Consider the following 144,179-nt stretch of genomic DNA (forward strand, 5'->3'; position numbering starts at 1 on the left):
TTAAAGTCCAGTGGTAATACAGTTAAAGTCCAGTGATACTGCTGCTAAAGTTCCTTGGTACTGCAGTTAAAGTCCAGTGATACTGTTATTAAAGACCAGTGATACTGCAGTTAAAGTCCAGTCCAGTAATACTGCTACATAAGTCCAGTCCAGTGGTACTGCTATTATAGTCCAGTGGTACTGCCATTAAAGTCCAGTAGTACTGCCGTTATAGTCCATTGGTACTACCATTAAAGTCCAGTGATACGCCCTTTAAAATCCAGTGGTACTGCAGTTACAGTCCAGTGGTACTGACATTAAAGTCCAATGATACTGCCAACAGTGTGCATGTCCAATTTACGCTGAGGTTTGGGCATGGTGGACAATGTCATCTTTAGATGGTGGTACCCTATATAATCCCCTGGGATGTTGTTTTTTGGATTTTCCCCTGAGAGCAATTCAACTGGATTTAAAGTGCCCATACATGCTGCAATATTCATGTGCTGTGCGTTTTGAACTTTATAGGTGCCATGCGATTTTGGCACTGGAAGGGGATGCGCTGCTATGTACTGTACTGTGCGGGCGCGACGCGAAGTTAATAATCACTAATGGACGATGCGATGCAATGAAGCACAAAAAGTTGCCTGCAGATACTTTTTGTGCTTTACAATATTGTACCCATGGGGACGCCCATCGCATCCCCGCAGGTACACGGTGCGATTAAGCCGATGCAATGCGTTTTGAACTTTAAAAGCTCAAAACGCATGCTGAAATCGCAGCGTGTATGGGCACCATTAGTTAGATCGCTTAGAAATGGGTCTGAATTTGCACCGTGTCTACGGCCCATAAGGCACACTTACCTACCTCTGCCATTCAATCTCCTGGAGATGCCAGACTAATCAATATCATTAGGCCCTGCCCCTGTGTGGGAGTGTATGACTGGTGCAAGATTTGCATAGTGGTGGGGCTAAATGATGCAATAAGCAAGGACCACAGGCTAGCTTCCCATTCTGCCCACTTCACTAGGAAGAGGGCAGAATGCCGGAGGGATGCCTTGTAGTATGATGTAAGGATAAAACCATAAAATAACAGTAGCACTAATTAAGAGACAATAGTACAATCTACATTTTGCACATAAATAATGATCTGCTCTAATAGGAAAAAAATACATTCTAACTAAAATCTGAGAGCAATGGCTTTGTTACCCATAAGAACTGAGGTAAATACAGTTCTTAAAATTTGTAATGAAGCACACTTTTACTGTACCTTCCCTAAAACAAACAGTAATGGTATAATCCACAGTGAGCGTCCTATATTCTATCAAGATTGTCGCTTCAGGGAGCTGTTAATGGTTTATTTTCCTCTCCGCTATGATCTATTTATCAATGATTAGTTTCTCCACTTTCCATGTGATATATGTTGATCAATGGAAATTAAAAGGAGAAAAGAGGTAGATTAGCATCAAGCTACAGTATAGCCCTACTCGGTACCTGCCTGACAAATCATCTAATTTACCCCTTTACCCTCATATTAATAACATTGGGGTACATTTATTAAGATAGGAGTTCTGTTGAAGATGGGATGTTGCCCATAGCAACCAATCAGATTGTAAATATTATCTTCTAGAAGGTGCTAAATAAATAATAAGTAGAATCTTATTGGATGCTATGCACAACGCACACCCTCCAACATCTGAAGGGCAGAAATCTGTACACATTCAGAAAGGGGGTGTGGCCTCATGGAAAGAGGGCGTGGCATCACAAAAAGGGGCATTGATATTACACATTATACCACACATCATAATGTCCATTACACATTTAAGTAAACGCTGTAATGCCAATTACACATAAGGCCACACACCGTAATGCCCATTACACATTGTGCCACACATCGTGATGCCCATTACATACTATATAACAAACCATAATGCCCATTACATATTTGGCACATAAAAGCTTCTTACCTACATGCTCAGTGCTAGGGGGTTCTTTCTTGATGGCAAGGGGACTTCATGTTCGTTGCCAAGGGCTTGTTGCCAAGAGGGAGTGCATTGCACATTGCCAAGGGGGAATTAAATGCTGATTGTAAAGGGGGGGGGGGGGATTGCTCGTTGCCACCCTCCTTACGTTGTATACCCGCCATATTTATTTTCCCAGCCCTCCGAAAGGGATGACACCCATGGCGGTCTCCCGCATAGCCAGCCGTTACCTTGCAGAGTGACATGCGTTCAGTGCTTTCACCCAGGCTGATGTCGGCGCTGGGATCCCATGGGACCTGGAGGAGAGTGGAGCACGGTGGCCGCAGGTGGGTGTGGTAAGATGGCTGCCGGTGCGACGGAGCAGCGGCAGCAGCCTAGTCTGTCGCTATTTTCAATTCTCCCGCTGGACAGCCGCGAGCCAATAGGAGCTTGCGGTCCGGCAGCCAATCATGAGCGGCTGCCGGACCACGAGCTCCTATTGGCTTACTGCCGTCCACACTAGGGAGAATTGATAACAGCGTCGGACCAGGCTGCTGCCGCTGCTTTGACTATACGGCAAAAAATAGATCCAGCCTTACAGCGCACAGACAGCTCTCTGTCCGGCTGTCAATTCTTTAAAAACTGTACATTTGGTACAGGTTTAATTTGCTGGTGCAGACCGTTAAAAAACTGTACTGTACCGGCAAATTCGGTACATTTGGAGGGTATGGCAACATCCCATCTTGAATAGAACTCCCATCTTAGTAAATTTACCCCATTGCTTCCATGAAAATATCATGATAAATTAACTTAAATGATTCTGTTACTATTAGTGCAGATCATTATCTATCTATCTATCTATCTATCTATCTATCTATCTATCTATCTATCTATCTATCTATCTATCTATCATCTATCTATCTGCTAAATATATATTATTCTGCTGACTTTTAATTTAAGCGTGAACTTGAGGACTGCATTTGGAAATGGCTGACGTAACATTAAATGCATAAGAAACATTTTTGCATACCACCCAACACGATCCATTCCAGGATAGTTCCCAACATGAGCCATTACTGTACATTCAGGTGCGGTTGCAAAGTGGTTATAGTACATACATCAGTCAGTGGTTTCTTACTGTGCATGTGTCTTAGCAGCATGTGAACTGCATTTGTGGTTGTACCAAGGAATCAGTCACAAAGTGATTGACAGGAATACAGCTTATGTGGGTGGTAACAGGAAGTGGTCGGCCAAACGCAGGCATGTCATGGGTGTTACTGACCTTGCATAAATTAGCGGCTGCAATATCACTTGCTAATGGGGAGCCCTCTACGCCCCGGGAGAGCCACTCAGCCTGCGCGTCTACAGAGTCACTCAAGACTTTCCAACATGATTTGTGATGATGGTACCGATGTTTCAGCAATTATACGCTGTTGAATGCAAAAGATGCAACAGCAGTGGGCACTCTTATGCTGGGGTTAGCCTTTGCCATATTAGCCTATAATCACAATTGCATACAACAAAATTGTAATAGCAATAACAAGAACAAACTCCAGGAATAGGCAGGCTTGCCTACCCTCCCGGAATGGCCGGGAAGCTCCCAAAAATCGGGTCCGCCTAGAGGCCCCCCGGAAAGGTGGGCAAGTCTCCCGCTTGCCAGCCAGAGCCCCTGCACCCCCCTTCCCCCACTGATCATATTACCGGCATTTACAGTGAAACACTGGTCCGTGGAGAGGGGGCGGGGCTAAAATGACGCAAATAGCGTAGTTTCGCGTCATTTTTGCCCCGCCCCCTACTCGCAGACCCGCAAATTTACGGTGTTTACGTGGATTGGGAGCGGGACTTTGAGTCAGTCACCTTGTTCCCGCCCCCCCAACCAGGAGATTCGGCTGACCTCTCCAAGCTTCTCCCGGAAAGGCAAATATAAAAGTCATCAAGTATGGGAATAGGTCATGTTGGGAGCTATAGTTCTTGTGATCAAAGATCACTTATGTTGTTGCCAATTAAATATAAATAAGATTATGACATGTATATGAAGTAATTTATCTTATATAACCTGTAATCTTAACTTCAGATACAGAGTACAGGATGGTTTATGAATTTCTTGAAATATGTTTATGGCATTTATATCTAGCACAAATTGTATGTAATATAACAAGCAGTGCCATCACAAGAGGCCAAATGTAGCAAGCTTCAAAGAGTGATAAAATGGAGAGTGATAAACAACCAGCCAATCAGCTCCCACCTGTCATTTTTCAATCCCAGCCTCTAACATGACAGGTAGGAGCCTATTGGCTGGTTGTTTAACACTTTCCATTTTCTCACGTTTTGAAGCTTGATACATCTGTCCCTAGAGGAGTAGGGGACCACTGAGGATTGACACTAAAGTGTCCATTTCAGGGCCGTCTTAACATATGGGCTGCACTCAGGGCCACCAAGAGAAATCCTGGGCCCCGGAACAAGAACTTCCTGGGGCCCCCACGGAAGGAGCTCCCCACACACTCTGCGGACCTGTTGTTATGCCACTGCTTCCAAGGTGGATACAGGGACAGAAATTTACACCATAATGCCTATTACACATGTCACACACCCATTACATATTATACCACATGCCATAATGCTCTTTACACGTTATGCCACACACCGTAGTGGGAAGTACACATTATGCCATACACCGTAATACCTATTACATATTTTAGCACATGCCATAATACACATTACATGTTATTTTATACACCGTAATGCTCATTGCATATTATGGGTTAACATGATCGTTGTCAAGGGGTTAACATTCTCTGCCAGGGGTAAACATGCTATTTGCCATGGGTTTAACCTGCTCTGCCAGGAGTTACATGCTCTGTCAGGGGTTAACATGCTCATCGCCATGGATTTACATGCTCTGCCACGGGTTACATGCTTTGCCAGGGGTTAACATGCTCGTTGTTATGGAGTTACAGTACATGCTTTGCCAGGGGTTACATGCTGACTCACCTGGTCCTGTGGCGACCACCCCGGCATCTTCTCTTCAAGTCGCGCTGCTCCCGGCTGCTGGGACCCGCTCCGCTGGACACTGGAGAGTCGCAGAGATCCTTCTTCCTCTGCATCTCTACTCAGAATGATTTCTGGCCAATCAGGAGCCGAGAAAGTCAGTTCCTGATTGACCAGAAATCATTATTAGTAGAGACGCAGAGGAAGAAGGATCTCTGCGTCTCTCCAGTGTCCAGCTTAGGCGGAGCGGGTACCAGCAGCCGGGAGCAGCGCGATTTGAACAGAAGATGCCGGGGTGGTCGCCAGAGGAGCAGGTGAGTAGGATTTCCTTCCCCAGGTACCCCTTTGGATTACTACGGATCCTGGACCCCGGACTCTTCAGCCCTGGAGCCCCGGACCAGCCACCGGACCGGACCCTGGGACCTACCAACGGGCTCAAGATAGGTAAGTATCAGTGTGTTTGTGTAATGTATATATTAAACTTTTATTTTTCTAATGTGTCAGTGTGTATTTATTTAACAATTTTTTTTACTGTGGAACTACAAGACCCAGCGGGCCCTTTAATGCCCCGCAGGCTGGGAATCTATTTTTTTTACACTGAATCAGCCCACCGCACAGGGCCACCGGGGACAGCACCAGGCTTCAGCCTGGTCAGGTAAGTCCTGGAGGGGGGGACCCCTTTATTGGGGGGTCCCCACTTCCCCAGGACCCCTGGCCAGGCTGACCAGTCAGAGGGCTGCATGCTTTGGCCGCGGGACCTTATATAATAAGTGTCCCCTGTCTGTGGCATTACCCTGCTGGCTGGTTTGGCCTGGGGCTGGTTCTTAAAATACGGGGACCCCTAGTCATTTTGTCCCCCGTATTTTGGGAACCAGCCCCGGACCTGGAGCCTGGGGCTGGTTTTAAAAAATCAGCGAAGCCCTATTTGTCGGGTTTCCTGATTTTTTAATACCAGCCCTGGCTCTTTCAGCCTGGTGTTGGTTACGGCTGTGGGGGGGACCCCACGCCATTTTTTTTTAATAGGTAAAAGGGTGACTAAAATGTTTGCTATAATTATGCCCTAACCCAGCCCATTATGATAATTTTGGTCACATGTGACGTGTCAATAGCCCAAATCGAATGACAGAGAAGAAAAAGTATGTCCTGGTGTGGTGCACCTGTTGAGACTCAAACGAATAAAAATTAACTTTAATAAATAATTTTAAGAAAGTGAAATATAAAAACACAGAGACAAAAACATATACGCAAATGTGTTTTAAAAAAACGGTGGCTCTCCGACTCCACACAAATATTGACTCTGGATTAGTGTGGGATTTTACAGGTATTGTTAGCCGACACTTTTTTATCGTAATAAATATAGTTGAATATGTTGGTGTCTTATTGGCTGGATACCCCTGTGCGTAGGTGCAGAAGGCTGACAAAAGTGTGGTGGCACTGGTCGACATCAGTGTCAACCTAAATCCAAAAAAGAGTCATTTACGTGTCAAAAATCAGTGGCATCTCAGGTAGACACCCAGATAATCACTGAGACATTACCTACCTTTTGGCCAAAATAATTGTCTGTCGGCCTGTACCTATAAAATGTGTTAATCACACCTAAAAAAAACCACCACACTTTTGTCAGCCTTCTGCACCTACGCACAGGGGTATCCAGCCAATAAGACACCAACATATTCAACTATATTTATTACGATAAAGAGTGTCGGCTAACAATACCTGTAAAATCCCACACTGATCCACAGTCAATATTTGTGAGGAGTCGGAGAGCCACCGTTTTTTAAAACACATTTGGGTATATGTTTTGTCAGTGTGTTTTTATATTTCGCTTTCTTAAAATTATTAATAAAAGTTAATTTTTATCCGTTTGAATCTCAACAGGTGCACCACACCAGGACATACTTTTTCTTCTCTGTCATTCGTGCATATTTTGATGTCCAGTGGTAGCACACCCCTGATAAGTCCTATTTAGAAATGTATTCAGTACATTTAACTTAGGGGTCCACCCACTATCCTCAACGTTAATGAGGGTCCTGTGCGAATAGCAATCTCCTTTGTGTTCCCAATAGCCCAAATCGAGAGAGTGTGTACGGTGGTACACTCTTTTTTTTTTGCGACTGTTTGGACGGGAGTACATCGGACGTCGCAAGTAAAATTGTACAGGTGTGTACACGCGTGATCGGCTGTTGTTTGTGGACGGTCCGACGGGAGTACGGCCGGCCTAACGGTTGCAAGAAATAGGGATTGTATAGATGTGTACCCAGCTTAAGTATCCTACTGTCACCGAACCATGGTAAACTCTCAAGTCACGTGGCTGGCTCTCAGCAGGCCCTGGAGTCAGAGAGCGGAATGACGCTCTGTGATGCTGCTGCCCCCACGCCAGCCAACGTCCGCCCACAACAGCTGACTCTGGCGCACTTTGACCCGGCACACTCGCCACCAAATAAAAAAAACTATGGGGGAAATTTAATAGGATGAGAGATTCAGAAAGTGAGAGATTTGGTAAGAAATCTCCAGGTTTTTTTAAAGCGGCAATCGCTTACACTGCAAAACCAGTTTGATTGTGAAGTGTAAATGATTGCCGCTTTAAAAAATACTGGAGATTTCTTACCAAATCTCTCAATTTCTGCAACTCTTATCTTATTAAATTTCACCCTGTGTTTCCAGACCAGGGCCCCCCTGACAGGCCCGGGCCTGGGTAAACTGTACCTGCCCCCCCCCCCCCCTCTCGGCACCCCTGTCTGCACTCAGCCTAGGCTTGGCCACTTCCCCCCTTCCTGTACATTTTGCCACTCCACCTGAAAGCAGTGGCGCTGTTGGAGGGGCCCAAGTGCTCTCCCCTCCTCCATCAGAGATAGCCAGAGAGAATTAACTCACACTGTAGCAGCCTCTCTCTCCATCCCTGCACATGCTGCTCAGTGCTGTGTGTGCAGGTCCACACCCCGCCGCCCACTGGATTACACCTGCCACATTCCGCCGCTCGCTGGATTAGACACCGGCGTCCCTCTACCTGGCACGTTCCACCACATGGTCAGGAGTTATGACCATGCCTCCTCCCATTGGCCCAGTTTCCTTCATTGGCCACGCCCCTGATTTTACTGGGGCCCGGCTGAACTGCGGTGCCCCTGGCCAAAAGGAATCGTATGGGTTAAATGCATAAACTGCATAAGAAACAGCATATTTATTGCAAATTAGGGCCTAACCTCAGGCCTCATAATGTGCAATATTCGCTAATGGATAAACACAACAGTTTCTTATTTATTAATGCTTTATAGTCCATGACCTGTACATGTTATTTGTGTCATACCTCCTGCACATGCCAGGACTGGGTGTACAGTATGCTGATGAAACACATGTAATGCATTTTGGCCTAGAACTCAATAACATGCCCATGTCCCATATACATAAAGAGATTGCTGTGATTATACAGTACAAATAAAACTCTGCTTATCTGGTAGTTTCCTCATGTTATCTCTCATTGTTATCAGTGTAATACAAGATAACAGGTTACGCTGTTTTCTTATAGGCAAGCCGGTACAGAGCGGTCAGTTTCGTCCACGCTAGAGATTTCCTGGGATATTTATCCAGTCTGTCACAAGTAACATGGTTCAAAGTAAAAATGTCTGATACTTTTCTGATATTCTCACATTAGAGAGGTGAATATCCCCTGACAGCAATAATATAAGACCTAAGATGCCTTTGTTTTGTGCAAGTACTACTGAAGTACATAAGGGACGATTTATCACCATCGGCATACCCAGATGGGGATGTGTTGTGGTAATATTGACCCACTCCACAATGCGGATGTATCAGTTATCACATGCAGGGACAGAGCATGCAAGAAAGTTCAATGTGTGTGAATCATTTCTGCAGCCAAATCAGGGTATTTTTCATGAAAAATACCCCAATTATGTACTGCCCATGCGCTGGTGACATTGCAGCCAATACCACCGCTGCCATAAATACGCTCCCGGTCAAGATGACCCCCCCACCTAAACCAGGACACACCTCCCACTCACCGCTGATCATGCTTACTAACACAGAGCTATCGGTGACCTGAGCTCCAGGAGCAGCTGGCCGCCAGAGCTCTCTGCTGCTGTGATCTCCAGTGCTGTAAGGTGATCTTCCACTTTGCAGCATCAATTTACTGCACTAGGGTCATGGTAGGAGCAGGGAGGCCCGATGACCAGCTGCCCTCACCGGAGCACCCATCACCGGTCCCTAGGTAAGTGAGTATGAGTTTTTATTTATTTATTTCAATTTATTTGTTTAAACAGTGATCAGCTTGTGTGTCTATCAAACACACATAGCTGATCACACTGGGCCAGGCCTAGAAGCAAAGAAAGCTATGTAGGGGTAGGGATTCGGGATTTTTTTTCCAATATATATATTTTTTATCACAGCGATCAGCTGATTACACTGCCCACTGGTCACACATACCCAGGGGGAGGCAATGGGTGATATAAAGGATGATGGGGAGACACAGTGGGTGACAGGAGAAAGGCATACCCTCCAACATCTGAAGGGCAGAAATCGGTACACATTCGGGAAGGGGGTGTGGCCATGTGTGAAGTAGGCGTGGTCACAGTTAAAGTGGGCATGGTCACACCCCCTTTCCGAGTGTGTACTGTGCATTTAAGAGGACTCCCACCACTCTAGAAAATGGAGTTTAACACATACAAAAACCCAGCTCCACCCCACACATGCTGATGCTGTGCTACTGCTACTGCCTACCTTCCCCAGCAGTTCAGCTCAGAATCAGTCCTCTGGCCATGTGCCGCTGCGGTAGCGGCAGGGCTGGCATTCCCTCACTAATCAGGCGGCGTCTGTCATTCCCTGCATCTCTGCCATATACGTGTGTGTGAGCAGGGGGAGGCGGGCCAGCTAACAGTACAGAATTGTAAAACTACAAATAGAAAACTACAACTTCCAGTGTCGGAGGAGCTGGCTACAGAAAAAACGGTATTCAGTACAGTTAGATTTAGCCGGTACAGAACATTAAAAAACTGTACTGTTGGAGGGTATGGAAAGGTCCCAGGGAGAGTTACTGTCAGATGGAGAAGCAATGTGTGACAGGGAATTATGGTAGGGAAAGGCAGTGGATGACCCAGAGAAGGTGATGAGGATAGTCAGTAAGTGACCAGGAGGTCAAGTGGCCTCACATGGGCAGCAAATAAGTGACCAGGAGGTCAAGTGGCCTCACATGGGCAGCAAATAAATCAAATGTAGGCAGAGCCAAAACCAAAATAGGTGAGACCAATACATCACTACACCTGTGTGGAAGCCGTTGGTTTTTCAATATGCTTGGCAGGGGATACGGCATACCCTCCAACATCTGAAGGGCAGAAATCGGTACACATTCGGGAAGGGTTTGTGGCCACGGGTTAAAGCGGGCGTGGTCATGGGTTAAAGTGGTCGTGGTGTCACCCCCTTTCCGAATGTGTATTGTGCATTTTTTTTAAGAGGACCCCTACCAGTTGCCAGCCAGTCCCAGAGCCATAGTCTGTGTCTTACTTTGTAACACAAGTCAAACAAAAGATGCAGCCTTCATATATAACAGCGCGTAGTTTACACAGCCTGCCTGGGAACAGCCTGCCCGGGAACTACTGCTGCCGCTTACCTTATCTTCCCCCAGTCCAGCACAGCCTCAGTCCCGGCCCCCAGCCAAGAGGGTAGCGGGAGGGCTGCTCATTTCTCGGCTCATTCCTGGCTCACAAAAAGAGGGAGCAGGGCTGGCATACCCTCACTGTTGAGGCAGCGCCTGTCATTCCCGGCACCTCTGCACAGGTGTGTGGAGGACCCCCGGCAGGCGGCAGGGCCACAGTCATGTGAGCCGGGGGGAGGCAGGCACGCTGAGACTGCTTAGTCAATGTTGACCTTACCCATGTCAACCTAATGACCCTGTCGACCTAAAGTCATGTTGACCTTCCTGCATGTCGACCTTAACTCATGTCGATCTAAATGCATGTCGACCTAGTGCTTGTCGACCATAATGCTGGTGACCTAATGATCCGAACCCCTTGGCAGTCTAGTGGCCCAAAGAAACTTAAGTTGCTGTGACAAACCACAACCACAAACCTCCACATTTCAAATAATACTCCAACCCCCCCCTCCACATACACACACACACCCACTGAGACTGAACACATGCCCCAAACCTCCATCAAGCAGACAAACAACTCATTATCATAATCCCCTAAATACCAGAAATATCCCCATTCCTCACCAATACACCCCAAAAATTAAGGAAAAAAGAATACCATATCTAGAGCCCTGTCTAAGCTGCTGCTCTGGAGATTTGTATGGAAACCCTCTATACAGATGAAGAAAACAGGGGGGTGAGCAGCACTGTGTTTCACTGAGAGTAAAGAGTCATACATTTAAACTTTAGATAAATATTTAATAATAATAATAATAAAAAAAAACATGTAAAAACTTACAACTCACAATACAAGCTTGATTGGCAAATTAGAATAAAGTACTGTAGCACAGTGAATGTAGGGTGGGGTTCCTGGGGTAGGGTGGGGTTCCTGGGGTATAGGTATAGATGTGGTAATATGATACCACCTTTCATGGGGTTAAAAGGTAGGAACTGGGTTCAATCAATTGTGCAACAGATGTTCCTTTGGTATTGGGGGAGCAGAGCACATGTAAAGTGCCAATAGAAGCAAAAGTTCTGGTGTAATACCCAGCTTGGGGTGGGATAATTACCCTGTTTGGTAGATCAAGTCCATCTGAATTTTTCCATGTTGGCAGGCAAGTCGTGGTCGCAGGGTTGGACAATGGAGACGGTAGGGTTTACATCCACTGAAGCAATGATGGAAAGGTTCAACGCATTTTGGTGTATTCAGCTTACACCTTACTCAGTAACAATGTGAAGATGACTGTCCAAGCACTGGAATTTATATCCTTTTTGATTAGATTATGATCTGATACAGGAAGTGACATCATATTTCAATTAATTCCATATAATACAGTAAAAAACTATTCTGAAACATGATTAGTATGCATAGAAGACAGATCTGATAAAATCTAATTTTAAATAAAAAGCTCACAAGCAATTTGAAGAGAAAAATAGGGAGTAGATTGAAAGAGTCACTCGGAATCCAGTGTTCCATACCAAGTTTTAGATATGGTATTATGATCTGATTCTAGAGCTTTGCACCCAGCAAAGTGTTTGTGCACAAAATGTCCCTCCGTAGCGTCCGCATAGGCCCCCCCGCCTATTCGGACTTGTTACACCCCCAGATAGCACCCATTACTATCCCTTTAACAGATATCACAATGAATATACATGGGCGGCCTTGCAGGTGTACCAGCCTCCCGGGAGTCTTACCTGGAAGATCTATAATCAATCTACCCTTGCCCATTGTAGATGCAAAACTGTATATTTTGCATGTTGCTGTATATTTCTTTAGGAGATTGATTTCTCTTTTATTTTAGAACTCTAAGCATGCATCTAAAGTTCTTTTGACAGGTTCCTCCTCTAGCAAGTGCAGGAGAACTCTTCAGCAAAAGGGTTAAAGCAGAAGACTATGTGAGAGGTGTGATCCGGCCAGTCTGGTTATTGCACTGGGCTTAGAGCCAACACTAATCTACTGTTGCATCATTGAGACTTTCACCAACCTCAACCCAAGTAAAACTATTGAGCACAGTTCATTTAAATATAGATTTGTACAGGCAAATTACATATAATGCAGATATATAACTGCACTACTGTACAAAGGTCGGCACTTGATAAGTTTCTGGAGAATACATTTTCAACTAATTTACAGTTTGCTGGTAGGACTAAATCCCAGGGTCACAGAGAGGGGGAAGTTGGGATCACTCAGGCCTGGGTTTGTTGAAGGAGCCTTGGTCAGTTGCTTAAGGAGAGAGTATTTAAAAAAACAAATCCAGAAAAGTGGCCACCCCCACACTAACCCCCCTCATCCCAAGTAACCAGGCCCCATTCAACTCTTGGCGGCCCTCATAAATGGTGCAATATTTCACCTTGGTAAACTATATTGCATTTCAGTGGGACACATTTATAATCTGTAGATGAGTGAGATGAAGCATAACAGCAATCAGATTATCTCCTCCGACCTGGATTGTAATTTATCATCTGTGTTACTTCATACAGTAGGTCCATTTACAGTACTGTTCCCTTTAATGTCTCTCAATAACAGCAAACCTTTTCAGGCTACTGTCAAAATACATCCAGTCAGAAGAGCAGCGGCTGTATCCCATACATCCCGGAGATAAATACAGGGTTTGAGGTTAGAGTTAGTGGGTAGTGTAGATTAGTGTTAGGTTGGTTGCATGTGTGTGTATGTGTGCGCGTGGGGGGGGGGCAGTTAGGGTTAAGGGCCCAATAGCCTTGTGCGAGGCACCACAGCTAACCAATATTTTTAAATCTGATTTGCACCACTCATGTTCGCCTATTGCACACACAGACACAGCTCAGAATCAGACACAGGCAATTATAATGGGTGGCAAAGGAGATGTGGGCATGTGAGTGAAAGTGGCTGTGTGGTAAGACACACAGCTGCTCACACAGGAGGCCATACTCAAGAGGAGGAAGTGCATGTAGGCGCACATTGATGGAAATGCAGCATGCGTAAAGATGCAGCTGGGTTTGCGGCCATCTTTGAATAAGGCCCTATGGACCGGATTTTCAGTTGCATGCTATGCTGTTATGCACGCAGTCCTCTCCCTCACCAAACACAAATCTTTTAGCTTTTTTCCACCTCTTCAACACCAGCCAGATTTAGATAAAGTTGTCTGCGTCAACTTTGATAAAGTTGTCTGCGTCCGGCCAAGCCCTATTTCTTGTTGGACTCTGGAACTTTTACATTGGAATATCCCAGTTGGACCAGCTCTCCTAGAAACCGACACGTGGTCACTACTGGATACATCAATTTGGGACACCACCACCAGGCCTACTTTGTGGAGCCTATCCCTAACGTGAGTTATACTATCTGTTTTTTTGCGAGAGGATACAAAAAAGCACAAAGGCATCCATCCAGGTACATGATACCCAACACACCAGTTTACTATGGACCATATTGTGACCCAATACATCTAAACGTCGGCACAAGCGGGACTCTATATAAGTATAAATTCCATTTGTCCTTCTATTCTTGATATCAGAGAGTAATTTTATGTATTTCTTTTATACTGTTGTTTTTTATTGATGTTGCATATACCTCAATATATGAGACTTATTAAAAAAAATGATGTGATACCCAATTGATCATAATAGATTGTATGATAAACCAATAACTTAATTATATTTGAGCGCTCCACAAACCCACCTTCAGATTTAAAAGGGTGTCGGCATTTACGATTTGGACAATCCTATTTAGCATTACATATTCTTTGTGGATCTTTAAATGAAAGTCATATGTGCTCATCGTGGATCGATCAAGCAGAGGCAATGTAACATCACTGGTACTCTTCTGACACTTAGTAGATAATACTGAATCTCAGAAAGACAACAGGACAAGGAAGAGCTGTATGTAACTTGTATTTACTGTGGTGATACCCAGTGTCGGACTGGAGCATGAATGGTCCACCAGGGAATGCAGTGATAGGGACCCATGTTTAGGGGTGTGGATAATCTCCAGAGGGGATGTGGCCAGCAGCCACAGAGGTTTGATTTACCCTTAGAGCGGGATGTATTAATATACATCGCTGCCCCTCGCCGCCCGGCCGCCGCAATGTACTAACATGCGGCTGGAATCATGGTGCGGTGACGGAGGCCCCTGCGATACCTGTAATGTGGTGTGGGGGGGTCTCCGTCACCCCCCCCCAGGTGCCTCCTCCTCCCCTCATGCCGGAACCTCGTCCCCGGCGCCTACTCCTCCCCCCTGCAGCCGGAAGGACGTCCGGCTGCCTTGCTAGTGGGAGGAGGGGTTTTCCTTCTGGGTCCAGGAGGACCTGCAGCAAGGTAAACCAGGGGGAGGCGGTGACGCGACGGACGGATATTAATACATTAGGAAATGTGGCAAAACCCCCCAAAGTGGGCGTTTTACCGCATTTTTAACTTAGTACATCCCGCAGTTTGAGAGTGCAATATCAATGTATACCTAGGATATATGGCTAGTGCATGCAAGATAACATACCAGATTAATAATGGCAAATCATTGTAGAATATACAATGTTGCCCCAATAGGAGGTAGGGTTCCCAGGCAGGGGGGCCTACCGGAAGTTTCCTCTGTACCCCTGTGGGCCATTCCAACCTTGGTGAAACTAACACTGGATTAACTCGCAAAATGGCCACCTGGAAACGTTGGGTACAAGAGGCAGGGATTACCAGCATTCGGCCACAATAACTTTATTAATATGATTAAAATGAAATATTTTTTTCTGTACTGCCTGTTGATCAAGACCCTACTCTGCATTGATAGTAATGTAGCTGCTACAATGGGAATTGCTCAATACTGTCATCTAGTGGCCTAGTAAAGTATGAATGTATTGTCTGAAATAAATTGCCTGTGGGGTAAACATCTCTCAACCTTTGGTCCACTAACTAAAAATATTTTCAATGTAAACTAACTATACTGTAATCATCTTTCTAACATGCAAACTTCCTTGTTGGTGGAGATCTAACCATGTCATGTAAGTGTTTAGAAAATGTTTTTAAAAGAGCACACACACCTTCCAACTGGTTCCATGTGGGCTCCAGTATATAAACCAGATGTGGATCACCACTGTCACCGACGAACCATGCTAAATACCAAACCTGTCTGAAAATCACTGGGCCTAATTCAGCTTTGTTAGCAAAGCAAAAAGCACACAACTGGGCAAATATTTAGATTTGGGTGGGTTATATTTTTTTCTGTGCAGCAGGAATACTGGCTGTTATATGTTTACACTGCAATTTAGATTTCAGTTTGAACACACCCCACCCCAGTGACGTGCGTTGAAGTCAGTGGCTGGTGAGGCACCTGCATCACCCCCCCCCCCCTTCCTTTTGGAGCTGGCCCTGGTTCCCAAAATATGGGGGGACAAAGTGAGTAGGGGTTCCCCGTATTTTACGAACCAGCACCAGGTTCTTGAGCTGGCCCTGGTTCCCAAAATATGGTGGATAAAATAAGTAGGGGTCCCCCGTATTTTAGGAACCAGCATCGGGCTCTTGAGTTGGCCCTTGATCCTAAAATATGAGGGACCAAATCAGAAGAGGTCCCCCACTATTTTTAAAACAAGCACCAGGCTCCAATAGCAGAGAGAGTAATGTCATAGCCAGGGGCAGGGGCGTAACTTATGTCTTCTGAGCCCCATAGCAAAATCTTTGAACCCCCCCCCAGGTGCCGGGGAGAGTGCAGGAGAGAGACAGGGGAGAGATACTGTATGGGGGGAGAGGTGGAGGGAGGAGAGAGAGGGGGTCTAGGGAAGAAGAGAGAGAGCAGGGAAGAGAAAGAAGAGGTGGGGTGGCGACAGAGAGCAAGGGTTAAAGCCCCAATCCGATCCTCTCCCCTCCACGACCACAATACAGGCTGCCCTTTGTTTCTCCCACACACCACCCTTAATTATAAATGGTGCTATATACCTGCAGCTTTGCGGGCGGGTCCCCTCGTCAGCGCCGGGTGTTTCTGTCGTCAATGCCGGGTCTTTCTGTCGTCAGCGCCGGGTTTCACCTGCTGCAGCTGTCTCCAGCTCTGCCACAGAAATCATCTTCTGTAGGCAGTGCTTGGTCCCGCGCACAGCATTGGCATGGAAACAGTGGCGCAAGTCCTGCGGCGCTGGTTTAACGCTGGGGCTGGTTACTTGATAGTGACGTTTAGTTGAGCCCCGGCAGGCGGCAGCATCATAGAGGGGAGGCGGTGAAGGATGGAGACTGGATCAGCCGGACCACCTCCCCCTTCATTAAGCAAATCATCTGCATTGATGGGGGAGGGGGCACGGGACGGCACAGCAGACACTGCTGTACGGACGAAGGGGAACTAACCCTTCCCGTTCAGCACTACGTAAATAGAAGTAAAGGGTGCAGGGGATTGTCTGCTGGGTCCCTGGGCCCCATAGCAGCTGCACCCCCTGCACCCTCCATAGTTACGCCACTGGCCAGGGGACACACTTTACAGGGTCCCGTGGCCAAAACACTACCCACCATAACTAGACAACCCAGGCCGAGAGTTCTTGAGGAGGTAGACCCCCTCCCCCAAATAAAGGGGTCTTCCATCTCCAGGGCACCCCAGGCTTGGGCTGAAGCCTGGGGCTATCCCCCACACCCCTGGGTCGCAGCAAGCCTGCCCCACATGCTCTTACTTGGGAGAACCACAGGTACCAGCATGTGGGCCACAGGTATCTATAGCCCCCTGTAAAGGAAAAATTTAAATAAAATAAAAACACAAACACTGTTTTTTAAAATATTTTAATAAAATGCATCTTCTTTTTTTCACCCTGGGGCTTCTGCGGTGTCTTCACCTGGTGGTTCTTTTGCATGCCTTTTAAGCTCTTTTGTATGGCCGCCACCTCCCATGGCTTCTGCAGTGACTTCAGGAGTTCTTCTCTGCTCCTGATCCGCCGTCGGACTGCCTGCCCCCCTGTCTCGCACTGGCTAATATAGCCAGCTCAAGGGTGCAGGACAAGATGTGGCCAGCCAATGCCCAGCTCGCTCCCCCTGCCACCAATGCCCGTTACCCCTGCCACCAATGCTGGTTATCATCGCCGCCATTTTGAAATTTAAATTTTTTAAATTTTTTTGCCTATGCCCGGCCCGCTTCCCCACCGCTGCTGCCTGCTATGGCCTGCCGCCTGCTACCGCCAATGCCCGCACCTCTGCCAGCCTGCTCATCAATCTTGTAATGATGAGTAGGCTGTCAGTGTCAGACACTGAGCAGCAAAATAGCAGATCAGTCTGTCAGTGTGTGACAGACTGATCCACTGTCCTATCACATCTGTCTCCATTGATTTTTAATGGGTTTGCAGCCTCTTTTTCTGCCCTCAGCTTAGCCCCGCCCCCCACTGCTGACAGTTTACAATGGTCAGCAGGAGGCAGTAATGTGTATGAATCACCTAGCTAATACATTTGGTAAAGGGACTTTATTGTCATACACTTTATTGTTGCGTCTACTAGTAGAAAGGGTACTTGTTTCCTATCTGGGCGCCCGCTAAGTTAATTGCGCACCATGCTATTCTCCGTAGAGAAATCGGATCGCATCGCATCGTACACATACACGATATTGAACGATGCGATGCGATGCGATGCGATCCGATTCGATTTCCCATAGGAAACAATGTTAAATGGCTCAATTTAGCCAAATTATCATAGGAACAATAGGAAATGGGCCAAAAACACCCCTGAACATTGAAATGTCCCCCCAAAAGTAGTTGACGCCACCCCGCCATCAACGTGAACCCGAAGCGTGGCGAGCGCAGCGAGCCCGCGAGGGGCGGCGGTACGCGTCCTCCGACCTTTTCATGCCCTACTATCCACGTCGGCGTGGAGTGAGAATAGAATAGTGTGGCAAGCGCAGCGAGCCACCGAGCCCGAAGCGTGGCGAGCGCAGCGAGCCCCGCGAGGGGACGCGGATACCTTCACAGGTAAACGCGTCCCTTCGCGGGCTTCCCAGGTGTCCGCGTCGCCATGGACACCTGGGAAGCCCGCGAGGGGACGCGTATAACTGTGAAGGTATCCGCGTCCCCTCGCGGGGCACGCTGCGCTCGCCACGCTTCGGGCTCGGTGGCTCGCTGCGCTCGCCACACTATTCTATTCTCACTCCACGCCGACGTGGATAGTAGGGCATGAAAAGGTCGGAGGACGCGTACCGCCGCCCCTCGCGGGCTCGCTGCGCTCGCCACGCTTCGGGTTCACGTTGATGGCGGGGTGGCGTCAACTACTTTTGGGGGGACATTTCAATGTCCAGGGGTGTTTTTGGCCCATTTACTATTGTTCCTATGAGAATTTGGCTAAATTGAGCCATTTCACATTGTTTCCTATGGGAAATCGAATCGGATCGCATCGCATCGCATCGTTCAATATCGTGTATGTGTACGATGCGATGCGATCCGATTTCATTACGGTGCCGTACGTAGAAAACCTGGGCGCCCAGATAGGAAACAAGTACCGTAGAAAGTTAGCAGAACAAGGCTAATACTGCTCCACCTCCAGATACAGCTCTGCTTCACCCATGCTTGTGACTCCCTGAAACAGTGATGATCTCAAATTTACTAAAGCATAAGTTTTTAGAAGTGAGAGATGTTGCCCATAGCAGATTCTACTTATCATTCATCTAGCACCTTCTAGAAGATAAGACATAGAATCTGATTGGTTGCCAATAGCAACATCTCTTATGGTGTGTACACACGGTCCGATTTCCTTTCAGATGTTGACGATATAGTCAACATCGGATCGGCATCGGATCGGAATCGGATGCAGATCGCAGGGGTTTTAACCCTTGCGAACCCGATCCGATCCCGATGCGCGTTCACGTATCAGAAGCCAGAAAGTCTTGGCTGCCTTGTCTATATAGTGCAGATCTGCACTATATAGTCAAGATAGGATGCAAATCGGATGTGCCTTAAGATCCTATCCACGATCATATCTGATCGGATCATGGATAGGATCTTAAGGCACATCTGACCATGTGTACACACCATTAGATGTGCCTTAAGATCCTATCCACAATCTGATCAGATAGGATCGTGGATAGGATCTTAAGGCACATCCGATTTGCATCCTATCTTGACTATATAGTGCAGATCTGCACTATATAGACAAGGCAGCCAAGACTTTCTGGCTTCCGATACGTGAACGCGCATCGGGATCGGATCGGGACCGCAAGGGTTAAAACCCTTGTGATCTGCATCCGATGCTGATCCGATGTTGACTATATCGTCTACATCGGAAAGGAAATCGGACCGTGTGTACACAGCATTACTACTAAAATCTCACACTTCAGTAAATGTACACCTTGCAATTTCCCAGAGGCCTGCTAGAAAGCAGAGTGCAAGTTATTTTTAATGTACAGTTATGGTAAAACAGTGTGTTTGTGTACACACTAAAGGGCGAGATGTACTAAGCTTGAAAAGTGATAAAATGGACAGTGATAAACAACCAGCCAATCAGCTTCTACCTGACATTTTTGAAACACAGCCTATGAGATCACAGGTAGGAGCTGATTGGCTGGCTGTTTATCAATTTTCAAGCTTAGTACATCTGGCCCTTAATAGTAAAAAAATCAATTAGCTATGTGAACCACAGTTGCCCACCCTCCTGCATTCTGCAGGAGACTCCCTGAAATAGCAGCAATCTCCCTCTCTCCCTCATTAGTCTAGCAATCTCCCTCATTTCACCTAGCCCACATTACACTGTTCCATTTTTGAGGAAAAAGGGAATGAGAGATAGATACATTTACATTGAATCATCAGCACCATTTCCCAGCACTTTAGCAAGTATAGGATCTCTTACTAACTGCTTTGGGGCTCATCTACATTTGGATATAAGTAATTTTAAAAGGTTCCTGTCAGATGTAGCAGTACACACCCATGCTTCTAGGTGCCACGTGCACAATCTCTTTTAACAAACTCACCATATATGGAACTAAACACGCAGTTTGGGTGGAGCATGACATCCCCCCCCCCTCAATGGGGCGTGGTGTAAAATTATATTGCCAACTATAATCTTCCTGAAACTAGTTTTCAAAAGTAGGCAAGTATGATGTGAACATTGGCTTTCTGTCCCAATAAATATGCACATGCAAATAGTGGGTACTTGTTTCCTAGCACGGCCACAATCTTGTCCATCGTGTACCTTAAAGTTAAGGTACACGATGGACGCGATGGACCCGATTTCCTTTGAAATAAGGTCCATTTTGCCGGCAAAGGCAAAATCGGGAGCATCGCGTCGGTCGCGTGCATTAACATGGCCTGCAACGCGACCGACGCGATGGACGCGATTTTGCCATAGGCTTCAATGTTAAAATATTTTTAACATTGAAATCGGGAGCATCGCGTCGGTCTTGTGCCATTATAATGGCACAAGATGAGATGGACTTGATTAAGTCCATTTTACATAGCAAACAATGTGAAATGGGCCAATATGACCCATTTAACATTGTATATGGCCCTGTCATCGTAAAAAAGTGAAGCAACCCCATTGTGAGCGTCACCCCACAATTGACGCCAGCCCGAAGCGTGGTGAGCGCAGCGAGCCCGCGAGGGGCGGCGGTGCGCGTCCTCCGACCTTTTCATACCCCTACTATCCACGTCGGCGTGGAGTTGAGAATATAAAGTGTGGTGAGCGCAGCGAGCCACCGAGCCCGAAGCGTGGCGAGCGCAGCGTATACCTGTGAAGTTATACGCGTCCCCTCGAGGGGCTCGCTGCGCTCGCCACGCTTCGGGCTCGGTGGCTCGCTGCGCTCACCACACTTTATATTCTCAACTCCACGCCGACGTGGATAGTAGGGGTATAAAAAGGTCAGAGGACGCGTACCGCCGCCCCTCGCGGGCTCGCGGCGCTCGCCACGCTTCGGGTTGGCGTCAATCGTGGGGTGCCGTTGAGGGGGTAAAATTTGGGGTCTGGGGACTACTTTACATTGAATCCAATGTAAAATAGGGTCCCAGGGGTCCTATTCACATTTGATTCAATGTAAAAATCGGGTCGATCACGTCAGCCCCAGTGATGACGCCCTCAATCTACACATATAGCAGCTGCAGAGTGTAATCCATGCTCCTATTGCCATGGGACACATGGAGCCAGTAATTGCACAGACAAATGAAATTAAATAAAATGAAAAATAAAACTACACACACTTCCCAAAAGTTTATCGATGATTCCAGTCACTGTTGTTGAGGTGATTAATAAAGTTATACATTGCAGTGGGGCTTCTGAGGTTACAAAAAAAACAAGATATCACTCTGAATTAGAAATATTTCAATGCCTCATCAGTCTCCCTGTCAAGTCTAGTGTATTTCAGCTGTACTCACTTTATTCAACCTGATGGTGGCGCTGTTGTTAAACACAATTGTGTCTAGGTGCTGTGTAACAGAGCAACTAAAATAAAAGCTAAATCTGTCTTGCATCCACTCTTGCAAGCCATCACTAAACATTTAAAAACATTAAAATGGATTCCCCTACTGTATTTGTGCTTCATTATACATTTACATTGTACTCAGAAGCAGAACTCTAGGAGGCAATGGAGTCATCTCCTGCCGGGCTCCTGCTCCCAAGGGGGCACCTCTTCTCCCCCTGGAAGTTTAAATCAGTTATTTAAAATATAACTATGTTGCTTTTGTGGCTGAGTTTTGAAATATATATGTGTTCTCCTATCTATCTATCTATCTATCTATCTATCTATCTATCTATCTATCTATCTATCTATCTATCTATCTATCTATCTAAACAGACATATATTTATTATTTCATATAAGGTTATATAGGGGTGTATGTGTGTGTTTGTGTGGGGGGGCGCCAATATATATCTTGCCTCCGGGCAACTGTAATGAACTTACGCCAATGATTGTGCTTAAATAGTGCCAGGTGGGTTCCATAGGTCTAAATGTACTCATATTATTGGCACGATGTGACTGTCAATGTTAGTGTTATAAGCAATTTTATTTACAAGCATTTTTGGATGCAACTAAGACCAATAGTCACTGTACTGTGCCACCATCTTCTGCCTGTGAGGTAAGGGTAAATAGAAATGCCTCTTTTCTTTTGTTAGCCTCTTAAGTAAGAAACAACATGGATTCTTCAGTGATGAAAGTAAAAGCACAACAGTTCAATCCAAAATCCCTAGTCAGAGAGAGGGGTGGTGCCTTGTTTCATGTCGCAACTAGTTCCCATGGTGGCTTAAGCAGGGTAGTCTTTCAATAAGCCACCTGAATTTAACTTGCCTCTATTTATAGGCCTCTACTTTAGACAGCAAATGGACATACATAGTGACCCACTGGGCATCTTGACCCACACCCTAGTTTGTAGTATTTTGTAGTGTATCTAGTAATTTTCTGTCCATGGTTGACTGTCACTTCTGGCATAACATGGCCGATTATTAATGCAGATATTGCTGCAAGCCTCCCCACTGATCAGTGCAACTTCTCAGGGACCCTTGTGACCATAAGTGCTAATAGCATCTTCAGAGAACATGCTAGACTACATAACACTTTATGAAGAAGTATCATTGGGAGAGCACAACCTTAAATCAAAAGCAGCTATTAAAGAAGGTGCTCTCAGTCCTTTCAAATCGAGTCACCTGACTGCCCCCCCCCCCTTCCCCAACCATACCCTTCTGGCCACTGCCCACTCACAGAAAGGGGGAGGGGCCCTAAACTGCACACCCTAGACATATGAGGTGCTACCTGCTGAGACCTGTAGTGCAGCAAGCAGGAGGAGGAGTTTGCAGGTGCACACTGAATATAAATGCTAGACCTTTTAAGATCATTGCTATATTGCATTTCTGAGGTTATTAGCATAATGATGGCCATTAATATGGGCTTGTCCACCACGTCCAGGTTACCTCAATAGGACAAGTCCCTAACACTACTCTGGGACAGGTCCAGGGCACAGGGCCCCCCAGGCCAGCCCAGCAGAACCACCCCATGGCATCACATTAGTTGAAATGGAAGTGATAGTAAAAGGGATAGGGGAAATTATATGTGATAAGACTTACCTAGGTAAGAGGTAATAATAAATGTGGAGGGTGCTTCATATATACTAAACAAACTAAAGGGGTGATGGAAAGTATACGATATGATGCCATGGACCAGCCCAGCAACAGCAGCCCAAAGAGCCCTGCACCCCAAACACAGTCCCACAGACTAACACTCAGCATATATGTATAGTAGGACTTACCCTCATAGTGTACTATATATTGTGTATTCATACACACTGGAAGGAACTAGAGACGCCTTCCTCCTTAACTAGCACCCCACTCACCTGTCCCAGATTGTTTTTAATTAGGTTGGAGTCCAACATTTAAGACTGCACTCTTCAGCTTGGCACTATGAGGGTAAGTCCTACTATACATATATACTGAGTGTTAGTCTGTGGGACTGTGTTTGGGGTGCAGGGCTCTTTGGGCTGCTGTTGCTGGGCTGCTCCATGGCATCATATCGTATACTTTCCATCACCCCTTTAGTTTGTTTAGTATATATGTAGCACCCTCCACATTTATTACCTCTTACTTAGGTAAGTCTTATCACATATAATTTCCGCTATCCCTTTTACTATCACTTCCATTTCACACTAATGTGATGCCATGGGGTGGTTCTGCTGGGCTGGCCTTGGGGGCCCTGTGCCCTGGACCTGTCTCAGAGTAGTGTTAGGGACTTGTCCTATTGAGGTAACTGGACGAGGTGGACAAGCCAATAATAATGGCCATCATTATGCTAATAACCTCAGAAATGCAATATAGCAATGATATTAAAAGGTCTAGCATTTATATTTAGTGTGCACCTGCAAACTCCTCCTCCTGCTTGCTGCACTCACAGAAAGGGTCTGACTCTAACCCTTAAAGCAGCGGGGTCCATCGGGGAATTCTCTGGTCTCCCGCTGAACCAGTTTAACCCTGTCTGTGCCCACGCTAACAGATATAGGTTGTAGATTACTCTGTGTCTTTCTCTTGCACCCCTTGCATTGGTGACTACTGAGAGTTCATGGGATACTTGTAACTCGTGTTCTGCACGGGTGTGGTATAGGGGACCGACAGTCGGGATCCCGACAGTCATTAGCCCGACGTTGGGATCCCGACAGGCTGGACCCAGACAGCATGGTGAGCACAACTAAGCCCCTTGTGGGATCACTGCGCTCACCACGCTGCGGGCACGGAGGCTCGCTACGCTCGCCACCTATTCTATTCTCCTTCTATGGGGGTCGTGGACCCCCACGAGGGAAAATAGCAGGTGGCCGTGTTTGGGAACTCAGCTGTCGGTGTTTTGACAGTCGGGATCCCGACATCGGGTGAATGCATGTCGGGATCCCGACTGTCGGGACCCTGTCCGGCACCCGTTCTGCACTGTCAGTGCTGCTGTACTGTTTTACCGTGTATCCTCTTCTTGTTTTACCTTTTGTACAGAGGTGCAGGCCACTAGTGGCACGCTATATATATATATATATATAGATATATATATCTATATATATATAGATATATATCTAGTAGATTTGCGGTGGGGCACTCGTGGCTATTCTCCATAAACTAGACAAGCCAGCTAGTATGCAGCAACGTTTCAATTTATTTATCAAATTTTCGTCAGGTTACAAAGAATAGAGAAAAAAGACATACCTTTATAGCAGCATAGACCAAGGAAGTGAGGCTGAGACACAGAGAGACAAGGGAGCAGCCCACAGGGCGCAGCATGATGATGTCACATGCTGAACAAGTGTGCAGCATGTGGGGAGCTTGGTTGCCATGGATACCGCAATCCAGCTTTCTCAGACACTGTGAGGAAAATTGCACCAAAAATAATTAAAAAGTGACAAGAAAGAACTGCGACTAGAACCAAGAGGCAACAGTATTAAAAAATAGAAATAGAAAAAATGTATGCACCTGCGTCTCAATCTCACTTCATAGGTGATAAAAACAGCAATTAGCCTGAGACAAATAGATGACTAATCAATTAGAAATAGCATATTAAACAGGACAATACATGATACAATAAAAATACACACCAATAAAGCATAATTGCACATAATACAGCGCAATGTGGCAAAAGATATAGTAAAGACACAATCGCAATATTATGAGCTCAGCGGAATACAGCAAAGGAAATTTGCTCGTTTAGACCTTTAGGGGCAATAGTGCCCAAGCGGTGTATCCACCGGGCTTCACATTGTAATAGACGGGTACCACGGTCACCGCCGCGAATATTGGGGGGCACCCAATCAATCATCCGATATCTTAGGCTGTTAAGAGGATGATGATTGTCAACAAAATGCCTGGCGACAGGATGCTCACTACTGCCGGATGCCAATGCCTGACGGATGGTACTCCTGTGCATTGTCATCCTTTCCTTAAATTTCCTAATAGTTTTACCTATGTAGGATAAACTGCATGGACATATAAGTTGGTAAACAACGTATGAAGAGTTACAAGTAAGGTTGTGACGGATTTTAAATGTGTGGCCGGTATGGGGGTGACTAAAAGAATCACCTGGTAAAAGGAATTGACAGGTGGTGCATGCGCACCTAAAACAACCTTTTTTCTTTTGGACACCCAACCATGTCACAGTGGGTGGTTCTGGATTGATGGATGTATTGGTTTTAACCAAAATATCCTTGAGACTACGTCCCTTGGAGTAGCACGGCATAACCCGGTGCTCACCGAGGGGTAAAGTCGTGTCGCTTTTAATTAGAGACCAGTTATTTTTAACCAAAGCAGTGGTTTCATTAGAGACAACATTATATCTGTTAACCCACGGCATAATCTTGGCCATGCTGGTATCTTTACTTTTATGTCTGAGGAGTGACTCGCGGTCTAATTGTAACACCTTACGTTTGCAGGCGACAAGCTCATGATGTTTAAAGCCACGTTTCAAAAATTTTTCAATGAGTGCATCAAGTTGCTGCTCACAATCAGCTCTATCGCTATTGATGCGGTAGTAGCGTAACATTTGGGAGTAAGGCAAAGATGAAACAAGACTGCGGGGATGACAACTGGATGGGGACAGCAGAGTGTTACGGTCCGTGCTTTTGGTATAAACACTGGTAGTGATGATACCCGCTTTGAGGGAAACTTTGACGTCCAGAAAGTGGACCTCACTACTGGATGTTTCAAATGTAAATTTGATGGCATTATTAGTGTCATTGTGTTTAACAATGACATCATGAAGCAGGTTAACATCACCGTGCCAGATGGCAAACAGGTCATCTATATATCTCTTAAAAATAATAAAATGATCAACAATGCATGGGTCAGAAAGAAAAATGTCAAACTCAACAGAAAACATGAAAATATTAGCATATGAAGGAGCCACAGAACTGCCCATAGCGCAGCCCCGTAGCTGTAAATAAAAAGTATTATTGTAAATAAAAAAATTATTATACAAAATCAAATCCATGAGCTCAATAAGAAAATCAATTTTAATGGAATCAAAATCACTGTGGGTATTGAGGAATCGTCTCAAAGCAGCCAGACCCAGGGCGTGGGGAATCATGGTGTAGAGATTTACCACATCGATGGTGGCCAAATGACAATTGTCTACTAGTCTGGGAAGCTGATGAAGATTTTGTAAAAAAGTGGTGGTGTCCAACAAGAAGGTAGGTTGAGATTTAATAAGCGGTTGTAGTAGATCATCCAAATAAGTTGCAGTAGGTTGCAGCAGCGACCCGCATGCCGACACAATAGGGCGACCCGGAGGAGGGGACAAGCCCTTGTGAATTTTCGGAAGTGTGTATAAACAAGGAGTGATTGGAAAATCTGGAACCAGGACAGCTTGAATATCTTGAGTAATAATTTTAGCATCTACTCCCATTTGTAAGATGTTGGTCAATTTCTGTCGACATTGAGCAGTGGGGTTGACTGTCAACTGGCGATAGGTGTCAACATCAGAAAGTTGTTTCATTATTTCGGCATGATAGTCAGAGAGATCTTGCAGGACTATCGCCCCGCCTTTATCGGCTTGTCGAATAACAAGATTTTTATTTTCACTCAGATTTTTTAAGGCCAAACGCTCCGCTGGCATAAGATTAGGGTGGACAGACGAGGAGTGCTTGACAATGGCAGGAAGTCCTGTATCGAGCATCCTAGCAAAGGATTTAATGCTGGCATTATTTGAATATGGCTCGAAAGAGGAGGCAGGAGCAAACTGTTTCAAAACTGTAGGTAGGGGTGGTTTGACAGTTTTATTGGACGGGGGTTGATTGGCAAAGAACTCTTGTAATTTGATTTTTCTAATGAGTTCATGTTTCTCAATTTGCCACTGTAAATCACTGAAAGGCACAGAGGGCACGAAGGAGAGTCCATGATTCAAGAGTTTCAACTCACTTTTAGATAAGTCATGGGACGACAGATTGAAGATTATATTCTCGTGTTCGTTGGTGGGCGACCCGGACGGCCACCCCCTCTTCCACTGTTGCCCTCTTCGAGTGTAGCGCCTCTTACGTGGGACTTGGGGCCGCCTCGACCCCTCTGGGGGAGTCCACCTAAAGGGCCTGCTTTGGCACCTCTGGGTTTGCGTTGGTCAGCCTCGCTGTTAGAGCTGGTATTATCGGCCGATGTTTCTGTATCGAATTGATCGATAGTTCTTTGTGGGCGCCGTTTATTGCGGCGAAAGAAAGGTTTTTTAGAATCTTCTCCCGAATTGCCTGCCAACCATCTGTAGACAGTGTGTCTGTCGTAGTCAGTTTGCACCTTTAATAATTTTTCTTTTTTAAAGAGGATAAGCTCTCTTTTGTATGATGACAATTGGCTCTTGAGCCGTTCCATCCAATCCGTCTCTTTTTCTGCCACTAAAGTGGCCAAGTGCACGGTTTCAAATTTGGAGATTTTATCTTTGATCACAGCAAGTTCCTTGGATGATTGCTCCACCACAAGGACCATAAGATCAAAGGAGCACTTGTTAAGGGTCCCAATCCAGCGCTTACAGAACTGGGGATCGTAACGCCCGATAGTCGGGCAGTTCCTGACGCGGAAACCACGGGGGATCATTTTTGACTTATAATAGTCACTTAAAGAGAGGGCATGAAGATGGAAATCGATCTCCTTCTTTTTTAAACGTAAGAGGTCTCTGTAGATAATGTCAGTTGCCAGGGATTCCTCTTCATCATTAATGCCACCTTTGAGAATAATAGCTTGAATCTCAACCTCAGAGAGGGAGTGGATGTCACCAATGGGAAAATTAAATTGTCCAATACTATCTTCATCTGCCATATTGGATGGTCTGTATGGTACAATGAGCCAGATTGGTGCAATGTGTGACACAGCACACAGTTGTAAGTTGCAATATAGGTTCTGAGATAGACAGTCCTGGTGAACAAAAGCACCACAAAGGGAAAAGGGCAAAGCACAGGGGGATCCCAAACAAACGGTGTACAGGTACCTCGCTGATCCACAGCAGCAACAGATAAATAAAGGGTGCCTCAACTTGCAGACTCCTTGTGGCTGGGGAGAGATGCAAAGTATATCCAACTCGGGTTTGGCACTCACTATAACCAAATGCAGCAGCGCCGGTGCCAGCACATAGAAAAATATAGTAGATTTGCGGTGGGGCACTCGTGGCTATTCTCCATATACATAGTTAAATAAGAAAATATACAGAGGGAGAGAGCTATATACTAGGTAATTGATAGTTTATATGTACAGATGGAGCCACTCTCGTTGTGGCCGCTGGTGCACCATCCGCAGGTTTCTTGTCGATGGCAATCTAGCGGAGATGAACGGGACATGGCCGCACGAGCATATAACACGCTCGCGTGTCCATTGCCATGAATGGGGTACGTGAGCGTCGCAGCATGCTCGTGCCCCATTCTGTCAGATGGTGCAGGGTGGCGGACGGCGGTAGTTGCGATGGGAGCCACTAAGATGAGAGCGCCCCATCTGTATATTTGAGGTATATCTATACACATATATATATCCTGGGTGTAGAACTTTGAACAGATCCACAAGGCGCACTCACCACAATAAATTTCAAATGTATTTAATGGAGTTTTGCAGAGATCAATCTATTCATCTTACTTGTCACATAGCAGTTGTAGTCGACGTTTCGGCCACTAGAGAGCCTTTGTAAAGACAGATACTAAGGCACGTCCTCACAACACAAGAGATCCCAGCTTACATATATATATATATATATATATATATATATATATATATATATATATATATATAAAGAATAGGGTGGTACTAGCGCTAATATAATCCTTATGTGATCTATAACGTCCAGATACACAGTTCTGTGTTATTCATCTACGCACAATCCCTCTTATTTAGGGTGGGGATTTCTGTCCTTGGAAACCACTCAAACGAAAATCTAGAGTAAAGGATGAGATGGGCCCTTCCTAGTGCAGTATGTTAATGTTTTGGCAGTGAATCCCTTCACCAAAAGAAGACAAGACGGCACCCCAACACTTAAAGTACCGTTATCAGTGGTGTCCCACCACTGTAATATGAGTTCATCAAGTATAAGGTTTCTCTGGCTTGTCAGGAACACTTCACCTGCTTTGGTTACTCCCCAGTTTTCTCGCAGGTGTTCACTGATAATATATATATTTCTCAGGCAGCTGCTCCTCTGTGCAGCTGCTGGTTTGGGAGTACTGCAGTACTGACCCTGCTGGACTGATCGGCAGTACCCCCAACCCAGCAGCTGCACAGAGTAGAGAAAACTGGGGAGTACCCAAAGCAGGTAAAGTGTTCCTGACAAGCCAGAGAAACCTTATACAGGTTGAGTATCCCGTATCCGAATATCCGTTATCCGAATTATTCCAAAAACCATAATTTTTGCTAAAAACTTACTGGGGACATGTATGACAACAACAGGACATGATATGTAACTGGCACTATATATGTGCATGATAATGATTGTTTGGCATTCAAATTCAGTGCCTGAGATAGTACACAAATTTTGTTTCATGTTTTGAAACCTTGTTTTTTGAACAAATAAAATATAATTGTGTGTATTTCATGTGGTTGATGTGTTTATATAGCATAAATGCAAGATACTTCAAAATACATCATTGAAATATTAAAATATTTCAAAATACGGAATTCTGCTGGTCCCGAGCATTTCGGATAAGGGATACTCAGCCTGTACAGTACTTGATATGATAACGGTACTTTAAGTGTTGGGGTGCCGTCTTATATTCTTTTGGTGAAGGGATTCACTGCCAAAACATTAATATACTGCACTAGGAAGGGCCCATCTCATCCTTTACTCTAGATTTTCGTTTGAGTGGTTTCCAAGGACAGATACCTGCAGGAAAGGAGCTGCCGCCTCTCTCTCTCTCTCTCTCTCTATATCATTTTTTTCTTTTTTTATATTCTTAACTTTTAGCAATTTCTGAAATTCTTAACTTTTAGCCATTTCTTTATTATATTAGAGATATGTAAAAGACTCCAGATAATTGCTCCCATTTATGAAATAATTGCTGTCTCACACGCCTCAGACATTCATACAGAATTCAGAAGAGATCGAAACCGTTTTCTCGTCTCTAGCGGCTGTGCCATTTGTATCCACCTGCCAAGCCAGGGCACATTGACGGAGCTATCTTAATTCTCCTGCTTTTTTACTGAAGTCTGGACTCGTGAATCACTGCATCCCCAAGAGAGTCTGGGCATCTGTTTGTGTCACTGCCTGGCACGTCTGCATTCTATTAACACGCCAAAGATTAGCATGGTCTGGAAATACCGAGGGGACAGAGTAACAACCAAATGTGATAGACTAAAGATTACAAGTCTTGTTATTATCTGCATCCAGCTGAGCCGTCTGAACAGCAGCAAGCCTTCAGTCTGCGAGCATGCACAGGCTGCACTCTGACTATTGCTGCAGGAGGAATACTGATATGCTGTCCTTTTACAAATGGAATGTACAGATTTGTAGGTTAGAGAAACTACATTTATTACTTAATATGCAGACCACTTAGCATCTAATTCCCCTTCCCACTACATTGTTAGCTCCTCAGAGCAGGGCCCTCTTCCCTTTTGTTGTCAAAACCCTCCTCTCACATTTCACTTACAGCTCTCTCCTGCTACTTACTGTATGTCTAAGGCCCATATTCAATGCGGCCGGGGAGGGGGTTAAAAGGCGGGGGATTGCAAAAAACAAGTGATCCTCGCTGTTTAACCCCTGCATCGGCCGCTCACCCTATTCAATGTTCCGGGGGAATCCTCGCTGATTCCCCCAAACAGCGAGGCTCGCGGCTAATACAGGGCGCCCGCTGCATTTATCCGCGAGTCTCGCTGTTTTAGCGACCGCATACGCCAATTCCCCCTTGCTCCAAAAATGGAGCGAGGGGGAATCGGCGTATGGAGGACCCTGTGAGCTGCTTACTGTCACAGCTCGCCCACAACATTGAATACACCCCTAAGCTGTTGTGTGTATTGTATTGTGGTGCTCTTTGTTACCTGTACCTGATTTTTGGAATTTATTTATTGTAATGTAAAGTTATGTCTCCCTATACTGTTCTATTGTATGCCCTTTGTATGGCACTACGTAACACTTGTGGCGCCTTATAAATAAAATGTAATAATAATAATAGGTTTATATAGGACCTTCACCCCAGGTAATCCATTGATTAAACCTTAGAGAGAGATGTACTAAGCCGAAAATGCGGTAAAACTTCTATCTTCTATCGCCATCCGTTGCCTGGCGCCAATCACCCCTCTCCCCTTGCTCCGTGCTGCTCCTCCTCCCCAGCAGCATGTCACAGGCAGGGATGTCCTTCTGGCTGCAGGGGGGAGGAGACATATGCGCTGGCATCACGGTGAGGGCGTGGTGAGGGGCGGCGATGTACTGTATGTTAATACATCCTGCCCAGATAGAGATAAAGTGGAGACAGATAAAGGACCAACAATCAGCTCCTAACTGTCTGTGCTAGGACAAATAAATGACAAAAGCTGATTGGTTGGTCTTTCTCTGGAAGCTAATTGTCTCTAATTATTCTTTCGCCAATAGGCAGCTTTATTAAACTTGGTGAAGTGACAAGAGTACTTTATCACTGGCCAATCAGCTGTCAAGTTACAGGTTTGGTTTGAAAATTTACAGTTAGGAGCTAATTTGTCGGCGATAAAGTACCAGCCAGATTATCACTTCACCTGGCTTAATAAATCTGCTCCCAAGATTTTATAAATCTCCCCGTGTCAATCTGAAACATTATACCAATTAGTCTTTTTTAAAGTCTATGACCTGTTCTTAGTGAGTTGCCTCTGCAAAACTCGAGCTGTGGCTCACTCCCCTTGACATACCTGAAAGGATGAGCCCATACTTGCCTGCTCTACCGGAATGGATAGAAGGCTCCTAAATATCCCAAACCCCCAGAAAGGTGGGGAAGCTTCCCGTATGCCCCTGGACCCCCCCCCCCCCGCATCCACCTCCATCCTCCAGTCAAATGACATAGTGGGCGGGGCTTAATGAGGTTTGGCTCCTTCCTCGTTCACCGGAAGTGATGATCGGGTGATTTTCTCTGAATAATCACCCGATCATCTCTGAAACAGGCCCCCAATCCAGTAGTCACAGCAAATTTCAAGTCGGGTTTTAGATTCCAAAAAGTTGTGCATGCTCAGTGAAAAAAAATGCGATCTCAGACAGCAGAAGGCCTAAGAGACATTTAAAGAAATATAATTATCTATGCTGTTAGAATAGAATAAAGGATGTTTTGATTTGTGGCTTGAAAGCTGCCACATGGTATTTTTCATCTGCTAACGCAGAGCCTAGCCCGCTGGTGGTCTTCTTCAGTGACCCCCACAAGGACATATGGGTTTCACCCTACACCAGACTGAGACATCTGGGATATACACATTGGAGAGCTGGAAGATTTTATAGGTGTTGCGACCCACTGCTATTGATGGTTTGGGTACCAATGATATATGGGCAATTGGCCTTGAAGCCAAGGATGATTCGATAACTGGTCTGGAAACCAATGGTATACTGGTGACTGGACTAGGAACCAATGGTGATTTGGTCAACAGTCTGGGAACTGATGGTATACTTAAGGATCAGCCTGGGAACCAATAGTGTATTTGAGAATATGCCTAGGAACCGATGGTAAGCTGGTATTCGGTCTGGGAACCAATGGTAAGCTGGTCCTGTGCGTAACCAGGTAAGAAGGAAGTAGAGTAGGAAGAATCGTGGGATATGATACAAGCAGCACTGAAATCAGGTATAAGCCTGGAGCCTAGAGAGCAGCCTCTCGGATAGCTCTCAGGAACAAGACAATTGTTCAAGGCACTGGTCTGTTCTGAGTCCTCTCCTTATATCCCCCTCAGTGACTCACTCTCCTTTATATACTTCTTGAAAAAGCTGCAGGAGCAGCGAAACGCTTTGGGTATTGGTACACCCCAAACTGCTGCCATCATACACTTCTCTCAGTGTGAGTCTACAGGTGCTTTATTACGGAGCAGAAACAAAAATCTGCCTGTGCTACAGTGACTGGAGGATCGTCATAGAGGCATGACTACTTGCTGTGGAGGAATGCCACCTCTCTAATTTTGCCATAAAAAGGAGATCCTACAAGTCCTCCCAGGCTCAATCATCCCTTGTGGAAAAAGCCGGATAAACCACTGTGGAGAAAGCACAGTGAACATACACCCAGGACTCCTGCGTATACACCTGACAAACAGGACTCACAAACACCTTTTGGGCCCAAAAAGGAACAGGATATTCCTGAAAATAAGGTGACCTTTTCAAAATGTCAATAATACGTGTAGCATGACTGCAGCAATTTTTCATGAACTTTTCACAATAAGTTTTTCATGATTTTTTTACTTGAGCTTTTTTTAAGCTAATTCATTGTGTTTTAAATGTACTATTGTGTAATAAATGTTCTTTTAAATTTCAAATTGTATACCTGCATTTAGTGTGTAGCGCAACCACCCCTCGATTGTATTCTGTTCACAAGTAAGGGAGTGTCTGCAAACATAAAGCATTCTAATGCAATAACATCACAATCACCAAGTCTAAAAAAAAAAAAATCTGGACCATTTTGCAATAGTGGCCCTAGTTTATTCAAAATCCTGAAAACATGAGAACAAGATAATTAACATGAAATTCACAACACCAGTATTTCACAGGTGCATGTGTTGTGTGCACATATATATAAACAGGTCAAATCCGCACGCATTATTGCAAATACAGTATGTCTTATGAAACCCCCACCCATGATGCAGTGATCGAGGATATCCTTGGTAGGGTTGAGGAGGTCAAAACCCAGGGCCCTGAGAGTCTTTCAGGAGAATGGACCAGCAGGTGTTCCACAACAAGAAGAACCTGGGCCTGCAGATGGAAAAGTGACAGGGGCAGGGCCGGCTCTACCACTAGGCAGCTTTAGGCAGCTGCCTAGGGCGCCAGGATCTAGGGGGGCAATACCAAGTCTGCCTATCAAAAAATAAAAGATGACTGCGAGGATCCTTGTTGTACTTAATGCAGGTGGTTGCTGTGGAACCTCTACGACCTCACCTCCATACTTTCTCTTGAGGCATAATTCCCTATTTTTCTTCCCTCTCTTCCTGTACTCTGTTGTGTGTGGCAAAGGGGAGGGTGCTGGGGGCCTCCAGAGAAATCAAGAGTCTTGCCCACCTACCTGGGGGGCTGGGAGGACCACTCAATTTTGGGAGGCTCCCTGCTATTCCAGAATGTTAATCAAGTATGCATTAAGGGGTTGGAAAATGGTTATTGGTGGCAGTATGGGGGGGGGGGGGGGCAGTAGGCTGGAGTTTTGCCTAGGGTGCTGAGAAGCCTTACACCGGCCCTGGACTGGGCCCAGTTGGGTCACAACACAAACTTGGGCCAAAAAACCCCAGAAAATCATGGTTTGGGAAAAAAGAGATGCAAACTTAGTTCCTCTTACACTGCAGATGAATGAGAATGGGCAAGAAGTCTGGATATTGCAACACGGGAACATTACAGATTCAATTTTCATGCTTATACTCCGAGAAGTCCGGATAAAGTAAGCATATGCATTTCATTTAAAGAAATATTCTGCATACTTGCCATGTTAAGGGCGTTTTCTTTTTTTTTTTACTTAAACTACTTTCTTAATAATAACAAATGAAATATTTCTTGTTTTCAACAAATATGTATTTTTAAAATTACGTTGTGGTTGCTATGGGGAAATACCCTATCTTCCTGTATGCATACCTCCCAACATGACCCTCTCCAGGAGGGACACATTGCTCTGTTACTGGACTTCCCTATTACTGTATGATTGCCATAACCTGTGCGGAGCACCTTTCTGAGCAATTAACCTGTTTAAAACAGGTGATGGTAATCATACATTAAGAGGGAAGTCCAGGAGCAGAGCATTGTGTCCCTCCTGGAGAGGGTCATGTTGGGAGGTATGTGTATAGAGGGGAATTTCTGGATGAAAAGAGGGAAACAAAACTACCATATCAAAACTACCTTTTTTTTGCTATGGACTAAGCACCTTACAATATATTTGTGTTAATACTGTATGTGTAATTTATCAGCATACATTTCTAACATTAGAAATCTGAGTAATATATAATTATCCTTACACATATTACAAAACAGGTTACGTGTTTACAAGGAGAAAAAAAGGATTCCATAACATTGTAAGCTAGCATTTTTACAATTACTCTAGATCAGGGATGGGGATCCTTTGACCCTCCAGCTGTTGTTGAACTACACATCCCAGCATGCCCTGGAACAGTTGTACACATAGCAAAACTGTAACAAGGCATGCTGGGATGTGTAGTTCCACAACAGCTGGAGGCCCGAAGGTTCCCAATCCCTGCTCTACATGGAAGGACTTTAAATCCCAGCTGAGAATGAAGGTGGCAGCACGGTGGAAATGTAGTGGGGGACACCTGCTGGTTCACCCAGCATCTTTGTTTGTTTATAATTTGACTCTCAGGGGGAAATTTACTAAGCTAAAATTGTAAAAAATAGGTGTATTCATATACAAAAATACACCTATATTTTCGGAATTCGTATTTTCGGGATTTACTATCCCAAAAAATACGTAAATTCGTATTCGCATTCATGGCACATTCGTATTTGTAGTTACAAATACGTATTTACAAATACGAATGTATACGCCATCGACAGAATACGAATAGGAATCACTATTCAAAAGAATGTTGATTCCTAATTTACTACACGGCCGTATTGAAAATATGGCCGCTAATTAGCGGTAAACAGCCACTAATTGCCAGCCAAATAAGCCAGGAAAATACACTTGAAAAAAAAAATAATTTAAAAAAACGGCATGTATTTTTTAAAACCCAAGGGCTGGTCCTGGTTCCCAAAATACGAGGCATAAAATTAATAGGGGTCCCCTGTATTTCAAGCACAAGCACCAGGCCCAACCAGCCAGCAGGGTAATGCCACAGCCGGGGGGGAGACTTTTTATACAAGTACCCCCCCCGGCCAAAGCATTAACTCCCTACCCGGTCAGCCTGGACAGGGGTCCCCCAGAATTTACCTGCCCAGGCTGAAGCCTGGGGCTGTCCTCGGTACCCCTCTGTGGTGGGTACCAGGCTGATAAATGGAGTAAAAATAGAATAAACTATTGTATATTGCTGTGGAACTATCAAGTGCAAGTCCCAGCAAGCTTCTCCCGCATTTAAGGACTTGGAGAAACATAAGTCCCAGCATGCAAGGCATTAAAGGGCCTGCTGGGACTTGTAGTTCCACAGCAATACAAATAGTAAAATAAACACACTGACACGCCAGAAAAATAAAACTTTACTATATACATAGCCCTTGGGCCTGGTGCTGGTTTTAAAAAATACAGGTGGACCCACGCCGTTTTTTTAAATTATTATTTATTTATATTTATTTCTTTTTTTTACCACTGCAGCTTATAAGAATTCATATTTTAAAATACAAATTTGTATTTAAAAAATAAGAATTTGTATTTAAAATACGAATTCGTATCGGAAAAAATACGAATCCATATGCCATCTGAAAATACGAATCAGTCAAATACAACTGATTAGTAAATTTTCCTCCGGAATACGAATACGAATTCAGAAATGCAATATGACGGCGATGCCAGTTGTATGCATTCGCATTAAGAATACGAATTTTCGTATTTGTATTCTTAGTAAATTTCCCCCTCAGCGTTCTATTTTTTTTTTATTAAATAAAAAAAAAAGGCTTGCATAATACTTACTGAATTGGTATATATTATTTGTAAATGTTTATTATTATTTTCTACCAAGGTATATGCTTGTTTGTACAAAGGAATAGGTGCAATCTAGTGAATGGGATTACAAATATCATTGATTTTTCCATGGTTTGTGTTAAAGCAGGAACACATGAATGTATTTGTGTGTGAAAACTCAACCTGCATGTATGCTGCCACACGCCCACTACACGCCCATCCTCACGCCTCCATCTGCAGGACTGAGAAGCTGCCGCCATGGAACACCCACAACACGACTATTTCTCAGTGGCTGCCCTGTGTGCATATTTTAGTGTGTACGGTTGCAAAGGCATTTGTTACAGAAATTTGGTGCACTCACAGTGCAAAAATAGCAAATGCGCAGTATAATAAAAGATGCCCGTGCTGTGAATTCACAGCCATGCGTGTAGGTCTGAATAGGGCCCTTAAATTGGAATAGTACTGATTCTGCATCAGCCCTTTTATCTGTATTTACTTAAAATAGCTGGATATAGGAACAGCTGCAGATCAGTTAAAAATAAGATACAAATAGTTTTTTTTAACACATGGGACATAAACATAAGTGCTTTGTTGTGTTTTAATTTATGGAAGTACTTTTTGCAAATTTAGATTTTTTTGTTTTAGTTTTTTTATGTATAGTATTTTATAATCATATAATAGAATGCATAAACATTTTGTAACATACTGTATTTTAATTGTTCTCATAGGGAATTGATTTCATCCTAAACAGCTATTTTACCATGACAGCCAGACTGAGTTCACTTGAGGCTCATATTCTTACATATAAGGATATGCTGTACATTACCAAAGCCTTTATACTGTACATAATACAATAGATCTGTTTTATAATATCTTTGTGATTATTTTCATATTGGCAAGTATAACAAATAAAATGAGTTGAGATAACCCAGCAGGGATTTTTTGTTCAGGATGTGAGATTGTTCTCAATGTCCAACATTGTTTCTATAAGGTGACATCCACTTCTGGGTGTATTTCCACACTGACCTGGGTGCTGGTCCCTATATTCATTCAAAGGTTTCGGTGTGCCACATCAGTCATGGACAGAATCTCAGACGACGGAGGAGGAAAGAAAGATTCCCAGTTAGAAATACTGACCTGGGAAATGGTCCTTCTAGGCCCGTAAAGGTTTCTTTACTTCAACTTCTATTTTGAATAGACACCACACATGATCATATGTAGGGTACTGATCTGGTATAAATTCCCTATAGGCACGTAAAGGTTTCTTTCACTGCCGACAAAGGAATGCTGGATACAGATGGATACGTTCCTCCAAAGTTAATTTCTTCCATACAGCAAAATAGGTAAAAATCAATAAAAATATTTTAAAAAATAGGGTAGTGGTAACAAGAGACCCATAAGGCAACTGAGAAACCTGGTGTCTATTGGAGTAAAGAAACCTTTTTTGGGCATGAAGGGACCATTTTCCCGGTCAGTATTTCTAACTGGGAATCTTTCCTCCTTCGTTGTCTGAGATTCTGTGTATGACTGATGTGGCACAAAGAAACTTCTGAGTGAATATAGGGACCAACACTCAGGTCAGTGTGGTCCTATATGGAAATGCACCCAGAAGTGGATGTCACCTTATAGAAACAATCTTGGACATTGAGATCAATCTCACATCCTGAACAAAAAATCCTCGCTGGGTTATCACTCATTTTATTTGTTATACTGGACTTATTTAAGAGTGGTGCTCCCGAGTGTATACTAAGCTGAGGATACGGTAGTGCGCTGTGAAAAATAGGTTTTGTATTTAAAAAATATCTAGAGTCCGTGGCAAGGCTAAGACAAAGACAAGAAGACAATTGGGAGAGAATGTTATAGCAAAACTGAAGCAATCCAGGTGAGTTTCCAACACATGACATCCTGATGTTGCACAGAGGGGGTGTGGCCACTACCCAGCACTGCCTGAAGCATCCTGAGGCACACTAAAGGGGGGAGTGGTCCCACAATAGATGGCGGTCTGGGGATTTGGAGAGCATTTTATGGCATTGCGGCCACCCTTTAAAATGCCCACATTACTGGCATTATAAAGTCATGGGAGGGGCTAAAATGTAGTGGACACAGGTACGCTGTCTCTTTCTATTGTTGATAGGCGTATATCTCCTCCCGTTTGACAAGTGTTCCTAACATATAAGAAGAAAGAAGCAGATCAGATGCTAGTTCCAGATAATCACTAGTTTATCAATATCACAGGTGACTGACCTTTTTCTTAGGCCCTATATGTACATAAAGGTTTCTTTCATATACCAGCTCTCACTCGATTCCCCATATATTAGGATCTCACCTCAGATAGGTGCCCTATGCTCCTCAAAAGGTTTATTTTCATGAAACGATGGTCCACCAAGCCTCAAGAAAGTATAGGACTCAAGCAGCTAAAGAAATTGAAGACATATTTATATAAAGTAAAAATTCCAAGGCATCCAACATAGATAAAAACTTTAAAGCACATTAAAAAGTCCTCCTGATTTGAAGACCTCAGTGATCCACACTACAACTCACCTGGGTATAAGTTAAGTGGATGTCCTGTGATGGAAGATCAGGAAACTAGGCTCCAATTAGGGGAAAAACCTCCAAACCACCTGGACATCCACCTGGACACAGGACATCCACCTGGACATCCACTACAGGACATCCACACAGGACATCCACCTGTCAAACCGTACTGCAGGTTTCCTAAGGCAAGCTCAGGGAGGTAAAAACCAAGGGCTATGATGGGGTGGAAGGGCTATGAAGGACCAGACGGGGTGGATGTCCTGTGATGGAAGATCAGGAAACTGGGCTCCAATTCAGGGGAAAAAACCTCCAAACCACCAGCCTGAGTTGGAGCCCAGTTTCCTGATCTTCCATCTCAGGACATCCACCCCAAATTATACCCAGGTGAGCTGGAGTGTGGATCACCAAAGGCTCCAACTCAGGAGGACTTTTTAATGTACATTTATGTGTAAGTTTTTATCTATTTTTGATGTCTTGGACTTTTTACTTTGAATAAATTGGTCTTGATTTTCTGGAGCTGCTTGAGTCCCATACTTTCACACGGCTTGGTAGACCATTGATTCATGAAAATAAACCTTTCTAGGAACATAGGGCACCTATCTGAGTTGAGATCCTAATATATGGGGAAGTGAGAGCTGGTATACGAAATAAACCCTAATGTGCATACTGTATAGGGCCTAAGAAAAAGGTCAGTCATCTGTGATATTGACTAGAGTGATTATCCATCTGGAACCAACATCTGATCTGCTCCTTTCTTCTTGTATGTTCTATTTTGGTATTTGGGATCCGCCTGTTGAGAATTCTTACCAAACGGGAGGAGACACATTCCCGTCAACAATAGAAAGAGATAGAGCACCTGTGTCCACTACGTAGTCAGTACGTTCGCGGCTAGCCGGGGCTTACGTAGTTAGCGTAGTCAGTCAGCGCTTATTACATTGTGTGGGAACCATTGACCATTTTAACCTACATGACATGACAGGTGTGAATGTGTTCCTGAAACACCTCCACTATCCACGGTAGCCCGTAGCGTGCCGAGCGGGCACGGTACACCAGCGCAGGGAATCTGGCGGTTACGGCGCTGTGTGAGAGGCTCTCACTAGGCTTGCCAGTGTTCCGGCGTCTGCCAGCGCAACCGACCCAGTGGACACCGGCAGCTTTACTCATTACTTTACACTATGCTGACTACGCTTGCTACGCTGCATTACTACGACTGTGCTGGCTGCCGCTGGCTGCATAGCTCTGACTACACTGACTATGCAGCTCTGACTATGTTGCGTGCACCGGCGCCGTGATAATACTCAAGTACCTAATTTTGTAATTGTATTAAGAAGCCATGAATAAGCTGTGTTAAGGTGCGTACAGACTATGCGATATTTTAAATGGTATTGCTCATTTTGGTCATCATTTAAAATATTGGCCAGTGTGTACATTATGAAGGATGAATGATGTTTTGATCATTAATAACCCCCCACTCATCTTTACATGCAGCTCATTTTAGCTAAATCCTCAATGTATGCTTTATATCAGGGGGGCCAAACCGGTCCTCGAGATCTACAAACAGTCCACGTTTTCCATATCACCTAGCTGGTGCACAGCTGTAGTCATTACTAACTGTCACATTTTTCAAACATGCTGCATTTATTCCTTCTATAGATCCACAGGTTGTATGAAATACTGAAATACATGAACCGTTAAGGTGCCCATACACGGTGCAATATAATTGTAACATAAATGAGTTAAGACAAAGTAGTATAGGGTTGGTAGTATACGGTCATTAGAGCGACCCTATAAAAGTCAACATGCATTGAGTCGATCACTAAAGGCCAACAGGCCTTAGGTCGACATCTGAAATAGGTCAACAGGCCTTAGGTCGACATCTGAAATAGGTAGACATGGCTAAGGTCGACAGAGTTGCAAGGTCGACACAAACATTAGGTCGACAATGGCAAGCTCGCCAATGGGAAGGTCAACAGTCAAAAAGGTCTACATGAGTATTTTACTTCTTTTTTTTTTGAGCCGACAGGTTGTATTTCATGCCCTACCATCCACGTGCAAGGGGATGCGGTACACTTTGACGATGATACACTTTAATGGTGTCCATGTCGACTATGTCAATATTCGGGACAAAAAACTTGAAAAACGAATGTCAACCTTTTGAATATCTAATGCTTGTGTAGACCTTCCATCCCTGTCGACCTTAGCCATGTCGACATATTTCAGGTGTCGACTCAATGCATGTCGACCTAAAGCTGGTGGACCTAATGACCCATACCCTTGGCAGATATATATATTTTGCAGTTAATTTTGAGTTGGGAGCAAAGCAAGTAATTTAGTATCTGCAAAAATCATATTGCAGTGCATGGGGTGCAAATACACTTATTATTGCATCATACTTGCCTACCTGACCCTCTCCATGAGGGAGAAAATGCTCTGTTCCTGGACTTCTCTGGTAATGTAGGATTGCCATCACCTGTGGGGAGCTAGGTAATTGATAAGAAAGGTGTTCAGGGCCGGCGCTACCACTAGGCAGCTTCAGGCAGCTGCCTAGGGCGCATGTCACTAGAGGGCGCACTTGAGTTGACACTTTTCTCCTAGCAGGTTTTTTTTTTTTTATATGTCTCCGCGGATTCCGGAAGGTAGACGGCAGGGGAGAATTTGAGCATCAGCTCATCAATCTGGCAGCAGCTGCCCGCCCATCCCTCACTAGCGCCAGCATGCCCGCGAGCAGCGCCTCTGCAGAAGCACCATGATATCCCGACCCAGGCCAACAGCACATGAGCTATTGGCAGCAGCGGGGAGCAGCAACCCCCGCCCCTACACCGACAGTAAGATGCAGAGCGGAACTACAAGCGGTGAGCTGATGGAAGCTGTTTCTGCCACCAGCCAGTTATAGCAGCAGGAGGAGGCTGAGGAGCCTTCTGCTCTGGTGCCTCGCGCTGCTCAGCCCGCCCCGTCCGGTGCACAGAGGCAGAAATAACAGTCAAGCTGCACCTCTATGGTGTCAGGACATCGGCACCAGGAAACAACCGCAAGGTAGCGGGTAAGTATAAAACTGAATAGCTGGGGAGGGGGAGGCATGGAGCGTAGACCCGGGGAGGGGAGCTTAAGCAGAGAACTATAGCGGAGAGCCAGGGATGATGATGAGGGGGAGGCATGCAGCAGAGGGTTATGGGGGCATAGGCGCGGGGAATGCGGCAGGAGGCTTTTGCTAGAAGGCATTACCTGTGGCTGGTTCTTATTTTTGTTCCAGGGGCGGATCTACACCATTCTCTTAGCTGGAGGGGGTATTTAGTTATCCTAATTCCCCCTCTTTTTCACCCACCACACCACACAAGCCTACCCATAACCCTCTCTACTGTGCCATTATACTCTCCTGTAGCCTAACCTCCCCTGTGCCTAATCCTAACCTCTCCTTCCTCAGCCTAACCTCCCCTGTGCCTAATCCTAACCTCCCCTCCCGCAGCCAAACCTGCACACTATGGGGGGAATTCAGACCTGCTCGCTAGGCTGCACATATTCTGACTGACTGGTAAAGTGGGCAGTGGGTAGGCAGAAGTTTTGCCTAGGGTGCCAAGATTCCTTGCACCGGCCCTGAAGGTGTTTCACCACAGGTGATGGTAATCGTACATTACCAGGGAAGTCCAGGAACAGAGCATTTTCCCCCTCATGGAGAGGGTCAGGTAGGCAAGTTAGTTTTGCATGCAGAGTAATACTGGCTATTTCATTTTTACACAGCAATTTATTTGAGTTTGGACAAGACCCTCCCACATCTAAACCTTTCTCTGATCAAACTGTAATGTAGAATGGTTTTGCAAAGATGCAAAGTTACCTGCTTTTTCTTCCTTTGCTCTATGCTGGATACACACCTACAGATGTATTTGTCCAATCTATCTGATGGGAACAAACATCTTGAAATGTATGGGATTATATGAGACAACTATTTGCTCCCAAATAAGGATACATTGGTTAAAGTCATTTGGTTTATCAAATTAAATGGAAAAATCATCTTCATCCATTTTCCAGTGTTTGGGAGCAATTGATCGATTGTCATTTTCTCCCATACATTTCCATATTGTTGTTCCCACCGGACAGATTGGACAGCTCAATCTTTGTGTGTGTACCAAGCTTAAAGGAGAATTAACCCCATTTATATCTAAATCATATATTTTTAAAACTCAGTCCTCAAACGGTTCATGTTTTCTGTGTCCACAGGTGCACTCATTACTCACTGACACATTTAAAAAAATCCACAGGTGGAACTAATAAATTCACCTGTAATTCTGTGAGGAGACCCGGAAAACATGCACCTTTTAAGGTCCCTTAGGACCAAGTTTTAGAACCTATGCTCTAAATGCAATGCAGCGTGTCAGTAACACACCAGGCTTGCAAAGGGTTAATCTTTTGTCTCTTAATTGGAGAATTGTTGAGATTGCTTTCTCCTGTGCTCTATAAGATGAAGGAAGTTAGAAGCTGGAGCCTGGTGAAAACCAAATAGTAATGAGTGTTGAACTGATAGAGGAATACATTGACAATCATAGGGTGGAAACCAGCCTTACTGTGGAATATGAGTGAGCGTGGCCCCTTTGAGCCTCACCGTAAAGTGATGCTAAAACAAATTTTAGAGAGTTCTGGACAACCGATCAGTGAAGAGCAGGCCTGGGCTCTGTGCTATCAATGCAGCTGCAAACTGAAGCAGATTTTGCTGGGAGATGGGCACTTACCCACTCTCATGGGTATAGACAATATCTACCTTCACTGGGATGGAGCGGTGTCTTTTGCACCTTCTACTGGTAATTAACCTGTTTTAATTTGATGTTTGTGCTTATGCAAGTTTTATTAACAATTCTAATATTTGTTTTTGATTACCCCCTCTCTCTCTCTCATATTTTAGTTCCCAAAAAATCAAGTCATTTGGAGCAAAAGGTAAAGTTTCTGTAGTGCTGTACACTGCAGAATCCTGAATTAAAAATGCACAGCTATAAACTTACAGAACCCACTTGTGAAGGGGTGAGGGTAGAGAAGACACGAATATATTTTGAAAACTTTAATGTATTTGCCCCATTAAGGAGCAAGTAACTGGGGGGTAGATTTATTAAGCTTGGAGAAGAGATAAACTGGAGATAAAGCGGAGAAAAGGTAAAAGGAGATAAAGCACAGCCAATCAACTCCCAACTGTCTTTTTCAAACACAGCTGATTGGCTGGTGCTTTATCTCCTTTTACTTTATCTCCAGTTTATCTCTTGTCCAAGCTTAATAAATCTGCCCCTCAGTACCTTGGAAGAACCATGTTGCGCTGCAGGCGGGGAAGACTACAATGTGCAGAAATTAAAGGCCCATACACACTAAAAGATTACCTTTCCAATCTGGTGGGTTGGAATGAAATTCTGGAAATTTTTGGGAGCAAACAACAATTTGCTCCTAAACATGAATGGTCATTCAGAAAAATTGATTAAATAAACTTATGCAGATGACTGCTTTTTGTCTATTTTCCAACTTTTGGGAGCAAATGGTTGATTATAATTTGTTCCCAAAAATTTCCAGATTTTCATTCCAACCAGCTAGATTGGAAAGATAATCTTCTAGTGTGTATGGGCCTTAAGATGTGATAGAGGCATGTCCAAACTGAAATGTAAAAATAAAGCTGTTCAGTATTTGTGGGTTACATGTGGAAGCAGCAATTCTTTGCCCTGCATGTATCTAACTCCGAATCAGCCCCTAACCATAATGGGCGCAAGATGTGTAGTTCAGGTCCAGGAGGGCGCACACCTTTTTTCTGCACCGTTTCTTGAATACTTGACCCTCTGGAGTCCCATGGTGGCAGCAGAGATACATAAATAGCCAGGAAAATGGTACGGTGGCCATTTCCCTGGTGTCTTGCACAAGCACAGTAGGAAAATGGACACCATGCTATTTCCTACGCACTGGACTCTGGTACAGTGCTAGGGTCCCCAGATCCTGTACATGGCTGACTCCTCTCTAACCTTTTGGCGTCTGCCTTGGTTCACTTAGTGCAGGCATGGCCAAACTGTGGCCCTCCTGCTGTTGTGATACTATACATTCCAGCATGGCCTGCCATAGTTTTAGCATTCCTTAATGGCAAAACTGTGGCAAGGCATGATGGGACTTGTAGTTTCACAACAGTTGGAGGGCCATAGTTTGGCCATGGCTAACTTAGTGCTATTGCTGCTGGCCTTTATGGACCTACTGTACAAGGAGCTTGTGGCTTTGTGTGTAAACTGTAGAATTGCCAATTAGTCCTCTGATCAGATGCTTTGGCGAATATGAATGTGTCAATTTACATTAATCTTCTGTGCGCAACATGTCAAATTACAGAACACATGTGCAGTGTGTGACCCTATAGCAACTTCCATGGCTGTTAAGCACACAAGGAGGCTATATGTACGTGGACACCTCTGTAGCACATTATGTGCTCATTGAGGGCCAGATGTACTAAGCTTGAAAAGTGATTAAAGGGAGAGTGATAAACAGCCAGCCAATCGGCTCATAACGGCCATGTCAGAGGCTGGGTTTGAGAAATGACAGGTATGACCGGATTGGCTGCTAGTTTAGAACTCATTTTGATCACTTTTCAATGCTCAGTACATCTAGCCCTGAGAGTAAAATCATAGGTACTTGTGTACTATCACGGCACCCATCGCATCGCAGACCATACCGGTGCTTATACAATTAATTATCTTATAGGGGCCCCATTTAACATTGAAAACACCCATTAGGGTGCTTATACAATTTTAAATCATATACCATTGTATATGGCATACAATGCGATGGTATACGATTTAAAAGTGTATAACATTGGCTGCCATCGCGTAACATCGCATTGCATCGCATACCATTGTATGGCTTATGGTATGCGATGCGATGGGTGCCGTGCTAGGAAACAAGTACCGAAAAATGTATAGCTTATAACCAAGCAAAACATTTACTTGAGGATTTTCATTTGTCTCAAGCTCGAACAAGTCTCGATTTGTACAAAAGAAACCCTGATAATATAGATGGGAATGTCGCTGGGGTCATATTGTGTCCGTTAGACTGAGCGATGATTCTCCCCCTTTGACTAAGATGTAAGACATTGCCCTTGCCTTTTATTTGTTTTATTCCACTTTATATTCAGCTCCTCCATCTGATCAACCAAGAATGGATCAACTGCTTAGAGATTGCCCTCTCTATCGGCGGCCCAAATAGAATCATTGGATGCCGACATTATGAACCTGGAAGTTGCTCAGGCTATTTCATCTCTTCACACTAATAAACCTCATAGGCCTGACGGCTTTTCAGGAGAATATTTTACAACCTGACGTAACCCTGAGTCTGTTGGAATTGTTCCATGCTATCCATAAGTCTTGGCCCTCTTATTCTTAATTTAATGAAGTCTATACTACCCATCTATACCTAAACCTGGATGTGATCCAACTCAACTGGACTCATACCGTTCCATCACCCTTATAAACGTGGACTTTAAGTTCTTGTCCCAAATTATGGTGACGAACGTGCAGTCCTTTTTTCTCTGACATTATTTATTTTGCACAATTGGTTTTTTTTTTTAGCAGGTGACATTGTCAAAGGAATTCGGACTGCGATTTTTCGGTTGTAGCCTCTAACCTTAATCCCAAAGCCCCACATATGTTATTGAGTTTAGACACTCATAAGGTATTTGAAAAGCCTCAGTTTTGCCTGAAAAGTGGCAAAAACATGTGGATCAACAGCTAATTCACCAATTCAGGTGTATTTTGCCACTGCCATATTTTTTGCCTAGGCAAAAAATTGCCGCTTTATTTCAGTATGGCGCTTCCCTTTTCGCACTAAAATAAGAGAAAAGTGCTGTTTTTAGTTTCTTTGACTTTTTTTTTTTTTTTTTGCCTAGGCGAAAAATTTGCCCTAAATGAATACCTTCTCAGTATTGGTAGTTAACAGGGAGGTACTGTAGGCCAAGCTCAGCACAAAACAGATGCCACACACATGCTTCCATTTAGATGGCAGAGGTTGGCAGGTTCTAGAAAAAAAAATGTTAAGGTGTATTCTCCACATCCTCTTTTATTGTCCTGGTGGAGCATACCATGTACTTCAGTACACAACAAATGTGTGAGCACTGAACTATTGGTGACCATTACCTTTGCCCATATTTCTTTCCTAGGTTATTGAGTGGCTGGGTAAGGCCGTGTACTCTGCTCTGGATTGGGGTCTCAGTAGTAAAATAGAGCGCGTGTTAAGTGACTCACTGGACAACCTACTTCTCTGTATGCTGGGGCTCAGCGATTCCCCCACTGGCAGCTTGTGCGCAGTCATGCTGAATGATGTTATTAAGGTATTTAATATATATCCAGCTAAACTTTTGTGTCATTGCCCGTTTGAAATAAAATAATTCTAGGGCAGTATTCAATGCTCTGGATTCACTGTTTTTTTACAGCAAATCGGGCTGTTTTCAGTCTCTGCGGTGAATCTTTTTCACTGAAAATCTGATTCACCCTATTCAATGTTCACTGTTCGCCGGAAGCGAACAGTGATTGCCGGCCAGTTCTCCGTTTCATGCTCGCTGCAATTCGCTGTTTTTTAATGGGATTTTCAATTACGTAAGTCTCTGAGTGTATTCAATGATCGGATGGCGAATTGCTTTCAACGTGATATTCGTTGTATGTCATGTGCCACCGTTTAAAAATCGCCATCTTTTTAAGGTGAACTGGAATGTGATCTTTTAAAATAAAAGGTTTTTTTTATTTGGTGTAAAAAAAAATCAGTAATTTTATTCTGTGAAGGGGCATGCTATTTTTATTCATGTGCTTGCTGCACTTGAATATATATTGAATGTTTTTTATTTTTTTTACACATACACCAGCAGGGGGAGGGGGGCCACTCATTAATATTCACTGCACACTGGTCCTGCTCATTACATATGCACGAGCGTGACCAGCGCAGCGGCTCCCTTCACCGTATCCCCTGCCAGCTCCCCCAGGGGGCAGCTTCTGCTGTCTGTGTCCCCGGGAGCCCTCCTTCTCCCACAGTAGTGTCAGATGCAGGCAGGGAGGCTTCCATCTCCCTGCTTGCCGCTGTCCCCCAGCTCCCTGCAGGGTTCAAAATTGCTGTCAGGGATAGCGAGCCCCTGCGGCGTTGAATAGGGTGAGAGGGAGGGCTGGCAGCGAATGCTCCAGCCCTCCGGAACAGGGCGAATGTCCTAAAGAGGATTAGCTGCACATGCCGAAAAAAGTCATTGAATACTGCCCTATGTTGGACAAAATTGTTTTTAGCCATAGGATGCCACATTAAGCTGTGCCCTGTGCTCCCAGGAAACCCTTACATCTGACTTACCCACCGAACCTATACTGCTTCTTCCAGATCCCTTGCTCTATTAGCTATAGCCATTAACGGACCAAATAACCTGAAAAACATTGGGTTTTCTTTCCAGCAATGTGTTGAAAGAATGTTTGTTCCTTCTGAAGCATCTGCTCACTACAGAACAGTCTGCTGCATCCAGTTTCAACAACATACGGTTATTTTCAATCTCTTGCAAACCATACAGATGTCTAAGCAGGTAAAACCCACTCTACCATCTTGCTTGATGCTTTGTTTTTCATTTGTTTTTTTTCTCCATAGTACAGCTATCAGAAAATATTGTGAAGATTTTCTAATTAAAATACAATCCATCATTGAGTGTCCCTGCCTTCGTTGCAGGGATGGCAGCTGCTGTGTACCATCTTGCTGGTCAAAACTCCATATCTGTATCTTGGGCCATACTTGCCTACCTGACCCTCTCCATGAGTTAGAAAATGCTCTGTTCCTGGACTTCCCTGGTAATGTATGATTGCCAACACCTGTGGTGAGCTAGGCTATTAATAAGAAAGGTGTTTCACCACAGGTGTTGGCAATCATACATTACCAGGGAAGTCCAAGAACAGAGCATTTTCTAACTCATGGAGAGGGTCAGGTAGGCAAGTATGACCTTGGGAGGGGGGGGGGGTACTTATTCACTTTTGGAACTGTAGACGAGGCCCCCTTGTAAGTTCTTGAACAATGTATGGTGTTGGAGATGAACGCTGCCAACACAACATGTTCACCTAACATTCACAACTACTGACAAAAAATAAAATTTGAGATTTATATTGTGCTCATTTTCATATGATGAAGATATGTTCCTTACACGTGGCCAATGCAGACTTTTAATTTTGATCCTTGAACCTCTGACCATACTATTATTTTGGGGCCTGCAGCAGTCTACTTACACCAATGCCAAGTGTGTAACTACTATAGGTGCAATGGGGTCCACAGCTGAAAGTGGCACATCTACCCTGTCAAAGTAATGTGCTATACATGTTTTATCATTGGGTAGTGCATAGGGGCAATTACAAACCTTTGCTGTGGGGCCTACAAAAATGTATTTATGCCACTGACCAATGCCTTTTTTGTTAGAACATACACTGATACCATGATTGTCATCCCCTTATCCCACATGAGCACAGCATTCACAGAATGGAGGCCTGCAAGTGTGCACACTGTATGAGCATTGTTTTATACTGCAAGAGACCATTTGTTCAGATGTGCTTGGCTGATTAAATAGCCCTTGCCTAATTCAAATAAATATGGGTGAACATGAAGCATTGGTGTGTATCTATCTCCTTGTCTGGAGTTGTAGTGCAATTTTTTTTTTTATATGCCTGGTCACAATTTTTTTTTTCTCCCGTAGGCTTTAAAGAGATTTACTCCTAAAGAAGATTTGAAAGAATTTTCCCTCATTATCAATGAGAACTTGGTACCATTTTAATTAACTTAAGTTTTTCTGCCATTTCCAGTGATCCTTTGTAGGTGCTTGCAAGAGTGTGTGTGTGTGTGTGTGTGTGTGTGTGTGTGTGTGTATATAGCTGCTGCTTTGGAACATTCCCAGCAATGGAATTGCTGTTAGACAATGTCCAGCATGCAGTGCCACAGCATGTCCTACCTGTCACATGTAACAATCCATGCAAATGCCTGAATCGTACATGGCAACATATTTTATATGAATCTTTACTATAAATACAAACCTTACATTTTAACAATGCTGCTATGGGAAGTCACAGTGCGCCTGATTCTTATTTGGTTTGTTTCTGTCTTGCAATTTGCATAGCCAGTAAATGTTCTGTTACAGAGCAGTATGTGGAGCTGTGTTATGAATGAGCTGCGACTTGGTATCAGCCTCCGCAGTGCCAAGGAGAGAACCTACAATGCGCTGCCTCTTGAGTATTCACTTACTCCCTATGAGCAGCTGATGAATGATATCCGGTCCAAGCGATACACCCTGCGACAAGTGATGGTGAGCTGGGAATTCTGATGATCTCTTGTAATGTAATGTAGAGGTTACCAAACCTGGTCCTCTAGACACGCCAACAGTCCAGGTTTTTAAGTATAGCCATGATTGGCCACAGGTGCCTTAATAAGTACCTCAGTCAATTTGATTTAACAGTCTGTGCTTGCTATTGGTGTACTTAGAAATTGAACCATTGGGGTTCCTTGAGGACCTTGTTTTGGAATCTATGTTCTAATGAATGGAGCATTGGTGTTGTGGAATACGTTGATAAAGATCGTTTACAATGCATTATCAGTTTAAATAAAATAATAGTACCCTTGAAAATTAGTGTGTGATAAATCTGGTTTAGATTGTGTAGTATATGAGGTTGAAAAAAGCCTTTAGGCCAGGCATGTCCAAACTATGGCCCTCCAGCTGTTGTGAAACTACACATCCCAGCATACCTTGCCATAGTTTTAGCATTCCCTAATGGCAAAACTGTGGCAATGCATGATCGTTTCACAACAGCTGGAGGGCTATAGTTTGGACATGCCTGCTTTAGGCCATAAAGTTCAACCTATATATGATCTCCTGCAGCATAAGGACCCAGATGAGGTTACTGCCCATCTGTTAAACAAGAATCCTTAAAGGCACAAAATGGCTGTCAAATTTATTACTGATCCACTATAGTTCATTATGATACCCCTGGATATTATTTTTTTGTCTAACCTTTTCTTAAACAAATCAATTGAGTTTGCCTTCACATCCTTACCTGGCGGTGTATTCCATATCTTAATTACCCTTCCTTTAAAGAAACCCTTACTACGATGGGTGATAAACTTCACATTCTATCCTTATAGAGTGATCAAGTTTCCTGTGTAGAGTCATTATGGTAATCACCTGAAAGACCATTGTATTGATCCTTTATGTATTTGAATATATTAATCATGTACCCTCTTATACCACGTTCACACTGAACATCAATTTACCTGGAGAAGGGTCAACCTGGGTCTTTCTCTAAATCCTTAGTTGATGATATGCCCCATATGTGGTACACAAGTATAGATTATCACTTGCAACAGAGGGGTTGCTTCATAAGCAGGAAGCTCCTCTGTCCTCAATAAGAAAGGGTAGAATACAACACTATTTTGAGGAAACTTAAAAACTTAGTAACACCAAGAGTATGATTGTTGATATGTATAAAAGGTACTTTTTATTCAAAGGTGAAAGGAAAAAAGCTGGGAGCCAACCCAGTGAAACACATAAGGCACCTGCACCCCCTCTTTAACATAAATGGAAATGATTACACTATACCCAAGGAATCCTGAACCAGGACCCTTTGGCACACTCTCTGGAGGTTTATTGGTTTGGTTTCAAGGAGTCTGCTTTGAACACCCATCCAACGGACAATACTTCTGTCATCTCAATATTTTCATCAAAAAGATCCCAATCAATAGTGAGTAGATAATTAAATCTATTGGCAACCAATTTCTCCATGTATTAACTTTATCCAATAGCCATGCCTACTATGCTAGGTCCAAAATAGAAACAGGACTCCTATCAGCAGGTGAGGGATGCTCTATATCCGCACTATATAGTGTTTCAAAGCCAGTTGGGCCAAACAATTGCTTGTTTTTTAAATGTTTTATTAATTGTACCTTTTTATACATATTAACAATCAAATGCTTGGTGTTACTTTTTTGTTTTTAAATGTCCTCTTAGTAGTACTATTTCCTATCCTTTTTTGTACATAATGAAATTACTATCCCTACAATAACCGCTGCTGGTTGAGAAGGTCAGCCCATCTTAGCACCTGTAAAATCAGTTACGATCACCCTTCTGGTTGCTGTTCCTCACTGGCTGATGCAGACATGACCTTAGGGAGTACTGTGAGGAACGTCAAAGGTCTCTCCCAGCAGGGTTCAGCTGTGTGAGCACTGCTGCGGGTAAATTGGGCCCCAGAGGCAGCATGGTAATATGGTAATTTAAATCCACTGCAAACACGACCCTGGACTGGTACATGGCCTGAAGCTGGTTTATCCCAAGTATGTGGATAAATATAGCCCAAGGACATCATGTGCCTTGAGGACCACCGGTCTACCACATGAACAGCTTTTATGACTATCCTGGCTTATTCACAGATGGTAAAATCAAGCTTACTAATGTGCAAATTAAGTCACCTGTGCCCAAGCATTGATAGCCATAAAACAGACTGCTGGCTTGCCTTGAGGACCACTGTGGTAGACTACTGAAGGGAAATGGCAGTGGAACAGGGCCAAAATTTGAACATAAACAGTTAGGGATACTTAAAGAGGTTGTCAAACCACCAACTAGACAATGTTAAATTGTATTTGCAGTACTCCTATGAAGTAAGAGTATTCTACTTTGAGACAATTTTACCATGTTGATGATGAACTCTTCACAGGGTAAAAACAATGATACAGGGGAAAGGTGGATTATGTTTGGCTTATTATGAGATATTGAGTATCCCTTATCCAAATATCTGTTATCCAAATTATTCCAAAAACCTTATTCTCCAAAATGTACTTTTATTTTTTGCTAAAACCTACTGGGAAAATAACATTTAACTGGCATTACTGGGGAAATAACATGTTAATGGCACTAAATACTGTATGTGCAAGGACATGGTTGCACACAAATGGTCATGTTTTCAAACCTTGTTTCATGCACAAATAATAAAATATACTTGTGTGCATTTCATGTGTTTGATGTGCTTATTCAACATAAATGCAAAAGGTCTCATTCAAATATAAAAATATTCCAAAATACGCAATAACCCGTTATCCAAAATTCTTCTGGTCCCAAACATTTTGGATAAGGGATACTCTACCTGTGTGTGTAGACACTGCAACACCTGGGAGAATTAAGAAATGAAAACACCCAGTAGACTGGGAATATGGAATTGGGGGGCAGTAGTCAACTCTAAGCATTTTATTTAAGAATAAGCTATGCTTTCACCTAAATCCATTTTCCTCGATGTGTGGTATAAGAGATAAATATAGACACTGTAGTCTGAAAGTGTATTTTGTTCTAGGAATGTGACCAGACAAAATCAAACAGAAGTGAAGAGAATGTTGTTTTGGACCTGATTCGTTCACATACGCTCAAACCGGTAACTGGTTGGATTCTTGGTGATGCCATTTCTCAATGTAGATTGCACAGCACTGTGTGATCTGTAAGAGCCAGTGTTCTCCGGTGAGAAGACTGGCCCTTACCGGCGATTAACTACATTTATCCAGCATGCTGGATCTTAATCACCAGGCGATAGTGGCGTGTGGAGCCACGCATTGCTAAGGCCCCTACATACGGAGCGATGTAGGAGCATTTTTCTAAGCGATCTTGTGATATTGCTTGGAAATGCCCTCAAATTGTCCTATGTGTAGGCCCTATTAGATTTTTAGCTGGTCTGTGGATCTTGAATGCTATAAAATGCATAGCCAAACAGAAAGTACCGGATAGTACTGCTACCATTTGTAGAGTTAATAGCAACTGCAGTTTACATAGCAATTGGCCCAAAGATAAGGAGGAAAGATTGTGTCACCATAAATTTCCATCTGGAGCACCTGGATTATGTACATAGTATAATCAGCTGACACCTTAGATCTATTTGTACAAGTGTCTACTGTTCAAAAAAATCTAGTTAAATATAGAACAAGCACAAGTCATGACTTTACTAAATCTGTGTTTAATCTGAGATATTGGACCCTTTGATGGCTTCTCCCTATAAGATGCAGGAAAAGAAAGGGTACTTGTGTACTATCACGGCGCCCATCACATCGCAGACCATAAGGCATGCGATGTGATTGGCACCCGATGGTATACAATTTAAAATTGTATACCATTGTATATGGCATACAATGCGTTGCGATGTTAAATTGTATAAGCACCCTAATGGGGGCTAACAATGTTAAATGCACCCCCACTATGAACCTGAACCCGAAGCGTGGCGAGCGGCGGCGGTACGCGTCCTCCGACCTTTTCATACCCCCACTATCCACATCGGCGTGGAGTTGAGTTTATATAGTGTGGCGAGCCACCGAGCCCGAAGCGTGGCGAGCGCACGTGCATTACTTCACAGGTATTACACATCCCCTCGCGGGGCTCGCCACGCTTCGGGCTCACTGCGCTCACCACACTATATAGAATCAACTCCACGCCGACGTGGATAGTGGGAGTATGAAAAGGTCGGAGGACGCATACCGCCGCCCTTCGCGGGCTCGCTGCGCTCGCCACGCTTCGGGTTCACATTCATAGTGGGGGTGCATTTAACATTGTAAGCCCCCATTAGGGTGCTTATACAATTAAACATCGAATAGGGGGCTTATACAATTTTAAATTGCATCGGGTGTATGGCATGCGATGTGATTAAAACTTGTGCGACCAAATATCGTGGGCGCCGTGCTAGTACACAAGTACCAAAGAATGTATAAAAGGAATAACGGCTGTATCCCTACATTCTTTTGCTATCATTGTATCAGGATGGTGGCAGTAGGGAATATCTAGTAGGTTTTGATCTGTATTAGAGTACATTTGTTACTATCCAAATGTGAACACTCTACTTTCAAGTCTTTCTTGGTTCAGGCATCAGAGAGGAAGCTGAAAGAACGATCCCAGGAAGAGCCAAGTTTGCACGAGCTGCTGATGTCCGAAATAAAATCTTCCAAATCGCTCAGAGTAACACGCACTGTTAAAAGGAGCTTGATACAAGGTGGTGTACAGTTGGTGATGGTTTTAAACTGCTTAGTGCTTAAAGAAGTATGGGGAACATATCTGCATGATATGGACAGGTAGCCAATTACAGCTTTTATTTCCTTTTCAGTGAAAAACAAAAGTACAAGGAAGCACTGTGCTTATTTTGAGGAAGGATTGAAATGATTACCATGGTATATTTGCATAAAACCAATGTTTTTAAAATAAAAACAATATTAACAAAAATGACATTATAACCACTAATAATTATGAAAACTTAAATAGAGCTTTGATTATAACCATGAATAATTGGCGTTATGATTTTATCAGTCTCTCACATGGATGAAGATTTGCGTGGTGTAGTCCTGTTCCTAGATTGACCACTTGACCTTATATCTTTCCCCTCAAGTTTGCACTATTTCTGTCACTCACTATTAGTAGATCTTACTGGCAGTTGGCTCACTTGGAGCGTTGAGTTCCTGGCGTGGAAAATCTTTGTCCAGAGGGTGTTCGTGAGCCCATAGACGATGGATAGGTGGGTTACTCCTCCGTTATACACAGCAGCTTGAAAATCTAACCCATTCCAGTGCCTGGGAATAGGAGTAGCTTGAAAATCTAACCAGTGCCTGGGAATTGGGGGAATATTGTCTATTTCCTTTTCACTCTGTCGCAGACATAACCTAGCATTACCCATCCTCTGAGCAATAACCGTAAAAATAAACTCTCCAGAAGGTACAATATACAGTGCAACTCCTCCTTCGTTTTATAACTGCTCATAGAATTCAATTCCCTCATTCAGACCATCAAGAAAGAGAAGTTCCTGGGGAGGCCACGTGGTCCCCATGATGCCTCCAAGCATGAGGCTGGAGATTTGCCTGCCAAAACTTTTGGTGGCAATAGGGGCTCTACTGAAACGGCAGCACTATCACTTATGTTTATACCCTTGATGAAGGTGGCGTGACCACCGAAACAGGCTGTCGGGTACTTGGCTCTGGATACTGGTGACAGGTTTTTCCCTTGATTCACAGTTATATTGTGAGGGTGTTGTATTTTTTTGAAAGTTTGACCGGCACCTATTCATTGTTCTAGCAATATTCTGCCATGTGCTTGTTGCTGAGATAAAAGCTGTTTTTTTTTTTTTTTTCATCTTCTATATTGGTGTGCTGATTACTATCTACCTCATGGGTAGACACCAGTGTATTGGATGATGATTTCCATATCTGCCACAAAGCTGTTTTAAGACCTAAACAAAGATTAGAAATTCATGGATAAAAGGTCGACATATCTAACTATGTGTTTATTTAAACATAAAGGACTTACTAACTGGTGGTCAGTGTGCAAAGCTGTGGCAGATCCTGTATGTATAAAAAACAGCTTATACCATTAGAAGATGTAGGCTTGTTAAAGTGTCCTACTTACAGAAAAATGTAAAGTTGCTTTTAAGAAAGGTGTGTGTTTTTTTTTTAATCAATGGTATCCCTTTCCATGGCACTTGGATTTCAAGCACAAATCTTCATACAAATGCCCACACTACAGATTATGCATTAAGATCCAAAGACTTGGTTCTTGTGGAATTTTTTTGATGACAGATACTAAAAATTAGTCTGTAGCTGTAGTACTAATAGAGAGGTCTTGCTCTACTTTGGAAGACCTTCTCTTTTTTTTTTTTTTTTTTTCTTTGTTGTAAAATGACGCTCATTGATCTTTACTTTGCTGCCAATTTACTCTAGTCCTCTTTTCGGCAGGATGTTTTATACTAGCATTTTCTCCCTCACCCCAGAAAGTCCATGTCTCGTCTGCCAGTATAAGGACAGGGTGATATTGCTGAATAATCTTAGTTCCTTATACAGAGTAGTTTCTAATCTTCATAGCAATTAGGGATTAATACTTTGCTACGTATACAACACAACCAACTATTGGCAAATATGGTGTATATCACCACCTAATATTAGGCTTAGTCAGGGCAAATTTTGCTGTATCTGTCCTGAATTAAGTCTAGAAAAAAACATTTTCTTTCTGCCCTTCCTTTATGCTTTCCTCAGATTATCCGTTCAAGATGGATGAAGGATAGCATTATGCAAGCATGTGAGTGGTTTCAACTGATGTGCTACCAGAAGCAATACATGAGCTCTGGCAACCCACCCAGTATCTACTCTGCCAACAAAGATGATCACCTATTAATGTCTGACTGCCAATGTGTTTCCATTAAATGTTATGTCAGTCATTGGCTTAGCTATACTATAGTAATATATCAGGGATGAATCTACAACATAAATTATAAATAAACTCCCATTTCTGGGTAAACTGATGTCTGATATGGGCTAGAATGTACATGTTAGAGGGAATCCATGTTATACACATTTTTATAGCTTCGTACTGTTTTGTCTGAATTTATCTTTTAACAGATAAAGAGTTTAAATCATTGAACAACTTGTATTCTGTCCATCATGATTATTCCCTGTACGGCGGCAGAATTGGGAGCAGGTCCGGCCCGGCTGTTGATCTACTGGATAGCGGAGTAGATGTAAATATCCAATACCTATGCTGGTTTTTATTCTTGAGGAAGTAATTTCTCTTATGCCCCTTTCACATAGAACATGAAATTCCCGGGTGAAGCAGTTCCACCTATGCATGTGCACCGGCCACTTTGAGTATTTCGGATCTATATCTCCGACCATGTTTTGTATCTGTTCCAAAACACCCTTCTGATCTGTATTTAAAAAAAAATAATAATCGCCAAAAACGCATAATTTCTTCTTTTTTTTTTTTTTTTTTGCTCCTATGCTATTCACCTCCAATTACATTTAGTTTCCAGTCTATCCTGAATACCTTACAATGTTTTTAGGCCAAAAGGTTGCACCGAGGTAGCTGGATGACTATGCGAAGCGACACAAATGGGTGGCGCAAACAGGTGGCACTGCAGTGGCAGTTTAAAAAACTAGGTCCCAAAGAGCACATAATGGCAAAAAAAGATGATGGAAGATGGAATTGTTCTTGGGACCTCCCACCTACCCTTTTGTTGTGTAAATAAGAAATGCACCCTGTCTCAAACCAATCATTATAATTTTTCTGTGTGAAAGGGTCAATCCGGAACTCCGGGTCTCCGACCCTGCAAATGACCAGGGTTGGAGACCCGGATTTTAAGATCCGAGTTGACACTGTCACATAGGCGAAATACCCATGTAATAGAGCAAATATCCAGGTCTAAATTTTAGATTTGATTCTCCTGTGTGAAGGGGGTCTGACAACGAGCGGTCGGATAACACAGCGCTTTAAAAGCCGGGTAATTGCCGGGATATTCGGCTGCCGCTGTGTGAAAGCTGTATAAATGTGGTTAGCCTGTGTTGTGAACTTTTTAGCCAATGTAAATACATCACTTAGCAGAAAAAAATGAATGTTTTGTGTGCTGAAGAAAACCTTTTGAGGTGATCTCTTGTGGTCCGCCATAGATGAATCAAGGGAAACTAGATATTTTGCCAGTACCCGTAAAAGCATGTGTTTTGGGGTATATATGTTGATTAAATTGGCACAAACTAGAGATGCATTTTATGTATTCTCTAATTCAAATTCTATACTTTCTCTGGAAATGGACAAATGGATAACTTAATAAAAAGTGATGTGTTGCTTGAGAACCTGCTGTATACTGCTATGTGGGTACACAATGTACAATATTTTTTAATGATATCGTTATCGCACATAGTGTAGTGTTACTGTGTACTCACTATTAACCACTTCAGCGGTGTGTGTTGTTGTTGTTTTTTTTTCCTTTGGGAGAGCTCCCCATTGGGTGTGTTTTTTTATGGGGAGGGCCATTCAACGCCGCTGAGCACGGTCATCCGCTGCCCTGCCCCCGGTAACCTGCCTCTGCCCCTGGCAACCCAGTGTGCCGTTATAGTCCGTCGCAGACTGTAATACAACAGTTGAGATGCCGGGGAGAGGAGTAGGCGTGGCCGAACAGAGGGAGCCTCGCAGCGCTGAAGCTAGCTGATCTCAGCGGCGCTGTCAGGCTCTAAGCAGGGCACTGAAGCATAGCCCGGAAAATTCTCAGGATTACCACTGAAGGGGTTAATGGTGTATCATCAGTATATGCAGTCACATCTGACAATATTGTTAGACTGTATGCTCGGCTGGTGTCCTGGTGATGTCACTGAAAAATAGAATTTAACGATATTTGTGTTTTAGTGCTAGACGGTTCGTTGTGTGGCTGTGACTATAGGTTGTGACTCATATTGTATAGTGTTTACCCATCCATATGGCCTTCAGTGACGGTTGTCAAATTACGTAATTCGCAAAACAATTACCTGACTGTCCTGTTTAGCATATTTAAAAAGTACTGTAGACAGTACTGTTAGTTTTCAAGTTGAGGCCTCCAATCCTATCTTGAGTAATCATTCTTGGGTAATTTCATGGTTACAGGCGAGGATTGGATGTCACTCTGATTTCAGCTATGAAAACTCCTCTGAAAACAAGTCTTCTGGAGGGAAGTCAAGCAGTGACGGTAACGTTTAAAATTGCACAAATGTTTCCTTCTTGACAAGTGAAAAATGGCTAAATACTTTAGAAGGCTTCATAAATCTCACCACTGATTTGTTGCAGTTAATGTATTCGATTATGAGACGATAGTACAGACCTGTCCAGCCTGTGGCTTTAAAGCTACTGAAAAAAAAAAAAGTCCCAGCATGCTCAGCCAAAGTTAAGCTACATATTAATGGATTGCTGAAAATGTTGCAAGGCATGCTGGGATGTGTAGTTGAATAGGTTGGTCAGGCCTGCCAAATTACATAAAACAATCCACAAAGAATAATGCATAATTATTTCCTTAGATCTGTCATTTTTGCCAGTTTTGACATCTTCCCAAGTGGACCTCAGAATGAACAGCCTTTTGAACCACGAGAAGGTAATGTCTGATCACAAGCGGTCAAGTTCATATGAAGGGTTTATCCAAGGAAGCGGTTCCAGAAAGGTGGGTGTTCATGGTCTGAAAACCTAAATGACCATAAACAGGGCTCCTTATTGGCCTACTCTGTTCAGAGCAACAATTAGATGGTTCTTTTAGAATTGGCATAATTGAAGCAGTTAAAAATGAACTGTACATTCAGATGCAAAGCGGTCATTGTCAAATTGCATCTTTAGTGGCAGGTGCCCTAAAATGGATTCAGTATGAAATCCCGGCGTTCAAAATCCCGACGCCGGAATCCCGACCGCCGAAATCCCAACAAGGGGCGGATGTGGATCGCCCCCCCTTGCGGGCTCCCTGCGCTCGCCACGCAGCGGGCCCGGTGCCTCGCTACGCTCGGCACACTAATTTATTCTCCCTCCAGGGGTGTCGTGGACACCCACGGAGGGAGAAAGTGTCGGGATTCTGAACGCCGGGATTTAAACTGCATCCCCCTAAAATAAGGCCAACTGTTCATTTGGTGAGAGTATAGATCAGTAAAATATTGGTGATGCTATAATTGAAAGTACATTGTATACATTACTTTTAGACTGGGTTTGTGCATACCTTAGTTGCAATACAAGGTTCCTCTGATGTTGTACTGCGGTTTACAGGATCTTGTTATAGCAAGTTTGTAATAAAATGTAAACTTATGAGGAAAGAATGAGGAAAGTTTGCCCTGGTTGGCAAGATTACTACAATGGTCATTAGATCTCTATTTATCTCAGAGTTGGCGTACACCAAGAATACGTCTATCCCCAACAATCTCCGAGTTGGTTCCTGTCCGGCGAGCAATGATCAAAACAGAAATGCTTGTCTTCACATCTAGCATGGACGTTCCAGGTTACAAGGTATATTGGGTGTTGGGCTGACGGGTGGATGATGTCTGGGGAAAGGAACTTATATGAAATGCTGTCTTCCAGGCTTGCTCTAGCTGCCATAGGAAGAGGATCTTCTTTCACTGGCCGTATGCCTGCAAATTCTGTGACAGGTAAATACCTTTTAAGATATTGAACCTTATCTCTACATATTGAACATTATATGCTTTGTGATGAAATTGACTGCTCAGAAATAATTAAACTTAAGTATTTTAGTCTTCTCTGAGTTGGGAGTTACGTTATAAAAGAAATGCTCCTCTGTTCAGTAGATGGTAATGCACTGTACTTATTTGGGGGGGAGATTCTCTAAGCTAAAAATGAGGTAAAAACCCCGTTATCGGGGTTTTTACCGCATTTTGGGATGCTGTAAGCATCCCTCGCCGGGTTACCGCGGCGGGGGGCATCGCCAGAAAAATCTGGCGATGCCCCATAGAAGCCAATGGGCTTCTACCGCAACCCTCCGCCGTCCCGCATGGACCTCCGCCGCCCTGCATCGCCCCCTCACCTGTGTCCGGGCAGCACAGCGCAGTGCTGCCCGGACCTGTGACCTCCTCCCTGCACTGATCCTCTTCCGGGTGCAGGGAGGAGGAGAGCCCGGCGCAGCAGCAGCGCCGGGTGTGTGAGGGAGGGGGGAGCCGCCGGGACCTGCTGGGACCCGGCGACTCTCGCCGCAAAGGACAGCTCTTAACGCAAGAGCTGTCCTTTGCTATAATTATCGCATATGTTACAACATATGCGATAATTATAAATGCGAAGGGGGTGGAGATTCTTAGAGAATCTCCCCCTTGGACAGTTGTCTATACAGGAGCAGCAGAAAGTATAGTCCAACAGGAATTCTTTATATCTGTACAAACAGTAACAAGCATATGCTGCAAACTTGAACATGTGCTTTCAATATGGCAGAGGAAAGAATACCTTCTGATAGTCTGGAGGAACCCACCCCCTAGCTTACTTTATAAACAGCTGAACAGACATCTGCATAAGAACAATGGTTGCAATATGAAAATGCCACGTGTCCATAGCTAATTTTAGCTACTCTCGCTAAATCATGACCATTTCTCCAAAGTGAAATCCCTCCTCTGATTAATATATGTTTATGCCATTCTTGGCAACTTTCAGGCTGCCCCCTTCGGGAGGGGTAGGTCCTGTGTGTACTGGTGGCAACCTCCTGATCCCACCACCCATTATGCAATGCAGAGATTACCATCCTTGCAAAGCAAGGTATGTTATGGGTTGCTGGGTAGGTTCCACAAGACCTGAATATGCTTATGGTTGCCTGGGATGACCACCCTAGTCTCCTTGCCATTCCAGGAGAGTGGACAAGTTTTGCTTACACTAAAGCCACTTAGTTTGTCATGGAGTTACCCAGTTATAAATCTCTACATTGAGAGAGCAAGAGACAACTACCTCGCCAAACATCCTCTTTAATGCCCTACAGAGAGCATTTATTTACTGCATGTTAGATGCGCAATGAAGTGTGGCGAGTCTCTAATATTCCTTTTTACTGTAGTTTAACATTCCTTTCGATTTTCTTACTATTTTGGACATTTGCTCTACAGAACTAATAGGAGGATGCATCTTTTAGTGCTAGCCTGGGGGCTATTGCTCTTCACCTGTAACTTGTCACATGTGAAATGTGGCCAACTAACTTAAGAACCAATGTATGCATTTCGCCTCCAATAGCCAGCGACTGTATTGGGGGGGGGGCTCTCACTGTAAAAGCCATTTACTTGTGGTTTGTGTAGGCTAATACTTTACTTTTCTCTTGCAGGAGCATCTGCCCAAAATGTCACATTGAGGTAGGAAGGAACTGATGACAAACCTATGCTAAAGTGCATATATGTCTGGAAAATGTTGGATGGCGACGAGCCATAACTGTATTTACTGTATGTTCTACAAAGGAAAGTACTGGGGGTAGATTTATTAAGCTCTGTGAAGTGATAGTGTCTTTATCACCTGCCAATCAGCTCCTACCTGTCATTTTTCGAACCAAGACTGTAACTTCAGTTAGAAGCTGATGATAAAGTACCAGCCACATTATCACTTTACCAAGCTTAATATATTTGCCCCTCAATTGCTATGGTTTTAGAATGTGAAAAGTCTGGTCATTCTGAAGAGATCCATAATGTACCATATTTTGGGTCACATGACCTTTTTAGTTGGAAAATAGGGTACTTCTTTACTTTCACGGCGCCAGCATGGCGCCGCGCGTACTTCCGGGTTACGCTCGCCACTAACTAAGTAAAATAAACTAAGTTAACGCCATGCCAACATGGATAGTTCATACCTCCACTATCCATGTTGGCATGGAGTTGATTTTAATTAGCGTGGCGAGCGTAGAGAGCCACCGAGCCCGCAGCGTGGGCGAGCGAAGCGAGCCCCACAAAGGTACTCTGACGCGCGGTGCCATGCTGGCGCCGTGAAAGTACAGAAGTACCGAAAATAGAGTATACAGAATATAAGTGTTTGTTTTAATTAGGTTACTTAACCTTATACCGTTATTTCACTGTTGGGAATATCTACAGTAGTAGTGACTTGGATTTTTGAGAAATACATATAAAACTATTGGGTCTTGCTTTGGAGGTAACAGGTGATGAAAGGAGAATGGACTGCTCTGAAATGCTGAAAGCAAAGTATTTTAGTGTTCTCAGAGTGAGGATTTACTATACTGAACATAAACCCAGAGAGTATGAGGGATAGGTTGTGTCAAGCTAAATTAGCTTCTATGAGGAAGTTGGTTTAAATTTGGACCAAGGCAGTAGACGTGGTTTATTTGGCCAAGGCATTTGATACAGGTGGCTGCTCCATAAAATTGAGGAGTTGGGTAAAGGAGCTACCATCTGTAATTAGAAAAGAAACTGGCTGCAGAACAGGGAACATGGAGTAGTGGTTAACGGATCATTTTCAAACTGTCACAGTACTATCAGTGTACTTCAGTGTTCGGTGCTGGGACCAATTCTCTTGATCATATTTATTCATTCTCTTGGGGATAGTTTAGCCACCAATGTCTCAATTCTTGCAGATTACACCAAACTCGAAGGTTTTAAAATTTGACTAGGATGGGGAAAAATGCAGTTTAAGCAGACCCTGATTTCTGCTCCTGAATATTTAGGGCCAGATGAACTAAGCTTCAAAAAGTGATAAAGTGGGGAGTGATAAACTGCCTGCCAACCAGCTCTCATTCTTCCAATGCAGTCTGTAACAGGGCAGTTAAGAGTCTTTCTCCACTTTTTGGAGCTACTGTAGCACATCTGACCCTCTAGTCAGTAATTGGCCATGGGATTTAATGCCCACCTATGTCTCCCTTAATAAAAGGCAAAACAAATACATATAATAAAATACCCCCCCCCCCCCTATGCCCTTGGTAACTCTGCAGGAGACGACCTCTTACGCCTATTGGCGATTCCAAGGACCGTACCGGCTGTACAGTGAGTGTTCCCTGACTTAGGGTATCAGAAACTACCAGAGTGGTTCTAGCCACTTTATTACATTGACTGACGGTTTCCCCTCTTTTGAGCACAATCAGAAGGCAACATATCCCACATTAATACAATCTACAAATTATGCGCTGGCCAGCCACTAATTAAAGGGATTTTTTTTAAGCCATCTTTTTTAATTCTAAGAGGATCAATTGCTCATTTTATCGTGAAAAATATTGGTTTTCATCTTTATTTTTAAATCTATATGTATTTTTATTGTCCTTAATTGCCCTGTTTTTTACTTTGAATCATATTTGTCATAAATCATTCAATACTGAATTAGTGCGCTCTCTGAGAGTTAACTCTTGTATTCCCATATCATTACTTGCCTTAGGGCCATGATTATATTGATCGCCCTGCCCGTATAGTTGAAGAGTTCTAGTTAAGTGTGGCCTCTTTGCTGTAATCTCTAGATGTTGATGCCTTTCAAACAATGCACACATCTTCCGGTGAGCTTCTTCAAACCGCTGGTCCTGTCTCAAGAAAGTGAACCAAAGTGCCAGGTGCAGAAGAACAGTATGTTCCTCAGCAAAGCCTTAAACTGGGATTATTCCAGGTGAGTGTAGAAGTACTGTAGATCCTAAAATAGCACATTTCTATCTGCTGTGTTCATTGCATCTGTGCTAATAGCATTAATTACTTGTTTAACAATCATTACTACAGTATTTATGAATGGAATAAATCTATCCAAAATGACTGAACATTTTCACCTTCACTAGCATGGACAGGTGCGGCCACGTACAGTTTGAAACCATTTTTTGGGGGTTTGTGGGCTCCAAATTAGATCTATACATTATTGCACCTATCGGTCCTGGTATACTTTCTCACCTTTGCTATGGTTTTCTCTATATTGTTACTGCATACATGGTTAACTAGATCCTTCGAGTATATTAAGAATGGGTGCGTATGGGCCCCCTGGGACTTGGAGGGGCCCTTATGCACATTGCACCCACTATAAATGCACCACTGCCTCAGGGATGGTGGAAGAATTATGTAGTACATCTGATGAAACTGAAGATATACCCACAGTAGGAAATTTGGAATAATTGTCAAAGAATATATTTGGGATAAGATAAACTAGAATGTCTGCATCAGCACATGAGCCTGTTCCTGAAAGGGAGCACCGCTGAAAGAATAGGGGGTACTCTTTACCTAGAAGGGCGCCCACGATTTTGATCTTGGGCATCGCAAGGTAAAAAATCGTGTCGGTCGCATCGCATGCGATTACCGCGATTTCCCATAGGGAACAATGTTAAATGGCCCACAGAGGCCAAATAGGCACCCTGAAGTGTGAAATGGCCTCCCCAATTGTTAACGCCACCCCACGATCAACGTGAACCCGAAGCGTGGCGAGCCCGCGAGGGGCGGCGGTACGCGTCCTACGACCTTTTCATACCCCCACTATCCACGTTGGCGTGGAGTTGAGAATAGAAAGTGTGGCGAGTGCAGCGAGCCACCGAGCCCGAAGCGTGGCGAGGGGACGCGGACACCTGTGAAGCCCACGAGGGGACGCGGATACCTGTGAAGGTATCCGCGTCACCTCGCGGGGCTCGCTGTGCTCGCCACGCTTCGGGCTCGCTGCGCTCGCCACACTTTCTATTCTCAACTCCACGCCGACGTGGATCGTGGGGGTATGAAAAGGTCGTAGGACGCGTACCGCCGCGGCTCGCCACGCTTCGGGGTGGCGTTAACAATTGGGGGGGCCATTTCACACTTCAGGGTGCCTATTTGGCCTCTGTGGGCCATTTAACATTGTTCCCTATGGAAAATCGGGTCAATTGGGACATTTAACATTGTTCCCTATGGGAAATCGCGTCGGTTGCATGCAAATTTTTTTTTTTGGTCGCATGCGATGCGACCGACGCTATTTACATTTTTACATGTATTTCTATGTAAAATCGCGGGCATCGGTCGCATCGCATGCCATTATAATGGCATGCGATGCCCACGATGGGCGCCCTTCTAGGTAAAGAGTACCGAATAGGGTTTTCCAGCATATCAGGTGGTGACGGATAAAATCCATAAGGAATTGTAAATGAATAAGAAATACATTCCAGGTTCATTAGATAGACGTGTTTTGTCCTGTTTGTTGTAAGGTTATTGAAATAGAGATCGGATCATAGTCCACACATTGAAAAAGGGATAGTTTAGCCTGAAACATGTTGCTGGTTAGTGGATTGGCATCATAGACAGCTTGGACCCTATCGTTTGCAAGCTGGTATCGCTCTTGTCCTTTTCTGGACAAGGTATAGGAGTGACCGGATCTGGGCTTTCTTGGTGCATATATATATATATATGCGGTAGAGAGAAGATCCTATTTACAGCTAGAAGAAAAATAAATCCCTCTGCGTATATAGGGCTTTGAGTGGAGGTCCGTATTCAATTTGAAGGGAGACCTGTTTGGTATAAGTAGAAGCCCGGCCCACCTGCTAACGATACCCCCTGTGTGAACATAGTTTCTTTACAAAGTCAGTCTGGTGACCAAGAGACAGATGGCCATCGGGTGAGAATATATAATTATCTCATCTTCAATCAATCTTTTCAATGGATGACAGGATTGCCATCTGTGTATGATATTTCAGGAAGCAGGCAGTTCTTAAATATCGATATAAACAGGTGTAGTAGACCCAGGAGAACCACCTAGGCAGCATCCTTAAGGGCGCAACACGACATCTATAAAATATATATTTTTTATTTTTTTTATTACCATATTGTCTTTCACACCAGACTGGATAAATCTTTAGGTGTATACCAAGCTGTACTGTTCCTCTGGCATGAAATTATAGTTTGCTGATACAAAGTTTGAGACAATCTGCTACATTACCCAAGTAGATGCTGCTAGCCAGTGGGTATTGCCTCAGAATTCCAAGTTTCGAGAAACGTAAACTGCTCCCATGCCATGAGCCAGCAGTGTTGATCAGTTGTAAGCTTATTTACTGCTGGTTCACTGCTCAACATGAATACAGCTTGATGCATTGTGCTTGGGTAATTCCGCAACCTTTAACTTGCGTTCTCTATTTTGTTTGTAGCGTTCCACTTGTGTTTGAAGCCAAAGCTGAAGCAGAGAATCCCATCCACCAGCGGTTAATGTACAACTGGTCTTGCATGGACATTTGTGTTAAATGCAAAGAGTACATCTTGGATGTTATAGATATGAACCAGAGTGATTTCCCAAGCAGTGGATTCAAGTCTCGCAGCAGTTCTGAATCATCTGCATCTCTGTCAAGACATTAAGTACATAAAGAATCTCTTCCTTTTTAACCCTTTACATCAGAATGGGATTTCTGCTGAGGAGCATTCTGGGAAGCCGCCGGACCATTGTACTTACCTTTGACGGTATATGAGAATGGACCTCAACTAAGGGCTTTTACTTTTTAAATGTCTGTTTGGCTGTTATGTTCTAATGACGAGGTCCAAATAAATCAAATTGCTTATTTTACTTTTAATGCCAGTTGCCAAAAACACGTTTGTTTGTTTGTTGACCTTTTAAAGCTCCTTTAACAGGGGATGCTATTAAATATATTTATCTGAATGTACTTTCTATCAATGTTTTAAAATTAAGTATGCTATGGTCAATCACTGACCTGGAAACACTGGCTTTCTCCTCTCTTTATATGTTTTTCCTGTAATTGATGGTGTTAACTTTCACAATATTTAAGAAATTATAAATATTTTAATATTTAATGTCAAATTCATGTTCTTGTGAGTTTGTTCTATAAGAATGCACAGAGCTAAGAATGGTTACACTTTGTTTTTATTGGACTATATTGTGAATCACTGAACACTAGCACTTGGCATGATTTCTGGTGTTTGCGCATATCTCAGCGCTGTCCTTTATTTGTTTGTATTTATTTTTTGGTCTTTCTGGCTTCTTGAAGTATATTTGGAGCTGTTATTATGGCCTTATGTATGAGTAGAATATGTATATTCTGTTAATTGTAATCTTTAAAATAAAACCAAGCATATAATGCAGTTCAATTTTTTTTTTTTTTTGTGAGATTATATTGGTTTTAAATTATTGTACCAGAATTTCCAAGTCAAGAGATACGAATTGTAAAAACATGAAATGTGTGTTGCCCTGCTTGGCCTTATGTGTTGATGCAACTCTTGGACTACAGACGCGTCATTTACTAGTGCAGAAAACTGTATATGCCACAAATTGTACCGTATGTAATATCATTGTCAAAGCCTTCACTTTTAACATGTCTCAATACAAGTAATGGGAACAAGTGCATCTGGCCCAAAGAGAACTGTGGGCCAGATGCACTATCTATCACTATCACTCACTTGGAGAGTGATAAACAACCAACCAATCGGCTCCAGCCTGACATTTTTCAAACCCAGTCTGTGACATGGCAGGTAGGAGCTGATTGGCTGGCTGTTTATCACTCTCCATTTTATCACTTTTGAAGCTTAGTGCATCTGGCCCTTAAACTGGTATAGATATGTTCTGGAATGCTTAGTGTGTTCTCATAATACCAGACACTGATGTGTACATAAATTAAGTATGAAGTATTTCTAGGATGCTGTCAGACTAGAGCATGAATGCCAGGGTAAGTGGTATGGGTCCATGTTTAAGGGCTGTGGACAACCTCTGACAGTGGTACCCATCTGGTATTGATGCACTTTTTTTTTTTTTTTCCTTCCTATTCTGGTAGTGTTGGATGTAGAAATCGCCTGTAGCCTTAGGGTTAAAACCAGTGGCAGTTTGTACCTTTATGGCAGGAGGGGAGCTGCTGCTGGTCCCCGCCACAGAAGTAGTGTCCCCTGCGCCTGTACTATGATGACAGGTTCCTGGACTGGCACATGCGCAGTACAAACCTCTGCAGCCAGCTTCTATGGACTGCTTCAGCAACAGCCCATAGAAGGGATATCACGGTCCTGGCACCTGTATAACACAGATGACAGGCACTGGGACCAGCACGTGCGCAGTACTGACCTAGGTACTCAGCAATACTGACGTAGATACTGCGCATGCGCAATTCCCGGATTTTGTGGGCTGTTGCTTGGCAACCCATAGAGAGGTGTCCCAGAGGGAGGGAACACCTCCCAATGGGAATGCCTTGGTGACTGGCAGGTCAGACTTACAACAGGAAGTCACTGCCAGTCACAGTGAAGCCAGTGCAGCATCTGGCTTCACTACAGTGGCAGACTTTACCTGGGGGGTGCTGCCACTGGCTAAAACCTAAATCCTGCCACCCTCTGCATAGGGTTATAAGCAACTTGGTTACCCCAATGCTCAGAATTACTAGTGGTCATATAAAGTGGACTGCAACACATTAAATCCTAGAAATACTGTGGATTTGTTGGTAAGATACAAATATACTTTTTATTTTTTTTAGATGTGCCATACTAGCCTTATTTGTACCCCTTACTTATCTAGCGTCCTTATTGGCAATGGTATATTTGACCTGGCTATGTGCTGAACAGATGCATTTCTCTTCATCTGCACTATAATATGGCTTTTCATACAGGCTAGGTTTTTGCCAATGTCCTGATTTTTCACATCTCATACCAAGCTCCTGACTTTAGTATAGACTAGGGCTACCAACTCATCCCTTTTTAATTCGGGACACATATGAATTACACAGGTTCTGTGGCAGTTTAAAACCAGGTGAAATGGAGTCTTGAAGTGTGGCAGTTTAAAACCAGATGAAAGCCAACCACAGAACCTGTGTAATTATGTGTCCCGAATTAAAGGGATGAGTTGGTAACCCTAGTATAGACCTCAAAACTGCCTATTGTAAAATTGGGGGTCCTACCACTAAATGGGGCAGATGTATTAAGCCAGGCGAAGAGATAAACTGGAGATAAAGTGGAAGGAGATAACACACCAGCCAATCAACTGCCAACTGTCAGATTTCAAACTCAGCTGATTGGCTGGTCATTATCTCCTTCCACTTCATCTCCACTTTATCTCTTCGCCAGGCTTAATACATCTGCCCCAATGTTTCATCTGACTTTGCTATCTCCAATCTTCATACAAATACAGTATGTATAGCAGCTGCATAAGTATTTTTTTCACTGCTCTTGCTGCTATGCAAGTTGGCCATTTTGTCTTAGTTTTTGTAATAGGTTATTAAAATGGATGTTAGAATGGGAAACCTGCATTGGCTAGGAAATATTTACTACCTAAATCTGAGGGGCCTAGTGTGTCTGAACCTTTCTTGTATGGTTAGCCAGTTGCAGGACTGGATGCCTACTACAGAACATCCTCCAAACAGTGGTTGTATCTGAAGACTGGCCTACATTACACCTTCCTTATGAAAGATTTGATGTTGCTCTACTTTTTCCTGACTACAATTTCCACTTTTTGCAAATTTTTAAACCTTTTTGAGGAAGCCCAGAATAATTGGTGCGGTAAAATAAGTGAATGGTGGCATGTTACATGTAAATAGCCAATAACCAAAATATTTGCTCATTGTTATAGTAGAAAAAAACAGACACCTTTTTAGCAAATTAAGTCCTTGCAGATCATTTTAACCATACAGCATAGGAGAAAGGGACTGTATTAGAGGGTGCGTTGTGATTTATATGAAATTTTTTCTTTATTCGTAATTATAATTACTAATCCCTTTTTCAGTATGGGGAATTTATGTACAAATAGCAGTGAAATATGTATGCTGTTGCTGCAGCATAGTTAATTACAGTAGCTCTATCGGTGGAGCCCTGCTATAGGGGACCAGACCGCTCCCGCCTGGTAATGCTCAGCCTGCAGCCAATGACAGTGCACCTGCCACTGCTACTGGACTGTGAGATGGTGCCATTCATTGATTGCTGATTTGTCATATATGGCTGGATCTTGGGAGACTAACCTTGACCCAGCAGTTCCAATGTCACACAGCATAGCCAAATTCACTACCGACTCTGACCAGCTGAGTTACCTATATAATTCTGTAAGTTGTGTTACACACAGACACACACCATATTTGTCTTCTCCCCCCCCCCCTTTTTTATATTTTTATTTACATCATTGATTTAAAACATTAACACATTAACAAGGGATACAAAAAAGAAATGGTGGGGGGAAGGAACTCGGATCAAATTCCATAATGGTTTCCGGTTTTTAAAGTGGTGACACCAAACTCCCACTTGCCTCCACGCGACTGCTGCAGGATGCTGTACTCCGGTTTTCCTACTCATCCATTGTCCCATCTGAAGGCCCTTTACAAATATCTGAGCTGTTTAAAGTTAGCATGGAAAGATTTGATATGATGGGGGATAAAGTAAGTGCTGGCGGATTCTGGTGCGCTACAAATGAGAAAAAAAATACAGAGCTTTAATAAGTTAAATCAGCATTCAGTAGACTTTAACTTTTCTATTCAAGTAACCAGTGTTCAACAACTCAGCGCAGCTCTCCTCTAATGGTGGGGTTCTTAACTCTAGTCCTCAAGTACCCCCAACAGGTTATATTTTCTTTTTTTGTAGTTGTGGACCGGTGAATTAATCTATATTGCAAAATCTTGCAAACATGTCTTATTATGGGTATATGTTGCAGTGGAGAACCCCTGGTTTAAAATTCCACATCAAACTGGCCGTGCCATCCGTAACTTCTGATCCTGTGATTTTCCCATGTCCAACAGAAATAGCATTACATCAGGGCAGCGCTGCATCAATCTGATATGAATACTTTGAAATAGTACAAAAAGGGTAATGATGTTGCAGTCTATATTATACAATTTGTATTCCCCTTCATGTTTCGTGTTGCACTCTAGGGGGTAAATTTACTTAAGATTCTAAAAATGAAAAGAAGTGATGTTGCCCATAGCAACCAATCAGATTCTGTTGAACACTTCTCTATTGTATCCTAGAAAATGATAGAATGTTATTGTTTGCTATGGGAACATCACCTCTCTTCATTTTTAGAAGCTTTAGTAAATGTACCCCTAAATCTGTGAGGCAAACGGGTGATTAGCCAGATGAGTGGTTCCCAAGCTGGGTGCTGTGGCATTCTTGGCGGCTGTAAGACACCTGCTGGGTTTCTAGGACCTACTTGAATTATTTAAGGTAAAACCCTATTCCCCATTACATAGATAGATATAGATAGATATAGATAGATATAGATAGAGAGATAGAGAGATATAGATAGAGAGATAGAGAGATAGATACAGAGATAGAGATATATATATATATATATATATATATGTGTTTGATAGAATGACCCGCCACTGGGATGAAAACAAGTAGCTTGGTCCGGTGCCCCACATCCACTCACAATTGAAGAGGAGAAACTCTGGACAACTTGTGAAAAAAATTTACTAGACACCAAGCTCCGTTCGTATCCACGTTTCAATTGTATTTTTCACAATTTTCGTCAGGATAACAAAAAAGAAGAGGCATGCTTACCTTATATCCCTAAGAACCCACACGCCCCGAGTGGACGCCAGCCTCCAGGCGCACGGTCCCGCCGTGCAGTGCGTGACATCGTCGCACAGCGTCTTCGATTGACAGGTTGCCATGACAAAGACGCCAGCTACGTCTGACGTATCCCCGCCTGCTGCGTGGGGAGCCGGGGATACGTCAGACGTAGCTGGCGTCTTTGTCATGGCAACCTGTCAATCGAAGACGCTGTGCGACGACGGCGCAGCCGATGACGTCACGCACTGCACGGCGGGACTGTGCGCCTGGAGGCTGGCGTCCACTCGGGGCGTGTGGGTTCTTAGGGATATAAGGTAAGCATGTCTCTTCTTTTTTGTTATCCTGACGAAAATTGTGAAAAATACAATTGAAACGTTGATACGAACGGAGCTTGGTGTCCAGTAAATTTTTTTTACAAGTTGTCCAGAGTGCCCCATTACATACCTGCCTATATATATGTGTTTGTATAAATTCCTTAAGAAGAAACTTTTGGCCTAGGGGCGCAATGAAACAAAATGCTGATACTATAGAGTGCCGTGATTCAATAACATTTTATGTAACACTGGGTTACATAGTAAATATGTGCTGTTACATAATCATGTGTATAAAAAGCTGTTTACTAAATGGGTTGTGTATTATATAATGTCTTGGTACAGGACGAGTATCCCGTATCCGAATATCCGTTATCCGAATTATTCCGAAATACGGACATTCCAGAAAGTGAAAAAAATTTTTTTTTTTGCTAAAAACTCACTGGGGACATATGTAACAGCATCACTGGGGACATGATATGTAACTGGCACTATATATGTGCAAGACAATGATTGCTTGGCATTCAAATTCAGTGCTGAGATAGTACACACATTTTGTTCCACGTTTTGAAACCTTGTTTTTTGAACAATTCAAATATGTTTGTGTGTATTTTATGTGGTAATAAAATATATTTGTGTGTATCTTATGTGTTTATACAGCATAAATGCAAGATACTTCAAAAATACATCATTGAAATATTAAAATATTCCGAAATACGGAATAATCCGTTATCCAAAATTCTCCTGGTCCCGAGCATTTTGGATACGGGATACTCAACCTGTACTTGTTTCCTAGCACAGCGCCCACAATATTACATTGTATGCCATCTCATCGCATCGCATGCGGGTATATGGCATGCGATTAAAAATTTGTATAAGCCCCTATACGATTTTAAATTGTATAAGTACCCTAATGGGTGATTATAATGTGAAATACACCCCCACGCCACCCCCAATATCAACGCCTGCCAGAAGCGTGGCGAGCGCACCGGTACGCGTCCTCCGACCTTTTCATACCCCCACTATCCACGTCGGCGTGGAGTTGATTTTATATAGTGTGGCAAAATCAACTCCACGCCGACGTGGATAGTGGGGGTATGAATAGGTTGGAGGATGCGTACCGCCGCCGCTCGCAACGCTTCGGGTTCGCATTGATAGTGGGGGTGCTTTTAACATTGTAAGCAACTGTTACGGTGCTTATACAATTATTAATCTTATAGGGGGACCATTTAACATTGAAAGCACCCATTAGGGTGCTTATACAATTTAAAATCGTATACCATTGCATTGTATGCCATATACAATGGTATACAATTTTAACATTGTATGCCTTATGGTATGCGATGTGATGGGCGCCGTGCTAGGAAACAAGTTTCCACTCTAGGACTTGGAAACTTACTCAAATCGCTTTCAGTATCTAAGAAACTGGAATAATTACTTGAAACATTTTCCTTTTGGATATTGTTGGCAAGCGCTAAGTCCTGGTTTTGTTCCAACCCCGCACCTGTGATGTAAGAATTAGATACATCTGTCCACGTGGTATGATCCCCTTCAAAACAAAAAATATAAAAACAGTTAAGGAGTGATTTTAATTAAAATAATTGACCTTATTTGGAAACCGTCTTTGTGAAAATGTTTTTAACTTTTTGTTTTCATTGATTTTAATAAAGTTCTAGGATGATAAAGATCAATATGAAGCATAAAACAGAAATTGAGTACTTTTTTAACCAATGCAGCTTCTTTCCAAATGGAATCATTCTAAATATTTTGACATTTTATTATCAACCAGGGAATGAAAGTAATGTGCCCCTTTTAATCCTTGTCTTTAAATTAGCTTTTCCTTGTTTGGATAGGCACAGCAGCAGTTGATATGAATGATAGGCTCCTGGCTGGGAACATTCAGTGACCGAATGGAAGAATAGGACTTTTTGGTGGTGAACGCTCAAATCTTGGGCCTTGCCTAAGTGCATCATGGTTGTTACCTGACAATGGGGCAGATGCATTATAATACTTCCTGCTTAGCCTCATTAATGAGGCAAAGCAGAAAGGGACACCGACAAGCTGTATTAACATCTTGTCCACCGAAGGAGGGGGAGCGCAAAATCCCCCCTCCGGCGCTGTCCCCTCCTGCAAACAACGCATCAGTTCAGCCTGGCGCCTCTGCCTGAATTGCCTTCTTGCCTATCGCATGATCTCATGCACAATCCCAAGTCAGCAACAGGGCTAGCGTTGTCCCTGCAGTGGGAATAGGACAACGCTAGCCCTGGGCTGGCAAAGTGGTTGTGGCGGTTAAACTCCTAGGAGACCATTAATACAAAGCCCCGTGCTACTAATTACAGGAGGTTTGAAGGGGACAGGGGATAGTTAATCCGCGGGCTGTCCCTAGCGTACATTCGGCGCACTGATAACACATTTAAAAAAAAATGTTATCCTCCCAGTTAACTAGCGATAAGTGCAGCATATGCACTTAATGCTAGTTCATACATCTGCCCCATTGTATTATGCTTACTAGAACTTGAACTTACAGCTAGGCTGCCAAGAAAACATTCAAGGGATCTCTTATACCAAGATCCATCATTTCTGATGACAACCAATAGTATTCTTTCTAAGGGATGCTGAGCCTAGTTTTTGAGATATGCATAGCACGAGTTTGCCAAAAGGTATAAGAATCCTCAGCTTATCGGGATAAGGTCAAACCTGTTTAATGATGGATGGTGTTTATGATGATCACAATTGGATGGTGGTACCGTGTTTCCCCGATAATAAGACGCTGTCTTATTTTTTTTTTACCAACAAAAAAGACCATAGGTCTTCTTTTCGGGGGAGGGCTTACTTTAATAGACATGCCCCCAGTGCTCCTTAATTAACATGCCCCCAGTGCTCCTTAATTAACTTGCCCCCAGTGCTCCTTAATAAACTTACTGAATCGCGATAAATCAGGGTAACAGGAAACACAGCACAGAACTTTTCAGCACTGCGCCACAGCCGTCCTGCAGCTGCGTGATCTGCGCAACGACGTCATGCGCAGCTTGCAATGCATGACTGGGACCGCGAGTACGGCAGAAGCGGCTTCAGTAGAAGCCACTGCTGACCGTATCTACACCATGCGGGTAAGGGGAGTTAGGGCTGGTGGACGGGGACATCGGGGGATTTTCTGAACGGAAAATTTCAAAATTTGGATAGGTCTTATTTTCGGGGGAGGGCTTATTTTGGACCAGCGTCCAAAATCTGGGGGAGGTCTTATTTTTTTAAGAGGTCTTAAAATCGGGGGGAAACACGGTAGTAGGATGTAACAGATAATTCTATGAGCAACAGTCATGTCACAAATGGTGTCTGGGTAAATGTCAGCTGGGAATGCAAACACTTGGTCATGATCACTATGAACCCCATAGCAGACCCATGGTGGCATTTTTACATTGAACTCATGGAGATAGGGTTGGCAGTACTCCTATATTTGTTTACTGAAGCCAGATGAATGTAAGTTTGGTAAGTGATTGTTGTCAATGGCAGGGAAAAAAGTTAATGAAGAGGTAAAAAATTGAGACTTAAACAGACCAACACAGAAGAGCAAATACAATACTACAATAAGCTTGATTGTCATGAGAGCTTTATAGTTGTGGCATACAAGTGAGGGCTCTTCACTAGAGGAAATAGTGTGGATGGTGCTGAATTCTGCTTTATGTAGCATCTGAGGCAATCTTAGTTCCTCACAGTAATCAATGCATAGAAATAAAATAAAAATGTGAATCGGGCACTAAACAATCCCCCAAAAAATTAAAAAAGGAGGAGGGGATAGGGAAATGTAAGCCACACAATCAAGAAGGCTGTACCCAATTCACACTGGGAAGGGTGGTTGTGTACATATAAAGGTTTCTTTAACAGGTCCCAAGATTCACCACATGAAGAGAAAATTCAAATACCAATTTTTGGGGACTGCAAGGATTCTGTTTGTGCCTTGGGACTTTTCTGGGTTTTTTTCTTTTTTTCATTTTATGTCAGGACCCTTACTCAGAAATACTGAGTAAGAGTCCTCAGTGCAGTTAGTGCTATGCAAGAATGCTGCAATTGTCACTTACAACAAACTTCTAGTAATGCATGTTCATGTACAGTTATTCATGGTGTCTGTTACCTGGTTCCTCACTAGGGTTTGTCTAGGTTGGATAAGGACATTCACTGAGTACAATGCCAGATATTTCGGTCACTTTTCTACTTACCTATTCCGCTGTCATATTCCCTGCTGGATTTCATATTGTTCGAATTGGGATCTTCACACTGAGCCTGATTGGCTGTAGTGGTCTTGGTAAAATGGAATGACTCTACATAATCTGCATATAACATTAAATGACAAAATACTGCAAATTAATTTTCTCATTTATTATATTCCTAAAAATGTTACTGCATACTGTATATTAACGTTTCTAAAATGTATGTATGTATATATATATATATATGTATAAAGTCCAGTATAAAGAGCACTCACCAGTCTTCCAATCTTAATGCCAATAAAAGTTTAATACATCACCAGAATTTCAAAGCAGGATGAAATTCTGGTGATGTATTAAACTTTTATTGGCATTAAGATTGGAAGACTGGTGAGTGCTCTTTATACTGGACTTTATATTTGGCTGTACCCCTGGGACTACAAGCCTGAGTTGGCACCCCAGCTGCTGCTAATTGAAATTTGTGTGTGCTGGTCCTACAGAAATATATATATATATGTATATATATATACTGGATATCCCTTTTTAAACAAGAGGATATTTTGAGTGTATACCCCAGCACTAATAGAAATGATTTGCGAGTGTTGTCCGTTTCCCTGGATATATATATATATGGAAATACACAAAGAGAGAAATTCCCGCACCAGTGTTCTTTTGTAGACAATCCTCTACCCTCAAAAAATTTCCTAGATGGGGGAAACCTGTTATCTTACCCCAACGAGGTCTGAGGGGTGCTACCCACTACTTAGATACAGTATAGACATGAACACCCACAAAGAAAATAAGTATTTCTATGGGTGCACTGAGGATCAAATAATTACATACATAAAAATTAACTTTTAATGTTATTACAATAAAAAGTCTCATATAGAAGAGAGACCTGATATCCTTGATATGGTGAAATATTAAAAGATAGATTGTGAGTAAAGAAATGAAATTCTACGTGAAATTAGTTTAAAAGGAGAGAGAGAGGAATACACATGTGTGTGCGTATGAGTCTATGATTTCAATATTTGACTTTATAGTACTGTATCATAGATCTCAAAACATTTTTTCCCTGTTTCCTTCTGTAGGGAATAATTTCCTTTTTACATGGAATTTATGTCTGTACGAATTCTTGGGGATCACTGGACATGGCTCTACAATATGACAAGGAGATTTACAACTCCTAAGTCCAGTGAGACAGGTAGCCCTTCAAGTTTACCTCAGTGTGTTTGCTAATGTACTACCTCATGAAGTTGTACCATTTATCTGTATAATCAGGTATGATCAGTCTAGTCGTTTCAGTGAGGGGTGCTCTATCTGGGGGTCTAGATGCCCGGTTTTAATATCCAATGAGATGCTGCGTGTGCCCTATGTTTCTATAATAGGCGTTACATATTAAGATAGGGGTGTCACTCTGATTCTCAAAGTATAGTATCCGTATTTTTGCGGTTTATCCGCTGGATCTTCAAGTGACAAGTTGGGGGTACTTGGTGTCACTCTGGGTCTGGCGATATTATTGCATATCCATACAGAGTTTATCGCCCATGTAATAGGCGGATCACCGCTGGGACGTTATTATTTATATGTTATGTATTGCTGTCAGACCTAGACACAGATTTTATTGGTATATATAAATCTGTTTGCCGTACCCTTTCCTATGGTGACATACCCCTAGTTTCAACCCGTAATTTGAGCGGTTCACCGCCGGGTCTTATTATTGGGTGTGTTCTAAAGTGCTTCTCACAGCAGCACTGGATATTGTATTGGCTATTCAATCAGCCACTTAGCAACTGTTCATTGTCATATTTATATCCTGTGGCAGGTCTGCGGATATTGGATGATCTCTATTTACTCATATACAGTTATCTCACTCACTGCCACGCTATCCGATCTACAATCTACCGGGGTGCATGGTACACACCAAGGGCGTAACTACCATGGGTGCAGGGGGTGCAGCTGCTATGGGGCCCAGAGCTGAGAGGGGCCCATTTTGCCTGTCAAATTATTATATGCTTTATGCATTTTTAGCATTAGGTGAGAAATAGGGGCCCTTACAAACTTTTGCTATGGGGCCCACATGTTTCTAGTTACGCCACTGGTACACACCATCCGATCTGTTTGTGCAATCCCTGAATCTGGATGTCGATACGCATGAGCTGACTAAAATGTCAAAACTGCTCGTATATTTTACATACAAGTCTGCACTCTCCTTATTTGTGATAAGGTACACTTCATGGGATAGTAAGTGTTTAGGAGGGACTGTCTCAGGGCATCACAACTTAAATACACAGTCACTTTTTATATCCTTTATGTCTATTATTTATGTATGCACTTTTTATTTCACATACTCTCTACCTTCAAACATATAGTAGGGACCTCCATTCTTATAATTTCACCACTTTACTATCCCTATTCTTTATTGTGATGCCCTGGGGGGGTCCTTGGCTGGATCATGTTTCGGGGTTCCCTGCGTCCCAGGTGGTGACCCCAGAGTGTTAGGGACCTGCTCGACAAGAGGTGACCTGGACGATTGGTGGGCAGGCCAATATCACTGGCCAATGATATACCAACAACCTCTTATTATATATTATATTATAATGTGATGATAGCATAGTACATTTGCACCCTCTCTCTCTCTGTGTAACCCATTTATTCTCAGCAGATGGCACCTTTCATTACTGAGGGTGTGCAATTTAGAGCCAATTTCCCCTAGCATCCCCAACTAAGACTGCCCCTGTAGGCAGGTACTACCCCACCTGTAGAACTTGCCCCATGCAGTACTGGGCTGCCGCGCAGCAGAACCCAGCAGTGAAGGGTTAACAGGGAGCGCGCGAAGTGATGGTGGCCAGGCTGACTGACAGCCTGAAAGGACGAATGAGGAGGCGGCCGGAAGTGAAGGGGGCAGGACGAAACGTGAGGGGAGGACGGCGTAGAGTGAGAGAGAGAAGACGGGGACCGAGTGTGTGCAGCAGAGCAAAGCCCCGGGAGAGAGACGCCGCAGCGAGCAGAATGTCACCAGCCAGCGCGAGAGCCCCGGGGAAGCTGTGGCAGGAGCCGAAGACCCCTGGGAGACGTGAGCCGGCGCAGAGGACCCCAGCGTGAAGCAGCCCAGAGCAGGAGCGGCGCGTCTGAGTGTGGCAATGCTGCAATAGCAGCGCTCACACTAGAGTGCCCCTGCAGAAGAGGGAGAAGCCAGTGCCGGCCTGACAGACAGCTGGAGCACGAGTCGAGACGGGCAGGAGTCTGCATCTTGCTGCAGTAAAAAGGTACCTCCGTGCTAGTGCCCCAAGACCCACTCCCTGTCACCAACGCAGACTATTGGCACACACAGGTACCCGCCCATGTGAGTGGCCCAGGCTGGACTCCCTAAAGCACTCCCTGCCACCAACGTAGTTTGATTTATTGGGTAAAGGAAATAAATCTCTCCATTGCCCCTCCGTAGACTACCTATTCCCCTCTCACCCTTTTAACACCTGCAACCTTCCGGGAGCTTGTCCTAGTTCCACCAACTTGGGGAGATAATCCTACTAGCTCAGGGGACTTATCAGGAAATCTTACAAGTTAGAAAACCCCATTTCTACTGTTCACAAGTTGGTTCAATTTCAATTTACTCCAATGTAATTTATCTTATGTGTCCTTAAAAGGACAAAATGACCATAAGGTATGCCTATGGATCTGTACAGGAAATAATTGTAGTTCCTGGTCTGGTGATACTAGTGTTCTCCTCAGAGTCCAAAGTGCAAGTGAAGGGTGTATGTCTCTGTATGCCTATTTATAGGTAGTAGTGAGTGACCTCACTTCCTGTGAATAGACGACGACGAGACTCGTTATCACACCCACCGGATGCGGAAGTTGCTGCGTGTGTATATATATGTGTGTGTGTGTGTGTGTGTGTATTATGTTCATTGTTGAAACTTGATACTTTAAGGCTGAGTGATTCAGTAGGATCCTGCTTAGATCTGGTGCTTATCCTCCTGGGCCTTTTGATTTCGTCTTACAAAGAATGCTCTGTAATTGTTATTCTTTTGCCCATACGTACAGAGAAATAAAGAAACAAAAACATAGGGACTCATTTTGAGATGAGAACAAAGGGGAAAGCAAGTACATCTGCACCTGGAACAAATCATCTTGCAATGCAAAGGGTGCGTATCCATGGTCAGGGGTCAGCAGTAGATCGGGCTGCGCAGACCGTATTAGTGTGGATGGAGATGATCATGGAGGAGGCGTGGCTTAGCAGTGTCATTCACAAGGCTTGTTTATATAAGTTATACAGCATATTGAAAGAACTCCCAGCATCATTCATCCTTGTTCCTCTACACTCAGCCCATGAGTAAAAAGGAAGATATACAGTAGATGCACAGCGCTACCAGAGATGTTAGCACGTTATAAATAATATACTATATAACATAGGAGGTCTAACCCATTATTTGCGAGGTGCTGTTGCTGTGACGTGTAAATGGCACCCAATTTTTCACCCCTCGCAGGCTAGTTTCCGCATGATTTGCCCCTATGGGAAAGCAAATGTTTATGTGTGAATTCCATCCACTGTAAAGTGCGGCCCCTGGCATGATGATCAGCATCAGCGAATGCATCGCAAATAATAGGATTGACCCCACAGTGTAAATTTAGAACAATTGTGAAATCTTGAGCTTTTTTATCATTTTTATACTAATACAAACTGATTTTTTTTTTATTAAGTGAGGATAATTTTCATGATGAGCTTAAGGAGATATGTTACCTGTTGCATTAGCAGGAACCACATTGTCTGTAGTACTCATATTGTGATCCCCGATGACGATGTTCTGAGACTTATTTATTTGAATGGAGTAATTTTTTATAGTAATCTGTTGTTCTCTCCTTTGTGACCCTGCGATATAGGTATACTGTAGGTCAGTTTATTATTTAGTGTACATCAAATGTCTATTTAGTATGGAAGGGTAAGGCAGAAATGTATAATTAACAGTTATTTATATAGCACACTCATATTCCGCAGCGTTTACAGAGAATATTTGTCCATTCACATCAGTCCCTGCCCCAGTGGAGCTTACAATCTACAGTACTTGTCTGTTTTTTTTATTTCACTGGAATTCCTTACCATAAATACATGAAGTAGCTGAACGAAACAATCCCGCACATTACCAGATATACATATAAATCATAGTGTGTATTTTGACCTGATTACATATTTCCTATATTATACTGTAGTATATAATTTATCACATCTGTTTTAGATAAGAAGAAGTTGAATACTCTAACCAATGGGATGCAGTTATTGATTTATTCTTGGAAGTGAAACAAGGTTTGTGGTTCTTTAGCAATAAGCATACCTCCCAAATTTCACCGTAGGCAAGGAGGGACATCCTCGCGCGCCAAAGGCGTGCCGCCAAAATTAAGGGGCGTGGCCTTTCGTCAAGGGAGTATTTTCCAATGCTGTGGGGGCATGTCTAGCAGCTCGGTAATAGGCACACAGCGTCTATTCGCCAGGTGACAGGGGGGACTCCTAACTGCCCCCACCCCCCAGTCGCGGGACATTTCCGGCCGCAGGAGGGTAGCGGGGACGTCTCCATAAACCAGGACGTTTCCCGCGGAAAGCGTATGAGTGTATAAAAAAAATTATATTGCCTATTACAAATATACAGTTCATTCTAAATGATATGATATCTCCTCATGTAACTTTATCTGCTGAATAGAAAAGTCACAATTATACTTTGATAGGCAGTTACTATTAAATAGATGCAGAGCTCTAATTAATTACTGCAGGAATTGTGTCCTCAAGAAAGTGATCTGTGTTACTCTCCTATTTCCAGTTGTCATCATAGTGCAATGCATTAACTATCCATCCCATTGGCAGTCCAGGGCTCCTGCTACATTAAAGCCTAAAGACCTCCCACTGGGGCTGGGCATTGGAGCTGGTTCCAGCTCCCTAACAGCCTCCTCACAACCTTCACTGCATTAAGTCACCCCTGACTGTCATTCATTGATTCTCCCCAGTCTAACTGTGTAGCTGGTATATTCTGCCTGTGATTGCTTGGATTTCCTCTGGACGCTCTGGTTTTATGCCACAATCCAAAAATATATACCGTTAGTGTGTGCGTGCGTGTACATCTGGTAGGGAATATACTGTACTTACTGGGGAAACATTTCCGAGGTTACAATGGTAATACAATAAAGACCACTTAAATATTTAGAGTAAACCACAGGACACTACCGGCCCTGGGCAGGACGTGGGACCATAAAAAAGAACCTTGCGAAAACCGGGACAGTTATAATTACACTATAATTATAATATTTACTCACTAGGATTTGTACTATGGGGGTGATTCTGGTTAGCTGGATAAGGTACGAAAAGGGCAGATTACCGAGCGCCTGTGATACCGCCCCACCGAATACCTTCCAGCTCCGCCGCCAAATCCCTGTGTTAACATGCAAGGAGATATTTAACAAAGACACATCGCCTCGCATGTCTCCGCTGCAGGAGAAATCATTCGATTGTCGCCGACCATTGAATGGCTTCTCCTACCGTCGCAAATAAAAGTCAGTGGGAACTGACTTTTATTTGCGAGCGCCGGGACAAAGATGGGGCAGACAGCTGACATCCTGTGACGTCAGCCGCCCGCCCACGGCATACATCATCCCACCAGCGTACCGATGGGAACACTCAGCATTCCCATGGGCGACCCCCATTGCCTTCTGCCCCTGGCCCGCCCCTTGCGGATGGCTCGGTGACTATGCAAGTTGACAAAGCCATTTGCAAAGCGGAGCTGTACATGCGCATAATATACCATGCGCAGAGCCCCAATCATCGGAACAGGGCCAAATTTGCCTGTTCCGAATAAATCAGAATGAGGGCCTATATCTGTACATACTGTATATATGCCTGGTAATATATATTTAAATACTGGGTCTAAATGCCACTGGTAATCTATGTTATCAGCCTTAGAGATGTACCATTATTATGCATACTTGCCTACCTGACCCTCTCCATGAGGGAGACAATGCTCTGTTTCTGGTCTTCCCTGGTAATGTATGATTGCCATCACCTGTGGGGAGCTAGGTAATTGATAAGAAAGGTATTTCACCACAGGTGATGGCAAACATACATTACCAGGGAAATAATAAGCCACGCCCTCATTTACGTATGCCACGCCCCCTTTTCGGGCGCTCGCGCGGCTTCGCCGCGTGAGTGTCCCTATTTTAATATTGACAAAGTTGGGAGGTACGAGGGTCAGGTAGGCAAGTATGTTATTATGTATTTAACTAAATGTTGATATTAATCATCTCAGGCAACTACATTAGTGACAATAGTTTTATCATGACCAACTGCTGAATAAATTGATACCTGTGACTATCTTACTATATATCTAGGGCAGCATGGATGGTGTAATGGTTAGCATTACTGCCTCACAGCACTGAGGTCATGGGTTCGGTTCTCACTATGCAGAGTTTATATATTCTCCCCGTGCTTGCCTGGGTTTCCTCCGGGTACTCTGGTTTCCTCCCACAATCCCAAAAATATACTGGTAGGTTAACTGGCTCCCAACAAAATTAACCCTAGAATGTCTGTGTGTGCGTGTACATGTGGTAGGGAATATAGATTGTAAGCTCCACTGGGGCAGGGCCTGATGTGAATGTTCCAATATTCTCAGTAAAGCACTGCGGCATATGTGTGCGCTATATAAATAACTGGTAATAAATAAATAAAAATCCCTACTTCTTGTATTATCTATCTCCTCTTATTATACCTTCACCTTAATTCAACCAGCAACGTGCTTGCCCTTTCCCTGTCAGCAGCTATTAGATGCAGACTGCAGATCGCTGACAGCAGAAGTCAGGGCATACTTAACAACCTTGTATATTATTTCCAGAACTCTCTCATATGGTTATTACTAATGACAATCTCTACAATGCTTTAGATAACAGAGAAGTCATCTACTAAATATCTGCAATGTGTCAGCATTGTGTCGCTTTGTCATTGGTATCGTCATGACCAGTTATCTGACCTATAGGAACAACAGTAAAGTCGCCAAATAATTCCTACTGTAAGGAGGTATATTGTCTACCCCTATTGAATATAGGATTTTCTTTTCTTGACTACATAATGAATGCTGATATCATATTGGTCTACATATCAAATGCAGATATTTGGGCTTAGTTCAGACCTGATCGCAGGACAAATTTGTTCTCAAAATGGGAAAAACCATGTGCACTGCAGGTGGGGCAGATGTAACGTGCAGAATTACTGTGCAGGGCAAAGGTGGAGGTTGAACCATTTCCACCTCACCATTAGAAGTGGTGGAACACAGTTATAGAATAGCTCTCGTTGCTCTCTTATTGAGCTCTATGTACAGACAAGAGAGGACATTGCTCACATTAAGCTGACTGCTGCTTGTGACCATCAGCATCCAGTCCCTCCCAGTGTGCCTCCGCCATCTGACCACCGCCAACAAACTACAGTAAAGAAGTGCAGTGTTGATCCAGCCCAGGCTGTGTGACTGTGTGGCTCCCCGTGGCTGCTGTTGGCTGCCTGCTGTGTGGCTGTCTGAATCTGATGAGCCCTCACCCCACTGGCCCCTGCTGCCACAATGCAGGAGCACACATCGGATTGGTCTATATGCACCAAAATGTCATTATGACTAGTCATCATCATGCATATTGTTAAGGATATTGTCTAGTGTGTACGCAGCTTTAGTCTGAATGACATTATGACCATCAAATTGAGGCATCAAATTGGCTGTACAAAACCAACTGGTACTTTCAAAAAGCTTTGTAATGTGAGCCTTTTTTTAAAAACAGGCCACCTCTTTTTCAATACCAGGTACAGTGGCTCGCCCCTCAAAGTAAAGTGTGCAAAGTATCATTTCAACCATGAAAGTGATGCAGGAGACACATTCAGTCAATGTTTCAAGATTAACATCTTTGCAACTGCTAGAATAACTAATAGAATTTGGATCATTTCCTCTTTCTGGGGCCCAAAGACCAATCAGTGAAACAAGAACAAAGGCAAGCTACTGGGTGTTTTGGTATGCACAGTGGAACCTGATTAATAAAATGAATGACTTTATTACAGAATGTAGCAATTTACCCACACTCAGGGCCGGAGCTACCACTAGGCAGCTTTAGGCAGCTGCCTAGGGCGCTGGCCACTAGAGGGCGCCCCAGTACTGTGATCATGTAAATTAAGTTTTTTACTGGACTTCGTGCGTTGTAGGGGAGTCTGACACTTCCCCCAGCACATTTTGCACATTGGAATGCTGTTACCCAGGCCTGGGAGCAGGTACTGCATTCTGTGGGTGATTGCTTGCCTCAGCTTCCAGCAGCAGCCGGCAGTTATGAGGCTTGTGTCCTTGCTCTTCTGCTTCCTGCTGCTGCTCTTCACACAGAGATCGTCTGGTAGCTCCGCCCCCTCCAGCACAAGAGCCGATCCTGCCAGCAGCCAGATCATCCAGACATACAGAAAAGGTGACTGGCACAGTACTTTATGTATTTGAGGGAGGGGAGGTGCAGGGATGGTTTTACATGTGAGTTGGGGGAAGTGCAGGGATGGGGGACATGTGTGTTGCAGGGCTGGGGAACATGTGTGTTGGGGGAGGTGCAGGGCTGGGGGACATGTGTGTTGCAGGGCTGGGGAACATGTGTGTTGGGGGAGGTGCAGGGCTGGGGAACATGTGTTTTGGAGGAGGTGCAGGGCTGGAGAACATGTGTGTTGGGTAAAGTGCAGGGCTGGGTACATGTGTGTTGCAGGGCTGGGGAACATGTGTTTTGGGGGAGGTGCAGGGCTGGAGAACATGTATGTTGGGTAAAGTGCAGGGCTGGGGGACATGTGTGTTGCAGGGCTGGGGAACATGTGTTTCGGGGGAGGTGCAGGGCTGGGGAACATGTGTTTTGGGGGAGGTGCGGGGCTGGGGAACATGTGTTAGGGATGAGGCTGGGTGCAGGGCCTGGTTACATGTGAGTAAGGGAAACTGCAGCGTGCAGGCCAGGGGTACAGGTGTGTGAGGGATACTGGAGTATAGGTATGGGAAGGAAATATATATAATATATTATAGTCCTGGCTCTTCCTTTGAAGTACATTGCTGCACATCGGGTACCCGCACAGAAACATATATATACTTTATTCCTAACGAATAACGAAACCGGGTAAGGGGGGCACATTATTAGAAGTTTTGCCTAGGGTGCCAAACCGCCTTGCACCGGCCCTGATCACACTGCCAAATATCATAAAGCAAGGAGCCTCATCGTGCAATTCATTTGGGACCTTGACCTGTTTCTTCAGGTACCATATAGGCTCTCTAAGCATAACACTGCGTGTAAATTCCCAGAATAAAGGTATTTCAGTGTAGTTTGGCAATGCTTCAATAATATTCCAGGAGTCTCAAAAATAAAAATATCTTTCATCCAGTTTGCATGTGAATGAAGCAAAGGCTGTGCCTCTGAGTCACCAAAATATAATCATAATAATCTCAGTATGTAACTAGTAGAAAGAGTGAGAGAACAGAGTTTTACCTCAATACGGCATGTACCGTGAGATGCCTTGCGGGAGAGTACTCGCAGGTGCTGTACAGCTACAGTATACTAATGTTTGTGCCAAAAAAATGCATATAGGATGCACAATAAGCTTCTGCTGATTTAAATGATATGAACATGCCTATATTCTGTGTGCAACTGCTGTATTTTTGCAAAAAAAGCAACTCACATATTTTCATATCTTCCTTCTTTTCAGTCAGTGGTTGAGTTGTATTTGGGCCGTCCACGACTTCAGCTGCTGTTGTTTCTAGGGGAAAACACAACAGATGACCGTTTACCTTTTCAGAAACAGTTGTAAGATTTATGCTTTTGAGGAAACTGTAACTCTTCATGCTATGGGCGTGATATATACTAAGTTAAAAATGTGGTAAAAAAACGGTTTTTGGGGTTTTACCGATTTTTCGAATGTATTAAGATCCGGTCGCCGCATTTTTGCCAGCTAGGTCAGGGTTGCCGACTTTAAAAAAATCCTCTTCGGGAGAAGCCCGGAGAGGAATCTTCCATTACGAGTTTTGGGGGTGTGGCTTAACTGTGACATCATTAAGCCCCGCCCCCATTACATGAAATAGCAGAAATAACTGTTATCCATGGAGGGGGCGGGGCTAAAACATCACGATTGTGCCGTTTTAGCTCCGCCCCCTCCCCTGAGAACCGCGGCATATAAATGCCGCGATCGGGGGGCTCAGTGGGGGTCCCCCTGATTCCGGGAGGGTTGCCCACCCTTCCGGGGGCCGGGAGGAAGGACCCGATTTTCGGGAGACTCCCGCAAATTCCGGGAGGGTCGGCAACCCTGAGCTAGGTTATCGCCACCTTTGGGTAGCAATACCATATAGAAACCTATAGGCTTCTTATCACCACCCGCCGCCTCCTCCGCAGATGCCGACCCCCCTCCCCCTGGCTTACCTTCCTCCAGGAAGCCTGGACCCGGAAGATAAACTACTCCCCCCCTAACAACGCAGCCGGAGGTCCTTCCAGCTGCAGGGGGGAGGAGGAGGTGGCGGGGACAGCCTGCTTAGGCTTCAGGCCATTGGGGGAGGAGGAGGCACCCAGGTAGTTGATGGAGACCCCCGCGCACACCACATCACAGGTATCGTGGGGGTCTCCATGAATTGATATAATATTTGTGTGTGCTGTCTGTGCGTAGACCAGGACTTACTGCGATAGAAACAGGCGGAGCTGATGTCACAGACCCTCCCTGAAATTGCTTGGGCACGCCTGTGTTTTCCCGGACACGCCCAGTAAACAGTCGGTTACCACCCACAAATGCCGGCTGCCTGCCAATCTACTCGCGTACGGCTAGTGATTAAAAAAGTAGCAGTATTTTTTTGCAGGATTGCCTCACGCATGCATATTACAAGACGTACACATGCGCAGTCATTCAATTATAGCCCGGCCTGTGAATTCACAGAGGTGCGATGCAGTCTGAATAACCCCCTTAGCTGTAAAGCACAGAATTTGAAAGCTAAATCAAGGCATTGGGCATTGTTTATTTATGCTGTGTTCTGGTGAGTTGGCACTTGCAGTCAGTGTGAAGCTTGACGTACCTTACAATAAAGCCTGCAATAGGACTAGCATTTTTATATGCAACATTACAGGTTGGTAGTACGAAATAGACAGTCAATAGGTCTACCCCAAAAACAGGGTCAAAAGGTCAACATGGGGAAGGTTGACATGGTCAACATATCAAACTAAAAAAGGTCCTATTAGGTTTTTTATTTAAATTGTGTCAATGTCGACAACTGTCGACATGGAGCCCCAATTAGTGTAACGCGTAAACACGCTATGGTTGACACACTATTATATTCTCCCTCTATGCCGATATGGATGGTAAAGTAATGTCAACCTTGCCATGTGTCTACCTTTCTAATGTCGACATTTTGACCCTGTCGACCCCTTGCAGGTTGACCTTGTAGACCATTTGACCCATGGACCTATTGCAATGTGAACTTTTGGGTTAGACTTGACTGCCTACAGTACCTAGACTCTGTAGATTTACAGTATCAACTGAAATCATGTTACATAGGTATTACAGTCATGGGGGCTGAGTCATAGTTGCACACAAGTTAGACACAATCACCCGCATATTGCATACACGTTACTTACTGCACAGTATTAAGCATCAATGTGTCCAAAGTGACACTGCAAGTAAATGCATGGCTATCAACAGGGAGTTTGTGAAATTAGTTTCATTTCCTGAAAGAATAATCATTTATTTATTATTCATTTATTAATAGTTTATTATATAGCACACACATATTCCGCAGCTCTTTACAGAGAATATTTGAACATTCACATCAGTCCCTGCCCCAGTGGAGAATACACTCTGTATTCCCTACCACATGTACATGCACACACACATTCTATTGTTAATTATTTGGGAGCCAATAACCCAACCAGGTTATTTTTAGATTGTGGGAGGAAACCGGAGTACCCAGAGGAAACCCACGCAAGCAAGGGGAGAATATACAAACTCCGCACAGTTAGGGCCATGGTGGGAATCAACCCCATAACCTCAGTGCTGTGAGGCAGTAATGCTAACCATTACACTGGTACACTCTTAACGGATACCTAATAAAATTGCATACAGTCAGGGGGACACAATTCCTGCACATCGCCTCATGTGTACGCAATTCTTGTGCATGACAATCACTGCTCCTCCAACAGAAACTACCTTTACGTGTCTTTAAAGAAACTCTGAGAAGCCTCTGCTGTTGTAACTGATGATCGCGGCTCATATAATTAGACAGACAGTGTAGCAAAGTGTAGCAATCAGTGTATTGCATATACACCATATATGCTATATGCAACACGGAGCTTAATCACCATATGTGCACACTTCCTCTGATCCCTATCCACCTGTCTTTCTCAGGATTGTCCTGAGTAACTGTTGCTGCTTTAATTAACAATAGCAGCTCATATAATTATATTAAAACAATAGTGAAGAGGTACTACCCCAATTGGACACCAAATAAACTTGCATACAATCAAAGAGGTACAATCCCAGTGTATTGCCTCATGTGTATGCAATTTCTGTTCACGGCAATCACTTTCCAATTTTTTGCCACTTTCACCTATCTCTAAAAAATATTACTCAAAAGGATATATATAATAAATCTGCACAAAAACGAAACATTATCTAGTGTATAATATAAAAAACGGGACTACACTGCACGCTGACTAAGCTATAAATTAGGTCCCCAGCCGAACGCAGTATCAATTAATAAAAAGATACAAAATAAACCTGCACAAAATCAAACTGACATCATTTTAATGTGTGTGCAGTAACGTTGCCTGTAATACAGGCACACCTTTTTCAGCAAATGAACGCTGTAACAGGAAATAAATACTTTCGGATGTGAGTCTGGTGTTATAACTGTAACGGAAACAAAGCTACTGTAAGTAGGAATATACTGCCATTTTCCAGCAGATATTCTGTGTATAGAGCAGCACTTTTTCACTTCTTTATTGTGACCAAAAAGTCTGGAATTCAGCACACAATATTCTTTGAACCCTTCAGGCCACACAGCTGCCGCACTAGCAGTTTTTCTGCAACAAAATCAGTGTGTCTATGGAATCTCTTATTCGACACATCACCTGCCAATAAAAAGATAGTCTTTGGGCCAGAGGCGGAACTAGCGAGTTATGGGCCCAGGTGCAAAAATATGTTTCGGGCCCCCTTATACTCAAAATAGGAACAGTATGCACCGAAGGCTTTGTGGGAAAGTGGCGTGGAGAAATAATAGTGTCACAGTAGTGTCTGTTTATTTACATTACACCACATACAGTAGTAGTGCCACTTGTACACATTGCACCAGGTAGAGCCCCTCATACCCCTTTCAGGTTGCATTTATAACCCGGGTTATTGCCCGGTCGAGGAGCGATGTGAAAGCACTAAACTGAATAATCAGGGTCGACCAACCTGGCATATCGACCTGGATTAAAAGAAGGGTCCAACTTGTGTATAATGGGTGAGACGGGTTTAGTGTGAAAGAGTCAGACCCAGGATAGCGATCTGAAAGAGCCCCTTAGACACTCTGCGCCAAGATTATGCACACTGTAATGCCCATTACACATTGTCATACACTGGAATGCCAATTACACGTTTACACACTGCATTACCTATTACATATTATGCCACGCACCATAATGCCCATTACACATTGCCGCACAACGTAATGTCCATTACACATTGTCAAACACCGTAATGCCCATTACACATTGTCATACAATGTAATGCCAATTACAGTCACACATTGCAGTACCCATCACACATTATGCCACACACCGTAATGCCCATTACACATTATGCAGCACACCATAATGCCCATTACACATTATTGCACACCTTAATGCCCATTAGACATGGTTGAATACCGTAATGTCCTTAACACATTGTCAAAAACTGCAGTACCCATTACACTGCACACTATAGTGCCCATTACACATTGTTGCACACCATAATGCCTATTACACATTGGCGCACACCGGAATGCCCATTATACATTGGGGCACACCGTAATGTCCATTACACATTATGCCACACACATAATGCCCATGACATATTACGCCCGCAGTAATGTCCCTTACACATAATTCCCCCCGTAGTATCCCTTAATCATTGCCCACATTAGTGGCCCTTACAGAATTCCCATATTAATTCCATATAAGAGGAGAGCACTCATTGCCACGTCCCTGTGTGTGATGTACGCTCAGTTCCTACGCAGTTGAGCGGCTCATACCATCACCGACAGATATTTCAACTATGGCACAGGCTAGTGATCCAATTGGAGCTCATGGTCCGGCAGCCAATCACTAACTGTGGCTGCCTGTCTGATAGGCTGGTCGGCAGGAACCATATATCAAATGTCCATCGGCGCTGGTTTGAGCTCCTCAGCAGCCAAGGAGCTGAGGGCACACCACACAGAGCCATGGCGATTAGTGGCCATGTGCGCCCCTCCCAGAGGACCCAGAGCTCTAGGCTGCAGCCTAATTATTATACAGTATATCAGCCCTATCCCTGTAGTATAATTATTATACAGTATATCAGCCCTATCCCTGTAGTTTTATTAACAGCCCCCTCCCTGTAGTTGTATTAATATTTAATAGCCCCCTCCCTGTTGTATTATTAATATTAACAGCACCCTGTCCTCTAATTAAGATTTCTTCAGACCCCCCTCCCAATATATTAACTTATACCTTTGGCTGGTAGACATGTTGCTCCCGACTCCTCTCTGCAGACCAGGATTAAGGCTCTGGAGGACATGGGATACTTAAGGCAGGAGGGCCCTAAGGTATTGTTCATCCATTTAGACCTTCCTTACCTGCATCTCTCACTCCCTCCACCTCACCGTCCCCCTTCATCTCACTCCCTTCACCTCTCTCACCAATGAAACTCTCCATCCCCCTGCATCTCTGCGCCCCCATTAACCCTGCACTTCTCTGCCCCCCTATTCACCACCATTGCACAACCCACATACAACCCCTAACACCTATCTCCATACCCCAATACCCACACACCCTTCTCCCCCTGTCCATCCAAAGTGTCTTCTTACATGCATCCCATACCCCTCTACCCCCAACCTAACTCATATACCGCTACCCCCAACACATCCTACACTTTCCCTGTCCCCCAACATACACCCCATAACCCTACAGTATATCTCCACCACAAACACCATATTCCACCCACAGACCCCCTATTATGCTTTACTCCCATATACGCCCTAGTTCCCGTTTGTTCCATATACACTCCATAATCCTCTACACGCACCACTCCAATTACACAACCTACTCTTCCACTGTCTCCAACATACCTATCCCATAACTATCACCACCACATTTCTCCCCCCCCCCCCCACCCCACATCCCACACCCCACACCAGGGTGGTGAGTCTGACCTTTTTTAAGTTACTCTGGAGCTTGCACGGCAGCCGTATGGTCCCCCTTCTGATAGCCAGAATTTACCAGCACATCGGGGGAGCTGTGCGGGCGGGTAGGATGATGTTAGCTGCACGGCTAAATCAGTCTGCACTCCCGGCGCTGGCTAGACTTCTTACTGCACTCCCGGCGCAGGCTGCCCAATCAATCACAGTGCTGTCATAGCCGCGCTGAATCTGCAGCGGCTGTGACGGCTGTCACAGGAGGGAGCAGTGGCGCGGATTGGATCCACAACAGAGATCCAATCCGTCACACCCCACCAGCCGCTGCGTAACACAGTCCGCAGTGAGGCGGAACGGAGTCCCGGACGCATGCTATACTTTAAAGAAAAAAAAAACGGAAACAGCAGTATGTGGTGCAGACGGTCAGTGGGCCCCATGAACTACTTGGGCCCCGGTGCACTGCACCGTCTGCACCGCCAGTAGTTCCGCCCCTGCTTTGGGCCACTTAGCTGCCAAAATCAAGAAGTTTATCTGCAAATAGAGCAGCAGACCCTAGTAAGTAAAGGAATAGACACTGAATGAGATACCCACTGTTACCGATATCTTTTTGAGTCACACAGCCTGCCACAACAGTTTATCTGCAAATAGAGCACCAATTTTCAGCTCTCTCCAAGGTGACAAAGATCCAGAGAGAATAGAGTCTTACATTACCTGTGTACCATCATATTAACAGTAAACACACCATTATAAGTGTCCGTAGCACGGACTGTACTGACACCTCGTTACTAGTATTGGGGCACCGTGCAGATTCCAGATAAATCCCTAAGAAATTGACTAATACTAAGAATCACACACACAACGCGTGTATCTCATTTTATTGTTCAATGTTTGTTCAATGTGTTTATGTGATTATATTTTTGTCACGCTCTTAGAAGCACCAGCTTGAGAGTGACGGAGGCTGGGTGCTTAACGTATGGTGGTTGCATCCACGACAGAAGGGAGTGAAACAAGGAGGATAAAATATAATGAATTTAATGAAGATATTGCAGACAGTGATAATGATGATAAAAACGGTATATGGCAAGTATGCAAATATAAAGTCAATTGTCCAGTAAGTTATTATAATAGATGATGAAGCTTGGTCCTTGAAGAATATTGCAATATAATTGAAGAGTGGAATAGAATATAAACCGGAGTAGTAATTAAGGGTTGCAGAAGGAATTGAGGATTGGATGACTTGAAGAAAGAATGAAGATTGTATTGCAGATTGGAAGTTTGGATGATTGGATGAAGGTTAGAAGATTGGATGAAGGTTGGAAGATTGGATGAAGTTTGGATGATTGGATGAAGGTTGGATGATTGGATGAAGGTTGGAAGATTGGATGAAGGTTGGAAGATTGGATGAAGGTTGAATGATTGGTTGCAGATTGGAGGATTGGATGATTGGATGAGGATTTGAAGATAATAAATGAAGATAACTGGAGAAGAGGAATCCTTGCCGTTTATGGTCGTGGCTGCTGCCAGAGGTAACCTTTGGAAGTGACCGTCGGGAGTATAGCAAGGTGAGACCCCTTTGAGGATCTGACCTTGCTGTCCACATAGGCGGTAAGCAGAGTCCGGTGGTACTTGATGCAGTAAACGGCCAGCAGGATCTTCTCCAGGAGAAACTCAAGATTGTAGTGGGAACTACAGAGCCAGGTGAGAGTGGAAGCTCAGGATTGTAGTGAGTACTACAGAGCCAGGTAGGAGCAATGATGCTACGGGATCGACATCATTGTACTGACTGCTGGACTAGCCTGAGCAGCCAGTACTTACCAGGTGAGCTGTGCTGGGATTGGTCAGGCAATCAGAGATGGAGGCGGAGCCGTGCAGGAGAGGCTGGGAAGCCCTGATTGTATGCAGCTGCACAAGCACCGGCCTTTACACAGACACAGACCAGGCACAAACACACATGGTGGATGTGACAATTTTCACTTAAACGGTTTTAATTAATACAATATTAAAAGGTATATTTTACTCGTTATTCCTTCTTTCTCCAGTGCGCCAACAAAAAAGACAATCCTTTTCTTTTTGCTTTTTTCTGTATCGGCATATTGTCTTTGGCAGCACCCCCATTCTTGGTCACACTGTAATTCAACCCAGTAACCGAAATTTGGGGATTCCTATAACTAACCTCAATTTATCTAGTGCAAAAGCATTCCCAATTCCCTTTCCCCTTCAACATAACCATTACACTGTCCATGCATGGTGTATTGGTTAGGTGAGGTCATGCATTTAAAATGGGATGCAGTTAAGATCCCGGCGGTCGGGATCCCGGCGTTCAGAATCCCGACGCCGGAATCCCGACCGCCGAAATGCCGACACTTTCTCCCTCCTGGGGTGTCCACGACACCCCTGGAGGGAGAATAAAATAGCGTGCCGAGCGTAGCGAGGCACCGGGCCCGCTGCGTGGCGAGTGCAGCGAGCCCGCAAGGGGGGGGGCAATCCACGTCCCCCCCTTGTCGGCATTTCGGCTGTCGGGATTCCGGCGTCGGGATTCTGAACGCCGGGATCCCGACCGCCGGGATTCAATACTGAATCCATTTAAAATGGTATATAGGAATTGCCAGGGTCTCACATCTGCCAGTCAAATACAAAAACATTAGGGTCAATCCAATATTCCACGATGATCTCATGGTGGCAGTAGCCATGCCCCCCTTGACAGCTCTGAACATTTTTGGGCATACTGATTTCAGCCATAAAGTGGTATGAGCCCAGGTGCCGTTGCCTGTGTTAAAATGTCACATTGCACCCTTCATGCACAGTAAGACTGACCCCATTGGACACATATCAGAGCTGAGCACTCGCTCTGCACAGTGTGGCGGTCAGAGGTCACACTGTGCAGGCCGAAGATCCGCTCTGCCCGCCCACAGGCCCGCCAATCGCTTCCCGGCCCGGCTCCCAGACAGGCCTCCAGCACCTCGGCGCTGAGCTCCAGCTCCTTGGAGGCCACACATGCAACAGAGCAGCTACCCTGTCAGGCTCCCAGTTCACCGGTGTTGGGCTCACAGCCGTCTGCCCGCACAGCTCCCTTGCTGCTCCCACCCGCACCATAAAGGTAAATATGCGGGGGGGGGGGGGGGTTTCTCCATTAGGGAAGCCAATCCCAGGATCCTGGGAATCCCAGGATTGAGCATTTTTCAATCCCGAATTATTCCGGGATTGAAAACATGCCCCTGGATTGGCATTCCTGCTATGCTGTCTCAGAATGAGTGTCTCCCTAAAGGAACTGTGGATTCTCCTACCGTGTACAATGTAGGGCACAGTAATCATACCACCCCTCATTACCTTGCCGAAATACTCACTACCTATCACTCAGTTTGTGATTGAAGCCTCTGTAATTGATAATCAATCTAATATGCAAATTCAGGGGGTACTCATTGATATTTATATTATACCAAGGAAATGGGAATATATTGTAAGAAAGTTCTATGGATTGTAAAGTGGGTTTACATATAACCATTACTTTCTTAGACAAATAAGGGCATTTACTTAAATCTGCTTCATTAATTAGTAAGTTAGATTTATTGTCTTCAGATGTGGGATCAACTTTCACAGTGACATGTGCAGGTAACCTCTGAAAAGTTAGATTTCACAAACCTGTACCGGAAGGATGTTTGATTGCCCACAGATGATCCTGTTCATTGTGAAGGACAAGATCTAGCTTCTTCAAATTGTACAAATCAGGATTAACTTCCTTTGCACTTGTTTTCCCAATTCCTTTAGCGATGCATTTAGCACTCTGTGGCTTGTTTATCCTCTTAAGGAAATTGCATATCTTGGCCTCTGTATACAAGGGTACATTATGAGCAAAAATTCATCACATGTGTATTTGATGTTGCATGGAAAATTGTGCATATGATTGAGAATTTAATTTGTACAGTAGCTCATTTATGCATTGCTCATTTTAATTTAAGTTCAAGTAGCTCAGGGCTGCCAATGCTTGTACATATGTCATACTTAGGGTTACCACCATTGTGTTGAGAGATTCCCAGACAGTGGCCCACCCCTTGACACACCCATTTCCCCACCCCCACCCCTTAACCCTGTTTTTTCAACCCTTGCTTCAATTCAATTCTTGATTTGCACACTCTAATGCCACTTACTGTACATGTTCTGCCACACACTGGGCGGTATTCAATGAGCCTGATTCGCCATGTTTTTATGGCGAATTTGTGCTGTTTGGCGAATTTTTGACAAAAACGGTGAATCATCCTATTCAATGACCACATGGCGAATACATTTCAAGGTTTTTTTCGCCATGATTCACCGAGTAGCAATCGCTATCTTTTTACGGAGAAGTGGAATGTGAACTTTTAAAATAAAGTGTTTTGTTTTTTACATTTGGTGTCTAAAAATCAGGAATTTTATTCTGAGGAGGGGCATGCTACTTTTATTCATGTGCTGTAAGCACATGAATATATATTTAATTAAAAAAAATAAAAAATTTTTTACACAGCAGCCAGCAGGGGGCGCCGGAGCCGAGCCGCTCATTACATATTCATATATTCACTGCACCCGATGTTACGATCGGGTATAGTGAATATACACTCCCCTGCTGGCACCCCCGGGGGGCAGCCTGTGCTGCCTGGCACCCAGGGAGCCCACCTGCCCCCCACAAACGTTCAGGGGCAGGCAGAGAGACTTCCATCTCTCTGCCTGGCACCCTCCTCAGGCTCCCTGCGGCATTCGCCGCAGGAGCTCATATTCGCCTGTCAGGGGCAGCGAGCCCCTGACACGTTGAATACCGGAGCCCGCTGGCTCCGGAACGTGGCGAATGTGCAGCGAATCCTAAAAAGGATTTGCTGCACCTCGCAGGTATTCACATTGAATACCGCCCAATGTAATGCACATTACACATTATGACACACATCATAATACCTATGACATATTATACCACACACTGTAATGCCCATTACACGTAATACCAAACACTGTAATGCCCATTACACATTATGCCACACATTATGCCTCTAGAGCAGACAGCACTACATACTGCACACGCTCTGTGGTGGGTTTTACTGGGGCAGGACAAACCTGGCCTGGTAGGTTTGTCCTGCCCCAGCAAAACTCACCACTCAAGGGTTAAAGGAGCTTCTGCGCATGCCCCAGAAAGAGTCGGCCCGGGCTGCGTCTGCTGTGGATTATGCAATACTTACGCACCGGCTGATTCACCAATCCGGGACGGCTCCAGGCTGTGGGCACACTCAGTGACAGGCCCGAGCGAGCAATCATTACAGTGAGTCCACAGTGTCCCTTCCCGGAAGGGTGGTAACCCCAGTCATACTAACAATTTTATTTTATTTTTTAAATCCTGGCCATCACCAAAAACAGCATCTATTGCCAAAGAGGATGTGATAAAACAAGGGGAATTGCAAGTATACAATAAACAGGATACATACAGATGCTTAGAGGTGGGGATGCCAGCAGTCAAAATATAGAAGCCTGCATCCTAGAAACATAAAATTTGACAGTATATAAGAACCATTTGGTCCTTCTAGTCTGCCCCTTTTTTAACCATATTGTTACCTCAAACCCTATTTGATTCTTATTTCTTTGTAAATATATCCTTGTGTCTATACCATGCATGTTATATTGCTCTTCTGTCTCAGCCTCTAGCACATTTGATGGGAGGCTATTCCTCTTGTCCACTACCCTTTCCGTGAAGTAATTTTTCCTCAAATTTCCCGTGAACCTCCCTCCCTGCAGTTTCAGTGCATGTCCTCATGTTCTACTTCTCTTCATTTAAAGAATGTTTCCATCATGGACTTTGTTAAAATCCCAACAGGGGTCAGGAGTGTATACTTAGCATCCCCCTGCCACTCCCTAACACTTCCCCCTAGTGCCTAATCCTAATACCTTTACCCTTCCAAATAAACCTAACCCCCACACCCCGCAGCCTAAACCTGACTTCCCCTTCTAAACTCCTAACGCTCTCCCCGCAGCCAACACCTTACCTTTAACCCCACCCCCTCACTGGCCTAATGCTAATGCTGCCTGCACTTACGTTCGGGATCCCAGCAGTTGGGACTCTTGCGCCAACATCCTCACCAATGTCAGCATTCCCATACATGGTAGTCGGGATGCCAGCTTAGGTATTGTGACTGCTAGCATCCCAAGCGCATCCCCAATATAGAGAGCCTCTACATACTGTATAATATAGAAGGGACACAAAAAATTCCATGTTGACTGCCATTTGATTAACAATGGCTACAGTTTTTATACCACTAAAAACTAAACTGCTACTAAACAAATCAATACTTACGTTGCTCTGCTAACTTGCTCATTTTGTCTTTCCCACTGAGGTCCTCTGAGTCATAAAAAGATAAAATTTACATGCATGCAGTTTTAAGAACAGTATAATAAGAGTAGATTATAGATTGGTAGCCTAGGTAGTGTAACCACCAAATACCTATATGTGTGGAGTTTGTATATTCTCCCAGTGCCTTTGTGTGTTTCCTCCAACAATCCAAAAAAATATGATAGGTCCTCATACACCTTCATCAATACGACACACAGTGGGAGGTGCCTGGCGTGAGCTATAAGGTCCCGTGCAACTCTGTTAGTGTTTTCTGAAAATGCATCGTATTCACATCACTATGCAAATAAGATGCATAAGCAGATCTTGAGTAAAATTATATGCATGCCTATATTCTGTGTGCAAACATGGTTGTATTTGGATATGAAATGGAACATACAGTCACACATAGAATATAGGCATGCCACATATCATTTTAATCAGTTGATTCTACTTGTGCATCATATCCCCATAAAGATGTGAATAAGATGCATTTTAATGGGAAAAAAAAACAAAAACTCACACTCTACAGAGCCACGCCATTTCAGAACTATGTGGTAGGGAACATAGATTGCAAGCTCAACTAGGGAAGGTACTCATGGGTATTGCCAAATATTCTCTAATAAGTAAAAAAAACTGTAGGCAATATAGGAAAATGTCACATGTGAAAATGTCACATGTGCGAAAATCACATATGTGACATGTGCGAAAATCACATATGTGACCTTTCTAGGAAAGGTTATTGAGAAAGTGGTTGCAACTTAACTAGAGACCCACCTGTCAACCAATGACATTTATGATCCATTCCAGTCAGGATTTAAGAGAAGACATAGCACAGAACCAGCTCTGGTATGTGTGCTCAATGATCTTCTAAATGCAAGGGATAGAGGAGACTGTTTAATCCTAATCCTTCTGGACCTCTCTGCAGCATTTCACACCGTTGACCATGGGATTCTAATTGAACACCTGAAGAATTTCTGTGGCCTGGGTGGCACAGTCCTTAGCTGGTTCAAATCATTTCTCGCTGGCAGGAGTATACTCTTCACCACCAGTGCCGTTGTCTTGTGGTGTCCCACAGGGTTCTATACTATCTCCCATGCTTTTTGCAGTATACATGCTTCCACTGGGTGACATAATCAGACGTCATGGCCTGGTCTACCACTGCTATGCAGATGATACACAACTGGACCTGTTCTTTGCTCCAGGCACTGATAACACAATAACAACCTCAAATGGCTGCCTCGCTGAGCTCCAGGAGTGGATGAGTGCCAGTTGGCTGAGACTGAACCCATATAAAACAGATAAATCACAGGACAAGATGGCAGCATAGCCAACAGACAGGTCTTACGCTGGGGGCACAGCACTACAAAACTCTGATCATGTGCAGAATCTTGGTGTGGTCCTGGATAGTGGCCTGACACTTAAACATCAGGTGTCAGCCACAATCAAATCCTCATTCTTTCATCTAAGGAATATAGCCAGAATCAAGCACTTAATTCCCTCAGAAGACCTGCCTAAAGTCATACATGCATTTATATCATCATGCCTGGACTACTGCAATGCACTCTACCTGGGTCTCCCATCAAAAGAATTGCACCGCTTGCAGCTGGTACAAAATGCAGCCACCAGACTATTAACTAACCAGCCCCGCTCCAGCCACATAACTCCCATTCTCTACGCCCTTCACTGGCTACCTGTAAAATAGCGAATCATTTTCAAGATTGGCTTACTCACTTTCAAGGCCCTACATGACCAGGGCCCAAGGTACCTGCAGCAGCTTCTGATCCCTTACTGTCCTACTCGATTACTACGATCTGTTGAAGAAGAACTACTAACAGTACCCAGAATTTCCCTGAATTCATCTGGGGGTCAAGCAGGGCCGGTGCAAAGCACCGGAGCGCCCCAGGCAGGGGGGACACCCCGGCGCTCACCCGATCCACTGGGGGGTGCAGCGGCGCGGGAGGGACCTGGGCTGTCACCCGATCCACGGAGGGGGGGGGGGGGTTGCTGGGTGATGGGTGCTGCGGGAGGGACCTGGGTTCTGCCGCGGCGCTACATGGCTGAGGGGCGGGCAGGTTTTGCCGGGTGCAGTGCAGGAAACTTACGTGATGTGCCGGGTTATGGGTGCTGCGGCGCTCCACGGGTAGGAGGGGCGGACGGGTTTTGCCGGGGGCAGTGCAGGAAACTTACCCCTGCTGCCGGCGTCCCTGCTGCTGCTCCTATCTGCTGCTGACAAAAGGGGGGGGGCGGGTTCGCGGGTAATGCTCCGGTGGGGGGAGAGAGTTGTGGATGGAGTTGACCTCCATGAGGGGGCTCCAAACTGCCACCCTCCAGTGGCCGGCGCCCTAGGCAAATGCCTAAGGCTGCCTAGTGGTGGCGCCGGCCCTGGGGTCAAGCTTTCAACTTTGTTGCTACAACTCTATGGAAGTCTCTTCCTCGCACAGTGCGAGAAGCGCCCACTGTAGAATCCTTTAAAAATAGACTAAAGACATACATATTTACTCAAGCATTTTACTGATTCCTACTGTTAAGCTTGTTGTGTATTTTGAGCTGTTAAGTCAATGGTAAAGCACTTTGAGTCCACGGAGGGAGAATGTGTCGGGATTTCGGTGGTCGGGATTTCGGCGGTCGGGATTCCGGCCGCCGGTATCCCGACCGCCGGGATCTTAACTGCATCCCATATAAATATCATTATTATTATTATCATTATTATTATTATGTGCGACTTGGAGTGATTTTTTAGTATACAAAAAAATCACACCCTATTACATTTCACCCTATATCTGTATTTCAACCGTGGACTTCCTGTGTTTTCCTTGGTGAAAAAAAGTGAATAAATAACATATTTAGAAACTAATTTCAATCCAACCCTGTGTTTTATTAAAACACTGATGCGTTTAAGTTCTTTAAAAGCAAGTATATGAAATCACAAAATAAGTGAATTTATTTTTACTTACGTTGGGCGCCAACTTCTGTCTCTGTGTTATTTGTCATTTGAGAACTTCTGTCATTATCTGTTTCACAACATAAACCATTAGTGATCTCCTTATGCTGCAGTGAAACGGTTTCTGTAGTAGTCATTGACATGATAATAAGCAGGGCAGATTACTCCCTTCCCACTTATTTCGGTTAGGGATTACTTGGAATACTGGAGGGACAGTATTGGATGCTATACCATATATTTCTTATAACATGGGGCCGATTCAGACTGGTTCATAATGGGCCGAATTTGTACCCTGTCCCAGATGTTCGTGGTTTGCGTGTGCGTGAATACTCGCATGCACAAACCGCAGGAGCGAACGGCTTTGATGAGTTTCACACTCGCTGGGGAATGCCCAGCTTTTTCTGGGCATCCTCATAAAAATGCTGGGTGTTCCGCTGCAGATGCACTTGTGGTGATGCCTGCTTGGGGTGAGCGGCTGACATCACATGACCAGCCCAGGCTGACTTTTCCTAGCGGAGGCAGGAGAAATCATTTGATGGCGAGCGACCATCAAATGTTTTTTTCCTCCTTGCGGCCGCATGTTTGAATGTACTGGTTCTATTTTATAACCCTCAAGACCGAATGCAATAGGGTGTGAGAATCAGAAAGTGAGACATTCTTAATGCGGTAATCATTTACACTAAAAAATACAGGTTGGGTTTGCCATGCAATTAATTGCTGCTTTAAAAAAATGGGAAACCTCTCCCAACATCTCTGACTTTCTGAATCTCACACCCTAGTACTGTACGTTTGGTCCTCAATGTTATGAGGTTTTACATGTACTGGTCGTAGTAGATTGAGCAGAAGAATATTCTCTGTTTCCTGTCCATACACAACACAAAATAAATATTAAAAACAATCTTCTAATGAATGGGAGTAATTGGATACTGTATTTCAAAGGGAAGAGAGAAACAATAAATATGGTACTCTTTACCTAGCACGGCGCCCATCGCGGGCATCGCGGGTACATTTATGTGTGCCCGCGACGCGACCGACGCGATGCTCACGATTTCCCATTGAAACCCATGTTAAACATGGACATCGTGTCGGTCGCGTCGCGGCCGGCTATAAATGTGCACACGATGGCCCCGACGCGATGCCCACGATTTGCCATAGGAATTAATGTTAAAAGACCCGATGGACACGATTTTAATGTTAAATGGCTCAATGGACCCGATTTTAGCATAGGAAACAATGTTAAATGGGCCTTAGAGCCCAAATACTTACCCTGAACTCAGAAATGGCCCCCCCAATTTTGTATGCCACCCCACGATCAACGTGAACCCGAAGCGTGGCGAGCGCAGCGAGCCCGCGAGGGGCGGCGGTACGCGTCCTCCGACCTTTTCATACCCCCACTATCCACGTCGGCGTGGAGTTGAGAATAGAATAGTGTGGCGAGCGTAGCGAGCCACCGAGCCCGAAGCGTGGCGAGCGCAGCGCGCCCCGCGAGGGGACGCGGATACCTTCACAGCTAGACGCGTCCCCTCGCGGGCTTCACAGGTGTCCGTGGCGACGCGGACACCTGTGAAGCCCGCGAGGGGACGCGTTTACCTGTGAAGGTATCCGCGTCCCCTCGCGGGGCTCGCTGCGCTCGCCACGCTTCGGGCTCGGTGGCTCGCTGCGCTCGCCACACTATTCTATTCTCAACTCCACGCCGACGTGGATAGTGGGGGTATGAAAAGGTCGGAGGACGTGTACCGCCGCCCCTCGCGGGCTCGCTGCGCTCGCCACGCTTCGGGTTCACGTTGATCGTGGGGTGGCGTACAAAATTGGGGGGGCCATTTCAGAGTTCAGGGTAATTATTTGGGCTCTAAGGCCCATTTAATATTGTTTCCTATGGTAAAATCGGGTCCATTGAGCCATTTAACATTAAAATCGTGTCCATCGGGTCTTTTAACATTAATTCCTATGGCAAATCGTGGGCATCGCGTCGGGGCCATCATGTGCACATTTATAGCCGGCCGCGACGCGACCGACACGATGTCCATGTTTAACATGGGTTTCAATGGGAAATCGTGAGCATCGCGTCGCGTGCGGGCATGTTTAGCCCGCATACGACGCGACCGACACGATTTTTTACCTCACGATGCCCACGATCAAGATCGTGGGCGCCGTGCTAGGTAAAGAGTACCATAAATATAATAATAACTGTTAGTACGAAACAAGAAGCGGATAAACCAGGGCTGGGCAACACCGGCCCTCCAGATGTTAATGAACTACACATCCCAGGATGCTTTGCATTAGTTTTGCTATGTGGCCATGCTGAAACTGATGCAAGACATGCTGGGATGTGTAGTTCATCAACATCTGGAGGGCCGGTGTTGCCCAGCCCTGGGCTAAACAGAATAATGGCCAAATAATATACAAGTAATAGCACATGTGTGATGTTGTAAAATGAACCGAAGTAAATACAGGTAAATATATGGACGTGACACTAGAACTACATACAAATAGCAGTATGGAACAAACAAACATCTCACCTCCATAGGAAGAACGTATGAAACAACTAAACAAATGAGGTATTTTATCTATAAACCATCAAATTACACAAAGAAGATTCAGTATAAACCATGGGCATGAGTGCGGGGGAAGCACAGTCATGGAAAGTAAGTGGTAACCTAGAATTAGGGACAGAAAGGGAATCAGGAATGCGAACCTGCATTTTCTTGTAGTCTGATAAACCAGTTCTTGGAATCATCATGATCAACTAAATTCAATTTCTTCATTTTGTATAAATCAGGATTAACCTCTGCAGCAGTGGTTTTCTTCACAGCCTTAGCAATGGAGAGAGCTTTCTTGTACTTGTTAGTCGAAAGAAAGTTGTATATGTCTTTCTCTGTAAGAGATAGGTACCAGATCAGCATACAACTTCCTATGGTCACTTAAATCATCAATGTAATGGTCACTTACAGTACACTGAGAGATGAGCTAAATCACAGCACAATGTTCAGCAAATCAAGCTCTACATAGTAACACATGGTTTTGCCGAGCTGCAAAGTTACAGTAGTACAATTTTGGAGTTCCGGCTTCTGATTTGCATTAGCTTTTCACTGAATTTATAGTCTATAACTGAATAGCTGGCAATTCATCATTTGATGCAGTTAGCAGGGGTGCAGGGAATGAGGGGGAGGAAAATACAGATGGAGCCCCTCTCTTCCTTGCCCGGCTCTCGCCAGAAAGTCCCCACTGGTGAGAGCCGGCAGAGAGGGACTCCATTAAACTGGGACGGGTGCGTGTCTCACGCGCACGTGCGTCCCAGTCTCTCAGCGGCTGGACAGTGGGTCCCTGCCCGTCTTCACTTCAGGGAGATTGGCAGGGTTGGGGGGGGGGGGTGGTTGGGGTAGCGATGGGGACTGTCAACAGCAGCGGGGAGATCCGTCAACCACGGGGCGCGTGAGCGTCTCTTTTGCTGGCCCCCTGGCGGGAGCTGGCGGGGGCTGGTGATGGAAGCACCAGCCCCTGCAAGAGCGAGAGACGCTCCATCTGTAGTACCCAGGTCTATGTCTCTCTGGTAGCCTGAGATTGCAGTGGAGCCTTAACTGCATCCCCATATTGTGGGGTTACACATCCCTTCTGTACTGCTCCTACATAGGTCCCCAAATGGAGACTGCCATACCCCAACAGTTCCAGCACTGGACAGCCCTAGTGGTTGGTTAGAAGTGGGAACCTTTAGAGTCAGATTCTACGGGAGAAGTGTGCAAAATTTAGAACGAGGCTAACATTTGCAGAACTGTTTTGAAAATATCACTCATTTCTACAGCTCCTGAAAAAAATATACATATAAAATAGTATTAGTATTAATTCCAGAGATCTACAAATTCATATTCATCTACTGGTCCCAACAATAATGACCCAGTGTTTATAAATAAATAAATAAATTAATGAACAATAATAATAATTATTATTAATAATAATAATTTATATACAAAAAGGATAACTGGTTTCCCATTCCAACCAAACAGATTCTAGCTATTTTATAAGCATGTCCTAGATAAATGATAACTAGACTGATTGGTTGCTATTGGCAACACCGTCACGGTGTGTTATCTTTAGAAGGTTTGATATATAAATCCAACATGAAAGTGCAATAAATGATATGCCTAATCGAAAAACCGAAACCAAAACAAACAGGATAAATAGAAGACAAACTTTCATTGGGAGGACTCATTAAGGTTCCCAATTTGATGCTGTTCACTATGGAAAGGATTACACTATAATTATATTAGCTTTTTATGTTTTTAAGGCTTTGTAATAAACATTTGTATGAAAGCATAAATCTATTTAACGTGAATAGAACTATTAACTAATTGTGGAACATTACAGTTGATGGAATAAAACGCAAACCGAAATCATAGGGGAGATTAAGGCTTGGGTATGGTTTCAGAAACATAAGATCAACAGGTAACAGTAGGTGTGTACACATGCATCGATATACTTTTATTTTGATTTCCCCAATTCCACCCCCTTTTGATTTTGCCTTTGCTTTCCATTCAATTTTACAATCAATCTGCACTTCTGCATTCGATATCAATTTCGATGTGCATTCAAGGTTCAGTGTACACATCAATTTACTGGATCAAATTCAATATTTCCGTGTCTGCACAGTCTAGTTTTCTTTTCGATATAGAAAAAATGGGAGCACACATGGAATCGAATGCGGATCAAAATCATAGGGGAGATAAAGGCTTTGGTATGGTTTCATACCCGCATCTTAAAAACCGTTTGATATCGATTCGATTTTGCTTCTATAAGCAACATCGAATTGCCAACCTGACAAAATCGAAGCGTGTGTACACCCCTTTACAGTGGTAACAATAAAGATGCTGAGTTTGGAATCAGACATGTTGTGCTGTTACGGCTACTTAACGGTTGCATTGATTATTCCTTTTCTGACACAGATCAGAATTTAAGATTACTGCACGCACAGTTAGTCAGCTTCAGATTACTGGCAGGATATGTACATGTACATTCTTGCATGAAGACTGGAATAGATCACATCCTCCTTTGCATGGCATCTGTGATCGCCCGTATGTACAGTAGGTACCCTCACCTGCAGGGACACCTCTAACAATAAGAACTGTACATTGTGAAGAGCGAACATCTGGGTTTTTGACCTGATGGCAACACATTCATAATCAGCAGGGGATCTATCATGTGGAAGCTCCAGAAAAGTTTCTGGAATTCTATGTCTGTGCAGTGAATCAGCAGCAGGTATATACGACATCTGTTGTGTACAAATACATTTGGTGACCCATATGTATTGTGGATGTTCTACCACATTTGTGTGATTACTACAACCAACCCTAGTAGAGTTCTTTAGACATACCACTACCCAATTGGTGAAATTTAATCCAGATATAAATTTGTTTTGTTTCTATTTGTCCTTTTTGCATACAGGGGCATTTGTATTGGCCCCACGTGTCACTATCACCCAGCTAAGATCCAGCATGCTGGATGAATCTAATTAGATCGCTGGTCACCGGAGAACCCTGGCCCTGACAGATCGCTCAGCAGACATCGCTGACGCATCTCTGTGCAGTGCTGTGTGCTGATCGATCTTGCTGAGCGATCTAGCATTGCTCAGATCGCTCAGCAAAATCTCTACATGTGTAGGCCCCATAAGTGTTGAAATGCTTTCAATTCTTGGTAAATTTAACAGCCATGTAGTTCCAGTGGAGTTTGCTTCTGCTGGTGGAAATGAATAAATTTGAGGGAACTGGAAATTCTAATAATGCAGTCTATTGGTTTGCAAGGCATCTAGAATCTGTTGAAAGGTCAATAGGTAGACAGTAGACCTTTTCAATCCACCCCCCATGCATCAGTAACTAACAGTACTGTATTTTGTAATATTGGCTGCATTGTCAAGTCACAAAATGGCTTCCTTGGTCATGTCACTACTTGCTCATGAATTAATAAACTACATTTCCATGAATTAAGTACAATAGACAAAACAACGGAAAAGTCCCAAGGCGCTATCAGTCCATGCAGCCTCAGTTCCTAAAGGAGGATCACTTTGGAATCCCCACTGTTTGGATATTCTGGAGCAAGACAAGGAATTGTAGGCGCTTGACTTTGTTTGTTCAGGTGGTATGATCAGAATCTCCGTATGGATGGATGTGGAGAAAAAGAAACATACAATATGTGTATTAATAACACACTAAACCCCAATTAAAAGTAAAAGGGTAAAAAATGGGATCCCAAGTATGGATAGCGTACCAGGACTCACAATGTGCTGTGGTACTGGACATATATAATGGTATCTTTTAAGTGGATCACCACAGGTGCAATCAACAAGATGGGTGCTGAAGGTGAACAATGGTGTCTTCCAATGTGCGTACCATTACTCACTGGGAAATGAGGATGTGCAAGCTTATAAAGGTATCTTTAAAAGTTAGCCCTTCTCCAGTGGATATATGAACATGCAACAGGAAAAAGGAGGGTCTCGATGGTAATCGTACCAGTACTCACTGCAAAAGCAGGCCAGTCACATTCATAAAGGTATCTTTGGGTGAAGCAAAAATCCTTCCTCACTCTCCTGTTTTCAATTCCACTCACAGTTGAAAAAATGGCATGTGGAGTATAATGCCAAAGACAAATGGAGGAACAGGTCTCAGTAAAAAGAATTTAATATGAAAACTTGTAGTGTGGCCAATAGGCCATAAAGCCACAATAACAAGATAAAATGCAATAAAAAATAAACTCACTTATCTCCCGACATGTTTCGGCGGTCACAGCCGCCTTTTTCAAGGATAAAGTGAGTGAGCACATAACAGGATATATATTCCTTCATGGGGTATATATATCCTGTTATGTGCTCACTCACTTTATCCTTGAAAAAGGCGGCTGTGACCGCCGAAACATGTCGGGAGATAAGTGAGTTTATTTTTTATTGCATTTTATCTTGTTATTGTGGCTTTATGGCCTATTGGCCACACTACAAGTTTTCATATTAAATTCTTTTTACTGAGACCTGTTCCTCCATTTGTCTTTGGCATTATACTCCACATGCCATTTTTTCAACTGTGAGTGGAATTGAAAACAGGAGAGTGAGGAAGGATTTTTGCTTCACCCAAAGATACCTTTATGAATGTGACTGGCCTGCTTTTGCAGTGAGTACTGGTACGATTACCATCGAGACCCTCCTTTTTCCTGTTGCATGTTCATATATCCACTGGAGAAGGGCTAACTTTTAAAGATACCTTTATAAGCTTGCACATCCTCATTTCCCAGTGAGTAATGGTACGCACATTGGAAGACACCATTGTTCACCTTCAGCACCCATCTTGTTGATTGCACCTGTGGTGATCCACTTAAAAGATACCATTATATATGTCCAGTACCACAGCACATTGTGAGTCCTGGTACGCTATCCATACTTGGGATCCCATTTTTTACCCTTTTACTTTTAATTGGGGTTTAGTGTGTTATTAATACACATATTGTATGTTTCTTTTTCTCCACATCCATCCATACGGAGATTCTGATCATACCACCTGAACAAACAAAGTCAAGCGCCTACAATTCCTTGTCTTGCTCCAGTACATTTCCATGAATATTAGTTTAGCCCACAAAATGGCTGCTTCCACTGTGTTCTTGTGAAGTGTACGATTAAGTGTAATGTAGTAATGCCCAGCATTGCATGATTATGTACAACAGTGAATTTGTCAGTAGTTTATACCGGTAGCTTTAAATCTGCATCAGGCAGGAAATGATTGTGGTTTAGTGGGTGTATATTTTGGCGATGTATCACATGCAAAAGGACTGCATGCCAGTGGCTTATTTATAATGGGTGCAATATACGTAGTGCAAGTCCCAGGGGGGCCCACACCGTGCACATTACACCCATTTCTTAATACTTACCCTCCGGAGTCCTGTGATGAAGGCAGCTCAAGGGAGCATTGCGTGTGACTTCTCCCAGGGGAGAAGTTGCTGTAATGTAAGGGAGCCCTTACAATTGTCTTCTTCTTTATTTACCCAGCAAAGTACAGGCTGTGAAGCCAGGTAGGCTGGAAGAGAGGTTTTTTTTTACTGAGTGATTTATAACATAAGGGGAGGTGCTTCCCTTCTCTAATTATTAAATTGTACCAATGAGAGAAAGAGGAAACATAGAGATATCCTTTAAAGTTACTTATGAACAAAAGTTCTATTTTAGATACTAACAAAAAGCAGGGTTCGCAAAAACGCGCTATATCGCGTATTTTACCCTAAAACGGTCCCCGGGGACTCAGTTTTTAAAACTAAAGGGGTCCCCGAGGACGCGCTGTACTAAACCTATGACATGAGCCGCCGCTGCGAGCCACCGCTGCGAACCAATCACTGTGGCCGCCCGGCAGCCAATCACTGTGCCGCTGTGCACCCTAAAGCTGCGCGCCCTGCAGGTTACAGTTTCAGTCACTCTGCGACCGCGTCCTTCTGCCTCCCCCCGCCATGTAAATTCGTTCAGCTGCTGAGAGCGGGGAGAACAGGATGGGATGCGGCTGTAACATCAGCTCTCAGCAGAGTAGGTGAGCGGGCTGTCAGGATGACGGGGGACTGGATGTGGCTAAAGCAACTCAGCAGCGTGTCAGCTATTCCAGCCACATCCAGTCCCCCGCCACACTGATAGCCCGCTCACCTACTCTGCTGAGCAGCATGTCGGCATGTTTTCCAGCCCTTGGGCATTAAGGTGTGTGCTATAATATATACTGGGCATTACGGTGTGTGTTATAATGTGTACTGGGCATTACAGTGTGTACTATAATGTGTACTGGGCATAACTGTGTGCGCTGTAATGTGTACTGGGCATTACAGTGTGTACTGTAATGTGTACTGGGCATAACTGTGTGTACTGTAATGTGTACTGGGCATAACTGTGTGTACTGTAATGTGTACTGGGCATAACTGTGTGCGCTGTAATGTGTACTGGGCATTACAGTGTGTACTATAATGTGTACTGGGCATAACGGCGTGAGTTGTAATGTGTACTGGGCATTACAGCGTGTACTATAATGTGTACTGGGCATTACGGCGTGTGCTGTAATGTGTACTGGGCATTACGGCGTGTGCTGTAATGTGTACTGGGCATTACGGCGTGTGCTGTAATGTGTACTGGGCATTACAGCGTGTACTATAATGTGTACTGGGCATTACGGCGTGTGCTGTAATGTGAACTGGGCATTACGGCGTGTGCTGTAATGTGTACTGGGCATTACGGCATGTGCTGTAATGTGTACTGGGCATTACGGTGTGCGCTGTAATGTGTACTGGGCATAACTGTGTGCGCTGTAATGTGTACTGGGCATAACAGTGTGTACTATAATGTGTACTGGGCATAACTGTGCGCGCTGTAATGTGTACTGGGCATAACTGTGTGCGCTGTAATGTGTACTGGGCATTACGGTGTGTGCTGTAATGTGTACTGGGCATTACGGTGTGTGCTGTAATGTGTACTGGGCATTACGGTGTGTGTGCTGTAATGTGTACTGGGCATTACGGTGTGTGCTGTAATGTGTACTGGGCATTACGGTGTGTGCTATAATGTGTACTGGGCATTAGGGTGTGTGCTGTAATGTGTACTGGGCATTACGTTGTGTACTATAATGTGTACTGGGAATTACAGTGTGTACTATAATGTGTAGTGGGAATTACAGTGTGTACTATAATGAGTACTGGGCATAACTGTGTGTGCTATAATGTGTACTGGGCATTACAGTGTGTGCTATAATGTGTACTGGGCATTACGGTGTGTGCTGTAATGTGTACTACTATGTGACCACACCACTTCCCCCCCAAAAATGCCCTAAATTTTTTGCGCGCGCCTTCGGCGCGCACTGTCCCTGTTTTCAGGTTTATATACTTTCTAGTATATATGTATCTTTATGCAAGTGGGCCAATTGATACTTACATACCCACATGTGCCATGCTGGGGAGAAGGGGAGAGGAGGCTTTATTCCGTTGGGACCCAGAAAAGGTCCGGTAAAACCCCAATTTTTAGAAGTGAAGGGTCCCCGGGACCCACTTTTTTGGGTGGTTTTCGCAAACACTGAAAAGTAGTAGAAACTGGAAAAGTGGCATTTAGAGTGCACCCTCAGAATATCTCTACTTTTTCTCTTTCTCTCATTGGCTGTGGAGATGTGAAGTGTGTAGTTTAAAGTGTGATGAAATATTGATATAAAACTTGGAGTTATACCAAAGCAGGGGTAAGAGTGGGGTGGAACTGATTTCCCCCACCTCTAATTGCGTGGGGAAATAGTTCCACCTCCACCACAGTCAAGCACAGTATTTTCAACAGAAAAGACTGTCCCAGAAGCTTCCTTTTCTGCCATGGCATATGTGATGTTAAGCCATCACGAGGAACTACTGCTGTGGGCATTATGTGTAAGGGGTACTACTACTGTGGGCATTTTGTATAAGAAACACTACTGTGTGTCATACATGTATAAGGAGTACTACTGTATAGTGTAACATGAATAAGAGAACAACTGGTACTTATGTATTATCTGGACTCCCATGTTAAATGCACCCCATTTTTTCATACCCCTACTATCCAACTACGCATGGAGTTGATTTTATATAGTGTGGCGAGCGCAGCGAGCCACCGTGCCCAAAGCGTGGCGAGCGGACGCGGTCTCATAAGAAAAACGGGAGTCCAGATATTACATAAGTACCGAACAACTTAGTGATGTAATGTGAATAAGGAGCACTACTCTGTGTCATAACTTGAATAAGGGGACTATTATGTGGTATAATATGAATCAGGGGTAATATGAATATGAATGTGCTATTGTGTAATGTAAATTGGGGGTACTATTATGTGACTACACCCCTTCCTGTGAGATCACTGTCCCTTTATAAAGTAAGGGATGTAGCGCACACATTTAAAGTTTACAGGGGTTGCCAAAAACCCTAGCACTGGCCCGGGCTCACCTAATGAGGGAGGGATGGCTGGTAGGGTTAGAGTTCCACCACCTCTTTGGGACCACTTTAAGCCCTGTACCAATGGAGTAACAATCTACAGGAGTAAAACAGCAGGACAACAATCTACAGTATCTTCTATTTCTCTAAAAGGACGCCTTAAACACACTAGAGTGCGTTAACTAATTCATCACCTTAAACACCTGCTGAATTCACAAGGTGGACACACCTTATTGAACTCCCTGCCTGGGCATTTATAAGACTTGCTGGGCACTAATACATCTACTCTGCACCAATTTTAGTTTGCATTTTTCCCTTAAAGTACCTCTCTGCATTACCCTTACTTTTTAGTACCCTCACTTTTAATGTTTTATTTTAATACTTTCCTCTGAACAGAACTACTGTACTGTACTGGATTTATGGCTCTTTAACCCTGTCCCATACTGATCTTCTCTACCTGCTTTCACCTCTACCCAGTCCCTTGCTGCCCTCTACTAACGAGGCCTCTCCTTCACCCACTCTCTCCTCCTGGGTGTCTGAACACTTCTTGAACCTCAATATGAACAGAACCAAACTCACCTCCCCTTTTCCCCAACTCCACTGTCTGGGTGTGAATCTTGACTCTTCCCTCTCCTACGCCCCACATTCAATCTATAGTTCATTCTTATCAGTTACACATAATTCGCGTCAGACACTTCCTCTCAGAGAATGTGAGTAAAATGTTATTATTCATTTACTGGTCATTTCTTTGCTGTACTATTTCAATTTATTTCCTTTCCGATCTCGCTTGCTCCAATGTGTTCTGAGCACTGCAGCTAGATTCATCTGCCACCTTTGCCAAAACTGACATTCCTTTTCAAACTCCTCATCCTCACATACAGGACTTTTGCTAACTCCACCGCTCAGTACTACTCCAACTTCATCTCCCTACATAATCCCTCCCGCTCTATCACCATTGCCTCTACTCTCACTGGGGTTACTGCATTTCTCAACTGAATCCAAGATTTGCCCATGCTGCTCCAGTTCACTGGTACAAGCTACCTCGCTCTATTAGATTATCCCGGACATTGCAAGGCTTCAAACGGGCACTGGAAATCTACTTGTTCATCAAAGCATTCCCTTCCACCATATAACCTCAAGGTCACTTTCCCCACCTTCTGCCTCGTGCCTTGCCAATTTCTGCCATGCTTACATCCTGCCCTCAGGCCCCCTCCCTTGCTCAATCCTTTTGTCAAATGTGTGTTTTCCCTCTCCGCCTAGATTGTAAGCTCTTTGGAGCAGGGTCCTCTTCCCCAGCTGTCCTTTCAGCCCTCTTCTATCCCACATCAACTACAGCCCTCACCTACTGGCCTTCTAACTCACATCTCTAATCTCAATCTCTCCTTATCTCCTCCCTACAGCTGCACTACCAAGTAATACGCCAACTACTCCTTTGATTACCTTACATCCCAGCTGTTTTGAATTTTTTTGGTGTTTATGTTACATGTTCTCCATTTTAGTTTTGGTTACTGTTACATGATGTTGTGTTGACCCTATGTTCTAGTGGGTGCTGTATGTACAGAGCTGCAATTCATTTGTGGTGAACAACTACAACAAGTATGACTGGGACACAAACAAGTATGTGGAAAAAACGCCTGTATGAATCATGTACTGTACATATAATTAGTTTTCATAATGAATAGATTAGAATAAATAAAAGTCCACAGGCACATGGTTTGCTGGGTGTTGGTCACCATACTGTATTTTGAGGAGACGAATGAGCTGAATTCTGATGTATACTTTACAACCTATAGAAATGTGACTCATTCTGTGACGTGGAAAAACTGGAAACTCAAACACTTACGTAGTGGATTCAGCTGTTTCCACAGATCAGTCATTTTGATATCTGCTGGGCTCTCCTGAGCAGCTTCTTGTATTCTGTCTGAGATAGTGTTGACAGGAACTGTTGTTAATATGTTGTACAAGATCACACGATAAGCTGAAACCCCACAGTGTGCAGGATATTACACCTACTATAGACTTAACACAATATTTACCATTAACAAAGGTATCGGCTCCAGATCCTATACCCTTCACGGAAGGTACACCATCATCATCATCACTTGATGGATAAAGCCACGTGTGGCTGCCAATCACACAACATGTGTCATGGTTGTGGCTGATAAGGAGATTTTAGGTCAAAATGTTCTTTTGTTTGAAAATAACTATAATATGTAAAGAATGGTTCACTGGTGACCTTGGCTAGCTAGTGCGTAGGTCAGTGTATGGTCATTGGCTGGCTGACCCTTATGGGATTATTGGGGAGCAGGAATTCAGTCCAAGTGCCTAACAGCTATATGTGTTAATGAAAGCAGGTGGTTCTGCTTGTATATAGCTTACACAAAACGTCTTCTTTCCTGTAGTATGTATGTTCAAAGTGAACAGAAGCACCAAAATGTGGTTGTGCTAAAGAGGTTTATCTATTAAGCAGCATCTACCATCCCAGGTTATGTACCTAAAGTCTTACAGACATCATACCCAATTTTCCTTGAGCTCCCTTGGCAGCTCCCCTGGAGGGCTCACATTTGATTTGGCACTTGATGTGCTATTTTAAACATGCAATAAATCATGAATGTGCAGCAGGGGATGCAGAGTAGACTATATAGTAAAGATCGAAGGGCTTATCGAATCGAAATCAAATCGAATGCCAGATCTAACCGTGTGTATGCACTTTATGGTTAAATATTGTTGCCATTTGGTTGGAGGTCCGATACAGTTACAGAGACTTGCAAAAGTGATCTGCTATTAAAGTCAATACACTTTAAACTTGGGGTTAAACACACAGAGAAGTGGGGGCTTTGCAAATTACTACAGGTTGAGTATTCCTTATCGAAATATCCGTTATCCAAATTATTGCGAAAACCATAGTCTCCAAAATATACCTTTTTTATTTATTTTTTGCTTAAAACCTACTGGCTACATCTGTAACTGGCACTACTGGTGAAATAACATGTAACTGACACTAAATATGTGCAAGGACATGATTGCGTGGCATTCAATTCCAGTGTCTGAGATTGTACACAAACCCTGTTTCATGTTTTAAAACCTTGGTTCATGCAAGCCACCCCCCGGACCACAAGCTCCGGACTGCATATTTTGATGTCTGGTCCGGCGGTCCGGGGTTTAGTCCGGTTTTTACATAGTCCCACATAAATGCAAGATACCTCAAGATACCTCATTCAAATATAAACATATTCCAAAATACAGAAAAATCTGTTATCCAAAATACTTCTGGTCGTGAGCATTTTGGATAAGGGATACTCAACCTGTACTTATTAATCCCTCCTCCCCCTTATAATTTAATTTCCAAAAAATGATCCCTATCCTCAACAACCCTACATGATAAAGAGAAAGGATCATTTAAATATACATTACAGTTGCCAAGTTGACTCTCCTAGTTTGATATATATTTCATTAGTATTATTCAGTTATGTCTACCCATGCACATATTTAAGTATTGTATCTGTATTAGAGTAAATGCAGTCAGGCACACTGGTGATCCTACAGATTAGGTTACGGCAGGATGTGCATCTACGAGTTTACTTGTGCCCTGGCAGGGGAAGGTAGCACACAAACTGCATACAATAAATCTATAAATAATAATCTAATCTAATAAACCTCATATGCTGGAATAATTTAGGTTTACCTGCTGCCAAAGCGTCATCCATGACTTCTCCGGGTCTTGCCTCTAGGTGTCCACAACTGTCTTGATGTTTTTAGCTGACAGAGAAATGTCCTTACGTCTATCCTGCTGCAGGGAACCTCCTTATGTGATTTGTGACTAAGGAGTTTTAGTTCTGTTTCATCACTAATGAAACTGAAAGTAATTCTTCTTTCTGAATCTATTCCTCACTGCTCTCTGAGCAGGGATTGACATCTGTTACACATCCATCAATGATTTCTACCATTGTTTAATGCCTATTTCCTCTGCACATGCACCGCTGGCAGATGGGTGGCTGCTGCATGAAGCCTGCCAAATCTTGCAAAGTGGCTCTGTTCTCAGTGTGTTAGTGGAGCAGGGAGGGACTAGATGTGCCACAAGCTTTGCTGCAGCAGGCAGATGCTGACTGACAGCTATGTTCAGCCTGTGTCAAGTCAGCGGGGCAGGTCACAGACACGAGCTCCAACTCACTCATCCTGGCAAACCCTCACTGACTGTCAGCCCTACCCGTAACGCTATACACCTGAGTAAGGCACCAGAGTCATCAGGGTGCTGACAGTGTCTTCTTCATTGCTGTCAGCTAATTACTATGGCGCCTTACTGTGGTCTGCGGCTCACGGTAATGGGGACAGCCGCTGGCAGCTGGGCAGAATTGAAAGCAGTGACAGCCATGCAGAGAGCTACCGCGGCTATTGGGATATTTTGCGCTGGCTCACGAGCCAATCGGAGCTCACGGTCCAGCAGCCAATCACGGACGGGAGAGCACTGAGCATCCTGTAACACCGCTCTGCCAAACTGGGAAGCGGAGGCCGCAAATGGTGTTAAACCTGTAAAATCATAGAAAGGTGTGCAAACAAGACATACACGCCCTGCACAACAGCAGCCCATGAAGGCCTCACTGAGTTAGTATAATGAGCAGAAATAACCAATAGAAGCCTCTGAGAAGAGGCTATGGAAGCCTGTTTAATGGTCAGGCAAATCCACCACGCCAGGGTCTGGAGGCAAGCCATCCTCTCTTGGCTGCATCATAGAGAACAAAGAGGGAAACCAACTTGCACAATGAAGTCATCCTGTCCACATAGATGCACAGAGTGCATGCCACATCCAGGGAGCTAGAAATTAACTGCCAAGGTCAGAAGCACAATGGGTTGGCATGGAACGCAGATACCACCTTCAGTAAGAAATCCAACCAGGCCTGCTGTTCCGTACCTATATTCAAAACATTTGACCCTAATAGGTTTGTGGAGTTTAGGCACCAGGGAGCGAAAGATGGGTCTCTGGTGCCAGCTTTACCAACCGGTGAATATGGAGATAAGGCCCGTCCACTGGGCTAGGAGATATAGCTGGAAACTTTAGGAATGGAATCAGCAATATGGGAGAGTTGTAAAGGAAGCTACCATCTTCCCAAGGAGGTAAATGCAAAGGTGTACTGACACCCTTTGAGGCAGCAACACCTGCCAAACCAAGCCCTGTAAGCAGAGAATCCTGTCCAGTGGCAGGAAAACCTTCTGGTCTACCTTGTCCAGAATCCATCCCAGGAGCAGCGGTCTTTGGGACGGCACCAACTTGGACTTTTAGAAGTTTTTTTTATCCATCCATGCTGAAAAAGAAAATAATATGCCTAAAAGGCATCTTGTAGTAGCTTTTCCAGTGAAGGTGCTGTGAGAAAGAGATCATCTAGGTATGAGATTATTGTAATCACTTGTACTGTAGATGTCGCTCCGATACCTTGCAGACCATGATTTTAGTGATGCCCCATGGGGCCGATGACAGGCTAAAGGGGAGGACTCTGAACTGGTACTGAAGATCCTGGACTGCAAACCTGAGAAATCTTTGATGCACTTTCTAAATGGGTACATGGACATTCACATTTTCTTATGTCCAGTGAGATCAAAAAAATTGCGCTGGTTCCAGCTTGGCAATGACCACCTGAATGGATTCCATTTTGAATTTGTGGTAAGCAAGGTATGGGTTCAGGGTCTTAAGATTTAATATAGGCCATACCGAGCTGTCCGGCTTTGGTACCTCAAAAAGTCTGGATTGAAAAGCATAGGCCTTAGGGAAACAGGTATTATCACACTTGCCACTAACAGTCTTTGTAAAGCTATTATAATAACCTGTTTCTTTTACACCAAAAGCGTTGAGTCCTGTTGTAAACACAAAGCCTAACTTGTATCCATGGGAAACAATCTGCTGAACCCAGTTGTCCTTGCAATTGTGAAACTACATGGCTTTGAAAACTAGCAGATGGGAACCCATTCTAGGGATCCCAAGGTGGGTCAGAAGCCCATCATGCCACTGGTTTGTTTGCGGAATTCTGATTGATGGGATGTTGCAGTGGAAGATGATGAAGTGGAAGAAACTCTACCTCTCTGACCTCTAACTGACGTAAAGAATCCTCTGGGTCTGCCCCTGAACTTCACAAAACCCCAAAAGGATGGTCCCGTTGAGTTTCTCACTTGAGACGGGACCCGGTGGAAATGGGTATATGTGTGCAGTGTTTAGGCTCCCCTGGACTCTCCACACACCTTGCACCCATAAGAGATATGCCAGTGTACTGATCTGATACTACACAGCAGGGGTGTAACTCCCAGAGACAACAGAGCTTCTTGCCTCCATGCTCCAAAAGGGGCACTTGCATGTGCTGCAGCACCTGTGTGGTTGATAGCGAGATCCAAGTATAACCGCTGTACTTCCAACATAGCTCTGTGATGCACCTGTTGCCGCATCATAGTTAACTAGCTATATCCAAGGAGCCCTACTGACACCTTATATAGAGGACAGGAAGTCTGCCTGGAAGTGCTCAGCCTGCACTGCAGCAAATGATGGTGCACCTGCCGTTGGACTGCAAGATGACACCATTCATTGAACACTAATTGTGAATGCCGCTGATAGCTGAATCTTGTCAGTCTAGCCCTGACCCAGCAGCTCCACTGCCACACAGCATAGCCAGAGCTCAGCAAATTCACTGCCCGCTCCGGCCCCTGTTGCCCAGCAGAGAGTGTTATCTATATAATTCTGTAAGTTGTGTTTTTATACACAGACACACAAGGGTTCAGTATGATTTCCTGACATTTGTCCGACACAGACAAAATGGCAACATTTAAAATGTTGGCATATCAAAAAAGTCGACATGATTTTTTTGTGTCTACGTAGACATCGGTCGACATGGGCTCTGTATAAGTGTATCACGTCCCCTAGCATGGCAAGTGGCTATAATTAAATTAACTCTATACCCACTTGGAACATAAAGACTTTTTGAAATATCAACATTTTAAATACTGTATCCCCAAATTTTTTTTATGGAAGTCAGAAGTCAGACAACTAATTATCATACCAATGCCATACAAATATAAAAAGATTACATTTCTAAGATACTGTAACAATCTTGTAACAGAGGCTGTAGCACAAACTCTTCAAAAGAGTTCCTTTGGTTCTTTGCTCCGATTATATTGTCAGGTTCATTGGTATATATGCGCCACTAGGTTTAATAAGGCAAGGACTTCACCACCATTTTTATATTTTTAAACATTATAAGAAGAAATATCCTGAAATTCAATGAAAATTAAGAATAAAAAGGAAATAAAAGACGTTAAGGGGAAGGGGTGGGGGTGGGGGGGAATAAGGGGGAAAAAATTGGTACTTGTTTCCTAGCACGGCGCCCATCGCATCGCATACCATAAGGCATACGATGGGATGCGATGCGATGCAATGTTAGCCGATGTTATACAATTTTAAATTGTATTCCATCGAATTGTATGCCATTGTATGGCATATACAATGGTATACGATTTTAAATTGTATAAGCACCCTAATGGGTGTTTTCAATGTTAAATGTGCCCCCTATAAGATAAATAATTGTATAAGTACTGTAACAGGTGCTTACAATGTTAAAAGCAACCCCACGCCACCCGTACTATCAACGCCAACCCAAATCGTGGCGAGCGCAGCGAGCCCGCGAGGGGCGGCGGTACGCGTCCTCCGACCTTTTCATACCCCCACTATCCACGTCAGCGTGGAGTTGTTTTTATATAGTGTGGCGAGGCGTGCCCGAAGAGTGGCGAGCGCACGCGGAATACATGTGAAGTAATGCGCGTCCCCTCGCAGGGCTCGCTGTGCTCGCCACGCTTCGGGCTCGGTGGATCGCTGCGCTCGCCACACTATATAAAATCAACTCCACACCGACGTGGATAGTGGGGGTATGAAAAGGTCAGAGGACGCGTACCGCCGCCCCTCGCGGGCTCGCTGCGCTCACCACGCTTCGGGTTAGCGTTGATAGTGGCGTGGCGTGCGGGGTGCATTTAACATTGCAAGCACCTATTAAGGTGCATATACAATTAAAAATCATATAGGGGGACCATTTAACATTGAAAAAACCCATAAGGGTGCTTATACAATTTAAAATCGCATCGCATTGCATTGTATGCCATTGTATGCCATATACAATGGTATACAATTTTAAATTGAATACAATGCCATCTGACTAAATATCGTGGGCGCTGTGCTAGGAAACAAGTACCAAAAAATTAATTGCGCCCACAAATGTCCAACAAAAACGCAGGCTTCAGGAGTAAACAATAATGGGATTTAGCAATACCAATCTTTTTTTTTATTATTATTATACATAAACACGTTATAAAAGACATTACATTAGAAACATATTCCCATTCACATTCAACAAAATACAAAAACACACTGATGTATTAGGTCCTAAACCAGGCATGTCCAAACTGTGGCCCTCTAGCTATTGAAAAACTACACATCCCAGCATGCCTTGCCACAGTTTTAGCATTCCCTAATAGCAAAACTGTAGCAAGGCATGGTGGGACTTGTAGTTTCACAACATCTGGAGGGCCATAAACCTATCAATAATCCCCCCCTCCAGAAAAAAAAAGAGAAAACATCAATACACAGACAAGGATAAAGTACCTTTAAAGACATAACATACAGGATGATGAAAACAGGACATGACAAGATCGTTTCCGAGCCCTCCTACAGTATGATTGCTTTTATTCCCCTTTTCCGCTCTCCACAATTCTCCAACCTTTATCAAAAAATAAACTATTTCTGATCTGTAGTACACCCCTAATCCCCTCTGCTTCCATTTGACAAGAGAAAAACAGATCTTAATCTTTTCTTGGACCTGGGGGATAGGTTTTCTATGAAATCTCCCCAACTCTCAAGAAACTTGTCCTGATTTTTCCACTTTTTGTGAGGAAGCTTTCACCCAGTCCATCAAAAAAAATATTATATAGTTTCTCCAAAAACAGTTTCATAGTCGGGGGCTGTGGCTGTATCCACATCTGCAGAATAGTTTTCTTTGCGGTAGCTGATATAGCAATCATCACTTTTTTGTTCACCCTCCTACTCCTAGTTACCCCCTCATAGGGTTTAATACTAATAGATTTGACTATTCTGTTGTTATTTGGAAATCACTCTGTATGTAGGTTTTAATGAACCTCTCTACATTTTTCCAGAAGCAAAAAACATCTGGGCAACCCCAAAGACAGTGAACCAGGTCTGCTCCACTAGTACCACACTTCAGGCAATTGCTGTCATTAGATAACCCAATCTTATTCCTTCTATTTGGAGATAGATATGCCCTATGGTAAATTTTCAAAAATAATTCTGTAGAAGTTTGCATGGGTTGGCATGGGTAACATCTTACGGATAGAGTCCAGATGGGTTTATAGATCGTGCTCCGTCTGCCCCGGAAATAATTCCGACCATCTGCTCTTACCCGTTTTTGCTACCTTGCCTTCAGGCATAGTTCTAAGAAAATTGTAGCAAAAGGAGATGGCTTTTTTCCCAGGTTGTGGTTGTAGCAGAAGCTTATCTAGGTCATAAAGGCTTTGGGTAATCTCTTGTGCATAATGTTGTGCTTGAATAAATGCGAGGTCTAGTGGTATAATTGCCTCATATTTCCCAATAAGCTGCCTATAAGTCATGGGCTTGTTAGGATCTGAGGGTATCCCCGCCAACCCTAACTCCGTTGCCTCAAGCGGGAATTGACGGCTGTGTGCAAGGCTAGGCTTCACCTGGGCCCGTCTCGGCTGAAGGGCGAATTAGGTCCGCCCCACTCCGCTACAGGCAGGTCTTATGTATGGACAACACGTCCGCCGAGGCCAGAAGAGGACAAGGGGATAACTAGCTAGAACCAACAATGGCGGGGAACCTCAGAGCCCCTGCAGAATGGTCGACACAGGAAGATGGCGACACAGTGGTAGATCCCTTAATGACCTGACTATGGGGAGTACAGGTGGACGCAACAATGCGTATAGGTCTTATAAAGTAATACCAAATGACAACAGGGCCTAGATGGACTAACCCAATAGAAAATAGCAACAATGCTAAATAGGTGGTACCAATAGTAATAATATCCAACTGAAGTACAGGAGTAAAAAGGATATATATAAGGGAGGACCCCAGAGGGCGTCCCACCGGGACTCACGATGAGACGGGTGTCTCGGATGGGGACTCACAAGGACCACGGCACCACTGCTTCCTTCCCAGGTATAGAACACTCAAGATGGTAACAGGTTTCTCAGGACAGGAGCAGCAGGTGTCTCAGGATAAGGACGGTGCAGCAGATCAAGGACCCACAGGAGGCCAGACACGAATCAGCAAGACACACTGGAGACCAGGAAGACTCACTATATCCGGCGTCGGTCTGAGGTCAGGAAAAGGTCTATAAAGGGGCCTGGACCAATCACCTAGAGAGGGGACCGGCCTCTTAATTAATTACCCCCCATGTGTGTAATTATTTCCCGCCTGCCGGCAGCTGCCTGGCGTCTCCGTTGCCTAGGCTACCGCTGCGGCAGCGGGGAGACGGGAGCCGGTCTGCGTCGCGGTTGCCTGGCTGCTTAGCAACAGTCGGGACGCATACTCCGGAACCCGACGGAGCGTCAGGGAAGCTGACGCTGCGGGTCCCAACAGTACCCCCCCTTGAGGAGGGGTCAACGAACCCTTAGCGCCAGGTTTCCAAGGAAACTGTCGGAAAAAGGTTTCTTTTAAAATAGGAGAATTGAGGAATTTCTCCGGAACCCAGGACCTCTCTTCTACCCCGTAGTTCTTCTAGTGTACAAGAAACCTAAGCTGCCCCCGAACCTTCTTGGAATCCAAAAATTTTTCTACCACAAACTCTCTGTGTCCCTGAACCAAGACTGGTCTGGGTTTATGAACCTGTCTGACACTAGACTGAGTAGAGGAAAATACGGGTTTAAGGAGAGAAGAGTGAAACACCTTATTGATCCTTAGGGATTTGGGCAACAATAATTTGAAAGACACAGGATTCACCTTTTCCAGGATTAAAAATGGCCCAATGAATTTGGGACCAAGTTTCGAGGTGGTCTGACGGAGCTTAATATTTTGGGTAGAAAGCCACACCCTTTGACCCACCCTAAACCGTCACGGTCTCCTGTGCTTGTCCGCGTATACTTTAAAGGCGAGTGATGCACGTCTCGGGGCCACATGAATCTTCTTCCAGGACCTCCTTAACTGAGTTACGAAAGAAGAAGAGGAAGGAGAATCCGAAGAGATCTCAAATGCATTGTGTTTAAGATGCATCCCTGTGTTACAGAAAAAAGGGGTCTTTCCTAATGCTGCATGGCAGGAATTGTTGTAGGAAAATTCTGCCAGCGGGAGTAGCTCAGCCCAATCACTCTGGCATTTAGAGACAAAACACCTTAAGTACTGTTCTAAAGTTTGATTCACCCTCTCCGTCTGGCCGTTGGATTGAGGGTGATACCCTGACGAGAGACTTACATGAATGCCCAGAGTAGTACAAAAGGACTTCCAGAATCGGGCGACAAATTGTGATCCCCTGTCTGAGACTATATCCACTGGTAGACAATGGAGACGAAAGATGTGTCGGACGAACAGGTGAGCCAGTTCTTGAGCACTGGGAATTTTCTGTAATGCCACGAAATGCGCCATCTTACTGAACCGATCTACGGTAACCCAGATGGTATTGTAGGATGAAGATGGAGGCAATTCAACAATAAAGTCCATCGAAACGTGGGACCAGGGTCTATGAGGAATGGACGAAGGGTGGAGCTGTCCAATAGGTGACCTTCTGGAGGACTTATTTTGAGCACAGATTTCGCAGGACATCACAAACTGGTATGCATCTTGACGAATACTAGGCCACCAGACGGCTCTGGACAAGGATTCTAGAGTCTTCTTTATTCCAGGATGGCCAGAGACTTTGGTGGAATGGAACTCTTTGAGGACTACCTTGCACAGACTTTTAGGAACAAAAAGGCGTCCGACTGGCGTGTTTTTAGGAGCTTGAGTTTGAGACGCTATGACCCGAGAGGCCAAATCTTGAGTGAGACCTGCCACAATAATGGAAGGTGGCACAATCGGTACTTCAACGGGTCTGGGTTCTTGGATAGGCTGAAAGCTACGGGACAGGGCATCAGCTTTAACGTTCTTAGGACCTGGCCTGAACGTGATTACAAAATTGAACCGGGTAAAAAATAAGGCCCACCTGGCTTGTCTGGGGTTCAGACGTTTGGCGGCTTTAATATAGGCCATATTTTTATGGTCGGTGATGACAGTGACAATATGCTTTGCCCCTTCTAGCCAGTGACGCCATTCCTGAAATGCCCACTTAATGGCTAAGAGCTCTCGGTTGCCCACGTCGTAGTTACTCTCCGCAGAGGAGAATTTACGGGAGAGATATGCACAAGGGTGGACTTTTTGATCCCCGGGATCCCTTTGCGAGAGGACGGCCCCAGCCCCGATTTCCGAAGCATCTACTTCTACCAAAAAAGGTACCTTAGGATCAGGGTGCCTCAAGATGGGAGCCGAGCAGAAGGCTCTTTTCAAAGTCTCAAAGGCGGCCACGGCTTGTGTAGACCAATTTTGTGGGTCAGCTCCTTTTTTGGTTAGGTCCACGATAGGAGCCACAATGTCTGAGAATGAGCGAATGAAGCGGCAATAATAATTTGCGAAGCCCAAGAATCGCTGAATGGCTTTAAGACTAGAAGGGCATGCCCAAGAGAGAACGGCCTGAACCTTATTCGGATCCATAGAGAATCCCTCAGGGGAAATAATGTATCCCAAAAATGCGACTCGGTCTACCTCGAACTCACATTTTTTCAACTTGGCGAATAAACCATTCTCACAAAGTTTTTGGAGCACCATTTTCACATGTTGCCGATGTTCCTGAAGGCTCCTCGAGTAAATAAGAATGTCATTGAGGTAGACCACGGTGAAGAGCCCCAGGAAGGGCCGGAGGAATTCATTAATAAGATCCTGGAAGACGGCAGGGGCATTTGACAACCCGAAAGGCATTACGAGGTATTCGTAATGGCCTGTACGCGTGTTAAATGCCGTCTTCCATTTGTCTCCTTCGCGGATCCTAATGATGTTGTATGCCCCTCTCAAATCAATTTTAGAAAACACCACCGCCTCCCGGACTTGATCAAAAAGCACTGAAATTAAGGGTTAAGGATATGAATTTTTTACGGTAATTTTGTTCAGGGCCCGATAATCAATGCATGGGCGTAGAGACCCGTCTTTTTTCTCGACAAAAAAAAATCCTGCCCCTACAGGGGATTTGGACGGGCGAATAAAGCCTTTGGCTAGGTTTTCCTGAATGTATGAATCCATGGCTTGGGTTTCCGGTAGAGAGAGGGCATATAGGCGGCCTTTGGGCAAGGAAGCACCAGGGACAAGTTCAATGGCACAATCGAACGGGCGGTGCGGAGGTAATGTGTCTGCCTCTTTCTTAGAAAAAACATCTGAAAACTCTTGATACTGCCGAGGTAACATGGGAAGAAGAGGCTGAGTAAGGTGAAGGGGAAGAGACAGACACTTCTCTTGACAACTGGGACTCCATCCGACTATCTCCCCTGATTCCCAGTTTATGTTGGGGTTATGTTTTTTCATCCAAGGCAACCCCAGTACCAGTTGTGCCATGGGGCAATGGAGAAGCAGAAAGGAAATGTCTTCGGAATGAAGCGCCCCAATGGATAATTTAAGAAGCGGGGTTTGTTGGGTAATGGTTCCGTTGACGAGAGGTAGACCATCAAGACCGCAAACTGAGATAGGAGAGTTCAGGGGTAGAAGTGGGATACCTAATGTGAAGGCTAGACCCAAATCCATAAAGTTACCAGCGGCACCACTGTCCAGAAAGGCATTGACCTCCCTGGTGACTACAGAAAAACTAACCTCTACGGGCACTAGTACAGAGTTTAAAGGGGGAGAAGCCTGCTAAACCCAAGTGAAGCTCCCCACCTTCATTAAGGCTTGATCTTTTACTGATTTGAGAGGGCAGCTCATGGCCCGATGGCCCTGGCCACCACAATAGAGACATAGACCTTTACTTTTTCTGCGATTCTTTTCAGCCATGGTCAACCTCATTGCCCCCAATTGCATGGGTTCCTCGTCAGGATCAGAAGGATTCTCCTCATGGGGTTTGGAAGGCCATACCCCAGAGGTTTTTTCCCTCTGCCGTTCCCGGAAGCGTCGGTCAACTTTAATGGTTAATTTCATTAACTCATCCAAAGAAGTGGGCGCTGGATATTGTACAAGGGATTCCTTGATACGTTCCGATAGCCCGATCTGGAACTGGATACGAAGTGCGGGATCATTCCAGCCGGAATCAACTGCCCACCTCCTGAACTCTGTACAATATACCTCGGCAGGACCCCGACCCTGCTTAAGGGAGCGCAGATTAGTCTCAGCCGAGGCAGTACGATCTGGGTCATCATACAGGAGACCCATGGCTGAAAAGAAATTGTTTACCGAGGATAGAGCCTCGGCATCCGCAGGGGGGCCAAAGGCCCATGTCTGGGGATCCCCTTGAAGGAGGGAAATAATTATACAGACTCTTTGCGTCTCAGAGCCGGAAGACAAAGGTCGCAATTTGAAATATAATTTACAAGCTTCTCGGAAATTAAAAACTGGGAGCGGTCTCCTGAGAAGCGATCTGGGAGATTAACTTTGGGCTCTACAGCACATGATGTAGATAGGGAATGGGCCACCTTTTCATCTTGTGCATTAACCCGGAGGGTGAGGTCCTGCAACCTCTGTGTAAGGTTATGCATCTGGCCGGCTAGAACCTGAGCAGGTGATGACGGGGAGGGATCCATCTCCCCAGGTGATAGTGTCTGTATTGGCCGGATATAATGTTAGGATCTGAGGGTATCCCCGCCAACCCTAACTCTGTTGCCTCAAGCTGGAATCGACGGCTGTGTGCAAGGCTAGGCTTCACCTGGGCCCGTCTCGGCTGAAGGGCGAATTAGGTCCGCCCCACTCCGCTACAGGCAGGTCTTATGTATGGACAACACGTCCGCCGAGGCCAGAAGAGGACAAGGGGATAACTAGCTAGAACCAACAATGGTGGGGAACCTCAGAGCCCCTGCAGAATGGTCGACACAGGAAGATGGCGACACAGTGGTAGATCCCTTAATGACCTGACTACGGGGAGTACAGGTGGACGCAACAATGCGTATAGGTCTTATAAAGTAATACCAAATGACAACAGGGCCTAGATGGACTAACCCAATAGAAAATAGCAACAATGCTAAATAGGTGGTACCAATAGTAATAATATCCAACTGAAGTACAGGAGTAAAAAAGGATATATATATATGGGAGGACCCCAGAGGGCGTCCCACCGGGACTCACGATGAGACGGGTGTCTCGGATGGGGACTCACAAGGAACACAGCACCACTGCTTCCTTCCCAGGTATAGAACACTCAAGATGGTAACAGGTTTCTCAGGACAGGAGCAGCAGGTGTCTCAGGATAAGGACGGTGCAGCAGATCAAGGACCCACAGGAGGCCAGACACGAATCAGCAAGACAGACTGGAGACCAGGAAGACTCACTATATCTGGCGTCGGTCTGAGGTCAGGAAAAGGTCTATAAAGGGGCCTGGACCAATCACCTAGAGCGGGGACCGGCCTCTTAATTAATTACCCCACATGTGTGTAATTATTTCCCGCCTGCCGGCGGCTGCCTGGCGTCTCCGTTGCCTAGGCAACCGCTGCGGCAGCGGGGAGACGGGAGCCGGTCTGCGTTGCGGTTGCCTGGCGACCGCAGCCGGAAGTTCGGGCCCGGAAGTATGCTGACGTCCCGGCTGCTTAGCAACAGTCGGGACGCATACTCCGGAACCCGACGGAGCGTCAGGGAAGCTGACGCCGCGGGTCCCAACAGGGCTTTCTGTTCGCCACATTGATTAGTTGGCCAACTCTTAATATACCCTTATCTTTACAACAATTGATTGGGTTATCAGCTTTTCCTTCTTGGAAAATGAGGGTTATCCAAAAAAACATAAGGTTGTGGAAACTTTAGAATTGATACGTATCTATGGTGAATAACGTACCATGCTCTTCTTGTAAATGTTAATAAAGGGTTCGATCTGGCCCCAGACTCAACTTCCAAATCTGTAGAATGGAGAGATGCCACCAGACCTCCCTTAATAAGGGTCGCACACTCCATTTTATCAATCTCCCTGATGTCCTTAGTGGACAGAAGGACAGGGAGCATATGGAGGGGGTACATGAGTCTAGGGAACGATATCATTTTAATTAAATGTATTCTCCCCATCAAGGATACTGGTAATTTTGCCCATCCTTCCAGTTCTCTCATTTTCTAATTACCGAGCCTACATTTAGAACATACAACATACAGAATATTCACCCCCAAATACAGTAGGTACTGTAATATAGCTTTCTCTCCATTTCAGCGAAACCTCATTTGCCCATGTAGTTTTTTAACTCCAATTTTTAAATAGAGTGCCACTGGCTTGTCTAAATTTATGGTAAACCATGATGCCCTACCAAATTCCTCAAAATTTTGAACAGATCTTTAATCGAGAACTTGGGATCTGCTATATATAGTATTAAGTCGTTAGCGAAAGCACAGATTTTAAATTTGTGCTTCTGTGTTTTAACACCTTTCAGAGTTTCCCAATTCTGCAGATAGCGAAGCATTGGGTCCAAAACAATATTAAAAAGAAGTGAGGAGAGAGGGCACCACTGTCGGGTGCCCCTCTTCATCATAATGGATTTGCTCTTGTCCCCATTACAAGGGTCCACCGTACATGGGTCCTGATATAAAAAAATTAACAAAGTTTATAAATCTCTCCCAGAATTGTCTTGACTCCAACACATTTTACATATATCCCCATGATATTGAGTCCCGCTATACGCTGGATCCTATTCACAATGATTTTTGCCATTATTTTACAATCAGTATTTAAAAGTGTGATTGGCCATTAAGAAGATTAATTCTGTGGATCTTTATTAACTTTCAGAATTAGAGTGGTAAGAGCGGAGTTAAATTGAGGGTATCTAGGGGTATAATTTTGTAGGTGTTGAAGTAAGCTAGTTACAGGCCCAATTATTTCATTCTGCAGAAACGTGTAGTTCTCTATCGGAAGTCCATCCGGACCAGGAGCTTTTCTGATTTTTAAGGAAGAGAGCACTGACTCTATCTCCTCTTTTGTGATGTCTGAGTCTAGATATTCTACCTAAGCTTCAGCAATTTTAGGGAGATTTATTTGCTTCAAAAGGGCCTCTATGTGATCTGGCTCCCACAGTTCTTCTGCATATATTTTAGAGCAATAATCCTGCAGTGCTTTAACTATTTATTCTTGTATAGTTACTACTTGGCCTCCTATGTGAGGTTTTAATGCTGTAATATTGTTTCTGCCTTTTCTTGCTTTTGTTAAAGAGGCCAAAAGCCTCCTCGGGCGATTCCCCCATCTAGAAAATGTATTTCTGGAATAGTCCAGAGAGTATTTAGCTTGACTTTAAAGGTGCGATTCCAATAACTGCCTATTTTTTTATAGTAATCGAATGTATTAGGTGATGGACTATCTATATGCACGCTAAATCTTTCTTCAACAGTTTTACGAAGAGCTTCATATTTTTGTTTGGTCTTTTTTAATTATCTACATAAGCTATGATATGTCCCCTTAGTACTGTTTTAGAAGTCTCCCAAAATAAGATCGGTTCTATTACATGTGCAATATTGTCACCATTTGTTTCTTAAATATTTCCCCAAATCCTCGGAATCAGAGATATGCTGGAAATCTTAACGTATCTCTTTTTCTATACCAATCTTATTTCAACCCATTGAGCTGATTTAACACAGTTGTAATGGTTATAATAATTTAGGAAAGATTATTATTTTTATTAAATTAGCTCTTCCTAAATTTGAAGATGTTGACAACTGTCCATTTCTGCTAGAATGTAATTAATTATGGGAGTGACATTTAAGGAACATAAAATTTTGCAATTGTGTGGGTAATTAAACACCCAGGTAAGAGATGCTAGTCATTGACCAATGCAGTCTTCCCTGCTCCTCCCTAGGATAGAAAGGTCTATTTCCCAAGTCTTAGGCTTTGGCTTTGTTAAAATTTATTGCAAAACCAGAAATGAAGCCCAAAACTTTGAGTTTATTAAATAAAGGTGTTAAGCTAATTCTGGGTTTGAGATAAAGATCAAATATTACAGGATCAGACCATTTCTCACTGAGGATTCTACTAAGACCCTTAACCACTCTTTGGTCACCTCAAGACTGGACTACTGTAATCTTCTCTTATTTAGCATACTTTACAAATACCTCACTACACTCTAATCTATCTTCAATGATGCAGCCAGACTTATCTTCCTCACCAAACACACCACATTTACCTACCTTCTCTTCCAAGCCCTTCACTGGCTCCCCTTCCCTTTCAGGATCCAGTTCAAGCTTCTCACTCACTTACAAAGCCCTCACTGACTCCTCTCCCTTACATCTCTGACCTTATCTCCCTTTACACTCCTACCCTTTCTCTTCACTCCGATAAAGCATGTCACTTCTGTCACTCCTGCCTCCAAGACTTTTCATGTGCTTCTTCCTATCTCTGGAATTCTCAACCTCTCCCTATCAGACTCTACAACTGTCTACAAAACTTTAAATGGGCTCTTAAGACCATCTCCATACTTCCTTTGATGGCATCTAATTCCTAGGTTGTATGCCACTCTATACCTATTTCAGTATTGTCTGCTGATGCAGAAATATTCATATACCCTGTAATTGTTCTTTACTGTCTTAATCTGTAAGTCACTGTTTATGAACTCTGTAACTGGGCTCTGCAGATCCCTTGTGGCACTATATAAATAATTCATAATAATAAAAGATCATATGCACAAGCCAAAAGCTTTATTTTCTCAATTCCTATAAGGACCCCATGTACTAATGACCAATTGTGAATGGTATGTATCAGGGGGTTCAATGCCAGATGCAACAGAGGGGTGATAACAGACATTTGATTTGCAGGGGAAGAGGCCAATGCCGTAATTGCTGATGGAATACCCAGAGCAGAGTGATGCCCCATCATAAATCAAGCTGCTTCAGCTCAAGGAGAACCAGCATCATTGTGTGCAATCTGAAATATATCATTTATGCCATTGTATTATAATCTTGATTAAACAAGATAATAGGCCAATACTAGGCCAAAAAGAAATATCCCTTTCTGGTTTGGGTATAAGAATGGTCATTGCTTCATTAAAAAAGACAGATAAGCAATGTTATTTGAATAAATCTGCTGTAACACATTTGTAAAAGTAGGGGTAAAGTCTTAATTTCAAATTATTGTCACAAGGTAAAAAATGTGGTACAATGATTAAGAATGACATGCAAATTAAACCATTTAGGTTAAAAACATTTATTACACATATAAAGCAGAATAAAACAGACTAATAATGGTGTGTACACACTTGTACAATCTGCATGAGATCCAGATGAGATTTTGACTATATAGTCAAAATCTCATCTGGATCTCATGCAGAAACTTTTGGCTGCATAGACTATATAGTGCAGATCTGCACTATATAGTCTAAAATGTATGCAGATAGTCTAAATTGTATACATAGTCTAAATTGTATACATAGTCAAAATCTCATCTGGATCTCATGCAGATTGTACAAGTGTGTACACAGCATTAGATTCAGCTTGTATACAAATTTCACAGGGAGGACAAGAGCTCATTGGTGCTGCGGTGGGCTTAGCAGGTTGGGGTCTTGGGCTATAAAGCTCGGCTTGGCATAAAAGGGAGAATTTTATATTATTCTCAAATGTTTACAAATTGGGGTAAATTATTTACATTACTGTGTGACTGAGGTGGGAAAATCAGGATTTTAAAATCCAGTTTGAGGCCTAGGTGCTGCGCCCTTTCTATTAACCGATTGCCTGAGGGAATATGAACATTAAGAGTGGCAATGATGTCTGTGCTCAGAAGATCAAATAAATCTGCGCCTTTAATACTTTCAGGTATCCCAATGAATCATCATTTATTACGAATGTGATCATTTTCTAAGTCATCTAATTTGGCTTTGAACTGGGTTTGTGCCTCAGCTGTATTTTGGAGTGCCAAGATGGAATCTTTAATGTCACTAGTATGCTGTTCTTCAAGAGTCAGCATTCTGTGTGTTTTTACAGTGGTGGCACCAAACTCCAACTTGCCTCTGGGTGACTTTGATGAATTTACTCCACTGCTGCAGGATGCTGTACTCTGGTTTTCCTGTTCATCCAATGTCATGTCTGCAGGCCCTTTGCAAATGTCTGAGAATAATGATTAGAGTTTACATTGAATGATTTGAGATGATGGGGGATGAAGTAAGTGCTGGTGGATTCTGGTGCACTACAAATAAAAAAACACATGATAGAACTTTAATAAGTTAAATCCATATTCAGTAAACATTAACTTTACATACTTGAACCATATAAGTGACATATAAGCACAAATTATTTACTGTAATATTTATGAAATCCTAAATTAGAAACATTTGGTCTAGGGGTGCCAAGAAACATTTTAGGTAACACTGGGTTACATAGTAAATATGTCCTGTAACATAACCATGTGTACAAAAAGCTGTTTATTAGATTGGTTGTGTATTATACAATTTGTTCAGCAGTTTACACTCCAGAACTCAGAAACTTACTCAAATCACTTTCAGTATCTAAGAAACTGGAATTATCGCTTGAATTATTGATGTTGTTGGCAAGCGCCGAATCCTGTTGTCTTTCCAACCTTGGACCTGTGATCTGAGAATTTGATATATCCGTCCATTAGTTCTCATCCCCTTAACAACATAAATATAAAATAAAAGTTCAAGAAATTATTTCAATTAAACAAATAATCTAATTTGGAAACAATCTTTGGGCAATGTTTTTAACTTATTTTGTTCATTGATTTTATTAAAGGTTTAGGCTCAGGAAGGATATTGATCGATAAGAAAGCATAAGAATAGATAACGAGTAAATGTTTAAGCAATGCAGCTTATTTACAACTGCAATTATTTAAAATATTTCTATCTATTATAATAGAAATTGTGATGGAAGAATAAGGCCTTTAGTATAACCCAGATAGTAATAAAGGGGCTTTGATTTCTGTGAATTCTTGTGGGAATTGCAAAGTAATGTGACCATTTTAATCCTTGCCTTAAAATTAGCTTTTTCCTGTCTGGATATGCCCATAAGTAAGCATGAATGAAGGGTTCCTGGCTGGTAATGATCAGTGTCCGGATGGAAGAAAAGGACCTTTTTGTCAGTTAACACTAAACTCTTGGGCCTTGGCTAACTGCATCATGGTCGTTACCTGCCACTGTACCATGCTTACTAAAACTCGGACTCGGCTAAGTGGAACCAAATTAGCATTCAAGGGGATCTCATACCAGGAGCTAGACTTTCCGATGGCAACCAATAGTATTCTATCTAAGGGATGCCGTGCCTAGTTTCTGAGAGATGCATAGAATGGGTATACCAAAAGGTATAAGAATCCTCAGCTTGTTAGGATAAGGTCAAACCTGTTCAATGCTGGATGGTGTTTATGGTGCTCACGTTTGGATGGAACAGACCATTCTAAGAGCAACATTCATGTGTGGTCACAATTGGTGCCTGGGTAAATGCCAGCTGGGGGGGCAAACACTTGGTCATGATCACTACCAACTCCATAGTAGAACTGTGTGGCAGGTTTAATATAGAGAACACGGGTATAGGATTGGAATGCAATAAGACCACTGGGGCCCATGTTTGTTCTCTGAAGCCACTTATATGTAAGTTTGGTTAGCGAAGGGTGGGTATCAAGAGAAACCGGCTGATGGTGCAGGTTTCTCTTGATGCGGCTGTATAATCACCGGCTGTGATGTAATATGTTGCCATCCAGATGATGCAGGGACAACTGCTCCAGTTCCACGTGGGGTTGGAAGGGCAAGGTGTTGGCTGGTATCGGAATACGCGTTTCACTCTTAGCAGAACTTTTCACTCTTTGAAAAAGCTCTGCTAAGAGCAAAATGCGTTAGAGTGTACCGTGTGAATACAATCTTACCCAGCATCTAATAAACACAATTTTGGTCCGATACGAGCTGACCTTCTAATCATAAGCCACACAGAAACAGGAAGGGGGACGAATCTCAACCCAAATAATTGGCTTATGTTTATTTGGGTTGAGATTTCCTATTAAAATGCAACTGTATGCTTCACTTGCATATAGCTAGTCGTTATAACAGCTTGCTATAATTACTGGTCTGGATCTGTTTGAAGGAATATTTTACTTTACTTTACTTTATTCTTACTGTTTGTTTCTATTAATTTTTCCTGTAGTTATGTGTTCTTATACTAAGTTCTACTTGCTGTGCACAGCGCTGCCAAAGATGTTAGCACGTTATAAATAATATTCTATTACAGTTTAAATTCTATTACAGTATTCTATTACAGTATAAATGTAGAGCAATAGTCAAATCTTGATCTATTTAATAAACTTTAATACTAATGCACAAACGGGTTTCCTTTTTATTAAATGAGGATGATTTTCAGGATGAGCTTCAGGACATATGTTACCTGTTGTATGAGCAGGAACCAAATTTTCTTTATCACTGCTACTGAGTTTGGTATAATCTCCAATGACGATATTCTGAGAATTATATATTTGAATGGAGTAATTTTTATGTATAGTGATTTGTTTTTGTCTCTGGTTTGGCCCTGTTGATAAAATTTGAAAAAATAATTAAATAAAGTGCGTAAATTGTGTCTACCTGTCATCCTTACACATCTGCCAACATGGACCATCTGCCTAATTTAAGATTGCCACCACCCATGTTAAAACACTGTTCTTATCAATGAACTAGTTCAACACATCTGATGGCAATCATGAATTAAAGAGCGAAGTCCAGGAACAGAGTATTTTGTCCCTCCTGGAATATCATGGTCATGACCCAGTAGCTAGCGCACGCAGGGGGGTTTCTGAGTACCAAGAAACCCACCAGGAGTCTGAGGGCCCTAGGCTGAAAGCTGAGGGTCCCCTCTTTCCATGGGTACAAGAATTTTAAAAATCGGCCCTTGGGAACTGGAGATATCTGACTTCAAAGCAGTGGTCCCATCCAAGCCTGTTAATTGCTCTTTCCAGTCAGATATTTCAGGTTATGTCTAACTTAGAGTTTTTCTGAGGGTATATTCCAAAAGCTGGGACTCTCCCCCTTTGATGGACACTAGTAGCTTGTCTCTACTGTTCCCATAACCAGAGATATCAGCCTTCCAGCAGCTGGTTACTGCTCCAGCTCCACACACCTGATTGCTGTTATTTTCACTTTGTATTGCCTTGACAAAGGGGTGTTGTTGCCCCGAAACGTTGGCCGTTTTTGGCATGTTTGCCTTATACAAATTTTCTGCATCTAACCAAGTCCCCGGAGTGCCTGCTTTTTTTGTCTATTTGTCCATTGCTTAGCACGGCACCAGGGCAGCTGCCACGGAAAGGAGATTGCCAGTCCGCTGTTCTATATTTATATATATATATATATATATATTTTTTATTGTTATTATTATTTATATACATTTGGTCTATCTATAATACTTTAACTGACCCGGCATATACTGGGTCACATAAGTGTCCATCTCCGTGCTTTGCTCCGCCCGTCTGGAAACCCCCTTCTGAAAATCCTGCGTTTGCCCCTGTGACCAGAGGTATGTATTTAGGGTCATTTATGTGGTTGTGTACAGTTGTACTTCTGATTGTACACATGTTTTATGATTGGCACAGGTTGCGCCTATCACTTTGACCATAAATAATTGAATTGGTCTGTGACTCCCAACTTTGGGCACCTCTGCAATAGCCTTCTTATAGCATCAAGTCTGTACACAACAACTGGTATTTTCACAAAGCTTTTAAATGTGAGTCTGTATAAAAATGGGCCATCCCTTTTTAAATACTGGGTACAGTGGCTCGCCCCTGAAAGTATAGTGTACAAATAAGCATATTTGTAACTACTGACAATGGGAGATGAGACAGTCATAAAATGTTCCAAAATTAACTGCTCAAAAATTACACTTTTGATAACTTCCTCTTTCTAGGGCCCAAAGACCAAGTTTTTTCATTGGGCCTAGTGGGCAGTTGCCCAGGGGCCCCAGTATTCAACAGACCTGTGACTGATAAACCTTCTAATCCCTACCCAGCTGGACAGACAGTTTAAAGGTTGCCTAAGGCTGGGGCCACACATAGCAGTCAAGTGGGACGCACTTTCAGCGGGACCCACTTGGCTGCAAGGAGTCTGTGTGTGGTCACACAGCATTGTGGCCAGATCCTGCAGAACAGGATAGGAGCCTTTGTGCAGGCTCCATCCGGCAAAGGTGAATGGGACCTGCTTGGCCACTATGTGTGTTCCACCACTTACTCTGGAGTCGACGTGGGGATAGGTCGACATGGTTCTAGGTCGGCATGGGTCAAGGTCGACATGGCTTTAGGTCAACAGGTCATTAGGTCACAAGCATTAGGTCGACATGGTCTAGGTCGCCAGTCAACAGGTGGACATGGGTTTTTTGACTGTTATTTGAGTCAACATGTGCCGAGAGGCGGTATTTCATGCCCTACCATCCACTAGGGCATGGTGGAAGAATAAAATAGTGTGCTGAGCGTAGCGAGGCACCGTCTACGAAGCATGGCGAGTGAAGCAAGCCTTGCGAGGGGACGCGGTGCTACGTTTCGGTGTCCATGTCGACATGACATGCGCAAACAGGTGGTATTTCATGCCCTACCATCCACTAAGGTGTGGTGGGAGAATAAAATAGTGTGCCTGAAGCATTGCGAGCACAGCGAGCTATGCAAGGGGATGCGGTGCACTTTAACCAGTGTCCATGACGACTATGTCCACATTCTAATAAAAAAAAACAGTGAAAACCCCCATGTCTACCTTTTGACTGTCGACCTAGACCATGTTGACCTAATGCTTGTGTCGACCTTATGACCTGTCGACCTAAAGCCATTTCGACCTAGAACCATGTCGACCTTGACCAATGTTGACCTAGAACCATGCCGACCTAATGGTGTCAACCTAATGCTTGTCGACCAACTTACAGAGTGTAGACCAAATGATCCCATTCCGCTTCAAGTACTGTCTACTACTGGCTCCCAGGCCACATTCCCAGTTGGGTATATCAATGTATCGCTTATCTCACATTATGTGGAACATCCAACATGGCTACCTTGAGCGGTACTCGATAGTGAAAATGAACAATACATAGTTCTGATGATTTTATAAGGATTGTGTATCTTGTGTAGTATTTTATATATCCCTTACCAGTGGCGTAACTACCGAGGGTGCAGGGGGTGCAGCTGCTATGGGGCCCGAGCTGTTTCAAGGGCCCGCAGCTCCCCCTGCACCCAGTGACTTACTGTCCTGAAGTATCTTCAGCTAGGTCACTCCAACAATCCATATTGCTGCTGGCCTGAGACCAAGCTTCAGAAATGTGCGCACTGCGTTCCGCTGCGGAAAGTGTCAGGTGGCTTGCTATCATCAACACAGGCTATTGGCCATTTCCGGGAGCAGGCACTGCTACTTAGTTCCACCAGGACAGTACAACACAGCAGCGGTGCAGGCTTGCAGGGCAGTGCACTAGCAGCATAGCACAGTGTCAGGCTGCTGCTTTAGCTGAGAGACGCTACGGGAGCCGGATACACAGTCTACCAAAAGTGCGGGGATGAGTGATTGCTGCACTGTCCGGCCACACATCACAGGTCAGTGCAGGTACCAGTCCAGCTTCCCTTGTTCAATAAATTAAGTCCTCACCTCTCCGCGCTGTGAGCTCAGCCTCCCCTGCTCACTGGCAGGCATACTTGCCTACTTTTGAAAAACAAAATGAGGGAGATTTCAGATGCTAGCAAAATGCACCGAGCGCAGCGTCGCACACCATTAAAGGGGTGTGTCATATTTCAACCAAAGGGCGTGTCTAGTGACACATATGGGTGTATCTATTTCCAACCAGGGGTGTGTCCTGCAGTGGCTGGTGAAAAAAAAAAAAAAAAGGAGCCGCATACCACCAGAACAAGTTTGTATATATGGCAACCTACGAACAGAAGAATTGGTGGGACTGCCCCACAGTAATTAGGACAGTTGGGAGGTATGTAGCATTATTACTACATATTTATTAGCCCAGGACACAGAGGGGGTGAAGCTCTTGACACGACCTGACCCACCATACACTGAGAAGTTGTGAAAATATGGCCACCAGGGCTTAGAAGGGCAGGACTGTCAGCGCAGCTAGGGAGACTGCAGGCAGGGCTGCCATCAGAAATTGTGGGGCCCGGGACAGACACAATAGGCAGGGCCCCCGGCTCCCCACCATAATACTCATTACATATTATACCACACGCTTTAATGCCTATGACACAGTATGCTACATGCTGTAAATGCCAATTACACATTATACCGCACACCATAATGCCCACAACACATTATGCCACACACCGTAATGCACATTACATATTATACCACGTGCTGTAATGCCTATTACACATTATGTCATATGCTGTAAAGCCCATTACACATTAAGCCCCACACTGTACACCTCGGCAACCTATGGAATATCATCCTGCGTGTCGGATAAATACATTTACTGTTTTATATTTCTTTATTTATATACAGTAGAGAATAGGTGTCACTCCCCAGACTTCAAAAATGACACCTGGAGAAAGGGTACAGGGGGTGAAGTGACAGAGGTTGAGATGAAGGGGTGAGGTGAAGGGACGATAGATGTTTAGGTTATGGGGGTGAGGTGATGGGTGGCGTGACAAGCTGAGGTAATGGGGTGAGGGAGTTAGGTGACAAATCAGCAGAAAGTGAGACCCCAGATTTTTCTTTTTAAGTGTGCATTAAAAAAAACAAACAAAAAAAAAAACAGCAGGATCTTTGCACATATCCATAATTAACTGGAATTCAATTGTACACAGTGTTCTGTTGCAAAACACCATATCAATGCCAGTATTTTAGCATTGTTTAAAATATCGCCCAGCATGTACACTATAAACGATACACACTCCCACTGGTTTTACCGACCACCCGTTCATCTGTACAAGCAGCTCAATTGACAAGTCATCAATGACTACATGCACATAGGGGAGACCCGATGACATTTGTCAATGATATAGTTCAGGGCATATGCACTACATGGTTGGCCCAGCAGATTAGAGGGAGAATATGATATCGCACAGGAGTGAATCGTAAAGTGTATAGTGTATGCACCTTTATAGGTGACTGAAATATTGCAAAGTCTGCACTACCAGTCTGTGCAATAAACGTATTAGTTGTAGGAAAATGCTGATCTACTCCGATGCAATAATCTCACTCACGAGAGGTACAGTATATCCTACACCTGATCCAATAGAAATGCCCTCCGTTTACCACTGCACCAAGTATGCTGCTCATGGACCAAGTCTTGTAAAGATAAAAGGTTGTCCACAGCTTCTAGCTGACATTTATAAACTTCATTCTATAAAAAGGAAAATACAGAAGCCAGCTGTTGTATACGGTTAAGCTTGGCAGCTCCCCTCCACCATGAATTGGAAACACAGCCACAAAAGTGCTGCTTATCTTATCTGCACATACAGAAAGCTGTGGGCACACATGTACATGCTGGCAGCAAGCCTAGCCATGCCATGTACATGTCACCTGTATACACACACACATGCTGCTACCCGCTGTCCCTCCGCAGATATAATTAACTAGCACTATCTGTGCCCCCAGCTGCAGCCACCCCAGGACAATGCACATACCAGGAGCAACAGCCCAAAAACGCACCACCCGATCAGCAACTCTGAATCCGCCATCTTCGCGCTTCCTGCTTCTACCGACAGCTGACAGACCCCGTGACGGGTGCGGGTAACTGTCAATAGAGGATATGAGGGGGAGGAGGTGAGGTGATGGGGGACGAGAGGGGTTAAGGTGACAAGGGGGGAGGAGGTGAGGTGAAGGGGCAACGGGTTGAGGTGACAGGGGCGAGAAGAGGCAGGTCTAGTTCTTATCAGTATTGTCGGGCCTCCCGTTCACTGGCGCTGCGGCAGTATATATATAACAAACATGTGAATGGTGACGGGGGTAGCTTGCTGGGCCCGCGGGCCCCCCAGCAGCAGGGCACCTGGGCAGCGGGGTCCAGGCAGCGCAGGTGGGCAGTGGGGTCCGGGCGGGCAGGAGGTCCCTGCGGTGAATGGACAATCATTGGCGGATGGGAACTAGTGTATATGTGTATATATATATATATATATATATACACATATAAAATATATTTTTCTCTATTTATAGTGAGGTGCAGTGAACGTGGGCTGGGTATCAGCAAAATGACATAGGAAGCTCAGTGTACCTGTGTGTGAGAGGGTAGAGTGAGACACAGCAGGGAGGAGAAGTAGGAGGGACGGAGAGAACAGCCCAGCAGCTTGCGGAGCAGCAATGAGGCTCAGGACCCAGAGAGGAGATGCGGGCACCGGGCTGATCGCTCTCCCACCGTGTGAGAACCACAGATTTCCCCAGGTGAAGCTGCTGTATGACATAGTTATACTTACTGGCTGCCGCTCCTGACACGCGTGCTCCCGGCTCATGCTGCCCGGCTCACATTCCACAGTCCTCTTCCGCTTCCAAGCTCCCGCCCACGCTCCTGCTGCCGCACCACACAGCTTCACCGTTCTTCTTTCCCACGGCCAGCTCTACCCACACAGCCCCGCGGTAGCCGTCATAGGGACATCACACCGTCGCGCATTCAAGCCCCGCCCCCGCAACATCGCGATCGCGCATGCGCACTCAAGTTTTATTTGCAAAGGGGACAAAAAACCGGGAGGAACCAAGGGATTTGCGGGGGGCCGGGAGAAGGATTGAAAAAACGGGAGACTCCCGCTAAATGCGGGAGGGTAGGCAAGTATGCTGGCAGGTCATATAAAACACTCCTGACGGTATTTAAAACTTCCAACTAATGTATGTATCTTTCTGCATGAACAATTCAGTGGGAGCTGGTAACAAATTAACTGTTTGGGATCACTACATCAACACAATTGCCTTATGGTTTTATTGTAGTAGTTATAGTAAGATTCTGGTGTAGATGTATGATTAGGTGTTATGGAGGAGTAGTGGTACCAGAGCAAGATGCGATCAGGATGCTGGCGTTTAGAATACCGACTCCAGCATCCCAACTGCTGTCAGAAGACTGGCACCAGAAATCTCGAAAAAGTATCAGGATACAGACAGCGAACATCGGTTTAGACACAATTGGGAAGGTTAGGGTTAGGCTGCATGCCACCCCCTT

The 144,179-nt window shown here is 44.0% G+C and overlaps 2 protein-coding genes across 6 annotated transcripts; one reads left to right on the forward strand and one right to left on the reverse strand.

Moving 5' to 3' along the window:
• The first annotated feature begins 44,604 nt into the window (after positions 1-44,604).
• On the forward strand, positions 44,605-69,404 carry LOC146007859 (protein spire homolog 1-like). Of its 2 annotated transcripts, none has more exons than XM_083146557.1 (16): positions 44,605-44,944; positions 45,046-45,077; positions 48,307-48,477; positions 49,573-49,698; positions 50,848-50,913; positions 51,265-51,450; positions 54,479-54,556; positions 56,026-56,152; positions 58,539-58,657; positions 60,550-60,631; positions 60,957-61,096; positions 61,798-61,920; positions 61,993-62,060; positions 63,719-63,746; positions 65,840-65,982; positions 68,456-69,404. In XM_083146557.1, exons 1-16 carry the CDS (start codon positions 44,719-44,721, stop codon positions 68,658-68,660), a joined length of 1,920 nt encoding a protein of 639 aa, XP_083002683.1. In that variant the 5' UTR covers positions 44,605-44,718; the 3' UTR covers positions 68,661-69,404. The 2 variants fall into 2 exon arrangements, with proteins under 2 accessions (XP_083002683.1, XP_083002684.1); XM_083146558.1 differs by having other exon boundaries at positions 44,606-44,944; positions 51,286-51,450.
• Positions 69,405-71,927: 2,523 nt separating this feature from the next.
• Positions 71,928-118,951, reverse strand: ZBP1 (Z-DNA binding protein 1). 4 transcript variants are annotated; one of them, XM_083146560.1, is made up of 11 exons: positions 118,602-118,951; positions 116,760-116,837; positions 106,680-106,859; positions 103,998-104,054; positions 101,008-101,052; positions 98,343-98,528; positions 88,994-89,071; positions 83,039-83,167; positions 78,310-78,420; positions 75,534-75,644; positions 71,928-72,677 (listed from the first exon to the last, which is right to left on the reverse strand). In XM_083146560.1, the coding sequence occupies exons 1-11, from the start codon at positions 118,621-118,623 to the stop codon at positions 72,562-72,564; spliced, it is 1,113 nt and encodes a 370-aa protein (XP_083002686.1). In that variant the 5' UTR covers positions 118,624-118,951; the 3' UTR covers positions 71,928-72,561. The 4 variants fall into 4 exon arrangements, with proteins under 4 accessions (XP_083002686.1, XP_083002685.1, XP_083002687.1 ...); XM_083146559.1 differs by having other exon boundaries at positions 75,495-75,644; XM_083146561.1 differs by lacking the exon at positions 116,760-116,837 and having other exon boundaries at positions 75,495-75,644.
• Positions 118,952-144,179: the final 25,228 nt, after the last annotated feature.

Source organism: Crinia signifera, chromosome 6 (genome assembly GCF_055691185.1).
Source record: "Crinia signifera chromosome 6, ASM5569118v1, whole genome shotgun sequence".
In the NCBI taxonomy this organism is placed as follows: domain Eukaryota; kingdom Metazoa; phylum Chordata; class Amphibia; order Anura; family Myobatrachidae; genus Crinia; species Crinia signifera.

Excerpts from the sequence above, each read along its gene's own strand:
- LOC146007859 (XM_083146557.1), top strand. The coding sequence starts at position 44,719 with ATGAGTGAGCGTGGCCCCTTTGAGCCTCACCGTAAAGTGATGCTAAAA. Across the intron at positions 49,699-50,847 it reads CCATACAGATGTCTAAGCAG|GCTTTAAAGAGATTTACTCC; the intron begins GTAAAACCCACT and ends TTTCTCCCGTAG. Across the intron at positions 54,557-56,025 it reads GTTCACATACGCTCAAACCG|GCATCAGAGAGGAAGCTGAA; the intron begins GTAACTGGTTGG and ends TTCTTGGTTCAG.
- ZBP1 (XM_083146559.1), bottom strand. The coding sequence starts at position 118,623 with ATGGATGACGCTTTGGCAGCAG. Across the intron at positions 116,838-118,601 it reads GGATGACGCTTTGGCAGCAG|ACAGAATACAAGAAGCTGCT; the intron begins GTAAACCTAAAT and ends ACACTATCTCAG. Across the intron at positions 75,645-78,309 it reads GGAATATGACAGCGGAATAG|GGGATCATACCACGTGGACA; the intron begins GTAAGTAGAAAA and ends TTTGTTTTGAAG.